At 40.8% G+C, this 132,104-nt stretch overlaps 10 protein-coding genes and 2 pseudogenes across 11 annotated transcripts; 5 read left to right on the top strand and 7 right to left on the bottom strand.

Annotated features, from left to right (window-relative positions):
- Window positions 1-16,922: 16,922 nt before the first annotated feature.
- LOC139820300 (uncharacterized) lies at window positions 16,923-17,279 on the bottom strand. The gene has a single exon (XM_071790459.1). The coding sequence runs from the start codon at window positions 17,277-17,279 to the stop codon at window positions 16,923-16,925; it is 357 nt and encodes a 118-aa protein (XP_071646560.1).
- A 163-nt stretch (window positions 17,280-17,442) lies between these two features.
- On the bottom strand, window positions 17,443-18,870 carry LOC139820301 (uncharacterized). The gene has a single exon (XM_071790460.1). It carries the CDS (start codon window positions 18,868-18,870, stop codon window positions 17,443-17,445), a length of 1,428 nt encoding a protein of 475 aa, XP_071646561.1.
- A 16,905-nt stretch (window positions 18,871-35,775) lies between these two features.
- On the bottom strand, window positions 35,776-36,396 carry LOC139820304 (uncharacterized). Its single transcript, XM_071790470.1, has one exon. It carries the CDS (start codon window positions 36,394-36,396, stop codon window positions 35,776-35,778), a length of 621 nt encoding a protein of 206 aa, XP_071646571.1.
- Window positions 36,397-39,061: 2,665 nt separating this feature from the next.
- LOC139820307 (uncharacterized) lies at window positions 39,062-79,353 on the top strand (annotated as a pseudogene).
- A 4,677-nt stretch (window positions 79,354-84,030) lies between these two features.
- Window positions 84,031-85,881, bottom strand: LOC139820031 (uncharacterized). Its single transcript, XM_071789943.1, has one exon. It carries the CDS (start codon window positions 85,660-85,662, stop codon window positions 84,334-84,336), a length of 1,329 nt encoding a protein of 442 aa, XP_071646044.1. The 5' UTR covers window positions 85,663-85,881; the 3' UTR covers window positions 84,031-84,333.
- Window positions 85,882-86,125: 244 nt separating this feature from the next.
- On the top strand, window positions 86,126-88,347 carry LOC139820030 (putative nuclease HARBI1). 2 transcript variants are annotated; one of them, XM_071789942.1, is made up of 5 exons: window positions 86,126-86,392; window positions 86,539-86,922; window positions 86,993-87,342; window positions 87,449-87,567; window positions 87,850-88,347. In XM_071789942.1, exons 2-5 carry the CDS (start codon window positions 86,588-86,590, stop codon window positions 88,096-88,098), a joined length of 1,053 nt encoding a protein of 350 aa, XP_071646043.1. In that variant the 5' UTR covers window positions 86,126-86,392; window positions 86,539-86,587; the 3' UTR covers window positions 88,099-88,347. The 2 variants fall into 2 exon arrangements, with proteins under 2 accessions (XP_071646043.1, XP_071646041.1); XM_071789940.1 differs by having other exon boundaries at window positions 86,128-86,392; window positions 87,449-88,346.
- Window positions 88,348-88,371: 24 nt separating this feature from the next.
- LOC139820036 (uncharacterized) lies at window positions 88,372-92,485 on the bottom strand. The gene is made up of 5 exons (XM_071789952.1): window positions 91,261-92,485; window positions 91,140-91,199; window positions 90,530-90,704; window positions 90,277-90,455; window positions 88,372-90,195 (listed from the first exon to the last, which is right to left on the bottom strand). The coding sequence occupies exons 3-5, from the start codon at window positions 90,628-90,630 to the stop codon at window positions 89,588-89,590; spliced, it is 888 nt and encodes a 295-aa protein (XP_071646053.1). The 5' UTR covers window positions 90,631-90,704; window positions 91,140-91,199; window positions 91,261-92,485; the 3' UTR covers window positions 88,372-89,587.
- Window positions 92,486-96,540: 4,055 nt separating this feature from the next.
- On the top strand, window positions 96,541-98,121 carry LOC139820310 (uncharacterized; annotated as a pseudogene).
- Window positions 98,122-100,678: 2,557 nt separating this feature from the next.
- Window positions 100,679-102,465, top strand: LOC139820034 (uncharacterized). Its single transcript, XM_071789948.1, has one exon. It carries the CDS (start codon window positions 101,335-101,337, stop codon window positions 102,463-102,465), a length of 1,131 nt encoding a protein of 376 aa, XP_071646049.1. The 5' UTR covers window positions 100,679-101,334.
- A 131-nt stretch (window positions 102,466-102,596) lies between these two features.
- On the top strand, window positions 102,597-103,910 carry LOC139820311 (uncharacterized). Its single transcript, XM_071790474.1, has one exon. The coding sequence runs from the start codon at window positions 102,612-102,614 to the stop codon at window positions 103,908-103,910; it is 1,299 nt and encodes a 432-aa protein (XP_071646575.1). The 5' UTR covers window positions 102,597-102,611.
- Window positions 103,911-107,376: 3,466 nt separating this feature from the next.
- On the bottom strand, window positions 107,377-109,929 carry LOC139820027 (uncharacterized). Its single transcript, XM_071789938.1, has one exon. The coding sequence runs from the start codon at window positions 109,920-109,922 to the stop codon at window positions 107,412-107,414; it is 2,511 nt and encodes an 836-aa protein (XP_071646039.1). The 5' UTR covers window positions 109,923-109,929; the 3' UTR covers window positions 107,377-107,411.
- A 135-nt stretch (window positions 109,930-110,064) lies between these two features.
- On the bottom strand, window positions 110,065-111,431 carry LOC139820033 (uncharacterized). The gene has a single exon (XM_071789947.1). The coding sequence runs from the start codon at window positions 111,193-111,195 to the stop codon at window positions 110,065-110,067; it is 1,131 nt and encodes a 376-aa protein (XP_071646048.1). The 5' UTR covers window positions 111,196-111,431.
- Window positions 111,432-132,104: the final 20,673 nt, after the last annotated feature.

Raw genomic sequence — 132,104 nt, forward strand, 5'->3', positions numbered from 1 at the left:
AAACTAAAGCAGTTAGCCCTATAAGACCTATATAATTTTTTGTTCAGCGTAAAAAATACTACCAGAAACCAGTCAAATCAAGGGGCCCCGGTTATCGTGTTTGTGCCGGGCGGAGTTTTTTTTTGTGAGAATTTGGAGAGGAGGCGCAATTCAATTAATCACACAGAAACATAGAAAAAGAATAATATATTTAAAATCAATCGATGTAATATAGGTGAAAAGTATATTGTAATATATTTAAAATCAATCAATATCATATAGTTGAAAAGTATTTGGTAGACAGTTGCAAAGTATATCGTATAGAAAAGAAGATGAGTCGAAAAGTCAATCAGGCGGAAGATAACGCAGGTGACACCAATCGCCACGGATCGACGAATTCCCCCGCGACTTTAACGGTACAATCTTCACAGAACGCACGACCGTCGACACTCACGCAACTCGATACTTTCCCATACTACTTAAATAACATCGCAGTGATAACGCATGACTCGAACACACAATAACGCATAGAACCGCGCAACTAATTCCCGCGTGTACTCGGGCCGCTACTACCTTAACTGTGGGCGATCTCGCCGTGTCGGCCCTGCCGACAGACGATCGTCCTCGCAAATGATACCTTCTCTCGGCGGGCGATCTCGCCTGGCCGATGGGCAGACGATCGTCCTCGTCTCGGATATCCTCAACGTGAAATAATCTGAATCGCGGACGATTCCGCGGCTGGCCACATTAATCCCGGAATTTCTCGCGACCACCGGCGATTCCACGGTGCCCCGCGCCAATCCCGACGACTCTTACGGTTTACCCGACACACGACGCTACTCAAATTTCTTGTGGGTTCGAGCACCCTTCGACTTCACCACGAGGGCGAGTGCTATCCAAAATACTTTAGCACTCGCGACACGCGAACGCACCAATATCGCGCGATCGCCCGAATTCGCACCCCGAAATGTGCGATCGCGACTCTAATCTACCAGAAACAAAATACGCCACGCGACTGTCGGCCGTGACGGTGTTCCCGGAGAGTGCCTCCGTGGTTTACTTACGTGAGGATTCGCTCTCGGCGGGATTCTTGCACGGGTTCCATTCCCGTCGTTTTGACCAAAGGGAGAGCCAAGGTAACCGAGGGCGCTCGATTCACAGGCAACAGGTAATCCCTTCCGTGAGGTAGCTGACACGTGATCGTGGGGCCAGCGCCTCGATCGAATCCTCCTGAACACGGGGACGCCAGAGTGGTGACCTTACATTTGACGATGTCCCTCGCAGTTTCGAGTGGTCGCTGGGAGATGCGTCTCGTTCCCGGACCGGCACGACAGTGAGGAGACGGTGGCCCGCCGAGACCGCGCCTGCGCCGTGGCGTGTTGCCTGCCGTGTCCGCCGATCCGAGCGCTACCTTCTGCGCCTAGCGCCGCTTCTGGCTGCGGCGCCGCTCGAACTACCGTCGCCCCGACACGGCCTCTTCGAATGATCCGGCTGTCCGGGCCGCGATCATCGGGCCGGCATTATTCCGGGGACTAGGCTGGCCGGGCTGTGGCCTCGTCTGTCGGCAGCCCCTTGGGGTAGCGGTCACAGGATCGTACGCTCCCTGGGTCGCGACTGTACCTTGGCCTCCAAGAATGCTCCTCAGGGTGTCCCCCCTCCGGGGTTTGTAGGCTTCCAACTTTTCCGGTGGCCGCTCGGGGTCAGATCTCGTCGGCGGTCCTTGCGTTGCGCCTGCGGGGAGATCCGGGCGGGACCCGACTGGCAGCCACGTCCCTCGGTTGCTTCCTGGATCCTCCGATTTTTCCCCCGTTGCGACTCAAGGCCGTTACATTTAATACCTGGCCACCACCGGCAATCCCCTTAAAGAAGCTTATGACTAATTAGTGAATACCACGGCCCTCCCCCGCTCTGGGCGAGGGAGCACCCCCGCATTTCCCTCGGCCGAGCCCGTCCGGGCAGTGGGCGCAACTTGTCACGTCACAATCTTTACACGTTATAGACAACACTTTATACTGTGACGTTGCAGTTTCGCTGCAGCGTTGCAGCGCCCTGCCGCCGCGCCGTCACAAAGCGCGGGTTTCGCGACCTTTGGTGCTGAGGACGGTTCAATGAATCAAAACGAGATCTCCAGGGGGCCTATTATTACCGCGTTGCGTTATTCTAATCCCATTTATTTTTTCATTATTTATGTACTATTTGCGCGGCACCTCACCGCGTCGAGAACCGGAGTTTCTGAAGGAATGAAGAGGATTGCGAGGAAGAGGAGTCGACGACAGGGATAGAGGCGAGAAACCGGAGGACGGCAACCAAATCTTGGTGATGCTTGCGGGCCGTCGAGCGCAGGAGAGCGCGAGAGGACACGCGCGCGGCGCGACACAGCGACGGGCGGATTTGTAAGGGCAGGGCCCCGGGACGCCGGGGCACAATCAGTTCACCTGCCCTCCTCACACTACTGACCGGATTCCGGGATGGATGTACACCACTCCCGGACCGAAAGGGAGAGGAATACGGAGGCAATCTCGTCCCGTCCGCTGCCGGCGAGAATCCGGGGAAAAATCGCCGCACGAACCAGGGGCTGTAAGGCGCCCTGCGAGAGACCGTGATTAACGGCCCTACGCCAGAATCCTCCGTGAGCCTGCAAGCTCACCCTTGATTGGTCCGCGCTATAGCCTCGCGGGGCCGCGTACGCCCGGGGTGGGGCGCGCTATCGATTCCGCCATCGAGCGAAATTTCGGTGGTATTCTTGTATCGTCCTCGAGAGCCGATGCACGCATAAGTCAGTAGCGGTAATTTTGTACTGACCTACGGTGAGGTTGCCTCGCGTAACGATTATCATGTAAAGCCACGACACCGCTCCCCGGGCCGCGCTTTCGCTGGAGAATGTTCGCGCTAATCAGCGTTTTCGCCGACAAGGCGTATTTAGCGATCGTTGGCGAGAGCGAAGGACTCCGGAATGGTCTCGTGGCCGTGGAACCGCGACCGGAATTATGAGCTTCTGGAGATCACGGTAGGCGCGTCAATGACGACGTTCGATATCGCGAGTACGCCATGTCTCACGCCCTTCGCGTTCACGACCGCGCACCTCGTTGTGCGTAGCAATTCACCCGGCCGAGTATTAATCGCGTGACAGTATTAATTGCGTCAGACGGTTGTTCGCGCTGGTTTAATTACGTTACTCGCGATTCGCGTCCGGACACTTAGATTATCTACGCGGTATCGGTTGTGCCGAGATATTATTCCCGTGATTGCGTCCTGATGTTACCGGCCTTGCTGTATTGTTCGCGCCTAAGTCTTGTTTTCGAGCATTTGCGTAGGATAATAACCGCGTGAGAGTGTCGTCCGCGTCGAGTTATCTGCGTGAGAATATTGTTCGTGCCGATTGACTTCGGGCGTTGGGATGTTATTCGCGGTATGAATGACGGTAAAATACGGTTCACCCTGACTGATTAATTATGTCCAGGATACTCTTCGCGTACATCAAGAAGATCATTCGCGTTAGATTAAAATTAGCATTCGCGTTAGATTAAGAAAATTATTCGCATTAGATTAAGATTATTGTTCGCGCTATATTAAGATTATTATCCGCGGTCGACTACGATTATTCCTTGCGTTAGATTAAGATTATTAGCGACAAAATCTCTGCACGGCCTTGGGCCCTTGCGTTCACGCGCTCCGAGCGTGACGCGCTATCATGTCGTGTCAGTTCACGCAATATTATTTCACGTTACTCCGATTATGTTTTGCCGATGTCGCCAGTTCTATTAATTCGAAGCCTTCGGGAAGTTAGTTTTCTGTTCATATTATCTGGGGTGATACCGGCGCCTTCCGCGCGTTTATTAAATGAGCGTAATTTTCCATGTTTTTCTGACGTCCGCGTTATCCTTTCTGTGTTATTCAAATTTGACGCCCACGTTATCAACCATCCACTTGCTTTATTAATGGAAGCCAAATTGGCCCTTATTATTTTTTCTAAATTGATTACACAATAAATGTTACTCTTTATTTGTTAGATGATTGAGTTTATGATTTACGTGTCATCCCGTCGGATATCGCGCTGCCCTTCATCAACCCCGCCCCGCTCCTAGGTCGAGCTAGCCGATTCCTCGCACATCCACATATTTCGTCCTGCGTCTCGTTTCGGGTTTCTATTGCGATTTCGCGGATTTACGCGTCTGGCGCCCAACATTAAGATCGTTTCGCGGAGTATCGGAGGTGCGAGAGAATCATCGGAGAGGCCTATCATCCCGCTCTCCTTTGTCCTTTTGATCCGGCACACGCCCCGGACCGCTCCGGGAGTGCAAAAAGCCGTGACAATACATAGATTGGTTTCAAAAGAAAACGTTCTCCGGTAGATATCTCTCTTACCATTCGAGTCACCCAGATTGCCATAAGATAGGTACAATTTCTAGTTTAGTTGACAGAGTTATTTTACTGTCCCACCCCATGTATTATACAAAAAATTTGGAAAAAATTATCGACATTTTACTAAACAATGGGTATCCTCTTGAATTTATTTTCAAAAAAATTAATCTGAGGTTAAAATATCTATTTAACACCAAACTTAAACACACAAAAAAAACTGAAACAGCGAGTCAACACAGTGAGGACACAATGCAGAATAAAAAATTCATAGTCATCCCGTTCATAAAAAACATCGAACAAAGCAGCCCATTTATTTAACAGTGATGAACATATGGTGGGATACAGAGTTTTGAATAATCTTGGCAGGTTCGTCAAGGTATATAAAGACCATAATCCGGGAATGTCAAATAATAACGTAATCTACAAAATATCGTGCAAAAACTGCAGTGTTTATACGTTGGACAACCCTGGCGAAAATTTTTAGTGAGAGAATGTGTTTATATTTGTTTATAAAGAATTTTATCAATGGTTACACTATTCATGAAGAGTTTTATTGATGTTTACACTGTTCAGAAGCAAGTTGCAAACACTTGGTTAACTCTCTGCTGACAAAACATTTCATAAATACTTAGAAAACTATAATGGAAACGTTTGACACTATGTTATTAAACGCCACTTAAACATTTCATCCCTGGCAAAAATTATTATTAGTGAGAGATTGTGTTTATATTTGTTTATGAAGAGTTTTATCAAAGGTTACACACTATTTATGAAGAGTTTTATTGATGTTTACACTGTTTCGAAGCACGTTGCAAACCGTCTGCTAACAAACATTTTATAAATACTTAGAAAACTATAATGGAAACGTTTGAGACTATGTTATTAAACGCCACTTAAACACTTTATAAGAAACGCTTTGAAACCATTTACGTTTCTAAATCATAGATGGCATTCAATGGGATCAGTTTTTCTTATTTAAAATACGACGAACGATGGTATAAGAACGATAGATAAATCACGAAACTGCACAACGTGTATAGTTGTATCGTGGAGTCCACTTTCATAGTAAGGTGTGGCACACTTTTGGATTGATATAACGTTCATGTAACCTTGGCTACGGTCAACGTGACGCTACAAATGCTTCGAAGCATTCCTCTTCTTTTTTCTTTCAATGAAGAAAGAAAGAGAAGAAGAACGTTTCAAAGCATTTGTAGCGTCATGTTGACCGTAGCCCTTATTTTATCTTTATTTTTGAAGACTGATAATAATTAAATAAACATAAAATGTATCTCTGGCGAAAATAATAGATATGTTGGGACGCTATTTCTCTGTATTATATTCCCCAGGCTGTGAGGCGGGACTGAATCGCGTAGCAAATCTCTGATTGGGTGGCAGAGCGGATCTCGAAAGCGATACGAAACTACTTTGGGCGCCAGGTGTGGATACGGCCACACCACCGTTTACTCTAACCCGCGAAAATTACTCTACATGAACTCTACATAGATCCGAAATAAACTCTCGTTATCGATATAACTCGTAATTCATATGTCAAGATACACCCGCTCTGGCCGATCGCAACGACTGCTCAGGATTTTCGGTAGAGGGTCGTGGTTCTTACCTAGGCCGAATGCGGAGGGGTTTGACCGTGGTGAGGCGAAGACAAACACAAAAGGAAGCACTCAAGTAGCATGTAAATCAAAATATAATATAAGAGAAAGCTTGATAATTGCGTTACAACTTGCAGGACGCGAGCGAAGTATTCGCCGCGATCAATCCATCGACCACGTAAAGTCTTTCGAAGGGTCTGCGCGTTATAAATAAACTCGGATGCCGAAATAATATTCCCGGAAAAACGTACGTGTAACTTGTACTCGCAATAAGGAACAATTTACGCTATGAAGTACACGAGGCGCAATAATATACACCGATAAAGTAATACACGCCAGGAATAATCTACGCGATGAAATGCGCGAAACGTAATAATATACGCCGACGAAATAATACACGCAATCACAATAATCCACTCTAGGGGATGACGAAATAATACACGCGATGAACTACGCAGAACGCAGTAATAAAGCTTAACGGGAGCGCGAAAACTAATATTACCTCATACACGAAATGCCATAATACAGGCCAACGAACAAAATAATACACGCAATGAACTACGCAGAACGCAGTAATAAAGCTTAACGGAAGCGCGAACTAATAGTAAGTCATACCCGAATGGCGATAATATAGGCCAACGAACGAAATAATACACGCAAACGAAAGGATACACGCAATCGCAACTAACAAAAGAGTACACGCAGTATAATGGGCACGATTCTCCTCGCCCCTCGGTCCACTCCGCAAACGCGTGATACTTTCGCACGATACACTCCGGGGCGCGTGATATCTTCACCCGGAGGAACGCAACTCTAAGACTAACGAAAACGCGAAACGGAAAATGGAATAATCTGAAATGCACACCCCCGACTCGTTACTCCGCCGCCTCACACTCGAAGCACCGGGCGCGGTAATTAACGGGTCTACGTGCCGATACGCCCCAGAATGAATGCACGGACGAGATTAACGCCGCCGTGGACGCGAGACTTACGATTAACGAAACACTAAGACTACCGGAAACGCGAAAACAAACACTCGGATTAACGGAAGCGCGAAAACTAATATTAGGGTGACTGTTGAGCCGATCCGCATAATCGCATAACACTCGCAAGGATCGCAACGCGTGGCAAGGCCGCCACGTCGTACGCCGACACGCTATCACACGCAATCCTACACCGGATTGTCGAGTCGGGCGGAAAAGGACTCCCTTTTTACTCTATTCACGGGATAGCAGCGGGCGGGATATGTCAGACCCGTAAAAATGACCGAAGCATTAATCCCGAGGGATTCACGACATTAGTGCGTAGGTCGGGAGGCGATCCTACGCACATCTCCAAATACGAAATACGATACGTGAAACGGTACTCGACGTTCCGCCCCGCTGGCCCCCGTTACCTTACTTTCTGGATTGCAGGTCGTTTACAACACTCTCGTGGTCCTCGATCCTTCCTTCCTGATAGGCTTGTAGGGCCGCCGTCCTCGCTTAATACCCCCTCAGGACTCCTCGCCGGACGTCCACGCACGCTCGAGATCGGCCCAACAGTGACGATCGTGGCGGGCCCGCTTCGCGGCCTCTTACAATTTTGAGGCGCTTCGCCGCGCCGGCGGATGGCGCCACCCGGTCTAATCGGGCTGCCCAATCGCTTCCTCCTGTAACTAATAGCTAGACGAAAAACATGATAATTCGACGATAAGCAGGTACCCGCGCCGTATAAAGGTTCAAGGGGTGGCACGTGTCCGGTCCAAGGCACGGGCACCCGGTGCAACGTCACAATGTTTATTGAAAGTTTATAAGAAGTTTGAAGGTGTTTTAAGCAGCAATTCGCAGCGCTGCTTAAAACACCTCGTGAACATTTTTAACATTCGAAAAACACTACACAACACTTTCCGAACGCGTATTAAACATAGCCGTGAACATCTCATAAACAATTCCATGTTTAAATTTACATCTCATAAACAATTTAATAAATGTTTTAAAGCTCAAATGAAACATCTACTCAACACTTAAGCAAACTTCTTATAAACTTTCAATAAACATATTATTTTCGCCAGGGAAGCGACAACTGAAAACTAGATTAAACGAACACAAAAACAATATCAGAACAGATCCATCTAGACATTCTGTGATTTCCAAACACATTACGAAATATAATCATTATACTTGTGATTGGGAGAGTACAGTAATACTCGATTCAGAACCGAATTATTATAAGAGACTCTGTTTGGCGTACCGCCATGTAAATAGCTGTATATACACATTAGTAATAAGTCGATTAGTTATTTTCTTTTCTTGTAAATTTTGCGCAAAACGTCGGCGGATCGCGAGCAGCAAAGCGTGCAACTCACCTATCGGTGCTGCCATCGCCCATCCGCCGACGGCATCCACTCCCCCCGAAAAGGGAACAACTACTCGCCCGCGGCACATCTTGCAGGACCGCGGACACTCACAGTCAAACCATCCGACCGGACGGGCTCATAGTCTGTACACCAACGAGTCAACTCGCATCAAGCCGTCTCACGGCACACGCACTCACACACCCCACACACCAGGGGTTCTGAGGAGCGCCCGGCCGCATGAACACGACTTCTTGCCTGTTATCACTAGTGCCTGCTTGCTTGCTTTATCTTGCACGTGCTTGCTTTACTTGGCTTCTGCTCTTGCTTGATTGCAACTGCATGCTGGACCAACCGAGGCTTCCGGAGCGACCACGAGGCCCACGAGCAGGACAAGAGACCCGGCGGAGTCCAGGCGACCGGCGCATCCCGGTGAGTCGCTTTTCGCTTTATAAGTACGCTGCATGCGCACATTTGCCATCGCGTTAAATCTTTGTTAGTCGTGAGGGGACTATAACACCCCCCTCTGGTCCTTCGAGTAACATTTTCGCTAAAATTCGCAAATCTCGCTTCCGGGGGACTGACACCCCCGGGTACAGACTCATATCGGAGACGTTACACATTAACGAACAAAAAAATGGGATCAATTCTAATAAAAACACATAATTTCTGGATGATTCATATTTTAGCATACTTGACGAGCTGGCCAATCACAAAACATAGCGAATTTCGGTTTACTTAACATAAAACATTATATTCCCTATACACTGTTATTTGTTTATAACTCTGTCCGTCCTGACAATCTGCGTAGTCATTTCCCTGGCAGAAAAAATTTCAATGAATAACTACAAAATTTGACTAAAAATAGAAATTTGTACATTTTTGTTGAAATATTTAATTTTTTAACAATTAAAAAAGGCCAAATTTCGAGCAATAATAGGTGTTGAAATTTATATATTCAAATTACAATAATACAAACGAATTGGTTTACGTTTCAGCCATACTTGGCCTTCTTCAGAACCGCAATTTCATAAATAACGTCGAAATAACAAATAAAGGACTCGTAAATAAAGGACACAAGGACACAGAATTATAAAACGAGGCTTATTTTGATGTGTTGAGGCTGTTGTCATAGATATATTAATAACAATGATTACTGGTTGCTCTGTCCTTGCGATGTGAATGTTTTCTCAGTCGTCTGCGATCTTTAGCTACGAACACCCGCTCCTAATTGACGATGGAAAGAATTCTCTTGCATTCCGTTGCTCTGCCCTTGCGATGTGAATGTTTTCTCGGTCATCTGCGATCTTTAACTACGAACACTCGCTCCTAATTGACGATGAAAAGAATTCTCTTGCGTTCCTGGTCGGTGGTACCGACCGCTTATGTAAGTCCACTTTTACGAGTCAAACTCAATTATTAAATTTACGTGTTCCTACGGAATTTCAAAATTTGATTCAGTTGCCACTAAGAGGGTCTGGCGACAATGGCTTTCGTTCGCACCAACCTCATGGACGCACATAAGCATTGCAACGTAATGGACGACCGATTTAGCGTTAAATTTGACTAACATTCGACAATAAATCGTAGCGCCGGATCGTATCCGAGTCCTTTATTTGTTAATTCGACGTTATTTATGAAATTGCGGTTTTGAAGAAAGCCAAGTATGGCCGAAACGTAAACCAATTTGTTTGTATTATTTTAATTTGAATATATAAATTTCAACACCTATTATTGCTCGAAATTTGGCCTTTTTTAATTGTTTTAGCTGTTTGCTTCATCAAGCGTAATTTTTTTTCGTTATTTAATTTTTTGTAGAAATAGTTATTTTTTTGTAGAAATATCTACGAAATAGTACCACAAATTACAATGTTCTCAAATCAAGAAATTATTGCAAGTAGTATTTTATGAAAAACTACTATTTTATAAAAAATAGTACAAAAATCTACAAATTTTAAAAATTTAAGAAGAAACAAAATCTTAAAAAATTAAAACATCTGCTTACTTGTAGAATACTACAATTATTTATAAATGACTATAGAAATCTACCACAATTTACATATCGTAAAACTATACAAATTAGAATCTAATCCAGTTTCTCATAAAATACTACAATTTTGTATGAATAGTAACAAATACCGATTTGTTTGTACAGCTCAAAAATCTATTACAATTATGGCTAATTAAAATTTGTAATTTTTAGTTAAATGTTACAAGTTTTTACACAAATCTTCCAAAATTTATCTATTATTAATAACTTCTTAATTCGCAGAAGTCAAAATACTTATGTTTTTATTTTCGTATAGTCTGTTGTAAAGTCCAATAGAAAAATACATAAATGTACAATTTTTTACTTATATAAATTTCTGATTCGTGAATGGTTGTTATTTTGCATGCAATACTACAAGGTTCTACAGAAAACGACAAAATCCTTAAGCCTTTTACAACTCGTGAACTCATGAATTTGCTTTTTTTAGATGTTTATAAGATACTACAATTTTACATGGAAATTAACAGACCTTCAACCATACCTTCAACCTTTCCATGGAAAGTAAAAATTAATATGTCAATTAAAAAAATTAAGTATCTTATGCAAAATCAGAAAAAAAATAAAACTTAAAATAACATATAATAAAAAAGCAATGAGAAGTGCCGTTTTTGGTCGAAGCGGATCTTGATGCTTAATAATATTTCACAATATCAATTATTATTAAATACATGTTTCAGTTTTTTAAATTGGCACTGCGTGCCAATATGGACTTTGTCTGTTCAGAATTGAACTGAATAAGATGCGTAAATAAGGCACGGATATGTAAGGATTGATATCTTTATTCGGGATTTCTGAAGAACGCACGTGTCGCTAGCACCTCTCAACGAACTCTGCTCGCACACACTCATACCACACAAGAGACAAACCTGCCATCTACTCGAAAAATAAGAATTCTCTCTCACAAGCCACACAAGCGCTCTTTAAAAAAGTTCTCTCTCTACATTTTCTCCCACCTTGAGTTGTTGACAGTCCCAACAACTCAACACACAGGGTTACTTTAACGGCTCAAAACAAACAAAAAAATAATAAAAATCATGCGTGTGGTCGCCACGCGCGTTAGAAGTGAAACTTCTGAAGGCAAGGCTTTGCCATAAATTTTCTGAAATTAATACAAAAACAATGCAACGGAATTAGTCACTCCAAGCCGCCCGCAACTTGAAAATATAGTGTTATACGCAGTTCTCACTATATCCGTCTTGCCAGTGCCGTACGCCTGATCGAATTTTCGTGACGCGTTTTCGAGTCGCAAAATCGAATTTACTTACCGATTCAAAAGGAGTTTCACTTTGTACGCCTGTTGGTCGAATTTTCGTGACACTATTTCGTGACGTTTTTTCGTGTCGCACAATCGAACTTACTACCGTACCAATTAAAGAAGTTTCATTTCGTACGCCAATTGGTCAAAAATTTTTGTTACACTTTTTGTGTCGCATAATCAAACTTACTACCGTGCCAGAAGAAGAACCGTCTCGCCAACGTCGTACGCCTATTGGTCAAATTTTCGTTACACTTTTCGTGTTGCACAATCGAACTTACTACCGTACCAAAGAAGTTTCATTTCGTACGCCTATTGGTCGAATTTTTGTTACACTTCCCGTGTCGCACAATCGAACTTACTACCGTACCAAAAAAGTTTAATTTCGTACGCCTATTGGTCGAATTTTCGTTACACTTTTCGTGTCGCATAATCGAACTTACTACCGTGCCAGAAGAAGAACCGTCTCGCCAACGCCGTACGCCTATTGGTCGAATTTTCGTTACATTTTCCGTGTCGCACAATCGAACTTACTACCGTACCAAAGAAGTTTCATTTCGTACGCCTATTGGTCGAATTTTCGTTACACTTTCCGTGTCGCAAAATCGAACTTACTACCGTACCAAAGAAGTTTCATTTCGTACGCCTATTGGTCGAATTTTTGTTACATTTTCCGTGTCGCACAATCGAACTTACTACCGTACCAAAGAAATTTCATTTCGTACGCCTATTGGTCGAATTTTCGTTACTCTTTCCGTGTCGCACAATCGAACTTACTACCGTACCAAAGAAGTTTCATTTCGTAGCCTATTGGTCGAATTTTCGTCACATTTTCCGTGTCGCACAATCGAACTTACTACCGTACCAAAGAAGTTTCACTTCCGTTACACTTTTTCGTGTCGCGAATCGAATTCACTACCGTGCCTAAAGAAGTTTCACTTCAAAAATGAACGCGTGGTCGCCACGCGCGTTAGAAGTGAAACTTCTGAAAGCAAGGCTTTGCCATAATTTTTCTGAAATTAATACAAAAACAATGCAACGGAATTAGTCACTCCAAGCCGCCCGCAACTCGAAAATATAGTGTTATACGCAGTTCTCACTATATCCGTCTCGCCAGTGCAGTGCCGTACGCCTGATCGAATTTTCGTGACGCGTTTTCGAGTCGCAAAATCGAATTTACTTACCGATCCAAAAGAAGTTTCACTTTGTACGCCTGTTGGTCGAATTTTCGTGACACTATTTCGTGACGTTTTTTCGTGTCGCACAATCGAACTTACTACCGTACCAAAGAAGTTTCATTTCGTACGCCTATTGGTCGAATTTTTGTTACACTTTTCGTGTCGCATAATCGAACTTACTACCGTGCCAGAAGAAGAACCGTCTCGCCAACGCCGTACGCCTATTGGTCAAATTTTCGTTACACTTTTTGTGTCGCACAATCGAACTTACTACCGTACCAAAGAAGTTTCACTTCCGTTACACTTTTTCGTGTCGCGAATCGAACTCACTACCGTGCCTAAAGAAGTTTCACTTCAAAAATTTATCTTTTATTACAAACAGAATAAGCTCAAAAGAACATTAACACATGACAATTTTTAAAGCTTAAATCTACACGGAGGCTTCACAAGTCTTCCGTAACGTGTACGCGTTTCGGGCTTTTCTACGTCAGCGTCCTTTCGCACTTTGCAAGTTTTACTAGCGGGAACAGTCTCTGCTTTCTCTGACGATTTCTTCTTCGATTGATGACAAGCTCTCAGCTCATCTAAAGATTCTTCCCCAGAGTGTACTTCTAATAGAAAAAATCGTTGTACAGGACGTATAAGTTCTCCCGTGGCTGTTTTTAAACAAACAACTCTCGTCTCTCCATCAATTCCAGGAATAAGTTTAATTATTCTGGCCAAGGGCCAGTCCAGACGTTTCTGCAGGTCGTTGCCGATGAGGACGACATCTCCCACCTTGAGAGTGCGTGTAGTAGATCGCGTCGAAGGACACTGTTTCAGCTGACCAAGATACTCGATTCTGAAACGCCTTCTCAGAGCCTCGCGTAGTTCCTGAATGTAGCGAAGTCTTGCAGAATCAGCTTCGGGCACAACAGCACTGGGCAAACAATGCCAATCGGGTCGAATACCTTCTGTGTGGCTGCCAGAATCTTTCTTTTTGTGACTACCTCGGGGATCCTCGGCTGTAAACAATGGCTGGAAATATTTAATATGTCTTCACCTTTATCCCAGACAAGGCCTAAAACTGGAGTTTCTGTCGAGGGATTCATATCGCCAGAATACTCCCCACCCTCGAAGGTCAAATCCTCCTTTACTCATGTATAGAGTCGCCTTCTCCTTGAAACTTTCTACCTCGTCGACCGTTGGGAGACTTTGGAACCGTACGTTAAAACGCCCGTTCCCCAGATCAGTCGCGAACCGAGCCTGGAGACGTTGGACATGTCGCAGGCCAAGGACAACACCACCAGGGAGCAGAAGGCGCCGAGGACGGCAACACCTGTACCTGTGCAGTGCAGCCAGGACACCCGAGAACTGGACAGTGGCCTTTGCGAGGCCGAAAGCCAATACATAGCCGAGATCCTCACCCAACGCGCTGACGAGGAGGTGAGCAGGCTGTTGGAGGTGGGCTCTCAGCCCGCTGGACAACCCGATCGTACCGAGGTGCAGAAGGGGCAGCAGCCGGACTCAGCCGAATCGCAGCCAATGGATTACACCGAGCTGTAAACAGTGGTTTTTGCTCGATAAGAGACTAACTTTTATTTTTGTTTACTTTAATTTTATACCAGCATATTTTATTTTATTTGATATTCCTTTTCAAGAACACACTCGTTAGATTAAGCAGGGTTCACAACCTTCGTGAAATATTTGATATCGTTTTGTTTAACTTGATTTTTTATATATTCTTATGTATTAATATTGCATGACGTAGCAGTTGCTACAACCTATTACACTTTTTACACTTTCAACACTCAGACACACTACAACTGTCAATACACATTAAAATAAACCTTATGATATATCCCTACACACTAATTAAGTCATTCACCTGTCGTTTTACGAGATATTAAGCCAGAAGGCAAGATTTAGATTAGATAATGGACTCGGACAAGTTCCGAATAATAGTTTTAGCTTTCATATTAATTTTGTTCGCGATAGCGATAGTTTGCATCCTACTTCTAGTGTATTCGCATAAAGCCGGTTCACAATCTTATTATTTACCGTAGAAACAAACAAGCATGAAGTTTTCGGAATACCTAGTGGTCGTTACGATAATATTCGTACCGTTAATTATTAATTTTCCAGATCCGTATTTAGTTTTTGTTCTTTTTACATTATTCACGACATACATTATGATTTTAAACGATCCCGCAGGGGAATGACACACCTACACCTTACCGATACACCTTTACACTTTTTACACTTGTAGCGTTGAGAAACTAGCATGAGAACAACATTGATAGAGGTGATACACTTCGCTACACTTTTCTACACTTTTCTACACTTTACACACCAGCGCGTTACCAGCGAGCGTGCGAGACGAGCCAACACAGGCATTACACTTTTCCTACAATTTATTACACTTTTTCACACTTTATACACAAGCGCGTTACCAGCGAGCGTGCGAATCGAACCAGCGATGGTTCTACACCAAACGACACTTTATCACATTTTTTTAATTTTGATATTTCACTTAAAGCCAAATAGATTTATTCCAGGCGTACGTTTACATTTTGTTACACCTTATTGCAATTATGCTTATTTTGATTTACACTTTGCTACACTTACATAACTTTTACACTTTGGCACGGAATTGAGCCATTTTGATATTATATTCTTTAATTTGATAACTTTCCAACTTTCCCTGTCACTATAAAAACAACATTTGTATTAACCATTATGCATGCGATAGATTAAGTCGCTTTTATTATACTTACCTGTTTTTATTTTATACTTACCGTTGATCACCGCCGGTGACACCAAATGAGACGATTCCTTGAACGATCCGGGACACCTGAAAGAAAAAGAAAAAGATTAATTACGATTGCGTTATTCGCAGACTTACCTGGTTTCGTAGGGATTCGTTGACATGACTTTCTTACGTGGAGAGTCACTCGGTGCAAGCCTAGTGACTCTGTGTCCGCTTACGCGAAGATTCGCGGTGCAGCGGCGCGATTGGTTCACGCGCGGGCGATAGCCAATTCGCGTTTTTGCACCTTAAGGAGCGGCATTTCACTAAAAGTGTAGATGCCGAGTCAACGCGAACGACTCGGCACAAGAAGAGTTACACTTTTAGTGTTTGAGGAGTCGTACCATTTACACCTGTGGCACGACTAGCCAATGGGAGAACTTCGCGCCCGTTTGCGCATCATGGCGCATGCGTCGCGCTTAGGTGGGAGAACCACACCCGTCCCTCGTGGACAGTTCGCCGTGAGATATCGAAGCGTCAACACGTATTACCGTTGCGCATAACAAATTCGACTTCGGCTTGCTTATCCCGTTTACCGCCTACGATAAGCGCGTGTGATATTTCATCGCGGATAGTTCGTTGCGCGATTACGTAGCGTAGAAGTCACGCAGTAAAATACGAATCCAGCCGACTTATCCCGTCGATTGCTTGTGCTGTTAGCATGAGTTGTAACTAAGAAAGATTGTTAGAAGCGATTGCGCGATCCGGGATATTGAATCCTCAAACACGATTGTGCATACTATAGAGCGAGACGGCGGTTCGAGAACACTCGACGTACGAGTACACGCGATCGAGCGAACGCGTCCGTTCCTACACGGAGATTGCTGTAGTGAGGAGAATAATAAATTGTTAATTATTTTATTACAAAAATAAGTGATTTCAATCGCGATCCCAGTAAAATTCCTATCCATACGTTCGAAGATTACGCGTCGTTACATAAGGGCGTGGTCGACGACCTTGAACACGTCTGCGGCGTAGAACACGGCGGCCATTGAGCTGGAAGGAAGGAAGGGACCACGCGAGTTCGAGAGGTTTCTGTATTTGAGCCTTAAAATACAGTGGCGACCGTATAATTCAGCCCAAGTAGTAAGTGGCTATAATTTGATTTTTTACAACATCAATCGTTGTTCCGGTCACAACTCATTATTCTGTTGTCAACGTAGAAGGATTTTGCAAGATCACGTACTAACTTGATCTCCTCCTCGGGTAAGTCTCGAGCAATGTTCTCCAGATGAAGATCGATGGTTGCTCCCAGCAAAAATGGGCTGCTTGATACTCCAAAAACGATACGTCAGTGTCGATAGACCACAAATTTCGTGTCTTCAGGCTGTCTCTTCCACAAAAATCTCATAACGTCTCGATCCTGCTTCAAGACGCTAATGCCTTTCGTATATCTGTTATCACTCCAAATTTTTGCAGCCTGAATCGCAGCAGCAACTCGGGTATCAATTCGATGAAATTTGGTCCCGTCTCTGGGCACTGATTCAACGAGGGACTTCCTCTTTCAATTGACGATGCATCGAAAACCGAGCGAATCCGAGTCGTGCTGTTTTCCTTAACTACGTGTCTGTGTGGCAGGTAATGTCCATAATCCTTTGCTTCATTGTTAGAAAGTTCTTCTATTATACCATCGTTTAACCAATCCTGAAAGACGTCGTCGTAGGCTTGGTAGAGACCATCTTGTTTTAGCTTCTTGATTGTACTTTCTAACTTCCGCTCAGCCATCGCACGATTCATCGGTAGAGTTGGGTGGTTCTCCTTCCAGGGCAAACATACCTCATAACGTCCTTGCTCGTTTATGATTGTAGAGTGTCGAAAAGACGTTTTCTTGATGCTGTTCCTTCGTAGATTTTTGGATGGGATCTTGTATTCCCAAAACGTCCAAATTTCACAGGTCTTCGATCTTGGCCTCGTCCACATACGTAGAAAAAGCGATTGCCACACTGTCGTTGCGCTGACAGACGTGCGATGGATTTTTGCCCATTATTGTCCATCCAAACTTGGTATCAACAGCCGTTACTCCATTATCAAGTTGAACTATTCGACCGGTTAGAAGCTTGCCAGCAACATCGGCTCCTATCAAGAGGGAAATCGGTACTTCATCGTGGTTAGCATCTGTGAGATTAATGGATTTTTTACTTAGTTCCATGATCCAAGAACCTCCGGTCACCCTGGGAATATTGACACATATTTTATTCTGCTCAAATGCGTTGAAATTGCACGCGTAGCCACCGTCAAGACTACGTAAACAAACGAGGTAGCGTTTGTGATCCAGAGGTTGAGTACTTACGCCTCCAAACAGCGAATGAATCATCGTGCAATTACATGTTTCCTTGAATTGCATCTTCGCAGCCATGTCAGCTGAGATATACGAATGATGTGACCCAGTGTCAACGACCGCTCGAATTAACTGTTCTTGAATGTCGTTGTATACTTTAACCATAAATGTCTGCATAAAAACTTCCGGGCCCGATGACAGATTGGATAGATTCTCCACGACGGCATTTTCTTGAGTGTCCGTCTTCGCTTTACTTCCGGAGCTCGACGTATTAGAGGCCACACGACGACATAACAACAGAATATGCCTGTGACCACACCACGCACACTTACCTTTATAACGACAACTCTTGAGGTTATGTCCGATTTTGGCACAACAAAAGCAGGCTCTCTTTTCTTTAACAATCTCCTGCCTCTCTGCCAGAGATAGTTTCTTAGCCTTTTCACAATTCACACAGTTATGCCGTTCGTCACAAAAAATGCATTTAGAGTCGATCGTTTCATTTACTGTTAAAAGTCCTGCCGCCGTTGGTGTTTCCGACGCTTCCTGTTTCGTTCTCTTATTCCTATCCTTCACCTTTGTCTCTGAGGTGATGCCGAAACCACTAACAACTATTTCAATTCTTTGTTCTGCCTGAACCTCTTCCGCCAAGAACGACATGAGGTTAGTGAGCCTGTCCTTTGCGACGGTAGCGCCAGACAACGCCGGTGATCGCGGCCAAACTCTAAATGTCTTCTCCGGCAGCGAAGATTCCACTAGAGGATACAACATGGCCGCACACATTTCAGTAGTGACACCAAGCGACTCGAGCGCTCTCAACTGCGTTTCGAGCTTATCGAACAGGTTACCGACGGATAGCTTCTTTTCCGACTTAGTGGTGTTGTTCAACACTAACTTGAGCAGCTCGCGCACGTATAGCTCAATTAATAAGTCGTTTTTACCGAATCTTGATTTTAAACTGTCTATCACTTTGTCATAATTGTCCGCGATCGGTGGATAACTATTCACGAGATCACTAGCTCTAGAATCCTTTACCATAGCCTGAACTAAATATTAGAATTTATCTTCCTGGTAATCTGTTGATCCTCGTGGATATTCTTAAAAAGACTCCAAAATTGCAGCCACTCGCGTAACTCTCCGCTGAATTTCTATAACTCGATCTTTGGTAGCTGAACCGTTTATCTTGGATGGCTTGTTCGCTGTCACGTCTGTTCCTTGGTTGAACGGCCTCACCGCCATTTGCAATTGGGGGAATTGGTTGCATCAGATTCGTAACTTGTGTCTTGATGCGATAATACTTGAGACGATATTCATCGCATGCCGTGGATTCCTCTTCGAGGTCCTGATCCGTCGTTTCTTCTCGATCGAGTAGTAACTGTTGCAACTTATCGTTGAGATCCTCGATTTCACTGGCTTTATCTTTTAACAACGCAAACTGTGCTTGTATATCTCCGATTGCTGCGTCTCTACTTATATTCGTTGAGAACCAGTTGTATGTCCTTGTGAATGCCGCACGCGCGGTTTTCCTCAGCTTCTTGCAGTTATCCATGATCACACGAGATTATTTACGCCAGAGTCCTGTCACGGTCGCCAGATGTTCAGAATTGAACTGAATAAGATGCGTAAATAAGGCACGGATATGTAAGGATTGATATCTTTATTCGGGGTTTCTCAAGAACGCACGTGTCGCTAGCACCTCTCAACGAACTCTGCTCGCACACACTCATACCACACAGGAGACAAGCTTGCCATCTACTCGAAAAAATAAGAATTTTCTCTCATAAGCCACACAAGCGCTCTTTAACAAAGTTCTCTCTTTAGATTGTCGGACTTAAAACGCAATTGTGTAAACTGAAACTAAAAATAATATATTTTATATTAATTTGATATTGTCAAGTAAAATAATATACTATTAGAAGAATATTTATAACAGTTATACAAATTTATATGGATAGATCCATTATAGAGTATATCTTCATATATGATTATCTTTAACCTTATAAATATACTTTTACATGATCACACATGATAATATACTAGTATATAAAACCATATATGACTATATAAAGTTATACTTAAAGAGATTTAGCCATATAATATTGTTCAAGATTATATTTCCATTTCTTATATGACCACATATAATTATATATTTACTAATGTGAACAAATAAGAGGTATTTTTTCCCAAGTATACAGGGTTTGTCCGGAAAGTAATGCGTCGCATTTTTTTGTGACGTGACTATACGTCGCAGTGCGGTCGGACCGGTTGGGGAGAGTAGGGGGAACCCTTAGCTTACTAACGGTCGGTAGGCAATTGCCTCCGTGCGCTTGGAGGGTTAGGACGGCTGTTTTCGTGAACGTCTACGTAGTAGTCGCGTCGAACTTATGATGGAGAAAACTTTAGGGCAACGTTATGCAATAAAGTTTTGCGTGAAGCTGAAAAAGACGCCGCTCGAAACTTTTGAAATGCTTAAGGAAGCCTTCGGGGCCGATTGCCTTTCCAGATCGCAGTCCAACAGATGGCACAAGATGTTTAGAGAAGGTCGGGAGGAAGTCGCCGACGAGGCCCGCGCAGGCTTCCTTAAGCATTTCAAAAGTTTCGAGCGGCGTCTTTTTCAGCTTCACGCAAAACTTTATCGCATAGCGTTGCTCTAAAGTTTTCTCCATCATAAGTTCGACGCGACTACTACGTAGACGTTCACGAAAACAGCCGTCCTAACCCTCCAAGCGCACGGAGGCAATTGCCTACCAACCGTTGGTAAGCTAAGGGTTTCCCCTACTCTCCCCAACCGGTCCGACCGCACTGCGACGTATAGTCACGTCACAAAAAAATGCGACGCATTACTTTCCGGACAGACCCTGTATAATCATATATGCTTATATATGGCTATGTATAATTATATACTCTCATATATGGCCATATAATATTGTTTAAGATTATATTTTCCATTTCTTATATGATCATATATAATCATGTATCTACTAATATAAACTAATATGAATAAATAAGAGATTTTTTTTCCCGGGTTATGCGGTTTTAGACATGTGTGTATGTGGTGCTGGGTAAGGTTTTGATGTGAAACTTCTTTAAGCACGGTAGTGAATTCGATTCGCGACACGAAAAAGTGTAACGGAAGTGAAACTTCTTTGGTACGGTAGTAAGTTCGATTGTGCGACACAAAAAGTGTAACAAAAATTTGACCAATAGGCGTACGGCGTTGGCGAGATGGTTCTTCTTCTGGCACGGTAGTAAGTTCGATTATGCGACACGGAAAGTGTAACGAAAATTCGACCAATAGGCGTACGAAATGAAACTTCTTTGGTACGGTAGTAAGTTCGATTGTGCGACACGAAAAGTGTAACGAAAATTCGACCAATAGGCGTACGAAATGAAACTTCTTTGGTACGGTAGTAAGTTCGATTGTGCGACACGGAAAATGTAACGAAAATTCGACCAATAGGCGTACGAAATGAAACTTCTTTGGTACGGTAGTAAGTTCGATTGTGCGACACGGAAAATGTGACGAAAATTCGACCAATAGGCGTACGGCGTTGGCGAGACGGTTCTTCTTCTGGCACGGTAGTAAGTTCGATTATGCGACACGAAAAGTGTAACGAAAATTCGACCAATAGGCGTACGAAATTAAACTTCTTTGGTACGGTAGTAAGTTCGATTGTGTGACACGGGAAGTGTAACGAAAATTCGACCAATAGGCGTACGAAATGAAACTTCTTTGGTACGGTAGTAAGTTCAATTGTGCGACACGGAAAATGTAACGAAAATTCGACCAATAGGCGTACGAAATGAAACTTCTTTGGTACGGTAGTAAGTTCGATTGTGCGACACGGAATGTGTAACGAAAATTCGATCAATAGGCGTACTACGAAATGAAACTTCTTTGGTACGGTAGTAAGTTCGATTGTGCGACACGGAAAATATAATGAAAATTCGACCAATAGGCGTATGGCGTTGGCGAGACGGTTCTTTTTCTGGCACGGTAGTAAGTTCGATTATGCGACACGAAAAGTGCAACGAAAATTTCAACCAATTGGCGTACGAAATGAAACTTCTTTAATTGGTACGGTAGTAAGTTCGATTGTGTGACACGAAAAAACGTCACGAAATAGTGTCACGAAAATTCGACCAACAGGCGTACAAAGTGCTCCTTTTGGATCGGTAAGTAAATTCGATTTTGCGACTCGAAAACGCGTCACGAAAATTCGATCAGTCGTACGGCACTGGCAAGACGGATATAGTGAGAACTGCGTATAACACTATATTTTTGAGTTGCGGGCGGCTTGGAGTGACTAATTCCGGTGCATTGTTTTTGTATTAATTTCAGAAAAGTTATGGCAAAGCCTTGCCTTCAGAAGTTTCACTTCTAACGCGCGTGGCGACCACACGCATGATTTTTTTTTTTATAATGACTCGCTTTTTATTTTACAGATAAGTTAGAACAAAGAATTTTTATTTCTTTTTGTACTCGCGCGGCGCGACGTTGGCCCAATAGGCCTACTTTGTAATGAGCCGGCACTGGTTTCTGACATTCACCCGACATTAAGAAAAAATTATATTTGTATATCCGATTCGAAATTTTATTACTCCTTTTAAACTAAATTTGTTTCTTAAGAATTTTTGAAAAATTATATATTTACGCTGGTTATAACACATGTAGACTTGCGACGCTATTTCTCTATATTATTTTCCCCGGGCCGTGAGGCGGGGCTGAATCGCGTAGCAAATCTCTGATCGGGTGGCAGAGCGGATCTCGAAAGCGATACGAAACTACTTTGGGCGCCAGGTGTGGATACGGCCACACCACCGTTTACTCTAACCCGCGAAAGGTACTCTACATGAACTCTACATAGATCCGACATAAACTCTAATTATCGATATAACTCTTAATTCATATGTCAAGATACACCCGCTCTGGCCGATCGCAACGACTGCTCAGGATTTTCGGTAGAGGGTCGTGGTTTTTACATAGGCCGAATGCGGAGGGGTTTGACCGTGGTGAGGCGAAGACAAACACAAAAAAAAGCACTCAAGTAGCATGTAAATCAAAATATAATATAAGAAAAAACTTGATAATTGCGTTACAACTTTCAGGACGCGAGCGAAGTATTCGTCGCGATCAATCCCTCGACCATGTCAAGTCTTTCGACGGGTCTGCGCGTTATAAAGAAACTCGGACGCAAACATAATATTCCCGGAAAAACGTACGTGTAACCTGTATTCGCGATAAGGAACAATCTACGCTATGAAGTACGCGAGGCGCAATAATATACACCGACGAAGTAATACACGCCAGGAATAATCTACGCGATGAAATGCGCGAAACGTAATAATATACGCCGACGAAATAATACACGCAAGAAATAATCTACGCGATGAAATACGCGAAAAGTAATAATATACGCCGACGAAATAATACACGCAATCACAATAATCCACTCTGGGGATGACGAAATAATACACGCGATGAACTACGCAGAACGCAGTAAGAAGCTTAGCGGGAGCGCGAAAACTAATATTAACTCATACACGAAATGCAATAATATTCGCCTACGAACGAAATAATACACGCAATGAACTACGCAGAACGCAGTAATAAAGCTTAACGGAAGCGCGAATTAATATTAAGTCATACCCGAATGGCGACAATATAGGCCAACGAACGAAATAATACACGCAAACGAAAGGATACACGCAATCGCAACTAACGAAGGAGTACACGCAGTATACTGGGTACGATTCTCCTCGCCCCTCGGTCCACTCCGCGAGCGCGTGATACTTCCGCACGATACACTCCGGGGCGCGTGATATCTCCACCCGGAGGAACGCAACTCTAAGACTAACGAAAACGCGAAACCGAAAATAGAATAATCTGAAATGCACACCCCCGACTCGTTACTCCGCCGCCTAACACTCGAAGTACCGGGCGCGGTAATTAACGGGTCTACGTGCCGATACGCCCCAGAATGAATGCACGGACGAGATTCACGCTACCGTGGACGCGAGACTTACGATTAACGAAACACTAAGACTACCGGAAACGCGAAAACAAACACTCGGATTAACGGAAGCGTGAAAACTAATATTAGGGTGACTGTTGAGCCGATCCGCATAATCGCATAACACTCGCAAGGATCGTGACGCGTGGCAAGGCCGCCACGTCGTACGCCGACACGCTATCACACGCAATCATACACCAGATTGTCGAGTCGAGCGGAAAAGGACCCCCTTTTTACTCTATTCACGGGGTAGCAGCGGGTGGGATATGTCAGACCCGTAAAAATGACCGAAGCACTAATCCCGAGGGATTCACGACATTAGTGCGTAGGTCGGGAGGCGATCCTACGCACATCTCCAAATACGAAATACGATACGTGAAACGGTACTCGACGTTCCGCCCCGCTGGCCCCGTTACCTTACTTTCGGGATTGCAGGTCGTTTACAACACTCTCGTGGTCCTCGATCCTTCCTCCGTGATGGGCTTGTAGGGCCGCCGCCCTCGCTTAATACACCCTCAGGACTCCTCGCCGGACGTTCACGCACGCTCGAGATCGGCCCAACAGTCACGATCGTGGCGGGCCCGCTTCGCGGCCTCCTACAATTTTGAGGCGCTTCACCGCGCCGGCGGATGACGCCACCCGGCCTACTCGGGCCGCCCGACCGCTTCCTCCTGTACTAATAGCTAAACGAAAAACATGATAACTCGACGATAAGCGGGTACGCGCGCCGCATAAAGGTTCGGGGGGGGGGGGTTTACGTGCCCGGTCCCAGTGACGGACACCCGGTGCAACGTCACAGACTATATCTAACACTTACATCAAAGTAAGAAGTAGTCTACCACGTAAGACGGTTGGCTCACGATCCAGAGGTCCCGAGGTCTCGAGTTCAAATCCCATCAAAGTAAGTTTGTTTTTCAAGTACGAGAAAATATTTATAATCATAGGTTGCATTTTAAGAAACAAATTTAGTTAAAAAGTAGTAATAAAATTTCAAGATAAATATAATTTTTTTTTATGCTGGGTGAATTTCCTCATTAGAGAATGTTTTAATTCTAGTATTTCTTTGTAGTCTACTGTACTCAAATAGATATAGAAGTGTGTAAAATATCAGTATTAGTTACACTAAAAAAATACAAAAATTTACAAAAGTGTTCCAATTCTAGCATTTTCACGTAGGATTTTGTAGTACTTCTTAAATTCATGTAGAATAGATTCTGGCAATTATATTTTATAGTTTTTTGTAGTACACTTTTATTTTTTTTAAATTTTGTAGAAATATTTCTGCCAGGTTTGACATCAGTAACACGAGCCAGAGCATTACATCGCACTTTGAAAGATATTTTCACAAATATATGTAAGTCTTAATAGATTTTAGATTAGCAACATTTTAGTCACATATAACTTTTTTTCAGACAACTATTGTTTACACCTTGACTACACAACCTTGACTAAACAACGAAGCAACAATTCTTATGGACTGGACCCGATTTATTCTCGCCTCCGAACGAAGAATCAATTATTATGTTAATTTGCTCGCTGACGACCTCCGTTTTTACCTTTGACTTCATAGATACAACGACAATTTTCCTGTATGTATTTGTCAAGCTTTCGAACGGTGATGTGGCTCTGTAAGTAAAGAATTTTATATGGTTAGTTAGGAATTACATTGCAATTATTCTACGGCTGAAGAAGACTCGGTGAAGTCGAAACGTTCCGTTGTTTACATATATGTGATTAATAATTATATGAATTAACATCCATTATTGCTCGATTATTGGCCTTTCCCTTATTAATTGTTATTATTACAATTTTATGATATATAGTGTTGTCCACGAATTTCTAGTTGCTGGTACGACTTTTTTCTCTGACATGAGTGTAGAGAAAACCTTTCTTTACATTTTCATAGCAGGAACGATCTTTTATACTATATAGTTTCTTTGTAATAAGTGAAATACGAACATGCTGCATTGTAGCCAGCTTGCCATGATAGTAGGGTAAGTTGGCTGTACGACAAAAGTCTATGTTAAATTAATAAAAAGTAATAGAAATACAAAACGCATAGCAAATGTACTTTTTGATAAAGATTGTATATCTTTTAAAGTTATTTTGTAATAATTGAATAACAAAATGCTGTTGCAGAAAATTGTAAACTATTTTAGATGTAGCTTTCTTCGATATAAAAATATTAAATATAAATTAGCCCGTTTTCTTTTACGTGTGGATGTCCAACAGAGCCTCAACTTTCCAATTTAAAAATAAATATATATCTAGCTTCTATCAGCATTATAAGTAGCAAATCACATATTCACACACGTCTCACACTTGCGGCAACTGCAAATTAAGCTAAACGTACCTTAATATGAGTCAACATATCCCATCTTTACATACGTTTGATTTCAGTCATTTTATTACAATAAATTACTGTTGTTACTCAAAACAGCATAGTCGAATATAGTAACAGAAACTTTTCTTTTAAGGGCCCTGGATACCCATGTCAGCCATCTTGAATCGAAACGATGAAATATGGACAATTCTTACGGAAGATCTTAAATAAGAAGGAGTCACCGTACGATTGAATATAAGCGCTCAAATGAAAGATGAAAGCATATTGTATGTTTACCTGCTTATTAATTTGCTGGTCCTAATATAGAAATTGCAGTAACAGTGCAATAAAAAATTGACAGCTGATCGGCGTAGCACTGTTCTGGAAAACGGTTTATAGCACTTTATTGGATTATTATTTAAGGCAATGGACAGCACATTGACATAACCAACAAACTAAAGCTCAATAATGCACAATTTTTAGTACGATTAATAAGTTATCTTACCAATGAGATCTTCCGCAAAACAATCGTCCACTTTTTGACGTGTTTCCCGCCGCGAGCCACTCGAGAGTCGACTGGTGGAGCACACGCACACAAAAGAAAAAACGTATCTGAGTGCACAGGTACGTGCTTTCTCTTGTGTGCGTTTCCCCCACCAGCCGACTCTCGAGTGACTTGCGGCTTAAATCTACCAGCTGTGTATCAAGCTATGAAGCTTTCTCCAGTAGATGTCGTGTCACTCGACCGCTGTATTTTCCGAGACTATCCAGTAGGGGTCTTAACTAACAATAATACTTTGATTTACGTACGATTTACCCAAGTACGATTTACCTCGTGCCTTTAGCTCTTCTTTAATAGCTCCGAACCACTGATTAGCATCAGGCCCACCTAGCGCCTCCTTGTAATTTTGCGGCGCGTTGTACTCGGCGAAATCGGCTGCATCGTGGTCGATCAACCATCTCGGTCTCTGGAGCAGCGCTTGATCTCTCAACATACGACCTTGGTTAGCAGGCGCTGCAGGTGGATCTTCGTTGCGTTGAACAGCCTCTGCTTTCTCGGCCGGCGGTATAGACTCTGCATTGCCGACTGCCGGCGCAGCCTCCCCATTACCGACCGGTGGTTCAAGCTCGGCATCCCTGTTGCAGCTGTCAGCTGCGTTCGGAGTAGCCTTGGTGGAGCAGCGACAACGGCCAATCGTCCTGGAGGACGTGTTGCTGCCGAAGTCGCTCATACGAGCGAGAAGAGCGTCCAAGAAGCTTGCCGAGGCGGTGAAACGAGGCTTCGCGGCGACCCAGGAAAAGGGCGCTGATTTCACCGAGCGTGCAATGACCAACGGCGCGCGGGAAGTGAAGCGTCAGGCACCCCGGTAAAAGACAATAAGGACAAGCATTAGCTATAAGACGTTCCTATTGTATTAAAAAACGTTCAGATTTTGAGCGGTGAACGTCAGAGTCTCTTGTAGTGCTAAGAATATGTTATTTCGTGTTTAAAAACATTATTTCCACATTAAGAATAATGTGATTTTGCGAGTTACAAACATAAAAAGGTTTGTTTGGGTATTAACAATTTTGGTTTAGCGTTATTAGCAAGTGCAATACCATTAATATGGGTTTTTTTGTTTGTTTTTTATTTTTTCTCCCTAGCAATGCGATCAATGATTCCTTTTCATTTGTTAAAACAAAGGCTCAAACAATGTGACGTGTATTATTGGAAAAGCGGCGATAGCTAAATATCAAACGCATTTATTTTGTTGATTTTGCGGCAAAAGCGATTCACTCGGTTTGCAAAGTTTATTTTCCTTTGTTGGTAAACGGTAAAACGATGCGGATTACGCGGGCTCAAGTATTGTGAATGAGCCACGAAATCGGTCAAGTCGACCGTACTTTAGGTCACGAACCAGCATGGCTTAAAGGCCGGCTCACACGAAAGAGTGGCGCTAGAATGAGAGGCGCGAGCGCGAAGTGCAAGATAAAGGCGCCCTAAGGAGATTCATGCGCGCGAGTTAAAAGCCGATTCACGATAAAAAGATTGAACTTCTACCTTTCCCCTATAGCTAATGGGTCACGCGTTTGAATATCGGGAGAATAAATTGTACGCGGCGCGTAAAGTTGTCGATTCGGCAACGCTCGATGACCGTAAGACGAGAACGATATATAGAGTGTTGCGAAAAATAATTAACTCGAATAATCATCCGGATCGCGATAACGCGAACGGCCAATACGGGCGGACCAATTCCACAGCGTAATGAGCGACGCAAAAGGATGACCTCGTGCATAATGGTGCGATTAATTAGCGGGTATCAATTATTCGAACCCGAGAGATTTCGACTGAGTTTCTCGACAGGATGGCGCGCGTACAAGTCCCGTGAGAGCGACGAAACAAACTCCAGGGTGATTGAGCCGCTGGATAGCGAAATCGCCAACCCAAACTCCGCTGCGAGAAGCGACAATAGATTGGGGTTCAGGGAGGCTCGAAGGGTACAGCGGTACCATATTCGCGAGGCTATCCGATCACCAGGTCGCGAGATCTCGAACCGGGCATTTTCCGCGAGATGTCACGATATAAAGTGGCTCAATGGGTCAGGAAAATGACGGTATAGAAGGCCCGTCGACGTGCGATAAGCGGAACAGTAAAACGCGAACCGGAAGTCGCAAACAATCATAGACGACCCAGGTGTGCGGATGGCGTCACCAAAACATCACCACGGGTGATTGCGAAACGCTTCGATAATGTAAACGCAAAGTTCCGTTTCCACAATGAAGCAATATTCAGAACGACAAAAGAGTGTTTTAAATAAAATAATCATCGTAATAGGAGAGGAAACGAAACTTCGGGTAGAAGCAAATAGAATATTTGTGAAAGCGGCGAGACGAGAACTTTCGAGAAAGCGTACGTGGTTTTATGCGAATTCGCAAACGGCGAAAACATCTAAAAACTAAGGAATCTATATTGAATCTATTGTACGCAGGGGAACATGCGTGAGCGATTATGATTGGAACGCGGAAGCGAGCGAGAGTCAAGACGACGAGAACACAAAAGCCACATGCGACAGGTACGTGATAATTGGGCGTGCCAGGGCAAGAGTGGGAAACAAGCTCCACTATAAAAGGGCAGCAAAGCTGGAGAATGAGGAGAGTCCGCTTCGCGTTATTAGAAAGTACGGGAAACCTACGGAGAGAACAGTCGACGAATATAGTTTGTACGTCCGTTGATAGAAAGCCAAATCAATTCACTATTTGCGACACGCAAACGAATTGTATACTTACGTATGTACGCGAGCGGCAATAACTCCCAGTACGGGAGGAACCGATCGTAGAATCTGTAAAGCAAAAGGGTAGAATAAATTATCTAGTTACCCATCATCAATTTGAATCAAAATTATTCAAACGATTTCCCGCTCACGCGAGCCACACGCGCGAAAGACTTACTTACCTGTTCCCGTAATACCTACCTGTCGGTGTTACCCGACCCTGCGACGGGCGATCCAGAGGCGGTCCAGCGAAAGTCCAAAGGGGCGACGAATCCAGCGGTGCGCTGCTGCAGTCCCAGAGACGGTTCACTAAGCGAGGTCCAGCGATGATCCACAGTCTCGGCGGGCGGGACTGAAACAGAAAAGGAGGGGAAGTAGCGAGGTCCTGCGAAGGGTCAGTAAAAATTAATTACCTCTTTCTCGATTTCTCGTGAATAAAATCGAGTGGCGACCGATGATAAACGAATCTGATACAGAGTGTGTCAGTAACAACCCTCCGTCCGGTCTGTTGTCAGCTTCTTGCTATGCGTTACCGTCTCGTGGTTCTTCTTCTTCTTCTTCCCTCGGCTCGGCCAGCTGCTCTTCTTCTCTTTTCCCCATCCACTCTTCTTCGTCGCTCGACCACGCGTCTCCGCTGGTACTCTCGCGAAAGATCACATTTCTTGACACTGTTATTTTCTTTGCATCCGGATGATATAACCGGTAGTTTGACGAGTTCCCGTCATATCCCACGACTCTCACGAGTATTACCTTTTTCGCTCTGGCATCAAACTTTCGGGTGAACTGCTTCGGCACGTGTTCGTAGCCTTCCTTGCCGAATGCTTGCACGTGTCCAAGATCTGGCTATTTCTCGGTCCAAATCTCCTACGGCGTTTTACCGTCGTCCTCTCCAGTTGCCAAAACTCGATTAAGCAAATACACTGCGGTATTAATTGCTTCCGTCTAGAACGAAATCCCGAGTTGTTTCGTGTGTAACATTGTACGCGCGCACTCCACTACCGTCCAATTGTCCCACTCGGCTCTTCCATTCTGCTCGAGAGTATACGGAGCCGTCGTCTCGTGCTTTATCCCGCGCGACTGCATGTAGTTACGCATTGTTTCGTTGCAGTATTCGCGTCCATTGTCGGTTTTCAGGATTTTTATCGTGCGACCGAATTTGTTCGCCAACGCGCGCTCGATGATCCTGAAGCTCTCGAAAACATCCGACTTGTGTTTCAGAAAGAACACCTGTCTAAAACCCGAGGCATCGTCCTTATATAACACGAAGAATCTCGCGCCGCCGATTGATTCCTGGGACATAGGCCCGCACACATCGCTATGAATAAACTCGCCCGGTTCCCGACTCACTCGATCGACAATTTTCTTAAACGGTAGGTTTCTGTGGGTTTCCCCCAGTTTGCACGCGTCACAAAAGAAGTCTCGTTTGTCTCTCACCTTTACTCCGTTCACCACGCCGCTCGACACTAACAACTAACACGGACAACGCACGTTTGTTCAAATGCCCGAGGCGCTCGTGCCAGCCCTTTAAACTTGTTGTTGACACGTTGACCTCGTCCGCACTTTGTTGAACTCTGACTCGAAACAGCAACCTGCAAATTCCGTTTCGACTGCTTGACTCCAGTCGCGAGAATCTCGTTGCCGCGTATTATCAGCGCATTGTCCTCTCAAAATACGACTGAGTACCCGCGGACTGTACCCGTGCACATCCCCACAGAAAACAGATTTTTTCTGACACTCGGAACATACAACACGTGCTCAATTCGAGCTTCGCTCCACACGCCGTCTATCAGTCTGTCCACGATCACCGTTCCTTCACCGGTCACAGCACACTCCGTTATCGCCGAGAAATATCGTGTCGCCATCCCTTTTTGGACGGAACTTCGCGATCACCAATCTTTTCGGAACGTGACGTGTTTTGAACACCCACTGTCGATATACCAGATGTCGCCTTGTTCGAGTACCGCGCGTCGCTGCGCGCCGTCTGGTCTTCTGTACCGACCGTGTTCGGGTTGTCCGCTTTTATCGCACGCACTCGAGCTTACCGCAACGAAAGCAACTTTCTGAAAACCCTCACCGTCTCGCCGTCACCTTTCTTTTGTTTACGTTCGGGGCACTCACGCGCGAAATGTCCTTTTGTTTGGCAAATAAAGCACTCAATGTCGTTCTTTTCTTTCTTCTTTTTTTTCTTTTTAGATGATGTTTTCAAGTCCTCACCGCTCAATGATTTCGTGACCTTCCCCGCAGCAAAAGCCGTTACTTCTCCCGCGTCGGCGCTTAACCGGCTTTTCTCTCGAAGCAAACGTTCCTGGAGATTCTCGATTGTTTGCTTCGTTGGCTCAACACTGTCTCATGCAGTTTAAAAAGCTGAGAACTTTGCCGTTAAGCTCGCCAACACCTTCGCCATGATGGTCACGTCCGCCAAATTCTTTCCAAGATCCATGAGCTGCGTCGCGTCGCCATGTTCTGCACCCTTGCCACGTGCTGTACGACCGTGTCCGTCGGGCCCATGCGATACTCGTGGAATATTTGTGTCAATATCAGCCTGTTTGACGCCAATTTTTGTGCGTGAATCGTCCCCAATTTGTCCCACATCTCTTTTGCAGTGACACAGGTTAGAAGAGGCTCGAGCTGGAAATATTCCATCGACGACGAGATGAAAAACATGGCTTTCGCGTTGTCTTTAACCCACGCTTTTCCTTCCGCCGCGCCGACGCTCGGTCACGCGGCTCTACTCGATCCCCGTTCATGACGTCCAGTACGTCGTTCGCTGAGAAGATCTGCGTAACTTGGAACTTCCAGCCGAGAAAGTTCGTTCCGTCGATCTTTTGGACATGCCTCGCCGATAATTCACTCGACATTTTTCACGATTCGCGTTTCTTAATTCGTTCACGAATTTAGCGGGAAAAAGCTGTCTTGCACACACAATGGCCGCCTTCTCGCGACCACGTGACGCGTATCGGTTCTCGCCTCCGCTCAACCTTTCTCTCGACAGAAATCTCCGAAATACTACGCCACTGGGCCCATAACCTGTTGAGGTCTACCAGTTGTATTTTGCTTGAGAGAAGGAGTCGAGGGGAACTTAGTAAATACACAGGATTTCGTATGTTAACAAAAAGAATAGTTTTTATTAATCAGCACATCCAACTCGTGGCTTGGCATGTGAGCAACTGCTCGGCGCACGGCACGCAGGCCAGTAGACAGAAGCTCCGTGTGTGGCGCGCATAAGCACAAAACAAAGAAAAATATGTCTGTCTTACTCTAACAAGGATGTTTGGCATGGACTCCCAGCGCCTCCCGAAGGTGTTGATACTGCTGTCGTGGAAGTGGCTTGGTCAAAATATCCGCGTGCTGTTTCTTTGATGCAACATACTCCAATGTGTACTGTTTTTCTTCATATCGTTCCCGCATGTAATGAAATCGAACGTCGATATGTTTGACCCTCTTATGGAATACGGGATTCTTGATGAGACTTATGGCGCTCTGGTTGTCTATGATCAATCAATGTTGTTGGAACGTCCTTGACATTCAAAAGCTCTTTGACAAGGTTTTTCATCCACATAATCTCCTTCGCAGTCTGATATGCCGCCATGTACTCCGCGTCCGTAGTGGATAGCGCGACGACCTGCTGCCTCTGCGAGTTCCATAAGATAATGTTTGATGCAAGTTTTAGAATGTACCCCGTCGTTGATCTCTGTGTTTCTAAGTTTCCAGCGTAATCTGCGTCGCTATATGCTAGTAATTCTTTCTTCTGTCCGCATTTGAAGTCCGTAATTTGTTGTACCTTTGAGATACTTTAAAATCCTTTTGACAGCTTTTCAATGTATCGTTAAAGTCTTCTCCAGGTATCGGCTAACTTGATTCACCGCGCACACAATATCTGGCCTTGTTGCCACTGCCAAATACATGAAGCTTCCCACTGCTTTACGATACGGTGCTGTTGTGACATTATTTTGGTCTCCCGCTTGCGCCGGTGAGTATAGTTCTTGGGTGTGGATCTGCTGGGATCGCTACTGAATTTGCGTCTTCCATTCTGAATCGTTCTAGTATCCTTTTTGCATATGTTTCCTAATGTAGAAAGATTGATCCGTCAATTCCTTGTTCGATATGCATGCCCAAGAAAAGATTTGCCTTGTTGTACGTTATTTTGAACTCCTTTTTAAACTTGCTAAGAAGTTTGTCGATCAAAGATTCATCCCTCGCTGCAATCAGTCCGTCGTCTATGTAGATTGCCAAAATCAGTTTTTGGTCCTGGCTCGTGAATACACGCGGGTCTGCGCTTGTTGCCTTCAACTTGAACTTTTTCAAAAATTTAGTGAAGCGTTTGTTCCAATTGCGTGAAGCCTGCCTCAGTCCATACAAACTGCGTTTCAGCCTGCAGACTCTTCCACTTTTGTCGTTGTATCCTTCCGGTTGCTCCATGTAAATTATTTCCTCGATGTTACCGTAAAGGAAGGCAGTTTTTACATCGAGTTGCTTTAACTGCATGAGCTTGGACGAAGCCACGGCGAGAGTAGCTCGGATCTAATCGAATCGAACTACGGGGCTGAAGGTTTTTGGTCCTGGCTCGTTTCTTGGTAGTCAATTCCCTCCCGCTGCTTGAATCCACGCGCGACTAGTCTCGCTTTGTATTGTCGGACGTCGCCGTTGGCATCCTTCTTTAGCTTATACGTCCATTTGCAATCTATGACTCTTGAATTCTTTGGCGCTTCTACAAGCTCTCACACTTAGTTCTTTGTTAGTGATTCGATCTCCTCGTTCATTGCTGCCCGCCATTTCGCTGCTTCTTCGCTCCTGTTAGCTTCTTGATAGGAGAGAGGTTCTTGGCTTGTAGCTAGGAAAGGATTATTCACGTTAGCAAATTGATATCTTGTTGGTGCTTTTAGAGTCGTTCTGTCTCTGAGTTGATATCTTCTGTCCGGTGGTTGATCTTGATCGTTGTCGGGGTTTACTTCTCCCACTGCGTCCTCAAATTCGACAAGCTCGACATCTGATTCGGATGCATCTTCATTCCTTTGTATCTCGAGTTCCAATTCCTCGTCACTTATCGTCGATTTGGTTTCGGAGTTGGAGTCCTCATTTTCGTTCAGATTTTGTTTTTCGTTGAACCAGATCTCGTCATCTTCACGTTTTCCAGGTGCAACAGCCCGATTAATTCTTCCTGAGAGAGCAACATCCCTCACCGTCTCGATTTTGTTGCCGGGAAACCATACGCGAAATCCTTTAATCTCGTCGCCATATCCAATAAAGTATCCCTTTTTCGCTTTAGTGTTTAATACTCGACGTTTCTTTTTCGGCACGTGGACGTAGACCTCTTCACCAAAAATATGTAGATGTTTTATTTCCAGAAACCAGAGTTTCCATAACGTGGCTCCTTTGACGCTGCTCGTCGCGAGCGCGCCCCCAGCGCGATTCATCACGCTGACAGCTGGGTTTATAGCTTCCGCTCAAAATATCGCACTAAAACTACTGTCCAGCATAAGTGTTTCCTTTAGGGCCCTGTTTCCTTTAGGGTGCAATTGTCTCTTTCCGCAGAACCATTTTGGGAGTGTATTTCACCGTCCGCTGATGCCTTATGCCGAGCTTATCTGTTATTGCTTTCATCTCGCTGTTAATGAATTCAAGGTCGTTGTCCGTTCGAAGAATCCGTACTCCTCTTGGGCAGTGTTTCTCAGCTATTTTGAGAAACTTTTCCACACAGCTCGCCGTCTTTGCCTTGCTTTCGATAAAATAAACCACTCTAAAGTGCGAGTAGTTGTTCTTAAGCAGAAGATAATATCTCAAATCTCCAAAAGATTTAGTATGCATGGGACCACAGAGGTCCGCATGTATTATTTCGCCAATGCTCGCTGTTGTTGTGTCATTTTCTAGAAAGCTGAGTCGGTGTATCTTCCCTACGGTGCACGCTTCACAAAAGGGATTTATTTTATCTTTAACCGCTATTTGGAATCTGTTAAGGATCTGTTTTACGTGCCTGTAGTTTTGATGGACTAGCCTCTCATGCCAATCTTTAAGTGAAACTGTTGAGGTTACGTGAGCTTGTTTTGATTCCTGTATTGATTGCTTCGGCTCACCGTTCTCGAATTGCATGATGTACAGTTTTTCTCTGCGCAAGCCCCTGACGACGACTTTCCCATTTTTAGTCAACTCACACGTAGAAACCGTAGACTGCATTTTAAGACCTTTATTCAATGCGGCTCCCAATGAGAATAGGTTATATTTCAATTTTGGCACGTACAGTATGTCGACCAGATGATTTTCGTTCCAGTTCTCTCCATCGAACATGGTGATGTTGATACTTCCTTTTCCGTGAGTTTCAATGCAGCCACCGTCGCCAATGTGCACAGGAGAAGGAGAATCAAAATCCTCGTACGTGCCAATTTCTTCGGCTGGTCATATGGTCGCTGGCTCCAGAGTCCAATATCCAATCTGCAACTTTTACATTTTGTGTAACTTCTAATGAAAGGGCATCACATACTAACCTTTTGCTGTACAGTTTATTCTTCGATGTGCTGTCGTCCTTCTTCGGGTCCTTCTTCGGCCTTTGTTCGTCATCGCCTTTTCTCTGCGAGCACTCTCTAGCCCAATGCCCGGGTTCTCCACACACGTAAAATTTTCCGGGTTTTGACGTGTTTCTCGGCTCGCCACCTCTGCCTCGCCTTGATTTCCCTTGCTGCGCATTTGATGAGAGAGCATTTCCGTTTTTATACTTTCGTGACGTATGTCTCGACTCTTCGGTTATGAGCTTCGCTTTAAGGTTCTCCAAGGTGCGTTCTTCTACTGATGTCGATTCCCACGCGCTGACAAAGTGTCGATAACCTGCAGGTAAGGTCATGAGGATTTTAGTAATAATCATTGAGTCTGCGATTTGCTCACCCATCAGTTTCAATCTGTGCGCTATATCCTCTAGTTCGGCGATGTGCGTAGCGATGTCGTCCGAGTTCTTTTTAGATGCGTTGTACCACTCTCGTTGAAGCATGTGCACGCTTGCTTCTAATTACTGTTCGTAGATCGAGGTTAGTTTCAGCTACATTTCAGCTGCCGTCGTGCAGTTAATTATGTGAAGCGTTGGTTGGTCTCCTACCGTAGTCACGATCATCTTTTGAGCTATTGCGACGGTTTTGATCCATGCTGCAAGATTCCTCGTATATGCTGTACGCGTTGCGGCATCCGCTGTATCGCCCGGGTCTACCGGGTTTGCCTCTGTTCCTAGCGCGATGTCCAATGCTCCATGTGAATTGAGGATCACTCTGATTTGGAATTTCCAGACACCCCAATTCTTGATATTTTTGAGTTTAACTACTCTCAGAAGTTCGCTTTCCATTTCTTTTCGATTATTATATTCCACTGTTGCACGAGGGCGGGAAACAACCTCAAAGAAGATCGGCTCGATTTATTCTCACTTCGATGATCCGCCTTTTCTTTAAAAATATCTCTCATATGATTCGCCTGGACCCATAACCTGTTAAGGGCAGGTGACTACGAATCAATTACATAAAGGATGTACGAGAAATACTCGATGGTTTTAATCAGAGAAAAGGCCACAATACAACGTCGAACCAGTCAAATGTAAGAGAATGTAAAAACGCAAAAGATAAAAGAGGGGAACGTGGACGGGCAGGGTGTCAAACTGTTAAACTGTAAATTTGTGGCGTTGGTGACTTGCTTAGAGAGATTGTGATTGGTCGGCAAAGACAATAATCCCTAACATTTACTTCTCAAGCTGAAGAACATTAATACGATATTTTGAAACGCTCGAAAATTTACTTGCCACCTCTTGAATCAGAGTTTTCTCTTTTTTTTATTGTAATATTTGTTTAATTTAAATAAAACTTTGGGAAAAGTACCTATGTCATAAAAGAGATATTTTGGGTTTGTTTTCTGTTGCTGAACTGGCTGCACTAGTTCAAAGTTTATCTTTTTCTTTCCACTGTCACAATGTGGAGTAACAAAGATAAACTCTGAACTAGCACAATCAGTTCAGCAATAGAAAACAGACCTTTTGTGATAACTTTTCCATTGTTTCTTTCCATAAATACATAAACGGAACGCATTGCCAATATGCCCCTTGTGCCAACGAGCTCCAATCTTCCCTAAGTTAGAGTGAGACAAGTATATTTTGTTTCATTTTAACTTATTGCACTGTGTACCAGTTCAGGAATTTTTCCAAAATGAATAGTCGCCATAGATGGTATAATATAGATGCATAAAGCTTCTAGAACATTCTCAAAAACGTTCAAAAGACGTAAAAAGTAGGAATTTTAAAATTTCTTTATTATTAAAAAAACGTTTTTATAATAGTTTCTTGAACGTTATTTTATCGGAAAAGAAAACGTTCCATCAAACGTTTTTTCAATGGACATTTTTACTCATGAGAAACGTTTCTAGAAATCGGTTATAAAATGTTTCGGAAAAACGCTTATAAAACATTTTTGAAATGTGTATGTACTACCTTATCGATCGGTTAAATAACTACCTTTTACTGTAAAAATAAAACATTTTTAAACGTTTCTTGACAACCTGCAATCATCATAACGATATATTGTTTCTGCTATTGTCGCTCGATCTATTATTCCTACAATTTTTTTCAAATTTAACAAGAATGAAACACAACATTTTTATTTAAAAGTTGCACATATGCGACATTAACCGATGTACTACATAAGAAATAAATTTTTTTGTCGTAAATCGCGAAAGCCGAAGATATATATTCTATCATGTTTCCAATAAAAGGGGTCCCTGATTTAAAAATTCAATAAAACTGGGGATATATGAAAAACGTCTTAAGAAATAATGTGTCATTTTTGGCGCATAAACGATAAACTTTTGCAAATATAAAGTTGTTTATTATTGCTGTTGCAAAAGATATTTGTAACCTTATAATAAATGTTAGTTAATGTCTCATTTTAAGAATATGGCCGGTATTCATAGTTATATCTTATATATAAGATCGTCTTAAGTTTATCTTTTGATACTCCGTAGCCAATAAAACGAGTTGTTCAGCATCTAAAGATAAACTTAAGACGATCTTAAATATAAGATCTGACTATGAATACCGGCATGTTACCTTTTATCGAACCTTATATCTTTATATGTTTACCACGTCCTGTTTCTTTAAAAACCCAGAGACATTTGACGCGTTAATCGATACGGTGTCTTCGCGCACTTCGTGACACCGAGAATATGAAATAATAATACGAGGTATCTTCAAAGCTTTAAAACATACAGAGATATTATTACAAATTCTATTTATTCGTACGGTTTTTTCTAGCTAAGGCGTGTATTTTATATTGATGTCGCTGCCATACGGCGCACCTTTAAGTATATTCCCATAGAACGAGCTTTTAACGGAATACTAAAGAAGCTGTTGAAGAAGAAGAGAGAGAGAGAGAGAGAGAGAGAGAGAGAGAGAGAGAGAGAGAGAGAGAGAGAGAGAGAGACCGGGTGAGAAAGATACTGCTCTAGCGAGACGAATATATTTACGGATCCCTATTCTGTATAATACACACAAAGCCATGGATTTCTTTGACACGCGGTATTTCAAGATTAACAAGTTCTTTCTATCTTTCACCGGCCTGTGGCCGCATCAAAAACCTTTTATGAAACTTTTAACTCGGTCGTTCGCTATATTTGGCTTTACGACAATGTTAGTGCCGCAGGTAATTCGCTGAATAACAGTAATATTAGAGTTAACGAATCTAAAGAGACCGAAAATATAAATCAAGTTCTAAAAGTTTAACATATACTAATTCAAATAATTGTCATGCTCTTTCTGTGTCACAGAAGCAATCGTCTACCGCGAGTTTACGCTTAAATCCGAGTATTTGTGAAATATAATTACAATGCGCCATAAATTCATTATTAATTACCAGATTGCATATATACTCAGGCAAGCAGATGATCTGGATAACACGTTCGAACTGATGCCACTTCTAACTGGCACAGTGATATGTATTACAAGAATCATCAGTATAACACGCAATTCCGGAATGGTAAGCATGATCGTCGCATTAGATCGGCTTATTTTAAATAAGCGTTGCTTCAGCTTAAGGTGCTTCTACAACATATGCAGGACGACTGGAACAATCTACTGACGGATAAAGAAACGCAAATTTTAATGTTTTATGCTGAAAAGAGTCGAAAGCTTACGTTGGCGTATTCAAGTACGAATTCACTGGCAAATGTCGCTTAAGAATTATCGTCAGATAGTTTGATATCCTTGATGAATTACAATAAAAAGAAACATATATTTTAAAAATATGTATCTTATATATGCAAAAATGAAAGAAAAACTTGGATATAAATATATGATAAATATATCGCAAATATATAATCGCTAGCTTCAGTAAATTTATAGTTACTAGAAATAGTTATTTATCTAATTGCTTTGTGCATCTTCTTATTTAGAAAGAAAAGAAAAGGAATGTAATTTATTCCTCTTTTTCTATTTAGTTTGCATATGCGGATTTATATTCTGCTTCGCTTCGCTACCTCTTGCTGGACCTATATTGGACATAATCTCACCCCTGAATGAAACAAGACCGAGAAAATTGCCACAGCTTGCGGATTTTATCGTTCTCGATCAGGAAAAGCATTATTACACGCTTTTGCTGATCTTATATCTCGATTACATTTTGTGTGTTTCGGTCGTGATAGCTACCGATACTTTGTACGTTTTCCTGGTGGAGCATATTTGTGGAATGTATGACATACTGTGGTGAGGATTGATTGATATCAATCTGATTAAAATGCAGTTAATTAATATAATTTAGTTAACATAATCATACGCGGAGAAAAAAATTTACTGATATATATGTAGTTTAACTGTTGCAGCACTTTTCGTTAATAGTTATTATATTGATAGCAGAAAGATTAATTTAAAAAATTAATTTTCTTTACTGAAATAACTTTATTCTAGTAACAAACTAATTTTATTTTTTTTTCTTTCTATTCTCTCTAATTTTGTTAATTCTGTTGCAACAGTAAAATACATTTGCTCGACTGTTTGTTTTAACAGCAAATTAACATGTTTCTGTAAACAAATTTAAGCATCAAAATTTTTCTATTTTGCCAGCAAAACAAATTTTATTGTAATATCAAACAGTTATTATAGTAAAATTTGTTTGTTTTCACATCAAATATACAATAGATAGCAATAGATTGTTGCGATAAACTTTGCTGCAACAACTAAATTATTTTATTGTGTGTAAAATTTACTCGTAAAAAATAAAGGTCGAACTCCTGTTTAGAAGAGGCAGCTTCAATGGCCTTGACCTTGACATATGTTGTCAAGATTATGACCCTGAACAACATTCAAAAGGTTTTAGCCGTCGCTCGTTGTTTATTAAAAAAAAAAAAAAAATTAATAAATGTAACTGAGAAATATAATTAACAGTTTGCGTCAATTCTAAGAGAAGTAATTTGCTGATATGTGTGTTGTCACAACTTTTTCACTCCCGGAGCGGTCCGGGGCGTGTGACGGATTAAAAGGATAAAGGAGAGCGGGATGATAGGCCTCTTCGGTGATTCTCTCGCACCTCCGACACTCCACGAAACGATTCTAATGTTGGGCGCCAGACGCGTGAATCCGCGTCCGCGAAATTGCGAAAAACCAAAACGAGACGCAAGACGAAATGTGTGGATGTGCGAGGAATCGGCTAGCTCGACCTAATAGCGGGGCGGGGTTGATGAAGGGCGGCGCGATAACCAGCGTGGTGACACGTAAATCAGTAACGCAATCCGCTAACAATCAAGAGTAATATTTATTGTGCAGTAACTCTCAAGAAAATAATAATGAATGCCCATTCGGCTTCGGTTAAACACAAAAAAAATCAAGTAAATAGTAGCTGACACGGGCGTCCGAATTTAATGAACAGAAATGGTAGCAACGCGGACGCTAGAAATTACGGAGTCTCACTTTTATTTAATATAAACGCGCGGAAGGCGCTTTTCTTGAACAACGAATAATAACAATAGAAAACTCAGCTCGCCAATAGTATTGAATATCGGCCAAAGAGACGACCGAACTTGAAATAATCGGAGTAACGCAAAATTTTAGAGTCGCTATGAAGTGATATTTAATGTGAAATATCGCGAAATAATGGTGCGTCACGCTCGGAGCGCGTGAACACCGTATCCAGACCGTACGGGAATTCCGTCGCCAAGTTATCGAAATTTCCGCAATCAACTCTGACCGGGCGCAACAAGGAAGGTTCCCAGTCAAAATGTCTCTCCTAAATAATCTCATACAAAAAAGTCTCGGGAAAAATATCTCAGTCCAAAATGTCTCAGTCCAAAAATATCTCAGTCCAAAATGTCTCAGTCCAAAAACATCTCAGTCCAAAATGTCTCAGTTCAAAAATATCTCAGTCCAAAAATATCTTAGTCCAAAATGTCTCAATCCAAAAATATCTCAGTCCAAAATGTCTCAGTCCAAAATGTCTCAGTCCAAAAATATCTCTGACAATTAACTTCGAAAGTACATCATACAATTTATATTACACAATATCATTGTAATAAATTACATCTTACAAATTTTTATTACAAAATATCATTATAAAAAATTAATACTCCGCATTATTGCCGTAGTTTTCTTGCAATCCACACGCTTCAATTTGCTTCCACACACACTGTGTGAAGTGAAAGAAACATCCTTTAATAATTGCATTCGGAAATATTTTAGCGCTTGCCGTGATAAATGCACGCTCATAATCAGCCATCACTACTTCCGGCTGAAATCTAGGCTCTATAGCTTTTAACTTTTTCAATAATGTGGAATAAATTTTTCGTGTTTTCCCAGTAGTCAGCGCAAAAACTAATGGCAATAGTTTGCCCTCAACAGCACCATGTATACTATACATTTGGTAAAATATATTAGGTACAGTATTGAATGTACCATCAGCATACATAACTCTACTAGACCGCAACATATTCATATTGTTATTTGTAGTGAATATCAAAAGCCGATCACTTCTCGTGGCAGTTGTAATCGTGACATCTCGTTGTAAAAATAAGTCGTTACTTTTTGTAATGCAATATTCCTGAGGGACGACAAGCTCAGCAGCAGTAGTAGGATTAGCTGGCAAATTTTGACTAACATTACGTATACGATTTACCGTGCGACTCAAGTCCCGACGACTTGCAAGCTCACCAGAAGCAGCGACAGAGACATTAGCAACGGACGCGGAAACAATAGTTGCAATAGGTTCTTTACTATGCTGGGCTGTATTCCTCAATTTTGCCATTGCGACCATAACCTCAACTTTAGCTGACTCCGGAGCGTGTTTATGATCAATTTTATCTATAACATTACCTGTAAAAATAATTACACGCTTGATAACTAAAGTATTATTAGGTATTATTATTATTAAAGTATTATAATAATTCAATAACAGCAAACAAATAATTTACCGTCTTCGTCTTTTGTTGTCGTATTACAACTACTACGACATTTTCCGGTGCCGTAATAAATACACCTCCAAACATGATGATCGGAACTCTGACGATAATAGCGATAAATATAGCCATCATGGATAAGGTTATATCCTTTCTTTTGATTTTGTACTAAGTGTAACGGCATGTTAACAATAAAAATCAGCAATTAGTTAACGAGCTTCAACGTACTTAACGAGCCAATAATACACGAACCACCCAATCAACAGCGAATCAACCAGCCATCATTTATACACATTCAACTAATGCCATCTCTTATTATAAGCCAACAATAGAAACATGTGCCTCGTTTAAATCGACGATTTAGAACGTTGATGAATCCACCAGACGTTCCATCCCATCATTATTATTTTACTCGAGATATTTTTGGACTGAGACATTTTGAACTGAGATATTTTTGGACTGAGGTATTTTTGGACTGAGACATTTTGGACTGAGATTTTTTTGGACTAAGACATTTTGGACTGAGATATTTTTGGACTGAGACATTTTGGACTGAGATATTTTTGAACTGAGACATTTTGGACTGAGATATTTTTCCCGAGACTTTTTGACTGGAAACCGATAAAGAATACTATAACTAACGCAAAATACGGGGTTATCGCGAGTAATAATGGAACGCCATCGGAATCAACGCAAATAATATCTAAACGCACGAAGCGCCTTAACGCAGAGAATATCCTAACGCGAGTAAGAGCCTAACCTATTCGATCAGTTAACGCGAACGATTTCCTACCGAAATTAACAACACAATCGACATCCCAACGCAAGGATTCGATCGGCACGAACACTATTTCAACGCAAATGCTTGCACGCAAGAAACCTTCTGACGCGAAGGATATTGTAACGCCATTAACATCGGAACGCAATCACACCAACGCGAGTAATCTCCTGGCACAATCGGTACCGCGGAGAATCTACGCGTCCTCACTCGAACTTCACCTCACGCAATTAAACCAACGCAAATTATATTCTGACGCACTTCATATCTCGTGCGGAATCTAAGGCCCGACCGAGCGAATTACGACGCACTGGGTAGCGCGCGGTCGTGAACGCGAAGGTCGCGAGAAATGGCGTATTTGCGATCTCGAAGTCATGGTTAACGCGCCTACCTTGATCTCCAGAGGCTCGCTATCACGTCCTTATCACGATTCCGCGGCCACGATACCATCCCGAGGCCCTTCGCTCTTGCTGTCGATCGCAATTTTACACTCGGTTTCAAGGAACCGTACGCGTCGCGGTATTACAAGCGTTTTCTCAAGCGCGCACCGGAGGGCGGCGTCGTGGCTTTACATTTCGGTACTACCTGCGGGCAACCTCACCGGTGTAACGCCTTCTCCTGGGGCTCCTCGTGCCAACAATCGTGGTACTCAAGACTAATTTCGGATTCGGGGCGGCTATCGCGGATCTTACTTTACGCGTTCGGACTCGCCGACGGACGACCAGAGAGTGTCTCGCTAAATCCGCTCGATTGCGGAATCGATGTGGCACCCCCTCCTTTAGAGGCGCGCCGACCAATCGGGAGCGAGCTTGCAAGTTCGCGCGATATCTCAACGCAGGATCGTCGCAAGGAGATCCTTCGGGGGCGCGCAACGGTCCCTCGGCGGCGTAGCGACTCCTTTAATTTGTCCTTGGGCAACGGACTGGGCTTCGTTCTTGCCGGTATGCCTCCGGTTTGATCTCGGGGCGGTGGCCAGCCACCTCGCGGGCCGGTATTCCGTGGAGGAAAATTGCTGAGGCCGGGTTTTTTCCAGGCGCCTGGGGCCCCGCTATCGGCGGCCTCGTCTATTGCTGCCTCACGCGCCGCACGCCTGCCACGTTGCTCTCGCCGCCCGCGATCTCAATAATTTCCGCTCTCGCCACCCGTCCTCGGTCCTTGGTCCTCCCGGACCCTTGCGTTACTGGTACTCCCTCGAAGATTCGCCGCGGTGTGGGTGACGCGCCGCGCGTATTAAAATTACATAAAAATAAAATAAAGAATCAAATTGCGGAAACGATATGAATATTCGGCCCCTGGAGATCTCGTCGTCGCCTGTCTGGCTCGTCCCTGGGCGCGAAATTCCGCGTCTTGTGACGGCGGCGGAGCGCTGCCACGATGCGGCGGGCCGCAACGTCATAGGGTGCGTTTGGTTTGGACGCTCACGCGCTGTAAGCGCTCACGCTTATAAGCGCTTATTTCAATCGTTCGATTTGGTATCTGAGCGCTTACACAATAGTAAGAAATGTCGTTCGTTTTGGCAATGTAAGCGACTATGAGCACGTCAAAATGGCAGACGATAGGTTATTGTGTGTTATATTTGCGCAAATAATAACATTATTAGAATTACACAGGCACACAAAAAAACAAAATGAACGCGTGGTCGCCACGCGCGTTAGAAATGAAACTTCTGAAGGCAAGGCTTTGCCATAACTTTTCTGAAATTAATACAAAAACAATGCAACGGAATTAGTCACTCCAAGCCGCCCGCAACTCGAAAATATAGTGTTACACGCAGTTCTCACTATATCCGACTCGCCAGTGCCGTACGCCTGATCGAATTTTTGTGACGCGTTTTCGAGTCGGAAAATCGAAATTACTTACCGATCCAAAAGGAGTTTCACTTTGTACGCCTGTTGGTCGAATTTTCGTGACATTTTTCGTGTCGCATAATCGAACTTACTACCGTACCAGAAGAAGAACCGTCTCGCCAACGCCGTACGCTTATTGGTCAAATTTTTGTTACACTTTTTGTGTCGCACAATCGAACTTACTACCGTACCAAAGAAGTTTAATTTCGTACGCCTATTGGTCGAATTTTCGTTTCACTTTTTGTGTCGCATAATCGAACTTACTACCGTGCCAGAAGAAGAACCGTCTCGCCAACGCCGTACGCCTAGTGGTCAAATTTTCGTTACACTTTTCGTGTCGCACAATCGAACTTACTACCGTACCAAAAAAATTTCATTTTGTACGTTTATTGGTCGAATTTTTGTTACACTTTCCGTGTCGCACAATCGAACTTACTACCGTACCAAAGAAGTTTAATTTCGTACGCCTATTGGTCGAATTTTCGTTACATTTTTCGTGTCGCATAATCGAACTTACTACCGTGCCAGAAGAAGAACCGTCTCGCCAACGCCGTACGCCTATTGGTCAAATTTTCGTTACACTTTTCGTGTCGCACAATCGAACTTACTACCGTACCAAAGAAGTTTCATTTCGTACGCCTATTGGTCGAATTTTCGTTACATTTTTTGTGTCGTATAATCGAACTTTCTACCGTGCCAGAAAAAGAACCGTCTCGCCAACGCCGTACGCTTATTGGTCAAGTTTTTGTTACACTTTTCGTGTCGCACAATCGAACTTACTACCGTACCAAAGAAGTTTCACTTCCGTTACACTTTTTCGTGTCGCGAATCAAACTCACTACCGTGCCTAAAGAAGTTTCACTTCAAAAAATTTGCGGAACCAAAAAAGCGACCTATGTAGCATTGTAGTATTAGTCGAGCATAGTCAAAATCCAAATTTTTGGAATTTTCTGCTTACCAGTTTTTGAAGTGAAACTTCTTTAGGCACGGTAGTGAGTTCAATTCGCGACACGAAAAAATGTAACGGAAGTGAAACTTCTTTGGTACGGTAGTAAGTTCGATTGTGCGACACGAAAAGTGTAACGAAAATTCGACCAATAGGCGTACGAAATGAAACTTCTTTGGTACGGTAGTAAGTTCGATTGTGCGACACAAAAAGTGTAACAAAAATTTGACCAATAGGCGTACGGCGTTGGCGAGACGGTTCTTCTTCTGGCACGGTAGTAAGTTCGATTATGAGACACGAAAAATGTAACGAAAATTCGACCAATAAGCGTACGAAATTAAATTTCTTTAGTACGGTAGTAAGTTCAATTGTGCGACACGGAAAGTGTAACAAAAATTCGACTAATAGGCGTACGAAATGAAACTTCTTTGGTACGGTAGTAAGTTCGATTGTGCGACACGAAAAGTGTAACGAAAATTTGACCAATAGGCGTACGGCGTTCGCGAGACGGTTCTCCTTCTGGCACGGTAGTAAGTTCGATTATGCGACACAAAAAGTGTAACGAAAATTCGACCAATAGGCGTACGAAATTAAACTTCTTTGGTACGGTAGTAAGTTCGATTGTGCGACACGAAAAAACGTCACGAAATAGTGTCACGAAAATTCGACCAACAGGCGTACAAAGTGAAACTCCTTTTGGATCGGTAAGTAAATTCGATTTTGCGACTCGAAAACGCGTCACGAAAATTCGATCAGGCGTACGGCACTGGCGAGACGGATATAATGAGAACTGCGTGTAACACTATATTTTCGAGTTGCGGGCGGCTTGGAGTGACTAATTCCGTTGCATTGTTTTTGTATTAATTTCAGAAAAGTTATGGCAAAGCCTTGCCTTTAGAAGTTTCACTTCTAAAGCGCGTGGCGACCACGCGTTCATTTTTTTTTATGTGCCTGTGTAATTATTATTCGATGAGAAAGAATATTTAATTTTTAAAATAAACCCTTTTTTTAGAATAAAGCGAGCAAGATTTAATTTTATTCTACAAATTTTAAAACCTAAATTACTAAGATCAAAATCAGGACGTAAAACAATATCACCTGAAAAACAATTATTTATCGCTATATGGAAAATGGCCACCCCAGATTCATATTGGTATCATACCAATGGCACAGTATACAGTAGCGCAACTCTCTGTCGGCACTTTTGATGTCGGTGAAGCCAGATTCACAGTACGCATGCGCAAGTTGAGCCAGTTTATACGGTAACGCCATCTGAATCTCTCTTTCACTTACTCTTTCCTTCTGTCTTTGCCTGCGTTCGTTTTCTTCCACTGGGAACATATACTATATTAAAAATCTATAATATACGTAACGTACCCTATATATTTTTAGTATAGTACACGCTCCCAGTGGGAGAAATTGGGAGAAAACGAACGCAGGGTTTATGTTGTCTTTCTAATTCATTGTTACATCAGAGAAATCGGATTTTCGGATTATAAATAAGCATCATGGTTGGTAGTAACAGTTAAAAAGTTAAAAGTTAAATAATGAAGTTAAAAGTTAATAACTTTTTTAACTCAACTTAATTAATTTCAAATAAATTTATTTTTAACTTCAAGTTATTTTCTAATTATTTTTAAAGCATATAAAACCTAACTTATTAACTTTTTGTTTTAGTTAAAAATGTAATTATGTAAAAAAAAAAATTATTAATAAGATACATATATATTCTCATATAAAAAATAATATTTTTTTTTTATAAACACTAAAATATTTAAACAATTAAAATATTAAATTTATTTGATGTGTATGATTTATATTATAATTATTTTATTTTAAAGTAATCTAATTTTAAACATGTTACGACATTCTAATTTAATATAATTTTTAAAATTAACTTTTTATTTAGCTGAAGTAAGATAAGTTAATGTAATCTCTAAATGCAATATTTACTATTTTTTTGTTTATGTGACTTTTAACGTAATTAAATTATTTTTATAAATTATTTAAGTTTAACTTATAATTTATAGTGTTAAAAAATATTAACTTACCTAATTGTATAAATATTAATTGTGTATACATTATATTATATTTGTTGTATCTATAAAAGCAAACTCATAAAGAAGTATTATATGTTTGCGCTTTAGAATTGATTATGTAGATGTGAAAGATATGTAATAATATTAATTTATGGTAAGTTCAGGTATAACAGCAAAGTTTATATATTTTATATAAAAAGTACACGTTTTTGTTCATAAACATATGTATATATTTTATTTTTTATTATCTAGAATAAGTTTATATCTTTGACATTTATATTATTTAAAAATACATTTGTCGTATAAAACGTGTGTATGTGTATGTAGCACGCGCGCGTGCGCGCGTGTATGATGTGTGTATGGAATACAAACTATTATACAACGTGACATTTACAAAATATTATTTAAAATTGCTAATAAAAAACAAAATTAATATGTGTATTTCAATAAAATACAAAGTTTATAACATATATACTTACGTTTTTTATTTTCTAAGATCGTATTTCAATTATTATTGCGAAAAGTAACACATTTAGTTTAAATAATATAAAAATTTAAAGTTTTACAATCATTACAGTATAATAAACTTAACGTATGTTACATGTAAAGCATAAATTAATATGGACGCTCAATATACCTAAATCGTTAATATATATCTACTTACACTTTGGCAAAAATGACTATTCAGCTTTTATTTTGTTTCCCCACAGTCCCACCAATGATATGACAAATCTGAATAAAAAAAAAAATAATAATATATCTTATGAAAAATATTCTTATTTCTATCTTACCGCTATATATTACAATAAGCGTTTTTTATTTCCATATATCTTACCTCCACTGTGATATTAAAAATAATCTTACATCTATCTTATCGCTACACGTGTACAAATTACAAATTATTTATGATAAAAACTGTATCATGCAAGAAAGAAACCAAAATTAAAGATGTAAAATATTCCACATTTTTCTATTGCTTTGACCAACCCCTTTACGTGCCTTATTATGTTGTATTAGTGCGTAATAAATGCGCATGCGAAAAAATAATTTAACAAGAAAATTTGAGGGAAAGTTGGGACATGGAGTTTCAAAGTTAATATCTTTTACTAAAGAAAGTAAATAAGCACCAATATTTTTTTTATAACAATTACTTTCAAAATTTTTAATAAATATTTCATCTAATTTATGTATGTATGAACAAAATTGATTACTTGGAATATTCAAAGCTCCAAAAAGTTCTCTATTCTCAGTTCCATAATCACGAAATGAACAATATAAAGTAATGTTATCTAAAACTTGAGTAGTTTCATTTATATAATCTGTACACGCTTCACACGAATGTATTGCTAAACATCTTTTTATTAAATAGCCGCAAACGTATTTAAATGCATTTTGTTCTGGCAGGTCCATAGAACGATAATCGTGTGTTGGAACATCTAAAATTTTACATGAAGTAGGTGATGTATTAAAGTCGGATTCTGTAGAGTGAAGATTTGATGTTTCCATAAGATTTAACATTTCATCGGAATCTGGAGCACAATTTTTCGTATCACAATGTTGTAATAATTTAACACTAAATAGTTTTTTAAAAGCGCGTGAAAACTGTATAGGAGTTGGATTTACAGAATTACCACCTTGTTGCCGAACAGAACCAAAAAAATTTTCGAGACAATCCGTATTTATTTTACGAGTTTGTAGATATGGAAAATTAAAAGTCTTCAATATGTCCCATAATTGTATAATACTATTAATAGTGATCTGCCAGCATTCAAAGCATTTAATCTTTACAATTTTACCCTTATTATTAATAGCTGTAATATTTTTTAAGAAATTCAACGTTTCTTGTAAAAATTTCAATTGTTTCGTGCTTCCGATAAAAACTTCTCTATATTCTTTTGGACTGATCATAAAAGATGAATTTAATATATCAAACAATTTATCGAAACGATCAATAAATTCTACTGTCCCAATTGCTTCAGATGGAAGATAACCTACAGACATTAGCGTGCACATACCGGCAGCTACATGATTACTTAAAACTTGTACGGCGTACTTAACTTTCATTTTCGAAAAATTATTGGGTTCAATATGAATGGGAGATAATTTAGGAGCTGCCTTAATCCATTGTTTAGTATCTTTTGAATAAAATTGAACAATATAAGACCATGATGCAAATTTATCATTAAATTTTAAATTATACTTTAATAAATTATTACGCGTTGCTTTGATTAAATGGGGAGTATCAAAAATATATAATATATTTTGTTCATCAACAACAAACATTGAATTTTTAGTTGATATTCCTAATTCGCGAGATAATTGCAAGAAGTTGGAACCCATGTCCGTAATTAACGCATGCACAGTAGCACCACATTCTTTTAATTTTCTTATTGCATCAAAAATAATACTTTTTATTGTATCGCTTGTACAAGTAGTCGCTACAAAACAATAACAAAGTGGAACTTTCCAGTTGCCTGCTATACTTCGTGCCATAATAACAAATGCATTCTTTGCAGATATTGGTAATTTATTATCACCAACATCTTGGAATCCTATTATTTCGTCTCGTGAAACATTGTAAAATAAATGAGATTTTAAACTCATTTCATCTATGCACAGTACACAATGTCGCTCGATAAGTGGTAATGAATTTAATTTTATTTTTAAAGCCTCAAAGACTTTTATATTAAGACCAGGAAGAATATTCCAATTATATGTGAAAGATTGTAAAGTACGCACGGAAGGTAATGTAAAGATTTTTCTTAATTCTTTATAATTTCGCGGACTTAAAAAGTACATTGATAAAGCAAATTTTTTAAAATCATTATTGTATCGTATGCCACGTTTGTCTCTTGTTTGCGCGTCTACTTGTACTGACAGTAACATACTAAATTTGTCCGGTAACCACTTATTTCCTAATGTTCTTAAAGTTTCTAATTCTTTATTCTTTTGTACCTTATCTTCTCCATATGGTGATTCTTTAGTGGTGATACTTTTTTCCACTTTCTTTCGAAGACGTCGCAGTTTTTGCTGGAGATCTTTGTTTTTTAATCTCATTTTCTTTATGGTTTTGCACAACCGTTTTTTTGTAGGGCTGTCCTTTTTCTTGGATGTCATTGTTGCTTTCGATATCATTGTTTTGACAGGTATACTGGATGTGCTTCTAAATTAACACAAAAATCATTAAAAATAAAAAAAATAAAAAAATTGAACAAAAAAGTATGCATAAAGTTCTATTTTAATTATAAAACAAAGAACAATAAGTATATAAAAGCACAATAAGTAATAATAAAAAAGTAATTTTAAAAATAATATAGGCATGTAAGACAATGAAAGATATATGAATTTTTTGTTGGCCTACATCTACGTATACTATATTACTATAGTACTCTCCTAACAAAGAATACTTATATTATGTTAAAATGTAAAAGTAGTATATATAAGCAGTTAGATAAGTACTTTGCACTTGTTGTCTATTTTTCTCTTAATAATTTTTTAATAACTTGATAATAATTTGATAATAATTATTATACTAAATGTACATTTTTATTTTACTAAATTTTTTATAAATTTATATATAATATTTATAAATAGAAAAGTATAGAAATGGGATAATATATAGCAATACATGTAAAAACTTACGGTTTCATAATTTCAACATCCATTGTAATTTCCTCTTCTATGTTGTCAGTATCCATTTCAATTTCCTCTTCTATGTTGTTTCTTTTTTCTTTTTCTATAACAGAATTTGCTTGCTCTTGTATATCTTCCGTTATTGTGTCCTTTTCTGTTTCTGCATCCATTTCTATTTCACTGCAAAAAGATTTTAAGTTACATAATTTACTATATTAATACAAAATCAATAATACATGATGTTTGAAAATAAGAAAATTTTAAGATGTCATTATATATGTTCTTATTTTGAACATGTGTGCTGACTGGATATGTTTGTATGAAATATTATTACATTTTAAAACAACCAAAAAGAAACTGCAATGAAATTGATAGCAATCTAAAACATAATTATATAACCTACATTGTTTTAAAACATGATGCTAAATCTTCTCCAAATCTTGTGGGTATGGCATCAGGATGAAGAAGAATTCTTCTTTTATTAATCCTAAACCATTTCTCCTCAAAATGCAAAGAGCATAATCGGCAATTTCTATACGAATATTCAAGTCCTTTTTTTTTAAATCTAGTCTTCCACTTGCTTGTACCCATTGCAACCATCTGTTATTACAATGTATTAAACATTATAAATTTATGTAAAAAAATATAACGTAATTAGAAAAACTAAAATACTGTTATAAAATAAAATGAAAAACCTGTCATGTTCTTTTGGAAATCTAAATACATGTCTTCCTTCCAATTGAAGATTTCCAGGACATCCTGTTATTGAACAGGTTTTAGTTTTTTTTGCACTCATTTCCTTACTACTTCTGTTTTCTTCTGCATCTGAAACAGAGTTAAGATCAAAGTGTTTTCTGCAAGAGAATTGAAAATCTGAACAATATAATATATGTACAGATCTACAATTCTCTTTAAGGATAAATGTCACTTCCTTTCTTGCTTTCCCTTCACTTCACTTCACATCACTTCACTTCACATCACTTCACTTCACATCACTTCACTTCACTTTATTTCACTCCTCTTTAAATATCTAAATTATCTAAAATATCAATTGAACGACATAACCACATATACTGTGACATAACCGATGTGGTAAGCTAATGCCGCCAATTTCTAAACATTTGAATGGTCATGAGAAAGAGCGAAAATGGAAAGAGTAAGTGAGAGAGAGATTCAGATGGCGTTACCGTATAAACTGGCTCAACTTGCGCATGCGCGCTGCGTTTTTGGCATCATCTGACGAAGAGAGTTGCGCTACTGTATACTGTGCCAATGGTATGTTATTAATATTATTATTACACATTGTTGTTTCAATTTTTAAATCAAATAAAGGGAAGTAAGAGAGGCAATCAGATCCACGCGCGGTAATTAATGCGCAATCAAAATAAGTTAATAATAAAATATATGTTTGGCGCTCGCCTGTATATATTAGATGTTCGCGTCATCATTATCTGTTGTACATATTAACCGATAAGTTGCGCGTATAATTAACGTACAAATTCGTAATTCGAGACTCGCGCGAGACGTTGGCGGATCGCGATAGATAGCAACCCTCGTGCGACTCACCCGACTCGTGCTGCCCGCCCACGGGCGGCCCGCAATTATTTGGAACGATGAGTACTCGCTCCGGCCGCAATTCGCAGGTGCGTGAGCCGAGGAGTACCGTGAGAGGATTCGCCGTTCAAACTCGACAACACACACGTTTTGCTCTCGCACTGTTCGGAGTTGATCAAGTGAACTCGTACTTTCGGAGCTCGACAAGTCGTCTCAGTAATCTCGGGCCTTGCGTGCTTGCCTCTTGCACATGTGCCTGCTATATCGCCTGCTTGCCCGTATTGCACGTTTTGCCTGCCTGCCTGCTGCAGCACGTGAGTGCCTGCACATCCTAGCCTGCTGCACGCCTTCCTCTCTCCATCACCACAGGGAGGACCGGACGCCACGAGGCTACCACGAGAACATCGGGCAACGATACGGTGAGTCGCTTTTTCGTTTGTTATCTCGCTTTATTCGCCTAATTAAAATTGTGAGGGGATTGCCCCTCTGGTCCTTCGAACCACGAAATCTCATTGACCGATCGCAAATCCGAAGCGATTGACACCCCCCCGAGCAATATATATATTATCGTTAATACAAATTCGGACGTTTCGACACTTTTTTTGTGTCATCTTCAGAGCGTAAAAATAAAAATAATACATGAAAATTTTAGACGATAAATTACAGTCAATCGCGATAAAATGAGTCAATCAGTAGAAAAGCGCAGTCAAATCAATAAAAAAAAATTCATACGAATGTTTGGTAGTCTGTCAGGATATGCCAATATGCAAATGCTCCGAATCGATCGCATCTTCGACGTTTACTCTCACGTTGGAAGACCAGGTAGAAAGGAGAGATTCGATTGTCCTTTCTAAACCGTGAATCGGAGTCGCAATATGTTAAAAACGCAATGTATCAGTATTAACATAACAATCACAAATTCTTACTTACGGAGCATTACAGACCAGTAAGTCGCAGTGTTAAAATGTACCTGTCGCTCTGATATGTCGTGAGTGAGTGAAGCGTTGGTAGAAATTGGAAGGTTAACATAATAAAAGCGGTGTATACATGTGTTAGGACCAGTTTCACAAGTGTCGGTTAACTTTTAATCTCAGATTAACTCACTCTTCGTCTTTTTCTAAGGGGGACGTTAGAAGGAGGCGAAGAGTGAGTTAATCTAAGATTAAAAGTTAACCGACACTTGTGAAACTGGGTCTTAATGGTGGGGATAAAAATTCACAACGAATAACTCTAAATTTTTTAAACAGAACAATTTAAGAACATAACAAGGGATCTGAAAGTGAGATTATCGTATAATAGCTTAAACAAAATGCGAACCTTCATAAAAGCTCATAAGAATAGTCTCCCACGTTCTAAACAATGTAACGTAGTATACAAAATTAACTGTAATGATTGCGACGCATCTTATGTAGGCCAAACAAGCAGACAATTACAAACAAGAATTAAGGAACACCAGAACCATATATAAATTGGAATACATTTAATCATTCTGTTATAACAGATCATAGATTAGCATTAAATCATAATTTTGATTGGGATAATGTGGAAATTCTAGATAATAAATCGTATTTTTATAAACGCTTATTAATTTCCGAGATGCTGTGCATAAAGAGACAGGAAAATGGACTGAATTTGCAGACGGACACGGAAGGTTTACCGGATACTTATTTGAACGTTATTAATAGGTTATCAAAAATTTAGAGTTATTCGTTGTGAATATTTATTCCCACCATTAACTCATGCATACACCGCTTTTATTATGTTAACCTTCCGATTTCTACCCGCTTCACTCACTCACGGCATGCCAGAGCGACAGATACATTATTTTAACACTGCGACTTACTGGTCTGTAATGGTCCGTAAGTAAGAATTCGTGATTGTAATTTTAATACTGATACATTGCGTTTTTAACATATTGCGACTCCGATTCACGGTTTAGAAAGGACAATCGAATCTCTCCTTTCTACCTGGTCTTCCAACCTGAGAGTAAACGTCGAAGGTGCGATCGATTCGGAGCATTTGCATATCCTGACAGACTATCAAACATTCGCATGAATTTTATTTTATTGATTTGACTGCGCTTTTCTACTGATTGACTTATTTTATCGCGATTGACTGTAATTTATTGTCTGAAATTTTCATGTATTATTTTCATTTTTACGCTGAAGATGACACAAAATGTGTCGAAACGTCCGAATTTGTATTAACTAATATATTTTATTATTGACTTATTTTGATTGCGCATTAATTACCGCGCGTGGCTCTGATTGCCTCTCTCACTTCCCTTTATTTGATTTATTCAGGAGAGCCTATATATTTCGTTTATTCAATTTTTAATTTATATTTGTGTATGCATATAATTTTTCCTTGCTTAATATTTAAATTATGTACAGATCTATTCGTGAGAAATTCAATGTAGGAAAAGCCACTGCGTTAAATGCTGGAAATTGGAATATTGTTACAATTTTTCAGTCTATAATTCGATTCGACGACATGTTTGTTGATATGCAATTCGCTAACAATGCGTTTCGAAATGAACGTAAGCGCTTACGCTTGATCACGCTCACACTGCCCTACCTTGCAGAAATAAGCGTTTGTCAGCAGAAGTTATGACGTAAACGATGACGTCATTAGTCGATCCGTAAACGCTTACAACGCCAAACCGAACGACGTGAGTAACGCTCATAAGCGCTTACAGCGCGTGAGCGTCCAAACCGAACGCACCCATGTGTATAAATAGTACACATGGAGGGGCTACCGCCCTCCCCCTGCGGCAGTAGGGGTGACCCTCGGTTCGCGTGGAAAGTTGAAAACCCGAATCGTACAATAATAGACCTCGTTTTGCCCTGTAAGCAGGGGTGAGGTAGGGTGGGGTGGATCTCGCTTTGCGTGGAGAATAAATGCTGTCCAGAGAGAACCATCCATACGAAGCGAGGTCCACTCTATCCCACCCCTGTTTACAGAGCAAAACGAGGTCTATCATTGTACGGTTTGGGTTAAATTAGGTTAGATTAGGTTAGTTTTTTGGGGGTGGTGGTGCAGGGGAAGGGGCAAAGTCCCTCCCCCGCTCACGCATTAAATAAATAATATTTACAATTATAATCATGCAATTATGGTTAAAGCAGAGAATACTTGTATTCATGCTTTCTAACACATAAAATTGTATATGTTACGCGCAAAGTCCGCATGGTGTGCAGTATCGGCATTGCCCGGGAAATGTCAGCATTGCACAACGCGAACTGGGCAAAGTAGCTAGTTTATTAGCGGACATTGCCCGGTTTGATGTAGGCAAAGTTAACACTGCCCATCCAGCGATGGCAATGTCAGCAACTATTGTCACATTGCGGACTTTGCTCGGTTCCAAGTTGGACCAGCATGGACGAGCAAAGCCTACATCAAACCGGGCAATGTCCGCTAATAAACTAGATACTTTGCCCAGTTCGCGTTGTGCAATGCTAACATTGCCCGGGCAATGCCGACGCTGCACACCATGCTGACTTTGCCCGTAACATATACTTTTCTACTTTAACTATTTTCTACTTTAACAAAAAGACTGTTCAATATTAACGATTCACATGTACTTTACACCTTTTAGTACTCAAAATAACTTCTATATTTTTCAAAAATTTTTTGTTAATAACTTTAATAAAAAACGAGTGACAGCTAAAACCTTCTAAACTTAGAAGGTTACTTAGGAGGGTAACCTCTATAATATGTAAACGTTTGGTATAAAACATACTTTACTGTCAGGATAGATATATATATATATATATTTTCAAAACCAAAATGTCAAATATAATTTCTTTGGTGATATTCGTTTTCAATCAATACACAGTTTCAATAAATACCCAGTTTCAATAAATACACAGTTTCAATAAATTCACAATTTCACTATTCTCTTTGTCGTCAGAATGTCAAATACAATATTCGTTTCTAATAAGTCGCGTTACTGTTTCTTTCATTGCCTAATTCTTTATCTCCTTCACCATAGCACTTCCAAACTTCTAACAATTGCTCCATAAATACGTACCATTCTCGTGCTGGCTTCTTCCCTACTCTCTTACTTTCTAATACGTGTTAGCCTCATGCTGGCTACTTCGCGACTTTCTGGTTCAAAACTACGAAATCATGCTCCTCTCTCATTCGCTGCTAGCGCCGACTATACTACGTCATTTTTCACAAACTGTCAAATTTCTATAATCACCGCGTCGATAACTTAGTTTTCTTACTTTATTTTCTTGACATTTCAGCCGTCACAATCTGCCGCTTACAAATATACCTAGATATATGTCAAGATCAATGTCATAGGAGCTGCCTCCCCTAAACAGGAGTTTTACCAAAATAAATTATGGGTTAGAAATTGGATATAAAAATAGATAGATATATTTATTTTGTAGTAATCGCCTGAGGAATTTAACGGCGCACGATAAATTACAATGGACAGACGGTGATTATATGCATGAGGAAATCGATCGACATATTCGACGTTGTATTCAACTGCATGAAAGAATACTACTGTTGGTGTGACAATTATTTCAAAAATAATAGTATATCTTTATTTATATATAGGGTGATATATAGGGTATATTAGATTACCCGTTTACCCGATTTTTCCGTAAACTCAAGATGACAGGAATAAGTTGGAGAGAAGTATCAACCTCAAAATCCTAGGATCTTTGCATTAAAAATAAAAAACTACTCTTTGAAAAATAACAAACTCTTTAAAATAAACTAACTTACATTCGACAAAAATATTTTATTTAACACAGGATTCGAAAGTACAGTCTGTCAAGTAAGAGCGTGGTCGGTTTCTTCATTGTGTTGCGCCATTTCAGAGATCATGTGCATGGAGATGGATTTGGTTAGTTTCGTACGATATATCTAAACCTTTTGACTTTAATTTCAACTTAAGTCAACTTTGAATGGGAACATATATCGTGTATCATTAGATAGAGCTTGAAAAAAGAAATATTTTTTATTTAAAGATAATCTCAATATCTCCAGCCGTTGCGTTGAGGAGAAACGATTGAAAATTAAAAAGTAATGGTGTCTAAATAATAACACGTACAAAGTTTCGTATTTGAAAAAAAAAGAAACAGCTTTTATTAGATTCTGCAAGTGTTCAAAGTCTTCCGTCTTGATTCAAACAAAAATATTATCTCTGATGTTATCTGTATCTTGGAAGACTTCTGCGTCACTCAGCGATTGGCATGCTTCCAGAATACACTCTTTCATGCACTCTTTTTTCATTAGACGTTGCTGGTAAATAATGTTTTTTATTTATCCTCATAAAAAATAATCCATGGGTGTCAAATCAGGGGATCGGACCGGCCAAGCTGCAGGATCTCCTTTATCAATCAATCTGTCTTTCAGGAAAACGCCGATTTATAAAAGAGTAATGAAATAAACAGCCATCCTACTGTTGCATTCATATGATACTTTGAACATTTGTAGAATTTAATAAAAGATTTCTTTTTTCGGATACGAAACTTTGTTTATTATTTCGACAACATCACCAATTTTTCAGCCGTTTTTCCTCAACGGTTGAAGCTTAGGGATGGCAGAGCCAGTATGGTACATGAGATTTTTTAACATATGGCGTACCATATGTGAATTTTAGGTTGACATTTTTTTTAAAGATGAAATTTAAAAAATAAATAAAGACAAATTTTCGACAAATAAAGGGTGGTAATTTGCGGTTTCCGCTTTGTATATATGTATATGTTACAGTTAAAACCCGAAATTCGTCAAAACCCAAATTTACTGGTAAATTCTAGTTTTAATTAAGCTTTTCCGGTAATTCGCGTTCTAACTGAAAGAATTTAGTTAAAACTACAATTGACCGAATGCTTTAGTACATTCGCGTTTTAACTAAAATAATTCAGTTAAAACTAGAATTAATCGACTGCTTTAGTAAATTCGCGGTTTAACGTGTTTCTCTTACAGTCAAAACGCGAAATCCCTTAATCGGCAATGCTATACATACATGTGTTACGCCCAAACACCGAAATTGCTCAGTGAGCGAAAAAAACATCCACAACGCGATGTGTGCATTTGAAAAACGTCCACGACGCATTCTGCATAACTTGCATGTACTTTAAGTTATAAAGCGAGGTCCACGCTGCCTACCGGCGGAGGTGGGTACGGGAGGGGGGCCGAAGGCTCCCCCTTGCACCCCCCCGCGCGCGCGCGCGTGTGTGTGTGTGTGTGTGTGTGTGTGTGTGTGTGTGTGTGTGAGTGACGCGCTTTAAAAGTATTTAAGTGTTTAAAGCGCGTCACTCTAACCTACATAGGTTAGTTGACGCGCTTTAAACACTTAAATACTTTTAAAGGGCGTCACTCACACACACACACACACACACACACACACACATACACACACACACACGCGGGGGGAGTGCAAGGGGGGCCTTCGGCCCCCCTCTCGCACCCACCTCCGCCGGTAGGCAGCGTGGACCTCGCTTTATAACTTAAAGTACATGCAAGTTATGCAGAACGCGTCGTTGACGTTTCTCAAATGCACACATCGCGTTGTGGATGATCAGCACCGTCCACAACGCGTCGTGGACGTTTCTCAAATGCATACATCACGTTTTGGACGATTAGCACCGTCTACAACTGTACTGACTTGCACGACTGCACGTATTAGACAATTGACAAGCGCGCCGGCGACACGTTAAAACGCGAATACACTAAGAGCAATCAGTCAATTCTAGTTTTAACTAAATTATTTTAGTTAAAACGCAAATTTACTAAAGCGGTCAGTTAATTCTAGTTTTAACTGAATTATTTCAGTTAAAACGCGAACGTACTAAAGCATTCGGTCAATTCTAGTTTTAACTAAATTCTTTCAGTTAGAACGCGAATTACCGAAAGGGCTTAGTTATAAAACTAGAATTTACCAGTAAATTCGGGTTTTGACGGATTTCGGGTTTTAACTGTAACATATACATGCTTAAGAACGTTCTCCGGTCCTTATACTAGAGAAATCGATTTTCTTAGGATTTTCTTGAAACTGTGAATATACGTTAATTTACGTGTGCTTTATGCGTGGTATAAATTTCAGTACCTCTTCCGGGATAAAAAATAAAGATACTGAGCCTCAAAGTTTCAACTTTTACTAATGAAAAGGTTTTCCAGGCCAAACGGTAAGAGATACGAGGTTGGCCAAGAGGACCAAAGTTGCTCCTCTCGTCGAGTTCTGTAAGGGAAAAAATGCCTAAACTAAAAAAAATTAAATTTTTTTTTTAAACTTTGAGGCTCAGTATCTTTATTTTTTATCCCGGAAGAGGTACTGAAATTTATACCACGCATAAAGCACACCTAAATTAACGTATATTCACAGTTTCAAGAAAATCCTAAGAAAATCGATTTTCTCTAGTATAAGGACCGGAGAACGTCCTTAAAGAAACTGGATTTGGATAAGTTGATTGATGAATTTATCTCGACGAATTTTTCGAAACGTATACTGACATTTGCACTTTTGCACTAATTCCAAATATTAATCTTTAAGTATTTCACCTCATATTTAACTAAAGTTTATTTGAAACGTTAAATATATTTAAAGAATATATATAAATATATAAATATTTTTTTATTATCTTCCAATCTGTCAAAGTGTATTTACAATCTGTCAAAGACATTAAGTAAATCAAGTAAAGTATATACAAGAGCGTGTAAACACATTCCCAATGGAATATGCCTCTTACATTCACAATTAGAGTGTTGTGTTTCTGTCTACTGGTTTCATGTGAGATAAATTAACAAATTGAATTTAATGTTTAGTGACCAATTTAAATAAATCTATTAACAGAGTCTAATGGTTTGTGACGTTTTAATCTTCTCATATCGGTTCTTTCCGATAACAGCCTTGTTGCTAGTTGGTTTGGGTGAGAGTCCAGTCTCAGAACGTACTTCCCAGTATGAGCTGCTATTGTTTGCTTTACTGTTTTGATATTTAGATCTCTTTGTATAATTTCATTAGTTACATACCATAGTACATATCTACTATTATTCTTAGGACTTTAGCTTGGAACCTTTCTAGTATCTCGATGTTGGAATTTGAGGCTGATCCCTAGAGTTGGATACCATATATGTCCATATATGTCCATATTGGAATTATGATGGCTTTATAAAGTAAGACTTTGTTGTATAACGAGAGCCTAAACTTACGGTCAAATAGCCAGTACATTTTTCTGAGTTCATAGTTTATAGCCTAATTGCTTTCTTTTATTCCATGGGTTTTCCATGTCATTCTACGATCAAGATGTTTTCCTAAGTATTTTGCAGTTTCAGCTTTCGGTATTTCTGCGTTGTTCATCTTTACTGGAAGGCATGTTTCTTTATTTAACGTGAACGTAACGTGCTACAATTTTTGTTCGTTATAGGCTTAATACGCCAAATTTTGTATCATTCTTGCAATTCATCAATGTTTTCTTGCAAGTTCTTTGATGCGATTTTTAAGTCTTTATGAGTAGCTAGTATGATTGTGTCGTCAGCAAAGGTTCTTATTGTTACTTGCTGTGTTGTTGGAAGGTCAGCAGTGAATAAAAGGTACAATAGTAAACCAAGTACACTTCCCTGCGGGACGCCGGATTTGATGTTCTGCAATTCCGAGAGTTCATCCTGGTACTTTATCTGAAAATGTCAGGTATGATTTTAATAAGAGGTAGAAACTATGAGGTAAATGCTTCTTAATTTTGTATAATAGCCCTGAATGCCAGAGTTTGTCAAAAGCTTGTGTTATGTCCAATAATACCACAGAACAGTATCTACTTTTTTCTTCCAAAGCCTTGTTAATTTTCTTTACCACTCTGTGCACTTGCTCAGTTGTACCATGTTGTTCTCGGAAACCAAACTGATGTTCAAGAATAATTTTCTTAATGTTTATCGCTGCTTTAATTCTTTTTAATATAAGTTATTTTAGTACTTTTGACAATATAGGCAACAGGCTGATGGGTCTATATAAGGGAACTTCTTCGGGGTTTTTTCCTGGCTTTGGGACTAAGATAATTTTGTGCGACCTTCCATTGATTCGGAAAATAGTTCAGTCTCAGTATAGCGTTGTATATTATTGTTATATGTTATGACGACAACGACGATGTCCTCACGGTCTCGCCGGCCGTGGAGGAGCGCGCCGTCGCTTTCTTCACTAAAGATCGTCTTATATGATTCGCGATATTGCTCTCCGAAACCCCGATGGTAGCTCGACTGAGTATTTTAGAGATGTTATGTTGGGCGCCAGGTGCGATTCCACGCACCACGATTCACGAGATCGCAGTATTTCTCAGGCGTGGGCTTCTTTGATCAACCGCGGGTGGAATAGGAGAGGGAGCGTAGCGCAATCATCACACTCAAATAACATAAAACATAAAATTATATTTCGGTTAAGGCAGATAACATGTGGACGATAGCGTGTTCCACGGCGAACAAGCAGAATTCGAGTACACGCCACGTGTCACCCCACGAGCGCGATACTCATTCCGTCGCTGAACTGCACGGCAATCCCGATTGAATTCGTACAAGAGTATTCCCCGACATAAGTTGCAACGAATTCTTCCCGGACGGTCAAACGCGAAATACTCAAAACGTCTACGTCTAACAATTAAACAATTAACGCAATTTCCTTACGGTCTACCGCGACAACGCTGGGGATCTTCTCTCCCCTCGAAACGCACGAATGGCCTCACTCGTAAACTCGACACAACCGAGGGCCATTAATCCCGATGAACGCACGTATAGCTAATTACAAATGGCCTGAACTTAACCGGCAACGATAACTACGAGGCTCTCTCACGCGCGAGAGCCACTTCTCAAAACTACGGCACGGTTAAGCCAACGGCGATCATGAAATTCCACGCGACGAAATCACCCGCAACGAAATTACGCGAAACGAAATTACTCACAACGAAATCATACGTAACGAAGTACACGAAACGATATCACACGCAACGAAATTACAAGTACGCTGACTGTCGGCGGCCGTACGTTCTCATCCCCGAGACGGGCACTCGCGATCACTTCGTCGCACGGGCCCTCCCGCGGTATGGCATTCGATGTTCTTTAACGGCTGATTACATACATTACCGCGGCACAACGCGACTCCCGGGAGGGCCTCGATATTCTCGCGATCTTACTTCGAGGAAGGCAGAGCAGTGGCCTTACAATTCTCTCGATTCCGGCAGCTCGTCGCTCGGCTCACAGGACTAGTAGTTGCTGGGATGGCGGCTCGCACGACAGTGGCGTTTCCTTGGTCCGGCGGGACCACGCAGGGCCCGCGCGCGCCCGCGCGCGCCGGTTTCCCTAGCCTGGTCGGTGCTGCGCCCTGGCCTGCCAGCGATCCCTCTAGGCGATCGCCGCGCCCCACTAGAGCGCCCCTCGTCACTGCGCCCATCCGCCGGCGGTAGTTTCAAATTCCGCCTATTTGAGACCGGCTGTCCAGACCGCGTCTCATCGTCCGGTTCCTCGACGGCCAGGCTGGACGGGCCATGGCTCGTCGACCGGGGGCGGTACACAGCGGTAGTGGCCCCGTTCCTCAACGGGGACCTTTGTCGGGGCGTCCCCCTCTCCGCGTCCTCCGTATTCGGGCTGCAGTGCTCTCGTGCCATCTGTGACGCCTTGACGGGTCAGCGGATCTGCCGGCTGTGGGCCCCAGCGTGACCCGCTTGCCGACCGTACGCCCTCGGAAGCTCCTAGTGTCCATCCGTAAGTCCCTCGACGCGGCATACGCCGTTACATTCGTCGTGACCCTGGCCATCCGCTCCGCACTCCCCCGACCTGTAATGCTCGCAAAGATAAATTCTAACCTAAATATTCGCTCTCCGCCCGCCTCGGGCGGAGGCACCATCTCTGACGCCTCCCTCGGCCGAGCTCCCATCTGGGGTAAGGGACGCGACATTTGTCACGTCACAATGTCTTATTATCTTATGAGGAAGTTTCTTTAATAATTTCCCAGTTATCAGGTCGTAACCTGGTGCCTTGTTTGCTTTTAGCTTTTTTTGTATTATTTTTAGAACCTCGTTTGTTTTTATTCTTTAGATCGGCATTTCCATCAGTAAGGGTGCTTCCAGATGATTTAAGATTTCCTTTTCTTGTTTTTCCGATGACTCTTGGAAGTGTGGTCAAAAACTTTTTTAAAGTAAGCCTCAAATAATTTAATTTTATCCTTATTAGTTCTTGCCCATTTACCGTTACATTGTCGGATAGGGGGTATAGCTTGGGTTGGACCTTTTTTGATTTTCCTTGTAAGTTTCCATAGGGAATAGTCTGTTGCTTCTGTAGGTGTTAGTTTCTCGAGAAATTCTTCAATTTTTTTATTTTGTTCACTGTTTATTAATTCTTTTAATTGTTTTGTCGCTTGCTTTAGTTTTGTCTTGTCGTATAGAAACCTTGTTTTTTGCCAAATCCTTCTTAATTTCCTTTTCTCAGCAATTTTGGCTTTAAGGCTAAGTTGGACAGTGCATTATAGTTTCTTTGTCTTGATCCGCCGGAGTTGATTTCCAGGCCGCTTTTGGCATTGCTTTATTTAATATATCTATTGCCGTTTCTATATCCTCGTGGGTTTCAAGTGGGATCTTGTAGTTTATTTCTTCATTGAGCAATTTTATAAAGTAGTTTCAATTCGTTTTTGTGTTATATAAAGTTAATGGTTTTTCTTTTTTTTTATTATTGCTGCATTGAGTGTTATTATTATCGGTGAATAGTCAGAAGTCAGATCATAGCATGATTTTGCTTTGAAATAATGGTCCGCCCTTATGAAAAATTACACTCAACTTTGATGATTAACACCCAAAGTTTAGTGTTTGTCATCAAAGTTAAGTGTCAACACTTAAATTTAGGTGTAGATTGAGTGTTGACCATTAAGGTTTAGGTAAGTTGTGGGTTTAATCCTCAATGATGAGTGTATATTGGGAATTTATTCTCAATGATAAGTGTAGGTTGGGGATTAATTAAGCATCAATGTTTAGTGTAGGTTGGAGATTGATCCTCATCGTTGGATGTTAGTTTGGTGTTAACAGGGTGTTAACATTTAAGGTTCTATGTCGATTTAATCAGTGTCGCCATGATCCCTTTATCGTTGGGTGTCGTTTAAATGTTATTGTGTTAATCTTCGTTACGTGTCAATTCGTCAATTGATAGCTTGGTTTATTGGAAAAGTGTTTCAGGTAAAAGTTGAAAGGTTTGAAAGGGGCCAACAAACAATCCTATTAATTTTGGATCCAGGGCCTGTATTGAGCCCAATAGACTCTAAGTCAAATTTTTTAAATAAAAACCTTTATTGAAGTGAAACTTCTTTAGGCACGGTAGTGAGTTCGATTCGCGACACGAAAAAGTGTAACGGAAGTGAAACTTCTTTGATACGGTAGTAAGTTCGATTGTGCGACACGAAAAGTGTAACGAAAATTTGATCAATAGGCGTACGGCGTTGGCGAGACGGTTCTTCTTCTGGCACGGTAGTAAGTTTGATTGTGCGACACGGAAAGTGTAACGAAAATTCGACCAATAGGCGTACGAAATAAAATTTTTTTGGTACGGTAGTAAGTTTGATTGTGCGACACAAAAAGTGTAACGAAAATTTGACCAATAGGCGTACGGCGTTGGCGAGACGGTTCTTCTTCTGGCACGGTAGTAAGTTCGATTATGCGACGCGAAAAGTGTAACGAAAATTCGACAATAGGCGTACGAAAAGAAACTTCTTTGGTACGGTAGTAAGTTCGATTGTGCGACACAAAAAAACGTCACGAAATAGTGTCACGAAAAATCGACCAACAGGCGTACAAAGTGAAACTCCTTTTGGATCGGTAAGTAAATTCGATTTTGCGACTCGAAAACGCGTCACGAAAATTCGATCAGGCGTACGGCACTGGCGAGACGGATATAGTGAGAACTGCGTGTAACATTATATTTTCGAGTTGCGGGCGGCTTGGAGTGACTAATTCCATTGCATTGTTTTTGTATTAATTTCAGAAAAGTTATGGCAAAGCCTTGCCTTCAGAAGTTTCACTTTTAACGCGCGTGGCGACCACGCGTTCATTTTTGAAGTGAAACTTTTTTAGGCACGGTAGTGAGTTCGATTCGCGACACGAAAAAGTGTAACGGAAGTGAAACTTCTTTGGTACGGTAGTAAGTTCGATTGTGCGACACGAAAAGTGTAACGAAAATTCGACTAATAGGCGTACGAAATGAAACTTCTTTGGTATGGTAGTAAGTTTGATTGTGCGACACGAAAAGTGTAACGAAAATTTGACCAACTGGCGTACGGCGTTGGCGAGACGGTTCTTCTTCTGGCACGGTAGTAAGTTTGATTATGCGACACGAAAAGTGTAACGAAAATTCGACCAATAGGCGTACGAAATTAAACTTCTTTAGTACGGTAGTAAGTTCGATTGTGCGACACGAAAAGTGTAACGAAAATTTGACCAATAGGCGTACGGCGTTGGCGAGACGGTTCTTTTTCTGGCACGGTAGTAAGTTCGATTATGCGACACGAAAAGTGTAACGAAAATTCGACCAATAGGCGTACGAAATTAAACTTCTTTAGTACGGTAGTAAGTTCGATTGTGCGACACGAAAAGTGTAACGAAAATTTGACCAATAGGCGTACGGCGTTGGCGAGACGGTTCTTCTTCTGGCACGGTAGTAAGTTCGATTATGCGACACGAAAAGTGTAACAAAAATTCGACCAATAGGCGTACGAAATGAAATTTCTTTGGTACGGTAGTAAGTTCGATTGTGCGACACGAAAAAAACGTCACAAAATAGTGTCACGAAAATTCGACCAACAGGCGTACAAAGTGAAACTCCTTTTGGATCGGTAAGTAAATTCGATTTTGCGACTCGAAAACGCGTCACGAAAATTCGATCAGGCGTACGGCACTGGCGAGACGGATATAGTGAGAACTGCGTGTAACACTATATTTTCGAGTTGCGGGCGGCTTGGAGTGACTAATTCCGTTGCATTGTTTTTGTATTAATTTCAGAAAAGTTATGGCAAAGCCTTGCCTTCAGAAGTTTCACTTCTAACACGCGTGGCGACCACGCGTTCATTTTTTTTTTTTTTTTTTTAATATTTGTGTATGCATATTTTTGGAGTGTTTACAAATATTTAAAAAAATTGGAGTGCTATTGCAACAGCATATTCTTAAGACAAAATCAAGTCAAAAAGTCTTCTATACCACTTTTTCCTCTGGCAAAAAATTACTATCAAGATATCATAAGCTAAATATTGAAAAAGTTACCAAGTTTTCCTTGAATATCTCAAAAAGTATTGGGAAATAAAAGAATTTTTCAAATAAAAGTTGTTTAAATTAATTAATAGAGAAAGACGGCACAATAAAAAATAGAGGTTTTCATTTAAAAAATTTGACTTAGGCCTTACCCAGCGAGAAATGACCCATCGAATTAACGTCTAATTGACGTCGAAATTATCGATATTACATCATATCAAAATAATGCTCGAAATTTGAAGCTTATTTCAATGTTTGTGCTACATGACATTTTTTAAAAGAAGAGATTATTTGTGACATACATTCATCGCGCCAGACTGTAAACAGGCAAATTATGTATTTTCTGTTATAACATCGATATTTCATTATTTCGATATCGATTCGAAGCTATTTTGATTTGCTTGTCAAATATATAATAACATTGCCATTATATAGAATGCAATATAAATAAAAAATTATATTGTATTGGCAGACATGAATAATGTAAATATTTTATGATTTGAGCATTATAATAATTGCGTTACAATATTAATTTTTTAAGGCTTCCATTTCCATTAAATAGTTACTTTATAACTGTAAAAGTCACAACAAAATTCCTGTTTGCAATTTGACAATTTTGAAAGTTAAAATATTATATAATAGATACATTTTCAGTACTACATCCGCTCATTTATTAAACAAGAAATTAAATTAACCAACTAATTAAATTATTAATATTAAATATTAATACAATAAGATATTTGGTAAGACTTCCGAATAGCCCCTACCTCCGAATTTGATGAAACTAGCAGGAGTTGTTGACTATTAGAGGGCACGTTCATACCATAAAAGATTTTGTACGGAAACAAATAGGAACGGAGAAATTGGCGTAAAAAATTCAAAATTTGGTAAATGTCTACAATTAAAGCCCCAACGAGAAATCAATTGAAAAGAGAAAAATTTTATGTATTTTTGCTCCTCGAATCCAAAACTGTTGATAAAATTTGGGAGTCGCTTGTATTTTTTAAGATATCGTTAAGAAAATGAGAACCGTGAGATATATCAAAGTACATGTATGGGCGGGGGGGAGAGCTTCGCCCCTCTGCCCCCCCCCCCCATTGTGTGAGTAAACCTAGGTGTGTGGGCGGGGGGGCTCCGCTCCCCCCCCCCCGCACCCCCCTTCCGTGAACCTGGCGGTGTGGGTTGGGTTGATGGGTGGGGCGAGGGGGGGTCTTCGCCCTCCCGCATCTCCCTCATGGACACGCCTTCGGCGTGCCCGGGTAGGAAATGTATTTTGCTTTAAGCATAAGCGGGGGGGAGGGGCTTTGCCCTCCCTGCATCCCACAATGCGTGCCCAAAAATCTTTAAACAGTTAAATACTTTTAAAGCGTGTCATCTAACCTGATGTAGATTAGTGACGCGCTTTAAACAGTTAAATACTTTTAAAGCGCGTCATCTAACCTAAAAGTAGTGTTTTTTTCTCATTTTCTTAACGATATCTTAAAAAATACAAGCAACCCCCAAATTTTATCAACAGTTTTGGATTCGAGGAGTAAAAATACATAGAATTTACCTCTTTTCAATTGATTTCTCGTTGGGGCCCTAATTGTAGACATTTACCAAATTTTGAATTTTTGATGCCAATTTCTCCGTTCCTATTTATTTCCGTACAAAATCCTTTATAGTATGAACGTGTCCTCTAATAGTCAACAACTCCTGCAAGTTTCATCAAATTCGGAGGTAGGGGCTATTCGGAAGTTGAGCCAGATATTTGTATTTACATTTATTAAAATAAAAAATAAGTTTAATTATGAAAATAAATATTAATAATTGGACTTATTAAAAATTAAATAATGTGTTCAGATATTGCGCTCGAATTTTTTTCGCGTTTTGCAACGCCCGATAGTTTTACATTAGATAGCGCGGCGCGCGAGTCGCCACTCTCAAAGAGCCCCCGCCTCCTTCCTCACTTGTTAGGTGTCATGGCAGAACTTGGTTGCGTTTCTTCGAACGTGTCGAGACTGTTACCTCTTTCTTGATGGATTGATCGTTGCGGCGCGTGTTCTGAAGACCAACCGAGCGAGAGTCAGATCACCAGGGTGAGCTCACCGCCAGGAAAGAGAGAGTGCGGCAGCTAGCGTCCGAGAGGGAGGATCGAGGCAAGGAGTCCGGTCCAGCGAGCGGGACCCTTAAGAGATTCTCATTGGGACGCCATATTTGAAAACAGACATTAGTCAAAAAAGTACAAGGGCCTCTGCTAGAGTTTATATTCATCTTGAGATCTGAGAATTACTTTCATTCTTATGGCTCTGGCTTGAAATTCTAACCCAAGAACCGATGTTATAGACATTAATGCAGAGGCCCCCTTCTCTTTTTATTTTTCATTCTTCTTTTATTTTATAATCGGTATTACGTTTCAGTAAACATTCGGACTCACATTTTTAATCAGTAACCCAGACATCTTAATTCCGTCCTGTAAGATTTGGTTTTTTATTTCAATTCATTTATTTTCTATTCTATCTTCAGGACAGATTACTGATTTGGTTTGCTTCTATTTCAACTAATGTAAAAACTTTTTAGTTACTCTTAATTTCTTTCACTTCAACATATTTTCTTTTTTTGTAAAGATAACTACACGTAATAAAGACAAAATTGACTTCAAAGGAACTCTCTTTCTGTCGCTCACCTATCTAAGAATTTTAGACAAACCTTCCGTGTTTGCCATTACTTTTTATACATAATTAAATTAAATAAAAAATGAACGCGTGGTCGCCACGCGCGTTAGAAGTGAAACTTCTGAAGGCAAGGCTTTGCCATAACTTTTCTGAAATTAATACAAAAACAATGCAACGGAATTAGTCACTCCAAACCGCCCGCAACTAAAAAATATAGTGTTACACGCAGATCTCACTATATCCGTCTCGCCAGTGCCGTACGCCTGATCGAATTTTCGTGACGCGTTTTCGAGTCGCAAAATCGAATTTACTTACTGATCCAAAAGGAGTTTCACTTTGTACGCCTGTTGGTCGAATTTTCGTGACACTATTTCGTGATGTTTTTTCGTGTCGCACAATCGAACTTACTACCGTACCAAAGAAGTTTCATTTCGTACGCCTATTGGTCGAATTTTCGTTACACTTTTCGTGTCGCATAATCGAACTTACTACCGTACTAAAGAAATTTAATTTCGTACGCCTATTGGTCGAATTTTCGTTACATTTTTCGTGTCTTATAATCGAACTTACTACCGTGCCAGAAGAAGAACCGTCCCGCCAACGCCGTACGCCTATTGGTCAAATTTTTGTTACACTTTTCGTGTCGCACAATCAAACTTACTACCGTACCAAAGAAGTTTCATTTCGTACGCCTATTGGTCGAATTTTCGTTACACTTTCCGTGTCGCACAATCGAACTTACTACCGTACTAAAGAAGTTGAATTTCGTACGCCTATTGGTCGAATTTTCGTTACACTTTTCGTGTCGCATAATCGAACTTACTACCGTGCCAGAAGAAGAACCGTCTCGCCAACGCCGTAAGCCTATTGGTCAAATTTTCGTTACACTTTTCGTGTCGCACAATTGAACTTACTACCGTACCAAAGAAGTTTCATTTCGTCCGCCTATTAGTCGAATTTTCGTTACACTTTTCGTGTCGCATAATCGAACTTACTACCGTGCCAGAAGAAGAACCGTCTCGCCAACGCCGTACGCCTATTGGTCAAATTTTTGTTATACTTTTTGTGTCGCACAATCGAACTTACTACCGTACCAAAGAAGTTTCACTTCCGTTACACTTTTTCGTGTCGCGAATCGAACTCACTACCGTGCCTAAAGAAGTTTTACTTCAAAAATTATATAATTAAAAATAAATATTAAAGACAGGAAGTAAAAAAGTTTTTATATATAGGCACCTATATACAGGCATTATACTAATTATAATTGTATTCAGCAGAAAGCTGCTTTGCAACTGCAGTTGTAAAATTCGTGAATTTGTAATGTTTTATTTCGTGTGCCAATTATTTCCACCAATTCTCTTAAATATATTAAACTTTGCATAGTGTGTGGTGATGTTCTCTTTTGCGAGTATGTATTATCGGCGGAAGCAAATTGAGAACATTTAAATATGGGGTTTATTCTCTTTGGGTGTTCCTTTCATTTGGGAGTTTATATTTTTAGGGTTTATACCGTCATTTTTAAGGATTAACTATTAATTGAAGGTTAACCATTATCCAAAGAAAACCCTTAAAGTTGGGTGTGATTTTGGACCTTTAAATGATGGTTAATCTTCAATTGGCGGTCCGAAATTACACCCAACTTTAAGGGTTTTTCTATGGTGTTTTTTTAACGGTTAACACAAAAAGTGTTGAGTATATTTTTCCATTAGGGCGATATAGTATAAATATAATATTTAATAATAATATATATAAATGTAGGTAATTAAATATAATTAAAAAGTTTGCATAAATAAAATTGTTATTTTTATTGTGTTTATGGCAAAAAGATTGAAGCGCGCCTGCCTACCCCCCTGCCCTTAGACGGTCATTATACATGGGGATTTTCTGTTCTGCCACCTCTGTTGAAGATACTGCGATGTTTAAATAAATATGTTTTTTTTTCTAAGCTTTACCCAACAATATCCTACACGACATATGTTCCATTTGAGATTTTAAAGTTGACGCCAGTTGCCCTACTTCCGGTCAGGTCCAGAAAACGGAAATACCCTCATTCTTCGGATAGGATTTGGGGCTAATTAACACTTTTCTCTAATTTTCTGCCGCCTCACGTTTACGGAAAAATCGGGTAGGACGGGTCTGATATACCCTGTATATCTATATTTACATATCTATACTTATATTTAAGAATGACCTATGTAAACTTAGCACCCGACTTTCATAAAAAAAATTTGTTGTATGTGTATTTGATTACGCTCGGTTTGTACTCGATTGTACCACAGGTCATTTTGTTTGTACCTTAAAGGGGCGAAAGTTACGGGGGGTTAAAGAATCATCAGCACCCCACTTTGAGATACAATAATCTTCCAAATGCCATTTGATTAACCATCGTTTGCACTCATTTGTACTGTTTTTTATTTTGTTTGTACCCTTACGGGGGTGGAAATACGAGATATTGAAAATTCTGTTGTGAAACGGAAGTCAACGTATCCTAGTTGCAACATCAGCGCAAGCCTCGATAATTGCCAAATGTACCTGAGGTGGCATTCCAGACTCCACCGGGTCACTACTGACCCAATCGCGGAAGCAAAAGCGCTGGCAGCTGAGTCGGCAACGCGGAAACGAGCTCAAGCGTGATAAAAGCCTGTCCTTCCGAGAAGCAGCGGGCAGTCTACAACCAACGCGCGGGTTACGTGTCGACCGCGTCTTTTTATCAATGTAACTAAGTAAAACAAAGGTGTATGAAAAATATATTTATTAAACGCCGCTACGGGCATAATCTATAAAGTGTTAGTGTTATTTCCCCGTTCCGGAGAATCCCGATACCCTGTGCCTCGCGGCGCGGCACGACAAAACTGGTGGCAGCGGTGGGATCTCCAACAACCGGGCGAAAGGACAGCCAACTCCAGAGAGTTCAGACCGTACGCCAAGCAGAGTCTCTCACCGAAGGGATTTCTCCCTTACGTCATACGACAGCAGCGTATTCGACCCCGAAGAAGATGCCGCAGACGAAAATATAAGCCAACAAGGAAGAGCGGCTCAGGCAAATACGCCCTGCGACGAAACTCAAGAACAGCCGGTGACCCCCGAGCAAGTCGACGCCGAGATAACAAGACTCAGGTCCTCTATAAACAGACAACCGCCCGCGACTACTCAAAACCGAGCCCAGAGCCGCCTAGAGCATGTCCAGGAGCACGAGACTCCATGCTCTACGATATTCTAAACGCGATACGTGACATGCAGAAGCGCGTAAACCACATAGAAGCCGCGAACTTCGAACGATCCGACGAGCTTCTACACGCGGTGCGCGATGTACAGAATCGCGTGAGCAGGCTAGAGGCCGCAAACTACGATCGCTCCGATGAACGGGTCGGACGCGTACGTAGCCACGGTCCCTTAGACGTCACATACGGGCGGACGCACAGCGACGTCCGAAATCAACCAGGGCACCACCTCGGGTTCCTCAGCCTAAAGAAGGCATGAAATATGATACCCAAGATAAACGGAGAATCCCGTGAGCGCGTCCGTGAGTTTTTAAACGCGAGTACCTACGCGATGAAAAACATCCCCTCGGACGAATTGATCCTTTTAGAGGCCATTCTATGCACAAAATTTAAAGGAAAGCCATGATGAACTTTGACACGCGCGATATTCACAATTTTGAGCAGTTAAAGCACGAGCTAGAAACGGAATATCTCGGAAAGCGCGGCATGACTCATCTGCAATTGGAATTTAACTCCCTAAAACAAAAACCGGAAGAAAGCGCGCAGGAATTTGGGCGGCAAGTTAAAAAACTAGCGCGAGAATTGTACGAGGCCATGGAGGAAGGCCAAGAGCACTCGCAAAAGCAGCAGAAAGCGATTCTTGACAGCGTTAAAATGCAAGCCCTACATAATTTTCAAATAGGGTTGCACGACAATATCAAGATGCTAGTTCGAGCGCAAAGATATCAAAGCCTACAGGAGGCAATAACCGGCGCCAGCGCGGAGGAAAAGGTGAGAGGCTCCTCCCCGCGGAACGGACAGCCGATAAACAAACATAAATTCAATACGGAAAACGCGCGATATTCACAGAACGCTGCAATACAGTGTCACAAATGTGGAGAAACCGGCCATTACGGGCGAGATTGCCGTACGAGCCGACATGCGAATAGATTCTCGTTGCCGAAAGCGGACAAGCCCGGCGGAATAAATACAATCGAGTGCACATATTGTAAAATGGGGGGCGTAATCTAAGTCGTCTACAGACGATTCCGATTCTCGACATTAAACTTGCGAAACTCATGTTCGAACGTTAGACGCCGTGCCGTCGGCGTCGTAAGCGGTGAGATCCAGACTACGGGCAGAGGCGCCGTACGGCAAACCGGGCTCGTGCGACGACCGGCCCGCGAGGACCGGCTGCCTAGTAAAGTGTGTCACATTGTTTTGATTCTTTCGACTCACGAGACTCCTAGAGATATCATTGCCACCTTTGACTAGAGAGGATACGGCCTTAGAGGCGTTCAGGCATAATTCTATGGATGGTAGCTTCGCACCACCGGCCGCTCGACCGAGTGCGTGAACCAAATGTCCGAACCTGCGGTTCCTCTCGTACTGAGCAGAATTACTATCGCAATGACTGGTCATCAGTAGGGTAAAACTAACCTGTCTCACGACGGTCTGGGACGTGAAAAAATATAGAGATTGTAATCACGGTCATATGGTTAGTAAAAAGAAAAACGAATAAGGAAACGCGACGCGACTTCCGCATGCAACTGGGAAAATAGATTATAAAAAAATGTGACCTCCATGAAAAAAGAAAGGAATACCTTGTATAAAACAGATGCTAACGAAAAACTTCATACCTCAGTTTTTCTTTTTCCATGGGGGAAGGGATGTTGTGAAACGGAAAGTCAATGTATCCTAGTTGCAACATCGAGGTGTCAGCGCAGCCTCGATAATTGCCAAATATACCTGAGGTGGCATTCCAGACTCCACCAATTGGGTCAGTAGTGACCCAATCGCGGAAGCAAAAGCGCTGACAGCTGAGTCGGCAACGCGGAAACAAGCTCAAGCGTGATAAAAACCCGCCCTTCCGAGAAGCGGCGGGCAGTCTACAACAAACGCGCGGGTTACGTGTCGACCGCGTCTTTTTATCAATGTAACTAATTGTAAGTAAAACAAAGATGTACGGGAAATATATTTATTAAACGCCGTTACGGGCATAATCTATAAAGTGTTAGTGTCATTTCCCCGTCCCGGAGAATCCCGATACCCTGTGCCGGCCCCCGAACTTTCATTCGCGGCGCGGCACGACAATTCGTATAAGGGTAACTTTGTCATTTTTAGAGATATTTGAAATCTGCAAGAGGGTGCTGTTTTAGAATCGTTTGTACCCGTTTGTACTACCGCCAGTTTTGTTTGTACCTTTAAGGGGGTGATTGTACCAAATTTTCAAAATTAGGGTAAGAGCAATCTTCGCCACACACACACACACACACACACACACGCACACGCACACGCACACGCACACGCACACGCACACGCACACGCACACGCACACGCACACGCACACGCACACGCACACACACGGGGGTGGTGCAAGGGGGGCTTTTGGCCCCCCCTCTTACACTTACCTCTGCCGGTAGGCAGCGTGGATCTCGCATTACAACTTAAGGATGTATGTGTGACATCTCAAAGCATTACCAAAAATCTAAAAATTTCATAGATTGTTCTATTATTACGTCTAAGTATCTGTGTAAAATTTTAGCACAATTCTCTTACTGGTTTAAAAGTTATTGTAATTAAGGATGTATTGAAGGTATTTCAAATATATTCAGAAAGTGCTGTAAATTGTTTCTAAATTAAATTAAAAATACTTTGTAAAATTTTGAAGTTATTTAAGAGTTATTTAAGTTTAAAGTTGATAAAATTAACCATAGGAGATTTAGGGCCGTAGGGTCAGTATTGATGGAAGATCGGAGAAATTAGCGTAGTAGTGGAGCAGTCGTGGGGTAGCAGCCTAAGTGCTAGGCGTGTGAGCGAAGGATCCCGAGTTCGAGTTCCGGTCGGCTCCGTTAATTTTTCCCGTCGCTTACAGTTCAGAAGTGGGATTGTGCTCGCGTTACCTCGTTAGAGAAGGACTTGACCGATACACCGGATATCTGTGGGTGGTGTGATTGGGAAGTTGTGGAGTATAACTCCAGGTTATTCTTGCAGGCTTCGGCGGTCGGAGAGCATGGCACATTCGGGGCGAATGTGATGTCAGGGCTGGCCGAACTGTAGGAGATTTAGGGCCGTAGGGCCAGTATTGATGGGAGATCGGAGAAATTAGCGTAGTAGTGGAGCAGTCGTGGGGTAGCAGCCTAAGTGCTAGGCGTGTGAGCGAAGGATCCCGAGTTCGAGTCCCGGTCGGCTCCGTTAATTTTTCCCGTCACTTACATAACATTATCCCTTATAGAGAATCGACATTTTTGCTGTAAATGTAAATAAAATATAAATAAACCATTAAGATATTTCTTAAACTTTTTTTTATGTGTAAAACATTGATATTATATTTTAAGTTTTAAAACTTTTTGCAACATGACAATTTTTTTAATTTTTTAAACAATACTAATTATTTAAATAACAACAAATCATACTCAAATTGTTAACGGTAATCCCTTCTAACATATAAAAAATTTTGAGTTGTTTGACATACATGCAAAGTCTTCTTTTATTGAAAGTTTAACTTTTAGCAAGGACTGTACGACCCATACATCCTTGAAGTACATGCTAAGTTGTAAAGCGAGGTCCACGCAGCCTACTGGCGGAGGTGGGTGCGGGAGGGGGGGCCGAAGGCCCCCTTTGCACCCCCGTGTGTGTGTGTGTGTGTGTGTGTGTGTGTGTGTGTGTGTATGTGTATGGCAAAGATTGCTCTTACCCCAATTTTGAAAATTTGGTATAATCACTCCCTTAAGGGTACAAACAAAACTGGCAATGGTACAAACGGGTACAAACGATTCTAAAGCAGCACCCGCTTGCAGATTTAAAATATCTCTAAAAATGACAAAATTACCCTTATACGAATTTTCAATATCTCGTATTTTCACTCCCTTAAGGGTACAAACAAAACTGGCGATGGTACAAACGGGTACAAACAATTCCGAAAAACACCCGCTTGTGGATTTAAAATATCTCTAAAAATGGCGAAGATAACTCTTACCCCAATTTTGAAAATTCGGTACAATCATCCTCTTAAAAGGCTCCTGCTGGCTCGCGAGCCAACTCCGCGTTTTCGCACAGACAGCGTCACACTTGGCAAAAGTGTGAACTATAAGGCATGAAAAATGACACGTCAAAGCAAAATTATCCTTGCGATTTACAGCGTTATTCTTCATTTTAGTACAGTGTTTTTACATTTAAAATTATTGTGATAGTGTTAAAATACACCAAAGATATCCACTTTATCGTGATTTAATATGTGCAAGCAAATACTTATTTCAATTCGGCAGCTGTCAAACGGCTTGTTTTCGTTCTTGATTAGGCAACATTCACTTCGACAAATGTGGATTACTATATAAAAGGGGATATTTCGGTGTATTTTACAAATCTATTTTATCGTTTACAGATGGTATTTTATTAAAGCATTTTTATTTTAGTGTAAATCGCAAGAATTTTCATGATATATTTTCATAATTTTCTCGCTTCTGACGTCATCAATTCAAGATGGCTACAGTGAGTGAACAGGAGCCTTAAGGGCGTAAACAAAACTGGCGGTGGTACAAATGGGTATAAACAATTCCGAAACAGCACCCGCTTGCGAATTTAAAATATCTTTAAAAATGACAAAGTTACCCTTATATAAATTTTCGATATCCCGTTGTTTCACCCCCGTGAGGGTACAAACGAAACGAAAAGCGGTACAAACAAGTACAAACGATGCTTAATCGAATGGCATTTGGAAGATTATTGTATCTAAAAGTGGTGCTGATGATTTTTTAACACTCCGTAACTTTCGCTTCTTTGAGGTACAAACGAAATAACCTGTAGTACAATCGGGTACAAACCGAGCGTAATTGAATGCACATACGAAAAAATTTTTTTCATGAAAGTCGGGTGCTAAGTTCACATAGGTTTAAGCATGACTGTATCTATTATTAAAATTTCACTTACATGAGATCTTGATAATGTTTATCGATTCAGATTCATAGAGATGATGGAATCTACAGTGGCGTTGTTCCTCTTTTTCGAAATTGGATTAGGACTTTTATTGCATACTTCCTCATGCGTAATGGTGAGCATAATAATGTAAAATTGAAACTTAAGTTTAAACAGCAATATAATGTAAATATATTATATTTTTATTATTAATTATTGCTGAAAATGTTTTCAAGCTTAATGATTTTTTGCAGATCGTAGTTCGAACCGGATCGTCTGAAATTATGCGATACGTGGCTCTTGGTATAATGCAAAGTTGTCGATTATTTTTTAACAATTGGGCCGGGCAAGAAGTGACCGATCATAGCGTTCAAGTTTCAATAGCAGCGTAAGATAAAGTTATTCAGAATTTACAAGAAATATTCTTTCGTGATATATCTTTTTACAGCTATAACGGAATGTGGTACAATGCGTCCATAAAGGTGCAAAAGTTATTGTTGTTTCTAATCGCGCGGGGCCAGAAAGCCTCCCAAGTAACAATCGCCAAGTTATATGTCATCAATCTGAACAATTTCAGTAAGGTATGGACATGAAAATATTGCAATAATGTAGATAAACATTAGCAGCATATCCGTGCATTTTACTAATAAAAAAAAATATTGTGTAAATAATAAATATCGTTTTAAGGTAATGAAAACATCAGTTTCCTACGGTAATGATCTCGCTGCGCGAATCGTCAAGAGATATATAAATTTCTGAGAAATTTTCCACTTGCATATGCTTTCTAGTTTTTCGTATGTCAAGAACTCAGGTGTTAATGTACCTAATATGTATATATATATATATATATATATATATAGTAAATAGCATTTTCTAATCTTATTCTATTCGTTGCGCGATGGTTTAACTTTACTTCTATTCGAATTTCGCCTATTCCAAGCGATTTCACACTCTGTTCCCCGGCGGTGTATAAACATTACTTTGAACGCTTTCATCTAAGTCAAAAAAACGTTGTTTACTATTACACATATGACTGGTAGCTCCACTGTCCAAACACCAAACGCTCGATTTAGGCATTTCCGCATTGCACCATATCGCGGGTAACGCATCGTCAGTCTTATAACCTCTTGTCTTTGATCTACAATCGCGACTTTGATGACCAAACTTATCACACTTGAAACATTTTCCGAAAAACTTATGCGGTTTATGTTCATTAGGCTTGCCTTTTTTTGAAGGTTCCGCACTTCGGTTAGCTTTATCCTTGGTGACTAACGCGTTATTATTTGCATCTTCATGTGTTGCTTTGTCGCTTTCATATTCTGTGGGTAATGACCCGAGCAGCATTATCGACAACAAATCTGGCGGAATGATAATTCCGGCTTCCTCCAATTGTTCGGCTTTCGTACGGCATGGTAGGTATGGTAGGTATTTTCATCCTCTACAAGTTTCATATTAGTCATTTGTCGATTGCATTTATCAGAAAAGAGACAGAAGCGAAAAACGCGCCGAGTTCCGAACGCTTGGCTCGACACGCGCGACTTCCGGAGGCTCCCCTGGGCTCAATTTTTGACGAATTGGAACGAGTCACCGCTCATTTTCTTCGTTTTTTCAAGCCCTACAACTTTCTCAAAAGCGAAAATCGATGCGAAGCTCGATTCGAAATCGATCATGAGCCGGGTTGGCTTCAAGCGAGATTCAACGCTTTTCAAAAACGATATTACTGTAGCATACGTGCTCTCATGCTTATTAGAAGCCAGGACGTACACAAGCGGATAAATTTTGCCGGACAGAAAGCCATGAATGGTGTACAATTGCGCAAATACAGTAGGAACACTTTTAAAGGTTCCATCACCCAACCACAACCTACAACGAGCCAGAATCTTCAAGTTTTCCGCAGTACTAAAAATTAGGCATCGATCTTTGCCACCGTTATCGTGCAGTAAGAATTTGTCACCCCTCAAAGTTTGCGTAAAAATATCTGGTGATATCAGGCTCTCGCGTGAATCGGGATTTGGCAACTGAGGACTAATTTTTGCTCGAGATCGCTGTACCGTCCGAGCAAGGGCAGAAGTAGACGGGAGTTCGGCAGCCGCACCGACAGACACATTCGAAGTAACAGCAGCAACGACGGCACTTGTGCTCTCATCCGACTGTATAGCTCGTTTCTTCATCTTTTCGATAGTTTTTCGCGCTTCTACTTTTGCCGCCTCAGCGGCATGATTATGCTCCGTTTCATCTAATATTTTTCCTATAATATATTAAAATAGCTTTTGCAATCATAATACCACTACAAACAGCACAAAACACACAATAAAATGTCACGTACCGGACCGTGTCTTTGAGCTCGTATGAATTCGCCCACGGCAATTACAGTTTTTATATTCTACGCAACGCCACGAAACTTTCGACGTAGTTTCACGAACGACGGAATACACAAAACCATTGTGTACGAGAAGAGAACTTCCCTTTTGACTTGTTACAAATTTTAGAGGCATAATTACAGCCAAACTGCTCTAACACACGATCGAATGCTTACTAATAAACAGCCAGAACATATCACAATAAGACTTCGCAGTGCGATGCCGATACACGATGGAATACAATCCACTATATACAAGACTACGTGCAACCGAGCGTGACACAATATCCCTGTACAATCAATGGTAAGAATATTGATGCAGGGAATTATAATATATATTTTCATAATTCTTAAAATAAAATGTGTGGATAGCTCAATATTTTATATTTTGTGAGATATTTTGTCGAAAATATTGTGTCGGAGAAATATTTCGACGTGAGATATTTTTCCCGAGTTATTTTGTCGAAGATATTTTGTCGGAGATATTTAGTCGTGCTACCTTAACTTCCGCTTAAATTGTTCGATCCTCTCGCATTGTCTTATATCTAACGGTAGGGCGTTGTACATATTCAGACCTTCATAGAATAGACTCTTTTGCCCGCCCCTCGTTCTACGAAACCGCACTACAATATTCTCAGCGTGTCTTGTTTGTCTATTACTCACATTACCTACTCTTTCTATTTTGGTACCTAATTGTCTACGCATTATTCCTCTTATTATTTTAAAAATAAAAATACATACATTATATAATAATCTCTGTTTTATATTCATAAACTGGAGTGCTTGCAGCATCTGGTCTACCTTAGTACGTCGATCACATTGAAGTACAACCCTCATAGCCCGATTTTGCGCAACTTGTAGCCTATTCAGTAATGTTTCACCCATCCCAATTAATAGCGTTGCACAGTACTCAAAGTGAGGTGCTATAATTGATTTATATACAAGACATCTGGAATATGTCAATATATCCTTACCTATTCTATTTAAAAAACTTATCTTTTTCCCTATCTTTTTTAACATATAGTCACAGTGGTCCTCCAACCGCAGTGTATCATCGATAATGAAGCCCAAATACTTTATTATTTCCACGCATTCTATTACTGATCCATCATTACACTTTAATATAACCCTTCCTTTCATCTTTTTCCTTATACTCCGAACTATCATCATTTTTGTTTTACTCGCATTCAATTTTAATTTATTTCTACACATCCATTCTTCTACTATTTTAAACAGCCTATTTATTTTTCTTTCCAGCTCTTCACAGCTTTCTCCTATCACATACAACAACGTATCATCCGCAAATATTTTTACATTACCTACCCCTAAACAAGTTTTCACTATATCATTTATGTAAATGATAAACAATAAAGGCCCCAACACCGATCCCTGTGGAACTCCTAATATCGTTTTAATAAGCTTTGACCATTTACCCTTAAACTTAACCTTTTGCGTTCTATTGCTTAAATACGATCGTAGCCATTGTAACACAGTTCCTCTAATCCCGTACTGGTATAATTTTTCTAGCAGTCTTTCTCTATCTACAGTCTCAAACGCTCGCTTAAGGTCCATAAAAGTTACTCCTACCATTTTTCCTTCGCTGACTAATAATTTCCATTCATCTATGACCACTTGTAGAGCCGTTTCACACGAGTGATGTTTTCTAAATCCAGACTGATGCTCTGTTAAAATATCGTTATTCTCCAAAAATAATTCTAATTGTTCTTTTACTACTAACTCTAGCACCTTTTCATATATCGGTAGCACATTGATCGGCCTGTACTCACTTGCCTTCTTTGGTTTTGCTATCTTTGGAATCGGTATCACCGTTGATGTCTTCCATCCATCTGGACACCGCCCGCTTTTCAGTGAGCAATTGATCAACTCCAACAACTCTTCCTTTATTACCGGGAAAGCTGCCTTCAACACCTCGCTGGTTATCCCTTCATCTGTTCCTTTCTTATTCGGTAATCCCATAACAATTTGCTCTAACTTCTTCATATTAATCATCTCAAAGTCCTCCATTACTTCCTTACTTTCTATATTATAGATATTTTCATCGCTCTCTGTATAATCCTTTTCCCACTGTATAGATTCAATTATATTATTTATACTCTGTACATAGTATAAGTTAAATTTATCTGCCGTATTGCACTCATCCATATTTTCCAGTATCTCGAAATCTATATTATCTTCTTCATTTTCATTTTCGCTTGCTTCCACTCCTTTTATCACTTCTTTTAGAGTTTTCCACATTTTTATAGGATCCTTCTTATTACCGTCTATCATATTTTCATAATGCTCCTTCTTTTTTGTCTTAATGAGTTTAACCACTGCATTTCATTCCATCTTGAATTGCCTCCAGTCCGGTTCTCCATCTGTGCTTACTGCCCTATTGTACGCTTCGTCTCTATTATCTGCGGCTATTCTTATCTCTTCTGTGTACCACTTTTTCCCTTCCCAGACTCCCGGAATTTTGCACTTTTTCTTAGGCGCTACCGTATCCAGTGCATCCACCATCCTCTCAACAAATTTGTACGCTTTCACACTTACATCCGCTCTCACACTCATATCTAAATCCTGCTTTTGTTTACTATTTTTCTCCAATAGTTTGATAAATTCATCAACGCACAATTTACTATAATCCCTACTAATAAATTCTCTATATTTAACCCCAGCTTTATTAATACCAAGGTCAACTTTCAACCACGCATGATCTGTTATCTTAGGTTTATGATCTACTTGTACATTTATTTTGTTATTAGCAAAGATCAAATCTATTGTTGTTTGACTATCCTTAGTAATTTTCGTCGGGCTCTCGACATACTGTTTGAATCCTAATCCTAGCATTGTCATTATTAATTTCCTCGCATAAAACGAATCTGACTTTACATCTATATTGAAATCCCCAATCACCATACAGTCCCCATTAATCACTACTTTCTCTATCGCATCCTCTATAAACCTTATAAAGTCACCATCGGCTGCACTCGGTGAGTGATAAACAACTACTATTATACCTTTATACCATTGTTGCCGTATTTCTATAGCTACACACCAACAGTTCGAAACCAACTTTCTCACTAGTACTATATCATACTTTATGTCATTTCTTACATATATAGCAACTTCTCCCGTATGCCTGTTTTCCGCATCACACCTAACTATGAAGTATCCCGGTATATTCACCTCGCTATCTTCCATTTCCGGTATCAATCTGGTCTCTGTTAATGCCAATAAAACAGGTTTCCTCTTTTCCACAACCTGATGCTGAATTTCTTCTTTATGTGCATCCAGACTCTGTGTGCATTTGTATATAATTTCCGTATATATTAGTTCCGTATATATTAGTTCCGTTTCTGGCCATGATTGCTACACCACGTCCCATCCGGTTCTCCTTTCCTCCTCCTCCAACGCCTTCTTGAATATTGGGCATTCTGCATATAATGCATCATGCTCGTCATTTATCTTCAGATTGTATGTCTTATTTTTGTGCATACAATTAACACACTTTTTCTTTGTTGCAGTGCATTCACTATCTTTATGATTTCCTGCACATATGTGACATGCGACCTGCCTTGTACAGTTTTTTGCAATGTGGTAGTAGCCCCAGCACTTGAAGCATCTTTTGACACTTAAGTATTTAAATACGCGGCATTTACGCCATCCAAGGTTTACCTTCTCTCTTTCAAGCATCATCCTCTGAGTCATTTCATCCGCTTCTAATATTATCGAACCCTCTTCATTTCCTTTTTTTTTGAGTCTCATATTATTATTGCTATTTCTTCTCTCTTTGACAATTTTCTTTACTATTCGTATAAAAAATCCATTTCTATCTCCATCAATTTTATTCTGTTTTAAAATTGTATCTATTAAGTTTTCTTCATCGGCTTTCATTTCCTTTGCACCAACGTTTATAATTTTTATTTTCGGTACCATCCTCCTTGGTTCCATAATTTTATATTCTTTTCCTAACTTATCACGTACCGTGGATTTCAGCTTTTCCATCTCTGTTTCATTCTCACAGCCAAGAATAACTGCCCCTTTACTGCCTTTTTTAAGTTTTGTTATTCCTACTGCTAGATTTTTTATGTCTATTTTTTCCTTTACCAATTGCTTGGTAGCTTCGCTCTCTTGCTGTTTTACTGGTTTAACAATAATCATATTTTCATTTTTTTTCTCCTTTACTGCTTCCGAGTAACTCCTCTGTCCCATCACTCCTCCTGCCCCCATCTGTATACTATTTCTTAGTTCATCCAGCGCCCGCTTAATAGAGTCTAATTCATCTCGAACTATCTCCGTAAATACCTTCTTAATTTCACTTTTACAAGTCATTTCATCTCTCATATCTTTAATTGTTTTTACCAACCACTCTATCTTTACATCCACACCAGAAGATTTTGCACTTCCCGATGTGTTAGATGCAGATCCTGTAGATCCCGTTGACCCCAGCCTGTCTCTTCCGTTCTTAGACGTCGTCGGTGTTTTTTTATTCGTTTCTACTTTATCAATTCCAATTGAAAATTCATTAAATGGACCCGCACATTTCACCAATTCATTGCCTCTATTATAAATCTTGTGTTTAATCACATAACCGGGATGAAAAAATAATTTAATACATGCCCTGCACTGGACTACAAGGCTTTTTATCTCCTTCTTACACGCAGAGCACTTATACTCCGCGTATTCAGTGTCAATCATATTTGCATTAACGGCAGGGTTGGGACATTTGACAAATTTTAGGGATTTTTTACGTTACACGTAATAAACATGTATATTACGTCAAATATGTATAAAACGTAATATACATGTCTAAAACTATCTAACCTAGAACAGGATTAAAACAGTCGTGTATTCATCCGAGGTATTGTATATGTGGCCGAATGTAGGCCGTGGGCGGAGGAAAAGGAGGCAGGAGAAATGACTGAACACTGCCCGTACTTGTAATAGTAACTACGTATATTTAATATAGGACTGTAATGTGTCCTCGAGCGGGCTGTAGCGCAATCGAACTTCTTCTGTACAACGACCGACAAGAAGTGGTCACGTGCCCCCGCTTACTGCAACGCCACTCACGTATATACGCACGACCTACGCGTTACACTCTGTCTGCGCGCGTATTACAAACTACCCCAACACTCCCCTCACTTAAAGCGTCGTCTACAATGGCAGCAGGAGTAGTGAATGCAAAGAGTAGGCGTTAGACGTAGGCTGTAGAATTAAGGCCGGTATACGCCCAAGTGTCTACAATGGCGTATAGTAAGGATTACAATGAGCAAATCAACGTCGTTGGACACCGGCTATATAAAGCGGCTTTTACGTCAAATCACGCGAGATAACCTAGAAACGTTTTCCATCGTGTCTTGAGTTAACTTGCCGGGGAACGGACTCCGCATCGTCTCCTGCCTCGTCGTCAAAGAGCTCAGAGATCGTGAGTGTTCCATCGACTTGGTCCAATATATCGTACTTATCTACAGTGATTAATTTACAATCATATAGGTTCATATTACGCGTACTTTATACATGATTGTATAATTTAATTAATCGGCGTGTATAAATTTATCTGTTTGTACACAGGCGGTAATATCAATGCATTGCGGCATATCAGCGTTGTTGGTGCACAGTCATGGATTTACAAAAAATTGGAATTGCATTATTTATTATGTTATGGAGCCAGATTCTGAATATTCAGTGGCGCATTATTCAGACGAGGAGAGCTACTGAAAGTCGAAGCCGTCGAAGGTGGTGGGTACGGCCCGTGAACAAGCGCAGATTTGATCAGGGTTTCAACCTTAACTTATTTCGTGAACTGCGTATCAGTGATCACGAAGAGTTTTTTGGGTATACTCGGATGTGGCCGGAGCAGTTTGAATTCTTACTCAGTTTGGTGCATCCACTCCTAGAAAAACACAGCATGCGGGCACCTCTTTCACCCAGGCTTCGTTTGAGCCTGACCTTGACGTAAGTACCAATCAATTCTGCGTTTAAAAAATTAAATCTGATATGAATGAATGTCTTTTTTTATGCATAGGTATCTTGCTCAAGGAGAAAGCATGCGGACAAAGCATCTCGAATTTAGAGTTGGAAAATCTACGGTCTGCAAAATAATACCAGAAGTTTGCCGTGCTATTTGGCTTGTTTTGCAACCTGTTGTGCTTCCCACACTAGATGCCGATGGCTGGAAAAGAATAAGCGAACAGTATATGTTGAAATGGCAATTTCCAAACTGTATTGGTGCTCTTGATGGCAGACACATGGAAATTGAGAAGCCGCCATGCTCTGGATCACAGTACCACAACTACAAGCGATTTTTTAGTATGGTGTTGTTGGCACTCTGTGATGCAAATCATAAATTTACCTGGGTGGACATTGGACAGTTTGGTGAGTAATGATGGTCTCTTTTTTTAATAACTGACACTACTGACAGAAAATAAATTAATCCTCAATCCTCAATCCGTTGCAATAAAGTACTTGGTTTAACTTATAGGTTCGATTAGTGACGGTGGTGTGTGGAGAAATTCTGAATTGGCTTCAGACCTTGCCTCCGGTGACGCTGATATTCCAGCACCAACACCTCTGCCAGGGAGAGATGTCCCCTTTCCACATGTAATTGTGGCCGATGAGGCCTTCCCTCTTAACACATACCTCATGCGCCCCTATGCAAGACGCAATGTATTAACACGCGAGCAACGTGTTTTTAATTACCGGCTCAGTAGAGCTCGCCTCTGCATAGAAAACACATTCGGAATACTAGTGTCACGCTGGCATATTTTGCACAAACGATTGCGTTTTTCTGTAGCAAATACACAAGAGATTTTGAAAGCTCTTGTTTGTCTCCACAACTTTATCATGAGCAGTAATGACAATAATGATAAATGTGCCTCTCAGTATTGCCCTCCCGATTGGCTTGATGTTGAGGATGAGGCTGGGCTTATTCATGACGGTCGGTGGAGGACTATTGGCCCTGGTGCATTTTTCAAAGAGTTGGGTAGAACTGGAGCTAATCGAGGTGGCTCAGAGTCGGAAGGCGTGCGCAATTACCTGAAACAGTATTTTGTATCTCCAGTTGGGGAAGCTCAAGCGCCCTGGCAGTATGTGACAGCTTTTCAAGGTCAAATAATTAACCCTCGCGCGTAGTCAAATTTATGTTTCCGTATCCCTGTGATATGATTTTTCTATATTTTTTAATAATGTGCTTCGTGGGTTTAATTCTTTTGTCTTGCGTTTTATGTGATTGTAACTTGCTACCTAGTTCTCCAGTTAAACGCTGCGTTACTTGGCTATGAAAAGAGCATAATAAATATTTTCAAGACTGATAATTTTGTTTAGGGGTTTGTCAATAAGAAAATTGAATAAAATGAACGATTGCATTAATTGCGATAACATTTATTTTTTACTTATTATCCTCCAATACATCCTCCAATACAACCAACACAGTTTAAACTCGATGCTTTGGTCTACAGTAGAAGTGTGTGTTTGTGTCTCTTTGTGTATGCGTGTGTGTAGATATCTCTCGTGTATATCATGTATATATTTTATAAAATATATACATATAAAATATATTTCTACTTATTTCTTCATACACTTATTTTAAAACGCAACACGCACTCAATCACACTCTTTTCTCGCATTATTGTCCATTTCTCTCGTTATTGATTTTTATCAACTCACACTCTCTTTCTCTCTCTTTTAGTATCATCATCATTCTCTCCTGCCTTTCATACTGTGTAGCCTATTCATTGTAATATGGAAGACAATCGAAGTTTACAAAAGGCACTCACTTGCGCGATCAGACGATCGCAGTTGCACTGGAAACGGCGTTACAATAAAAATTTTTCGAGCGTTTTCTAAAAAAAAAAGTCCAACTACACCTTGCTACCTGGTCGCTTCTCACACGACCGATAAAAGAAAGAAAAAAAAACCTACAACTATCCTATAAATCTCGACTTTACAGTTTATTTATGAAAATCATCACGAACAAAACCTTTTGTTCTAAGCAAAGTTGCGCATGTGTTATAATATTAAATATAATTATAGACAATAAGTAAATTAAAAACATTAATTTTTATGACCGATAATATAATCTTTAGTATCTTTAAGTAGAAGAGAGTGGAACGTGGCAACTCGCAATGCATTGCAACGCATTTTGTACTAAAAAGAAAAGAAATAACGCGTTCGCGCGCCTACAGCACATTAAATAGTACTTTTCAGCTGTACAAAAATCTTCGTCCACACTACGTCTCCCGTTAATTAATACTAATGTTTAGCTTTGTTTCATCCCGACTGTGCTTACATCTCAGATAGTATATTTATATACGTGTATTCCAATGAACGTATCTAGGAATACATTTGTTACATTTACAGGCACTATTCCCTTCAAAATCGAATAATTATCGTCACCTGCGTTTCTACATGAAAAGAAAAGAGTTAAGATCTGCGTTTCGAATTTATACTCCAACTGAAAGCCAATTTACGTAACTCTAAGTAAAACTTTTTTGGTTTATACTCATCCTCAACAACTTGATTACGTGGAATTGCTTTGAAAAAATATCTCGAGTCGTATATAATTATAATTATCAGCCATAAATTACAGTAAGTAAATTAAAAATTTTAGCAAAAATCACAGCTATCCCAATCTTGCTTCACTGTGCTTGTCCACTCTTGTTTTAGAGAAATCATTAATGTGTTGCAACACACTAATGAGACATTCAAGCAGAGCATGCTCGGGTATTGCACTTAATGCGAATCCTATGGCACTCAGCATGGGCTGAACACCAGGAGATGCATTGCTAACAACTGCTGACGGGGCACTTGGCTGTGCAGATTGAGTCGTAATTGCTTCACCGATCTTCGCTGCAAGGTCTGTCAGTTCCTTATTCTGCTCAATGAAGGACTTATTGACAGCTTCTATCTCCTGTCGTTTTCTGGTTGCAAAGGAATCAGGTGGAGGCACCTTGCGTTTGGTAGTGATCTTGGACATAGCCCTATGCACCTGTGAAATGTTGCTTTCAGACCTCGAAGTAACTGCAGATATTGGTGTTGCAGGAGGTAGTGTTGGAAGAGGTAGTGTTGTAGAAGGTAGTGTTGCAAGAGGTAGTGTTGTAGAAGGTAATGTTGCAGGAGGTAGTGTTGCAGGAGGTAGTGTTGCAGCAGGTGGTGTTGCAGGAGGTAGTATTGCAAGAGGAGGTGGCGAATAGGGATCCTCAGATACTTCTGTAGAACTCTCATCAGTATCTGAAAATGCAACAATGAATACTTCAGATTATGTTATACCAAACTGTGTGAGACCTGACAATAAATTTTTAATCTCCTTACTTGCGAGTCTTGTATGCAAGTCCCAATTCCAAGAACTAGTCGAACTAGACGTGTCTGGGCTTGTAGCAGAGAAGGGGGGAATTGTGCATAACACTGTTACTTGACTATCAGAAGGAGCAGGCGTACACTGGACCGAGGAACTTGTACGAACAGCTTTGGACTTGTAGTTGGATGAGGTTCTGTAATCACATTACAAACATTAATTATGTCATCAACATTTGTTATGCAAAACTTCTCCGGCCACAACACTTACTTTCTAGGTTTGATGATGTCCTCCAGGAATGTCAAATCCTTGTAGAGCACCCAAGTGGGTGTGTATGTGGGCTGATCAGCTCCAGCTCCAGACCTTGGCATAGACTGCACGACTTTCCTCCGCTCTTTTCCAAAGCGCTGCCTCAGAGCATAAAATCGTTTCTCAGCAGCAGGACCTGACAAGTAAATTATTTTTCATTCCTTTCATTTCACAAAACTGCAAATTATTAGGTTATTATATTTATTATTATTAAGCCTCGTGCACAATGCCAGGCAACAGGCTTCTTTTAATTCAGTTGGCTCCTGCCTCTTTTCATAGGACAATACGGCACACCAGGCAACATGCAATAGGAACAGAAAATAACCAAAAAATTGTTAATTACAACCTAAAAAATTCGAATGCTATGATTGGTTGGCAACAGGCAATAGGCACAGAATTTCCAACGTGATGGAAATTCTGTGTCTATTGCCTGTGTCACTGTTTATTCTGCATTTATACATGAATTCTGATTTCTATTCCCTATTCCTATTCCCTGTTACCTGGCGTTGTGCAAGGGGCTTAACAATTTCCTTTCCTAGTGTCCCAAAGTTATAACCTAACTTAACTTTACCTGCATGTTGTTAAACATGTTCTTCACCGATTTACTGTGACATATCGTTCATTGAATGTACTGTAACAACAAATCACTACAAAACTGTATCAACATTTCAAAATAATCAAAATAGACTTACCTTCTAGTGGATGAGTGAGGCTCGCGCCGACCTGTATCCATGCTGCAGTCTTCACATTTACATTGGCATATAATTTTTCGGTCTTGTCGTACAAAAATCTATTAACTCGGACCACGGCAATTAGCTCTTTATCACTGCTGAGCTCATCTTCCGAAAGGTATTCCGTCAATTCCATGTCCGACATACTTGCAGGTTAAGAGCCTACGCACGAGGATTGTCGTGACCGTTTAGTCATAAGTCGGAAGTCAACGCACAATTATTGACGTTAGCGTATATCATATTTGTCGCGTGATGCGACGCGATGGATATGACATACGCTAATGTAAAGAGGCAAAGAAGAAGACAATTCAAACTACACCGGCTTGACCGGCTCCCTGTCACGTGCGCTTTTGTTACTGTCGAACTCTCATTGGCTGAGAGTAAGGGACAGTAAGGGAGCAGACTGTAGGAAATGGAATTCAACCATTTCGCTTACGGCCTTACTCTACGCCCTATTACACCATAAAACCAGCTTACTCTGACGTCGTACAGTCTTAATCCACCACTCCTGCTGCCATTGTAGACGACGCTTAACAAAGTATACTTCTACTACTTCATTTTCTTTGGCATTACGCAATCCCTAAGACGTTCGGGAATCTTAACTGTTCGTGAGGGTCTCTTGGGAGTGAGGTTTTCTGGAACTGGTTTCAGTGGAGGTTTTAACGGAGGAGTATGTATTGGCGTACTGGCCTGGAAAGAACTTGTAAGAGTCGAATATAATGTGGAATTTTCACTCTGAGACAAAGGAGAATCGAAGGTGCTGGTGGAGTTGTAACGGAACTCTCACTCGCATTTCTTATCGTAACATTTGCACTATTCGAATTATTTCTTAATGTAGAACTATCACTATCGCTTGAGCTATCCTGTACATTTGTATCACTGGAACTTCCGCGTTCCTCACAATCATTTGTATTTCCGCGCACATTCTCTGGCGGAGTGTAATCTAACGTAATGTAGTCTTCTGGACTACTAGGAGTATTCTCACCTATTTTCCTTAACTGATTAACGTGACGTTTCCACTCGCGTCCGTCATCTAACCGTATTTTGTAATGAAGTGTACCTAATCGCTCGCAAATTCTACCAAATAACCATTTATCTATACCGCTGTAATTTCTCGCACTCACTCTTTTTCCCTCCGTAAAAGTAATTGGTGTATCCTGCGCTTGATACTTCTTTTCGAATGGTCGTAATAAATCCAAACGTGTTCTTACTTTTCGCGCAAATAGCATTTCTGCAGGTGTTTTTCCTGTACTCGCATGTGGTGTATTTCGATATTGTAAAAGTAATCGCTGTAAATCTACATGTACACTTGTATAAGTACTCTGCATACGTTTTAATGCATTCTTTAATATTTGAACATAACGTTCCGCTTGTCCGTTTGTCGCTGGATTAAATGGTGCTGTACGCTTGTGTATAATTTCATTAACTTTTAGGAAATTCGTAAATTCATTTAAAGTAAAACTTCTACCATTATCCGTAACAAAATATCTGGGTAAACCGTAAGTACAAAAATATTGTCTACAAATATTTATAGTTGTTTGCGATGTAATGTTTTTAACAATATGTATCTCTGGCCACTTTGTAAACGCATCAACTAAGATTAAAAAATTGTGACCTAAAAATGGACCTGCAAAATCCGCATGTACTCTTTCAAATGGAGTTTCCGTTGGTTCCCATATATGGTTTATCTTTGGTGGATTATTCTTGAATCTATTACAATTCACGCAATTCTTTGAAATTTCTTCGATATCCTTGTCGATTTTATTCCACCATACGTAACTTCGTGCTAAATGTTTCATACGCACTATACCAAAATGACCTTCATGCAATTCTCTAAGAATTTGCTTTCGCAACTGAAAAGGAATTACCACTCTATGGTTTCTAAATATAACTCCGTTTAACAATGTAAATTCCTCTAAGGGAACTGTAAAATATTTGTTATTCTTAAAATAACCTTTACCTGATTTAAGAAAATTAAGAAGTTTGGACAATTCTTTATCTTGTATCGTACATTTCGCAACTTGTTCTGCTGTAATCGGTAATGTCTCAAAAGTAATTTTCTGAAAATCGTCTATTTTATCACATTCAAATTTGTTTGAATCTCGCGGAATTGGTAATCTCGATAAACAATCCGCATTTGCATGTTGTTCCGACTTTCTGTATTTAATATTGTAATTGAAACCTTGTAAAAACAATGCATAATGTTGCATACGCGAAGCTGTATAAAAAGGTAGACCTTTCGTAGGAGAAAATATCTGTGTTAACGGTTTGTGATCCGTAATTAGTGTAAATTTCGCACCTTGTAAATATTGATGAAATTTCTTAACTCCGTAAATAATCGCGTAAGCTTCTTTGTCAATTTGTGAATATGACTGTTGCGTTTTTGACAATGTCTGTGACGCGTACTGTATTGCTCTCTCTGAGCCATCCGGATAAACATGTGACAAAACTGCACCGACCCCATATGCACTAGCATCCGTAGCTAACGTAATAGGTAATCTAGGGTCAAAATGAACTAAACATTTTGGACTGGCAAAAGCATCTTTCGCAGCTTGGAAACTTTTTTCACATTCTGCGGACCAATAGTATTTAACATTTTTCTGTAATAATCTATTCAAGGGTTGAAGAATTGAACTTGAATTTGGAATGAATCGATCATAGTAATGTATCATCCCAAGGAAACTACGAAGTTCAGAAACATTTGACGGTTGGCGCATTTTTGAAATTGCCTTGACTTTATTTGAAGCCTTACTTAACCCGTCTTTATTTATAACGTAACCGCAGTAATGTATCTCATTCATTAGGAATTCACTCTTTGCAACATTTATACGTATGTTGTACTTATGTAATCGTTCGAAAACTAAACGTAGTGTACGCAAATGTTCCTTTAAATTTCTACTTGAAATACGTATGTCGTCCAAGAAAGTTACTACTCCTCGAATTCCTTTTAAAATGTACTCTATCGTACGTTGCCAAATTGCTGGTGCTGACGCAATACCGAACATAAGGCGTGTAGGACGATACAATCCTTTATGTGTATTTAATGTAAGTAATTCCCTGTCCTCCGGTCGGACTTCTAACTGTAAATATGCTTGAGTTAAATCAATTTTTGAAAAGATTCTACCTCCCGCCATTTGAGTAAATAATTCGTCAGGCGTTGGCAAAGGATGAATATCGACATTCAAATTTGGGTTAAGAGTTACACTATAATCCCCGCAAATTCGAATTTCATTGTTCTTCTTAAGAACTGGTACGATCGGTGTTGCCCAATCTGCATAATCTACTTTTTCTAGTATACCTAATTGAACCAACTTGTCTAATTCTTTCTCAATTTTTTCACGTAAACAAAATGGAACTGTTCTCGCCTTGAAAAATACCGGATTAACCCCAGGTTTGAGATTTAATCTCGCCTGAATATTTGAAATCTTATCTACCGTTGGATGCGTAATGTTCGGAAAATTTTTTAGTAATGACTGTATTCCTGAATTATCACACTCTGTGATCTGTTTCATTGAAGGAAAAATATTTACCGACTTTAATTGAGAAATTCACTCTCGCCCTAATACTGGTTCTCTATCAACCTGCGTGATGTATAATTGTAATCTTCGCATTGTCTTACCATTTCGTATTTTAACTTTAATGTATCCTAACAATGGAATAGGCGTTCTAGTGTACGTAACTAAATTCATATCCGTTTAAAAAATTCTTTCGCCTTTGAACAATTTTCTCGCTTGCGATTCCGACATTAATGTCACGCATGATCCACTATCTATTTCGAACTTAACATTCTTGTTATTAACGCGAATCACTTGGTACATTTTCTTCTGAAATTTAGATTGATCGATATTAAGAACATCGACACCTTTCGAACTGTCCGAACGCGACTTACAAACTTTCTTTAAATGCCCTGATTTTCCACACGCTAAACACTTAATGTTTCTATCGAGCGTACAATCCGACGCAAAATGATCTTTACCGCACCGGTAACAAGTAATATTTTTATTACGCACGGTCTTTTTCGCAACGTTATTCTTACTATTCGCATTTGAAAATTTCTTTGTCTTATCTTGGTATGGCGGAATCCTCTTCTTCGTTGCACCCGTGCTGACTAGTGCTGTAGCTTCTTCGCCCTGGATCTGTTTTGTCCCTTTTTCCGAGGTTTCCATCGTAGATGCCAATTGGATCGCCTTCTCCCAGGTAATGTCCCCAATATCCTGAACTTCCAACAGTCTGTTCTGGATTCGTTTGTTTCGAATTCCGCACACAAATACGTTCCTAAGAACTATCTTCAGAGCGTCTCCCAATTTACAATTGAGCGATAACTGTTGTAACGCAGCGACGTAATCCATAATTGATTCGCCTTCCTGCTGCTTCCGGGTCATTAATTTGTAATTTTCTGCCACTGGTTGTGGTTTCGGCTCGTAAAATTCTTGTAACGTCTTCTTAATGACATCATACCGGGCCTCGTACGGATTATCAGGCGATAATCGGTTGTATAAAACTGCAAACGGTGCTGAACCAACGTAGTGAAAAAGATATGGAACACGAGCTTCATTTTCTATATTGAAAATTTTCATGGCCCCTTCAAATTGTAATAGCCATGGTGTCCACGGTCCTTTCGTTGGATCGAAACGTTCGATCTCCAACGTGGTAGGAATTGTTTTTCTAACGACAGCATCCCCTGTAGCCATTGTACTTGCACCAGAAAATAGAGACCGCACAGAACTCGAACCCGGCTTTTAATGGCTGCCGCACGTGCACGATCGTATTCCAGCACGTTCTACCTCTTCCCCCGACGTAGAATTTCAATCCTCGTCGCCAATTTATTGTATATGTGGCCGAATGTAGGCCGTGGGCGGAGGAAAAGGAGGCAGGAGAAATGACTGAGCACTGCCCGTACTTGTAATAGTAACTACGTATATTTAATATAGGACTGTAATGTGTCCTCGAGCGGGCTGTAGCGCAATCGAACTTCTTCTGTACAACGACCGACAAGAAGTGGTCACGTGCCCCCGCTTACTGCAACGCCACTCACGTATATCCAATCACAAGCTCGCTACCTACGCACGACCTACGCGCTACACTCTGTCTGCGCGCGTATTACAAACTACCCCAACACGAGGATTCCGAGGGAAATACTCAATGTGAATCCCCATAACCTTATCTAAAATCAACACATTTAGTTGTCAATCACTTGTCATTGTTATCAACTCAGGATTTTACATTATAAAAAAATAGAAGATGAATTCTAAAGATAAAATCAATCAGGTAAGTAATCAAGAAACGATATGTACATGTCTTCTAATTTTACTCGTTTGAGAAAAACTTTATTTATTTACAGCCAACATGTTCAACTCCTCGTCCAAAGAAACAGCGGTTAGAATCCAAACATTCATCAACATATAACCATAAGAAAGCGTTGGCAGCTGACGAGAATATTTATTTAGCATTAGCTCAATTTTTTTTTTAATGTAACATTTCATTTAACGTTGTTGAATCAAAATATTTCAAAAACTTTTTGAAACTTCTACTTCCAACATACAAACCTCCAACAAGGAAAAAACTTTTTACAAATCTGCTCGACAAGGTTTACCAAAATTTATTGGCTGAAAGAGTCTCATCTCTTGGATCTGATGGCGTTCTATTAATTGATGGATGGAAAAATTCATCAGCTAATACGAAAAATGTGGTATGCACAATATTTACAGTAAACTCAAAGTGCATATTTCTTAAATCCTGGGATTTAACCGGACTGAAAGAAACTGGTAATCAACTTAAAGAAATCGTCAACGAAGCTAAGGAATTAGCAAAGGAAAAGTTTAATATTACTACATATGCTGTGGTTTCAGATAATGCATCGTCAATGATGTCAATGGAAAAAAAAGTAGACATTTGGCACACTACTTGTCACAGCCACAGTGGAAATTTGTTAGCAAAGGCCCTGGTGCCAGAGACATTTGCGAAGAAAATAAATAACCTTTTGCGATCATTTAAAACACCAGGTGCAGAATACGAATTAAAGCAGCAAGGAGGCTCCAGAATTATCCTAGCATGTGACACAAGATGGTGTAGCTACAGAGATGCATTTAGATGTCTGCTAAAAAATTTATGCCTGATGCAAACATTAGTAGCTAAGAAAAAGGTTCAACTAGATAGTAAAAGCGAAAATCTACTGAAGGATCCCTCATTTGCGATACAATTACAGGATTTTATCTTGATTTTTGACCCGATATGCCAATTAATAAATGTCTGTCAGCGATCTAATTGCAGCATAGCCGACGGATGTGAAGAATGGTTAAAATTGCAAATTCCGACAGATAATGATGAAATGCAACAAAAGTTGAATAATCGACTGAGTAAAGTTTTAACACCAATTATGCTGACTTCGAACTTTCTACATCCTCAGTACCGAGCCAAACAATTTTTACACGATGAACAAAGAATGAAAATGGTTTTTGACTTTTTGAAACAAGAATTGAATGTGCAATGTATCACTGATGAACCGGAGTTGGATTTATATAAAAAAAATCTTGGTATATTTGAAAAATTACAGAAGCGAAATATTATGTCACCGGAAACGTTTTGGATCACAGCTGAACCATTCTACCCTCGTCTATCATCGCTTGCTCAGAAATTACTAAAAATTCCGGCTGCTTCAGCGCAACTTGAACGACTCTTTTCTTGCTGGGCTTTTGTTCATTCGGATTTGCGTAATCGTCTTACTGTTGACCGGTCTATGAAATTGATTGATATTTATTACACTTTAAAAATGAATGAATATTTTGATGATTATATTACGATGATTTGGTAGAATCGGATTAATATCTATACGTATATTTAAATTTATAACATTTATTTGAAAAACTAAGATGCTTTTAAGTTCTATACAAAGAGACAAAGATTGTAAATCAATGTTTTTCAAAAATACATATTTTATTCCAAATATAGCTTGTACTATTATTTTTCCAGTCTAACAATTATTTATTAAAATCATGTAATTACTATATTAGTTAAATGCGCTTAAATTTAAATAATACATAAACATGCTTATTTAAATTAAATAATAATTTTGTCATTAACTTGAATCATATTGGCGATTAAATTTAATAAATTTTGCTCTGATTGATCAAATTTTAACTGAATTTCAATCTTAATCGTTAATTTGATAACGGCTATACGTTTTTTGGTATTCCATGCATGTCCTTAAAATCTCCTGATAAGAATTCGACAATTTAATTCTCACGCAAAAGGAAAATTGACATGATATAAAAGATAAGAGATCAAGGATAAAATTAAAAACAAATTAAAAATAATAAAATAATTTTGCAGCTGCTCGTCTGCAATAGTCTTCGATGAAAAACAAAAATAATGTTAAATAATAATTAAACATATAGCATTTTGATCTCAGATCTATATCTGATCTCACTGATCTGTACACCCCTTTGGTAATACATTTACTTTCACGAAGGGGATCGATTTTGATAGGCACTGCTTACAAGCAAAACAAATATTCATAATACATGTAATATGTGACGAAAATGGACGAGATATTGCCTGTAGACTAGAACTGTAGTATATAAAATATTTATGTATTAGTAGTTTTATATTAGTTCTTTAACTTTAAATATCTTGCATATAATCTTCAATCATAGTTGCATGACAAGAATTTAATGTTTCATTTACATATTTAGATGATAAAATAAATCTGTTAACTTTTCGAATCTTTTTGGAGTTAAATCATTTAAATTATTAGGATAGGATTTTAGTAGGTAAGCTAGGCCGGTTCTAACTAGGGAGCAATGAGGGGGGGGGGTGAGGGGCGGGGGGGAACCGCGGGGGGGGGGGGGTACCGTGGGGGGGGGGAACCGCGGGGGGGGGGGGGACCGGGGGCGCCGCAAGGGAAGGGGAGGGGGGAACCGCATGTCTCGGGCGCCGCGGGAAAGGGAGAGAGGGAAACCGCATGTTTCGGGCGCCGCGGGGAAGGGGGAGTGGGGAACCGCATGTTTCGGGCGCCGCGGGGGAGGGAGAGGGGGGAACCGCGTGTTTCGGGCGCCGCGGGGAAGGGGGAGTGGGGAACCGCGTGTTTCGGACGCCGCGGGGGAAGGGGGAGGGAAAAACCGCGTTTTCCGGCGCCGCGGGGCGACCGCGTTTTCGCCACGCCGCGGGGCGAGGGGGGGGGATCCGCGTTTTCGCCGCGCCGCGGAGCGTTCGCGTTTTCGGGCGCCGCGGGGCGAGGGGACCCGCGTTCGCGTTTCGCCGCGCCGCGGAGTCCGTGTGACGTCACACGGCACGCTCGCGTTATCTCCCCCTCGTAGATGTTTCTCCCCCGTCCCCCATTCGTCTTCTCGTTCGCGCGGTGTCTCGCGCCCCCGTCCCCCCGTTTGCGCGAGTCTTCTCGTTTGCGCGGTCTCTTTCTCTCGCGCGCGGTCCCTCTCGCTCCCGGCCCCCGTTCGCTTTCTCGTTCGTGGCCTCGTTCGCGGTCTCTTTCCCTCGCGCGTTCTCGCTCGCGATCACGTATCTTTTCTTCGCCAGCGATATTTAATCTTTCAGATTTTTGCGATATTTAATTTTTTAATATTACATTTAAGTAAACGATAAACGAAGACAGCTTTATGACAGGAAATGGGATGAACGGTAAATAAAAAGGAAAAACTTTTTAACCATATTATATGCATTTATTTATCATGTAGCGCATTATACACAATAGTATCCAAAGCGTAGGCTAATAATTCGCAATCAATAATCGAATTTTTATCATAAACGTCACGCAAGATTGTATAACTGCGTTACATTTATCAGTGATACAATTTTGACGTAAAATTGTTACAAACTGTTTGAATTTTTCACTTACGCCGTGAACATTTTGACATAGTTGAAAATACACATTCTCGACGCAATGTTCTAGTTCGAACAGGAAGAGTACAGTTGACGGTTTCATGTACAAGCTGGTGCCGCACGACGTCAATTTTACAATATCTGCGTCACGTATTTTAACAAGCTCCAGATCTCGAAACGTTAGCGATGATGGTGCCGATGACTGCACGAGTCGCTGTATATCTGCACGTTTTTCGATGAATGTCACCCACGTTGCATGTAGCAGAATTATCCGATTGCCTCGGTTATCGCCAATAAGTATATCCGCAGAGGACATAGGTCCCGCGTTGATTCCAACATTCAAAAATTTATACGCTGTTGATGTCAAGGCAAATCTTCTTCCCAAAATACGTGGCGTGTAGCGGGGTTTATCAAAACTAAAAAAATACAATTATATGTTTATAAAAGTTTTTTTTGCACAAGTATATATGAAAATTAGCGGTACTTACTCATTGTGCTGTTTCTTGCACGTTTCGTCCTGAATCGGAACGTAGTAGTTCGCACCATGAGTGTTCATCGTATCTGGAGGCTGTTTGCGACGTACTCGAACCGTATCGAACTCTTGACTATGCTCTAGAATCCTCATAGACCATTTATACATACCCAAAACTGCAAATCTTGCAAAAATAGCGCCAATGTACGGCTGCTGCATGGTGACCACCACCACAATCCACATATACGTTAAATGTGATATCTTTGTCAAGAATATTCGTGATGAGATCACCTCATCGGGCATCAAATATGATTTTTTTCAAGAGCATACGTGTCTCGCGATGATTTCATCGAACACGTGCAAAACTGCAAATTTTGCAATTTCGCATAAGTCAATGGAGCGTTATTGTTTTCAAGAACATGTCGCGACATGTCTCGCGATGATTTCATCGAACACATGCAAAACTGCAAATAGCGCCGATGTACGGCCGCTGCATTGATACAGATCAAATCACCAAAAGTCAATGGCGCGTTTTCGTGAACGTACGTGTCTCGCAATGATTTCATCGAACACGTGCAAAACTGCAAATTTTGCAAATAGCGCCGATGTACGGCTGCTGAGATGAAATTAGATATGATAAGCAAACGATGCATCATTAGTAGAATATAAAATGACGAATCTAGGGGATACGCTCAATAGTCGAGAACTGGAAGTCGTGAGTGCAACAAATGGCGTTAGCAAGAGGATCGTGCAATAACATGGAGCAAGAGTTGTTGGAGCAATCCACCCTGTTAAATTCGAGGGAAGACTTTGCCGCGTGGGAGCAACGATGCGACGAGTTTATCGAATCGTTGGAAGAACAAAGCCGAATTAAACGGCCACGATTATCAATCGATCAGTCATCGATCGGTCTCAAACAGTCATTGGTCGCTTGTATCGCAAGACTCGAAGGTTTGAAAGACTTGGTACGTCAACGTTTCGTACATGTGGGTGCGGGATACAGTGCGAGTGAGACAGGACTCAGATGGCGCGAGATAGATCCGGCTTTTGAAAGCCGTATATTGACTGGTGCGGTGATAAATTCCAAACACATCGACCCTCGTCAATTTCTCAAAAATGCGAGAGAAATTGTACTCGATCGTGTGCGGAACGTCATGCAACGACATGACAATGTAAAAATTAACACAGTGTTTAATGGTGAATTTGTTGCGGGTGACAAACGCGCGAATAAAAGTATCGCAACGAGAAACTATGAAGTCTTTCGTGAGTCCGATCTGCACGAGTGGTACAAGCAACACGTCATCGAGCCTACCTTAGCAAAGCTGGAAGAATTCCAGGAACGTGATAGCGGATGGGCGTTGTCGCGTATACTCAATTTAATGGTAAACGTGAACAAATACAATCCGTTGCACGCGGGGTGTTTTGTGGAAATACCGCAAGAAATTAAAAAGAAGAAGGCGGTGATAAACGTGCGATCAATGGACAATGCATGTTTCGCATGGTCAGTGACGGCTGCTCTACATCCAGCCCAAAGAAATGCAGATCTGGAATCGTCGTATCCACATTACACGTCGGTGCTAGATCTTACGGACATTGAGTTTCCAATGACGTTGGATCAAATTAAAAAATTTGAAAATCATAACAACATCTCCATCAACGTGTACAGCATCGAGAAAAAAAACAAGAAACTTGCTATCTTGCCAATACGGGTTACTGACCGAAAGATGGACAGACACGTAAATCTGCTGTACGTGCATAACGACAACGTGGGACATTTTGCGTGGATCAAGAACCTATCTCGCCTCGTGAGCTCGCAAATCAGTAAAAAAGAGCACAGAAAATACTTTTGCGATCAGTAAGTACCTATAGTTCTTTTAATAATATATAGAATATTTTGTGTATAAAAAAAATTTATAATATTTGCGTTTATTTTTTTTTTTGCAGATGTTTGCATTACTTCAGCTCCAACGAGAAATTGGCTGCCCATACCGTCGACTGTCAGGAGATGAATGACTGCGCGATCAAGTTACCGAGCGATAACAACAAGTGGTTGGCCTTTAAAAATCACAACAGGAAGGAACGAGTTCCGTTTGTCGTATACGCCGACCTGGAGTGTACCCTGGAGAAGATGGAAGCGGATCCGGAAACGTCCAGGTACACATATCAACATCATCGCGTGTTTAGCATAGGGTACTACGTGCGTTGCTCGTACGACGAGTCGTTATCTATGTATCGGTTTCGTCGCGATAAGGATTGCGTCGCGTGGTTCGCCGAGGAGCTAAGACGTTTAGCTCACGACGTAAAAACTATATTGTCCACTAATATACTTATGGCAAATTTCACGCGAGACGAGTGGGAAAAGTTTAACAGCGCAACGCACTGTCACGTGTGCGAAGAACCGTTCGAGCCAGACGACGTGCGAGTACGCGACCATTGTCACCTGACCGGTCGATACAGAGGTCCCGCGCATTCGAATTGTAACTTAAATTATAAAGATTCGCATTGCATTCCCATAGTGTTTCATAATTTATCGGGATACGATGCACATTTTATTATAACTGAAATAGCAACAGCATACGAAGGACATGTAGATTTACTCCCGATCACAAAAGAAAAATATATTTCGTTTACAAAAAACGTTCAAAGCACCGAAGATAAAGATAAGAAAACGTGCGTCAAATTGAGATTTATCGATTCGTACAAGTTTCTCACCGCTAGTCTCGACAAATTGGCATCTTATCTCAGCAAGGATAAACTGCGAATATTGCAACGCGAATTTTGTGAATTATCCGCAGAAAATTTTAATTTGCTGACACGAAAAGGCGTATTTCCATATGAATACATTGACTGCGTCGAAAAATTAGAGGACTTGTGTTTACCACCGCGCGACTCGTTTTACAGTTCATTGACAGGTGACACCGTATCCGAGAGCGATTACGCGCACGCTGTCGACGTCTGGCAGCGGTTCTTCATTCGAACGCTCGGTGATTACAGCGATTTATATCTCAAGACCGATGTCTTGCTGTTGGCCGATATCTTTGAAAATTTTCGCGATAGTTGCGTCGCGAGTTATGGACTCGATCCGGCGTATTATTATACTCTACCGGGTTTTACGTGGGATGCTATGTTGAAGCATACACACATCAATTTCGAATTGCTCACCGACATTGACATGGTCATGTTTATCGAACGCGGTATACGGCAGCGGTTTGAGTCAATGTTCAAACAGATACGCGCTGGCCAACAACAAGTACATGCAGTCGTACGATCCATCGAAACCGTCGTCGTACCTCATGTATTTTGATGTAAATAACTTATACGGCTGGGCAATGAGTCAACCATTGCCATACGCAGATTTTAAATGGGTCGACGACGTAAGCGATTTTAATGTTATGGATGTCGCGTTGGATTCCCCGATAGGCTACATTCTCGAAGTCGACTTGGAGTATCCGCAACATCTTCACGACGCGCACACTGACCTACCGTTCTGTCCGACGCGCGATAAACCACCCGGCAAGCGGCAGGACAAGCTCCTCGCAACATTATACGATAAGAAACGTTATGTAATACATTATCGCAACCTGCAGCAGTGTACTCGTCACGGTCTCCGTATATCAAAAATTCACCGTATACTGAAATTCGCGCAATTTCCATGGCTTCGCGATTATATAGACCTCAATACGAAATTTAGAACCATTGGCCAACAATGATTTCGAGAAAAATTTATACAAATTGATGAACAATGCGTGTTTGGCAAAACCATGGAGAATGTGCGCAATCACGTTGACGTGCGACTCGTGACTCATTGGGAAGGTAGATACGGCGCGGAGGCTATGATTGCGAAACCAAATTTTCATAGCCGAAGCGTCTTTTCGGAGAATTTAGTAGCAATAGAAATGCGAAAACTCGAGGTGAAGTTCGACAAACCAATCTATGTGGGTATGTGCATCCTCGATATATCCAAGACATGTTTGTACGAATTTCATCACGAGTACATGTTACCGTTGTATCGCGACAAGTGTAAAGTCACGTACACCGATACTGACAGTCTCATTTATCACATCGAGTGCGACGATGTGTATGATATCATGAAGCGCCACATTCATAGATTTGACACTAGCGATTACGCGATTGATAATACGTACGGTATCCCACTCGCCAATAAAAAAGTTCCGGGCTTAATGAAAGACGAAAATAACGGTGCGATAATGACCGAATTCGTCGGAGCTTAGAGCAAAGATGTACGCCTTGCGAGTGGACGGTAAGAAAGATACGAAAAAGGCTAAAGGTGTTAAGAGTAACGTCGTAGCCAGGTCGATAACGTTCGACGATTACACGCGTGTCTGCGCGACGAAATTGAAATGACGCGACAGCAAACCTGCATAAGATCCAAAAAACACGAGGTATACACCGTGTCCGAAACAAAAATAGCTCTAAGTCCGTACGATGATAAGCGATACATTATACCCGGTTCTACCGAAACGCTGCCATGGGGACATTATAAAATACCATTGTAAATATATTGTAAATACCATTGTAAATATATTGAAAATATATTGTAAATACCGCTGTAAATATATTGTAATTACATTTAGATATTTAGAAAAATAAATGACTCATATGTATATATGTATGTTTTTATACTGTAATAAATTTTTACAATACATTATTCTTGTGTATCCATGAATTGTATGAATTATCAAATCCTAACCACTTTACATAAACCTCATCCCCTCTTTTGCGTAAAACTTTTTCAACGAGATACACATCGGAATTAGCAACGCGATGTAACTCGTATTCGTAGAAGCCGCCGGCGACGGGTTTTCCGCAGGAATCTTCCAACAGAAACGTCACAGGATTAGTTTTCTGCACTCCTACTACATCACACTATTGTCACATCGTTTGTTTATCATATCTAATTTCATCTCAGTAGCCGTACGGATGCGCTTGCCGAAAAAAAAATCTGCGATGTGCAGTTTTGCACGTGTGCGATGAAGTCACCGCGAGACACGTATGTTCTCGAAAACGATATCGCGCCATTGACTTTCGGTGATTTGATCTGTAAAACAGCTATTGAACCGCTATGAAACAGCTAAAAACAGCTAAAAACAGCTATCAAACAGCTATTGAACCGCCATGAAACAGCTAGAAACAGCTAAAAACAGCTATTGAACCGCTATGAAACTGCTAAAAACAGCTATGAAACAGCTATGAAACAGCTATTGAACCACTATGAAACAGCTAAAAACAGCTAAAAACAGCTAAAAACAGCTATGAAACAGCTATCAAACAGCTATCAAACAGCTATTGAACCGCTATGAAACAGCTAAAAACAGCTATTGAACCGCTATGAAACAGCTAAAAACAGCTAAAAACAGCTATCAAACAGCTCTTCAACAGATTAGAACAACATTAATTAGAAATTACGTGCGCGATCAAAGTCGGTGGCGACCATGCAAAGAGCGTTATCGCGCACGTAATTTCTGATTAATCCTCTCCATTGATAGTACGGTTCCGCACCGCCTCTTCCGAGCGATATACCAAACTTGTTGATCGGCATTTCGATGTTGATTGAATGACTCGCTGTCGCGCCACTTAATTTATAATAAGTCCAGCCTCGCGAAGTTCCTCGATAATCGACAGGATTTCGTTATCGCGACCGGTGTGACCCGCTAGGCGAAATAAATGTTTTATTTCCTTTTCCTACATACTTTGTAGTATAATATAGATGTTTTAGCTGTTCAAGAGCTGTTTTTTAGTTGTTTTTTGTTGTTTGATGGCTGTTTTTAGCTGTTTTTAGTTGTTTAAAAGAAGTTTGATAGCGATTCAATAGCGGTTCAATATCAGTTATACAGATCGCAGTTATACAGATAGCTGTTTTTAGCTGTTTTTAGCTGTTCAAGAGCTGTTTGATAGCTGTTTTTAGCTGTTTTTAGCTGTTTCATAGCGGTTCAATAGCTGTTTGATAGCTGTTTTTAGCTGTTTTTAGCTGTTTCATAGCGGTTTTTAGCTGTTTTAGCTGTTTCATAGCGGTTCAATAGCTGTTTGATAGCTGTTTTTAGCTGTTTTTAGCTGTTTCATAGCGGTTCAATAGCTGTTTGATAGCTGTTTCATAGCTGTTTTTAGCTGTTTTTAGCTGTTTCATAGCGGTTCAATAGCTGTTTTTAGCTGTTTTTAGCTGTTTCATAGCGGTTCAATAGCTGTTTGATAGCTGTTTTTAGCTGTTTTTAGCTGTTTCATAGCGGTTCAATAGCTGTTTTACAGATCAAATCACCGAAAGTCAATGGCGCGATATCGTTTTCGAGAACATACGTGTCTCGCGGTGACTTCATCGCACACGTGCAAAACTGCACATCGCAGATTTTTTTTCGGCAGGCGCATCCGTACGGCTACTGAGATGAAATTAGATATGATAAACAAACGATGTGACAATAGTGTGATGTAGTAGGAATGCAGAAAACTAATCCTGTGACGTTTCTGTTGGAAGATTCCTGCGGAAAACCCGTCGCCGGCGGTTTCTACGAATACGAGTTACATCGCGTTGCTAATTTCGATGTGTATCTCGTTGAAAAAGTTTTACGCAAAAGAGGGGATGAGGTTTATGTAAAGTGGTTAGGATTTGATAATTCATACAATTCATGGATACACAAGAATAATGTATTGTAAAAATTTATTACAGTATAAAAACATACATATATACATACGAGTCATTTATTTTTCTAAATATCTAAATGTAATTACAATATATTTACAGCGGTATTTACAATATATTTTCAATATATTTACAATGGTATTTACAATATATTTACAATGGTATTTTATAATGTCCCCATGGCAGCGTTTCGGTAGAACCGGGTATAATGTATCGCTTATCATCGTACGGACTTAGAGCTATTTTTGTTTCAGACACGGTGTATACCTCGTGTTTTTTGGATCTTATGCAGGTTTGCTGTCGCGTCATTTCAATTTCGTCGCGCAGACACCGCGTGTAATCGTCGAACGTTATCGACCTGGCTACGACGTTACTCTTAACACCTTTAGCCTTTTTCGTATCTTTCTTACCGTCCACTCGCAAGGCGTACATCTTTGCTCTAAGCCCGACGAATTCGGTCATTATCGCACCGTTATTTTCGTCTTTCATTAAGCCCGGAACTTTTTTATTGGCGAGTGGGATACCGTACGTATTATCAATCGCGTAATCGCTAGTGTCAAATCTATGAATGTGGCGCTTCATGATATCATACACATCGTCGCACTCGATGTGATAAATGAGACTGTCAGTATCGGTGTACGTGACTTTACACTTGTCGCGATACAACGGTAACATGTACTCGTGATGAAATTCGTACAAACATGTCTTGGATATATCGAGGATGCACATACCCACATAGATTGGTTTGTCGAACTTCACCTCGAGTTTTCGCATTTCTATTGCTACTAAATTCTCCGAAAAGACGCTTCGGCTATGAAAATTTGGTTTCGCAATCATAGCCTCCGCGCCGTATCTACCTTCCCAATGAGTCACGAGTCGCACGTCAACGTGATTGCGCACATTCTCCATGGTTTTGCCAAACACGGCATTGTTCATCAATTTGTATAAATTTTTCTCGAAATCATTGTTGGCCATGGTTCTAAATTTCGTATTGAGGTCTATATAATCGCGAAGCCATGGAAATTGCGCGAATTTCAGTATACGGTGAATTTTTGATATACGGAGACCGTGACGAGTACACTGCTGCAGGTTGCGATAATGTATTACATAACGTTTCTTATCGTATAATGTTGCGAGGAGCTTGTCCTGCCGCTTGCCGGGTGGTTTATCGCGCGTCGGACAGAACGGTAGGTCAGTGTGCGCGTCGTGAAGATGTTGCGGATACTCCAAGTCGACTTCGAGAATGTAGCCTATCGGGGAATCCAACGCGACATCCATAACATTAAAATCGATTACGTCGTCGACCCATTTAAAATCTGCGTATGGCAATGGTTGACTCATTGCCCAGCCGTATAAGTTATTTACATCAAAATACATGAGGTACGACGACGGTTTCGATGGATCGTACGACTGCATGTACTTGTTGTTGGCCAGCGCGTATCTGTTTGAACATTGACTCAAACCGCCGCGTATACCGCGTTCGATAAACATGACCATGTCAATGTCGGTGAGCAATTCGAAATTGATGTGTGTATGCTTCAACATAGCATCCCACGTAAAACCCGGTAGAGTATAATAATACGCCGGATCGAGTCCATAACTCGCGACGCAACTATCGCGAAAATTTTCAAAGATATCGGCCAACAGCAAGACATCGGTCTTGAGATATAAATCGCTGTAATCACCGAGCGTTCGAATGAAGAACCGCTGCCAGACGTCGACAGCGTGCGCGTAATCGCTCTCGGATACGGTGTCACCTGTCAATGAACTGTAAAACGAGTCGCGCGGTGGTAAACACAAGTCCTCTAATTTTTCGACGCAGTCAATGTATTCATATGGAAATACGCCTTTTCGTGTCAGCAAATTAAAATTTTCTGCGGATAATTCACAAAATTCGCGTTGCAATATTCGCAGTTTATCCTTGCTGAGATAAGATGCCAATTTGTCGAGACTAGCGGTGAGAAACTTGTACGAATCGATAAATCTCAATTTGACGCACGTTTTCTTATCTTTATCTTCGGTGCTTTGAACGTTTTTTGTAAACGAAATATATTTTTCTTTTGTGATCGGGAGTAAATCTACATGTCCTTCGTATGCTGTTGCTATTTCAGTTATAATAAAATGTGCATCGTATCCCGATAAATTATGAAACACTATGGGAATGCAATGCGAATCTTTATAATTTAAGTTACAATTCGAATGCGCGGGACCTCTGTATCGACCGGTCAGGTGACAATGGTCGCGTACTCGCACGTCGTCTGGCTCGAACGGTTCTTCGCACACGTGACAGTGCGTTGCGCTGTTAAACTTTTCCCACTCGTCTCGCGTGAAATCTGCCATGGGTATATTAGTGGACGATATAGTTTTTACGTCGTGAGCTAAACGTCTTAGCTCCTCGGCGAACCACGCGACGCAATCCTTATCGCGACGAAACCGATACATAGATAACGACTCGTCGTACGAGCAACGCACGTAGTACCCTATGCTAAACACGCGATGATGTTGATATGTGTACCTGGATGTTTCCGGATCCGCTTCCATCTTCTCCAGGGTACACTCCAGGTCGGCGTATACGACAAACGGAACTCGTTCCTTCCTGTTGTGATTTTTAAAGGCCAACCACTTGTCGTTATCGCTCGGTAACTTGATCGCGCAGTCATTCATCTCCTGACAGTCGATGGTGTGGGCAGCCAATTTCTCGTTGGAGCTGAAGTAGTGCAAACATCTGCAAAAAAAAAATAAACGCAAATATTATAATTTTTTATACACAAAATATTCTATATATTATTAAAAGAACTATAGGTACTTACCGATCGCAAAAGTATTTTCTGTGCTCTTTTTTACTGATTTGCGAGCTCACGAGGCGAGATAGGTTCTTGATCCACGCAAAATGTCCCACGTTGTCGTTATGCACGTACAGCAGATTTACGTGTCTGTCCATCTTTCGGTCAGTAACCCGTATTGGCAAGATAGCAAGTTTCTTGTTTTTTTTCTCGATGCTGTACACGTTGATGGAGATGTTGTTATGATTTTCAAATTTTTTAATTTGATCCAACGTCATTGGAAACTCAATGTCCGTAAGATCTAGCACCGACGTGTAATGTGGATACGACGATTCCAGATCTGCATTTCTTTGGGCTGGATGTAGAGCAGCCGTCACTGACCATGCGAAACATGCATTGTCCATTGATCGCACGTTTATCACCGCCTTCTTCTTTTTAATTTCTTGCGGTATTTCCACAAAACACCCCGCGTGCAACGGATTGTATTTGTTCACGTTTACCATTAAATTGAGTATACGCGACAACGCCCATCCGCTATCACGTTCCTGGAATTCTTCCAGCTTTGCTAAGGTAGGCTCGATGACGTGTTGCTTGTACCACTCGTGCAGATCGGACTCACGAAAGACTTCATAGTTTCTCGTTGCGATACTTTTATTCGCGCGTTTGTCACCCGCAACAAATTCACCATTAAACACTGTGTTAATTTTTACATTGTCATGTCGTTGCATGACGTTCCGCACACGATCGAGTACAATTTCTCTCGCATTTTTGAGAAATTGACGAGGGTCGATGTGTTTGGAATTTATCACCGCACCAGTCAATATACGGCTTTCAAAAGCCGGATCTATCTCGCGCCATCTGAGTCCTGTCTCACTCGCACTGTATCCCGCACCCACATGTACGAAACGTTGACGTACCAAGTCTTTCAAACCTTCGAGTCTTGCGATACAAGCGACCAATGACTGTTTGAGACCGATCGATGACTGATCGATTGATAATCGTGGCCGTTTAATTCGGCTTTGTTCTTCCAACGATTCGATAAACTCGTCGCATCGTTGCTCCCACGCGGCAAAGTCTTCCCTCGAATTTAACAGGGTGGATTGCTCCAACAACTCTTGCTCCATGTTATTGCACGATCCTCTTGCTAACGCCATTTGTTGCACTCACGACTTCCAGTTCTCGACTATTGAGCGTATCCCCTAGATTCGTCATTTTATATTCTACTAATGATGCATCGTTTGCTTATCATATCTAATTTCATCTCAGCAGCCGTACATCGGCGCTATTTGCAAAATTTGCAGTTTTGCACGTGTTCGATGAAATCATTGCGAGACACGTACGTTCACGAAAACGCGCCATTGACTTTTGGTGATTTGATCTGTATCAATGCAGCGGCCGTACATCGGCGCTATTTGCAGTTATTTGCAGTTTTGCACGTGTTCGATGAAATCATCGCGAGACACGTATGCTCTTGAAAAAAATCATATTTGATGCCCGATGAGGTGATCTCATCACGAATATTCTTGACAAAGATATCACATTTAACGTATATGTGGATTGTGGTGGTGGTCACCATGCAGCAGCCGTACATTGGCGCTATTTTTGCAAGATTTGCAGTTTTGGGTATGTATAAATGGTCTATGAGGATTCTAGAGCATAGTCAAGAGTTCGATACGGTTCGAGTACGTCGCAAACAGCCTCCAGATACGATGAACACTCATGGTGCGAACTACTACGTTCCGATTCAGGACGAAACGTGCAAGAAACAGCACAATGAGTAAGTACCGCTAATTTTCATATATACTTGTGCAAAAAAAACTTTTATAAACATATAATTGTATTTTTTAGTTTTGATAAACCCCGCTACACGCCACGTATTTTGGGAAGAAGATTTGCCTTGACATCAACAGCGTATAAATTTTGAATGTTGGAATCAACGCGGGACCTATGTCCTCTGCGGATATACTTATTGGCGAAACCGAGGCAATCGGATAATTCTGCTACATGCAACGTGGGTGACATTCATCGAAAAACGTGCAGATATACAGCGACTCGTGCAGTCATCGGCACCATCATTGCTAACGTTTCGAGATCTGGAGCTTGTTAAAATACGTGACGCAGATATTGTAAAATTGACGTCGTGCGGCACCAGCTTGTACATGAAACCGTCAACTGTACTCTTCCTGTTCGAACTAGAACATTGCGTCGAGAATGTGTATTTTCAACTATGTCAAAATGTTCACGGCGTAAGTGAAAAATTCAAACAGTTTGTAACAATTTTACGTCAAAATTGTATCACTGATAAATGTAACGCAGTTATACAATCTTGCGTGACGTTTATGATAAAATTCGATTATTGATTGCGAATTATTAGCCTACGCTTTGGATACTATTGTGTATAATGCGCTACATGATAAATAAATGCATATAATATGGTTAAAAAGTTTTTCCTTTTTATTTACCGTTCATCCCATTTCCTGTCATAAAGCTGTCTTCGTTTATCGTTTACTTAAATGTAATATTAAAAAATTAAATATCGCAAAAATCTGAAAGATTAAATATCGCTGGCGAAGAAAAGATACGTGATCGCGAGCGAGAACGCGCGAGGGAAAGAGACCGCGAACGAGGCCACGAACGAGAAAGCGAACGGGGGCCGGGAGCGAGAGGGACCGCGCGCGAGAGAAAGAGACCGCGCAAACGGGGGGACGGGGGCGCGAGACACCGCGCGAACGAGAAGACGAATGGGGGACGGGGGAGAAACATCTACGAGGGGGAGATAACGCGAGCGTGCCGTGTGACGTCACACGGACTCCGCGGCGCGGCGAAACGCGAACGCGGGTCCCCTCGCCCCGCGGCGCCCGAAAACGCGAACGCTCCGCGGCGCGGCGAAAACGCGGATCCCCCCCCCTCGCCCCGCGGCGTGGCGAAAACGCGGTCGCCCCGCGGCGCCGGAAAACGCGGTTTTTCCCTCCCCCTTCCCCCGCGGCGTCCGAAACACGCGGTTCCCCACTCCCCCTTCCCCGCGGCGCCCGAAACACGCGGTTCCCCCTCCCCCTCCCCCGCGGCGCCCGAAACATGCGGTTCCCCACTCCCCCTTCCCCGCGGCGCCCGAAACATGCGGTTTCCCTCTCTCCCTTTCCCGCGGCGCCCGAGACATGCGGTTCCCCCCCCCCCTTCCCTTGCGGCGCCCACGGTCCCTCCCCCCCCCGCGGTTCCTCCCCCCCGCCCCTCACCCCCCCTCATTGCTCCCTAGTTAGAACCGGCCTAGCTTACCTACTGATTTTAATTTTGGCGCAGCAGCTGGAAGTTGCAAAATTTTTATAGCAAAGGCGGATAATTTTGGATGTATAGAAGCAACTGCCTGCCAAAAAGTTTGTTTGTTGGTGTAATCTTTAAGTGCACGTGAACCAAAAATTTCTGTTGAATTTTTGTATTTTCCAAAGTCGTTCATTCCCTTTTCATCTAGTTCATTAATTAAGAACTCCATTACCTTTTTCATGCAACTTTGATCATTTTTAAATCGTTGGCCTCGATAAACAGGGTGAAGAAGATTTGCTACTACTGCGATCGGTGACAATATTGCGTCGATTCGTGATTGAACTGGATTATAATATACGTTTTCGGTCGACTCCAGTATCAACCAATCCTCTGTTATATCAGCAATCTTGATCTTCGAGTTTTTACATTTTTCTGCGATGCAATAAATAGGCTTAAGCAAATCCAAGGAATGGTTCAAATCTTCTTCAAATGATTCATTAATCAGTATTTTTAGAACCTCTGTCTTGAGTTTAAATTGCCTCTCGCCCATCATTTGTGTCATAGCACGTAAATTTTTCAAGCAAGTAGAAAATAGATCACAGTTGTAACAAGATGAATTGCCTTCTAACACGAAAGCTACTCCTCCTCGTGTTATTAAGTCCTTTTGTAATTCCTTACTTGAAAACTGTCCAAGCAAATAATGAACTTTTTCAGCAAACTCCAAATTGACAAGCTCCTTTTCAATAGACGTAGCTAAGGATATGTTGCATTGCAGGATCCACAACTTGCTGTACTGATTTGTGTTAAGCAATCGGATATCTTCGTCAGTGATAACAGCGTAAATTATCATGTTGAATTTCATGTTTGCGAGAGTTATTGCTTCATTAATCATGAGTGATAAATTATGTCCTTCTTGGATATCCCATGTCTTTAGATAGATTATTTTTTCCTCACTTTGTACAAAGCCAATTACGTGCAACGTTTGTTTAATTTCTGTCCTTGTGATGACTAATATTCCATTAGAATTGAAGAAAGTTGACTGATGTTTTCCAAGTTTTGCATGAAGATCATGAAGAACATCATTCGACATTGCTTCTACAGATGGTGGCGTGTACGCAGGTCGTATGGCATTTTAAAAATTTAAAAAAAGCTTTGATTCAACCAGTTTAAAAGGAATATTACATCCATAAAAAAATTTAACCAAAGTATCGTCAATTCTAGTCTTCTGCTGATTTGAAAGATTATCAATAAATGAATTCAATTTGCGTTTCTCTTGCCTAGTTTTCAGTCTTTTTGGATGTGGAAGAGTAGTTGTCACTGCATGATTAAATTCTTGATGTGAAACAGTTGGCATATCAAAATCAGGAAGAATTGAAACCTCTGGGGCATCTTCAACTCCTACAGCAATTACTTTGGCATATTTGGATATTCCCTGATCAGATGAAGTGACTGCATCAACTACGATACTCGCTGATTGGATATTTTCCAAATTAATTGTTTTAATAACATTTTCATTATCGTCAGTTAAACTGGATTTTCCAGTAGACTCTGGGCTTTGAAGGGCACTTGACAAGTCCGTTTCGTTTCTGCACACATTTCTGCAAATGTTATATAAATTAAAATTCCAAATATTTGTTATCTAATTCATTCATTTTTGTTGTCTTACTATTCGTTATTTATTTTGCTTACCTATGTGTTTGTAACCTGTTTTTCGCAGTATTTCTGAGAATTTTTTTGCATATCAAACAGCTAGTATGCCACTATTTTTTCGTTTTCTTTACGCCGCTTATAACCACCTTTCTCCCAAAAATTATGACTAGGTCTACCACCGTGACTCATGATGACAGTTTATCGCTTCTCAAGGTTAATAAATGATCTATAATAATTAAGAAACTGTCACATATGCTACGGGCTACGGGTAGCAGAGGATCGGCTGGACACAGCTCACACAGCCAATAACCGGAAGAAGTTTTAGCAATGGCCTGAAAGAGGCGCATACGGCGTTTGACGTATTTTACAGTGCGTAAAAAACTAAGGACGTAAAATACCTAGTATTCTACATGTCTAAAACCGTGTAATTTACATTGAGTATTTTACTTGCCCAACCCTACATGCAGGTGTCCAGGCACGTAGACAGCGAGACGCAAAGAAAAGACTAGAGAAGCGGAAACCAGGAGCATGCGCAACAAAGCCTGTCCTCGCCAGATCCGAGTTCAGCCAGTTTGAGGTTAGAAATAGTGTGATTTTTCCACGGAAATATCAGGCTATCAGGTTACCCGGGAAGAAAGACTTCATATCAATCCTCACGAGCAACAAAAAACTCGCTCAAGCTGCAAGAGAGAGAGATAGAGAGATAGAGAGAGAGAGAGAGAGAGAGCCTCTCTTTCCCTCTCTCTCCCTCTCTCTCCCTCTGTCTCCCTTTCTCTCTCTCTCTCTCTCTCTCTCTCTCTCTCTCTCTCTCTCTCTCTCTCTCTCGCGCGCGCGCGCGCGCGCTCTGGTGACTAGTTTATAGTTACATAGTTTATTCAGCGATACTCATGCAGCGCGAGCGCGTGTGCATCAAGTGTACCAAAACAATCACCGGTCAATCTGTCTCCTGTAGTGCATTCGCTAGGGAGTTTCACCCGGGGTGCGTCAAGGCGTATCTCAGTACCAAATCTGCCAGTGAGTGCTGTGCAGCGCGACTGTCAGCCATGTCGTCGGCACCTGGTGCGACGCAGGTTTCTCGAGCCGCGGACCGCCGTGGTGCTGTCTCGCCGGCTGCGGGAGGAGTTGCTCCCCTAGGAGCGCAATCGCCAACAACGGATCCACTGCTCCAATCGATCTTGACAAAGATCGACGAATCAGACAAGAAGTCCACCGCTGCGTTCGAGAAATCTGATACAAATATCTCCGCATTCATAAGCCGTCAAGAAGCAGTTAATGTTGACTTTGCGCTGAAGCTAAATCAATTACCAGAAATTTTGAAACTGATTGCGGGCCATGGTGAAAGAATTGCCGCGTTGGAGGCTCGGAGCGCGCAGCTGCTGAGTGCCCAGCGCACCGATTACGAGTTGTCTGCTGCATCGCGGGTGTCTAGGGCGTCGGACATTATCATCTCTGGTATTCCATGTTCCCTCACTGACACATCTAGAGAGCTTGTTGAAAGTGTTTTTCGCGCTCTAGGAATACCTCAGCAAGTTTCCGACGTTCTGGAGACTCGTGATGTAGCCGGGCGCGATGCATCCGTGGCGCCTGATGCAGCGTCGGGCTCCGTTTTGACCATTGATTCTCCGGCTGACACCGCCGGTCGCAGAAGATTAATTATAGTTGCACTCAAGTCACGCGAGATTCGCGACCGTATTCTTAAGGTTATGCGCGTCAAACGCCAACTTACTGTTAATAATGTTTTCTCTACCTGGTAATATTTATGTCAATGAACTGCCGTCTCTAACTTATAAATTATTGCGTTTTGCGAGAGTCAGGGCAAGGCAGCTGGCGTATAAGCACGTGTGGTGCAGAGACGGACAGGTTTTCGTCCGCAAGGACCAAGGTCTGCCGCCTATCTTGATTGCCACCGAGGCTGATCTCGAGGGGCTTCAATGACCTGTTGTAGCGGATGTCGTTTCTCCAGCTTCGTGTAATCACATTAAGGTTGCTTGCTTCAATGTCAGCTCCCTCCCTGCCAATCTTGAGTCGATTCAAGCCTTCTTAGCATCCAAATTTTTTCACATTGTCTCTATTTCCGAGACTTGGCTTCATTCTCATATTTCCGATGACCTGTTCGGGCGCCATAAAACAACCTAGCTTCCAAAGCGCGGATTTAGCTCGCGGCTGGTCAGGGTTCGGAGTAGGCGCGGAGGAAGACACAAGACTCGGTTAAAATATAACAAAACAAAATAAGGTTTATTCAATTATGCGTGAATACATAGAGATGCTCGCGGGAGCGGTGAATATGTACAAAAGATCGCGGTCGCTGCTACGATAGCGGCGGTTTACAGTGATTGCGGAGTCGATGGCTACGTGTGATAGATCGCGGACGCGGTTATACTGGTGGTGATATGCAGATATCGCGGAGTCGCTGGGTACGTGTAATAGGTCGCGGACGCGGTTACAATGGCGGTGACGTACAAATATCGCGGAGTCGATGGGAACGGGTAATATATCGCGGAGGCGGTTACAACGGCGGTGATATACTGGTATCACGGAGCTTGCGGACGCCGGTAAAGCGACGATACACGGAGATCGCGGAGTTTCGCGGATCGGCGGGCGTGCGGACTCGCTGAAGTACGATGTGCGATTTCGGCGCGGGTGACGCGGTATCGCAGGTTTGGATAGCGGCGGCAGTGAGCGCGTAAGGCGCTGGATCGCGATTGGACGTGATATCGAGCGGCTAAGACCCTTAGCGGAGATAGAGAAGTACTCTCTATCTCCTGGCGCATCGATTCGTGTAGGCGGGAGGCGGCACCGGGTGGCCAAGACCCTTGCCGAGTAAGAGAAGAACTCTCTTACCCTGGTTCACTCCGGTGTCACAGGTGTTCGTATGGAAGTTCGAGTCAACCGCCTAGATGCTTCACTCGGCAGAGGCAGAGAACACTCTCTACCTCCTGGTTGTTCGACTGTGGGATTTCGGGATCCGTGAGCAGCGGAGAATCGGTCGGATCGGTTTGCTGGCTCACGGCGGAATCTAAAACCTAGCAACATTGCTCGGTTTATATACGCCCGCGGTGGCGTGTCGGCGTGGCGGGGGTATACGCAACGGCAATCGCGCGCGCCGGGATGGAGTGGTGGAGCGTTCGGGAAATACGGCGCCCCGACGCCGCGATTGCGTTCGGTGGCTCTCGGCCGTTTTCGGCACCGCTCGGCGCTTCGAATCGGTTGCCGCGCTAAGTCCGTTTGCGGACTGATACGCGAGATTAATAGTTTAAAAAGGGCACACCGTGCCTTGTCTCGCCCGGCGGGTGTTCGGCCGGGCGGCATCCGGCTGATGCTCGCCGGGAATGATGCGTTTTGGGGCGCATCGTTACAACCTGATACGAATTGCCGGGTATTATCTACTACGCGCCGACAGAGAAGGCAGGGAGGGTGGTGGAGTGGCCTGCTATGTGCATGAATCGCTCAGTGCGCGTGTTCTTGCGGCATTGCCTTCTGCTTTCTCAAATGCGCCCGAGTATCTCGTTCTCGATGTTCGTGATGGCACACGTGAGCCACTTTTATTCACTTCCATGTACCGCAGACCGAAGGGGAGAAATTTCAGCGAGTATGTCGACGCGCTTAATAGAGTCTTGCATAATTACAAAAACATTATTATCACTAATGATTTAAACTGCAATCTTCTTACCTCTTCATACGAATCCAATCACCTGAGGGACGTGGTCTCGCACTTTGACACTGTCTGTCATCTCCTTCTGTTGACTAAACTCAGGAAATTAGGGTTTTCAGATCTGGCCCTTAAATTAATCTATTCCTACCTCACTGGTCGATCTCAGATCTGTTGTTGATCTGGATGGTGAGCTCTCCGATTGGCTGTACGTCACTTCAGGTGTTCCGCAGGGATCCGTTTTGGGACCACTCCTTTTCTCCTTATTTATTAACGATATTGGCGCCTTCCTTAGGTTTACCGAACGTATGATATTTGCTGACGACACGCAAATTTATCGTAGATGTCTCCCTAGTCAACTCAATACTGCCTTGCAGTTGGTTGCGTATGATGTGAGAGTTATCTCAGAATTTGCTGCGACTAATGGATTGTCTCTAAATCTCAACAAATCCAAGGTTTTGATACTCGGTAGCAGGCGTTATGTTCGACAAATAAGCCTCAATTACTTACCTCTCATTTCTGTCGATGGCACTTCCATCCCATTTATTACCGAGACTCGAAACCTAGGAGTGATCATGAGCTCTGATTTATTATGGCATAACCATGTCTCACATATCTCCAAGAGGGTACATTTCACACTACATAAACTCAAGTTCCATAAAAACTCCTTATCATTCAATCTACGTGTAAAACTTGTGACCTCCTTGATTTGGCCCTTGTTGGACTATTGTTCTCTCGTGTACAACGACGTCACAAACGAGCTTAATACCAAACTTCAGAGACTCATAAATTGCGCAATTCGTTTCATTTTTAATTTAAAGCGCGATGAACATATCACGCCCTACCGACATCGACTCGGGTGGTTGTCTGTCGAAAATAGACGTTTATACTTTCTTGGCATCGAAATGTTCAAGATTTCTCATGACTTGTTTCCTGGGTATCTCTCCGAGAAATTTTCATCAATCCTGATCCCTTACTCAGAAGATCGTCACGTTTAGCTCATCAACATATTTTTTTATGTTCCTAACCATAGAACTGAGACGTATCGCAGGTCTTTCCACCTTGCAGGCGTTTACTTGTGGAACTCCCTTATTTCGGTCAACGTGGTGTCCTCATTGTCTATCGCAGTATTTAAGAGTAAACTCCACGACTATTTTTTCTCACTAGAGCTGAGTTCTGTTCAGAGTTCTACCGTGAGCCTTTCTATTGCCTCAGCATGATTTGGTTTATGGGTGTTAATATACTGTACATACATTTGATAAGTTTAAGTTATTCTAGTTTTTATGCTATTCTTCTTGCGATCTGCTCGTGTTGGGAGCTTACTTGTTATTTGTCCATCCTTCGCGAAGGGCGAGTAGCATGCTCATTTTTCATTTTTAACTTCTTCATTTATCTATTTCGTCCTTCGCGTGGGGTGTATCGCCTGTACTTCTATTTTCATTTATAGCATAATGCACATCCGTGGTATTATTACTGTTCTTTATATTTTTATTTTTATTTGCATATTGTTATTTTTTGTTGTTGTTTTTATTTGTATACATTTATACACTACTCATTCATGTTTTGCCTAAAGTCGAATGACTATGGTATAATAAAAAATAAATATCTCTCTCTCTCTCTCTCTCTCTCTCTCTCTCTCTCTCTCTCTCTCTCTCTCTCTCTCTCTCTCTCTCTCTCTCCCCCCTCCCCCCCTCTCTCTCTCCCCCCCCCTCCCCCCTCTCTCTCTCTCTCTCTCTCTCTCTCTCTTTCTCGCTCCATCTGAATCTTGAAAGATCATTTCTTCATTTGTTTTACGTACTGCGTTGTAAAAAATAGTGCGAAAATGTTTAGTCTACGCGATAACACCCCCTTTTCCTATAAAAAAATTTGTTTACAAAACGTGTCTTGACAGGTTCGATGCGTCATCAGATCGATCATGGTCGATGACGTCATTTCTTCCTTTATTTTTACGTACTGCGGAGATAGAATGTTTTTTAAGTATAAATCATGCTATAATTTCTTCGCGCGCATTTCCATTCGAGCCGTATATGCAAGAGTAAAAAGGCTCATGGCCGTTGGAGCTTTGAAGAATCAACATTACACATAAATCAATTAAAGCTAAAGGCTGCCCTTCTGGCGCTCAAATGTTTTGCTAGTTAACTATCAGAATGTGAAGTTCTTCTCAGGATAGACAATACAACGGCCATGGCTTATAGGGGGGGGGGGGGGTGTGTAAAAGTTGACTATTTACATTCAGATGTTAAACAATTCTGGGAATGGTGTGAGACACAAACATTATGGGTATTTGCGGAATACATTTCATTGAAAGAAAATAAAGAAGCTGATACCTTATCTAGGATAAGTAAATAAGTAATACAGACATCGAATGGAAATTGTCAGACTATGCCTTTCAAAAAATTATTCGAGTTTTCGGAAAACCGGAGATAGATTTATTTGCCTCGAGAATCAACAAAAAGTGCGAGACATATTGCTCATGGAAGAGAGACCCTGATGCAAGGGTTATCAATGCTTTTACTATTAAATGGTCTAATTTAGAATTTTACGCGTTTCCTCCTTTTAGCATAATCACTAAAGTACTCCAAAAAATAAAAAACGATAAAGCTTTTAGTATTATAGTCGTCCTCTTGTGGACTAGTCAGACGTGGTTTCCGGTATTTAAAAGCTTGATTAACGGATCATACTTAGAATTTGAACCAGATATTAATCTGTTAATTTCACCCTGTAGAACGCAGCACCATCCTTTAGGATCAAAACTTACCTGGTTGCCGCCAGATTATCAGCGAAGCATTCAAGCGTAGAGGTGCATCGGAGGAGTCAATAAACGTAATGTTAAGAGCGTGGGAGGACTCTACTATTAAACAATACAATAGCATGCTAAGATTATGGTGGAAGTTTAACAACGAGGAGAAGACCGATCCATTTGATTTATCGACACCTAAAGTCCTAAGGTTTTTAACCAATAGATACCAGGATGGAACCAATTATGGAACCCTAAACGCATCAAGATCAACGCTAGCAATTATATCTGCCGAGGATATTGGATCCAATAAGCTAATCAAGAAATTCATTAAAGGAAGCTCTAAAACAAGGCCAAGTAAACCGAAATATGATTCGACGTAGGACGTTCAGTATTAAGGAAACTGGAAGAATGGTTTTCATTAGAATTAGGAATGTTTGGTGTAAAACTCGGGGCAGATGGCGCCATGGCGTCCAGTCCTGTCATGGCGGCGTCACCAACACTAACTCAATATACATGTATGTGTGGTGTATCTGTGAGCACATCCGTGAGATAGACATAACTGTAAATAAAGCCTGTAATATTTACACGATATTTTCTCTGTCTTTGCATATTTTAAGTGGAAAATGAAGTGTAGTGTGCTTGAATGTAAAAATGAAGTAAAATTTAAATTTCCAAAAAATTTAATTTTAAGAAAGAAATGGCTTGAGGCTATTAAGAGACCTGATTTTAATCCAACTCCAAAACATGGCTTATGTATAAATCATTTTAATCCGAAACATGTTATGAAAGAAAGTATACGCGCAGGTATGTATATATTCAAAATATTAACTTATTACATTTGTGTATGAAATATATAATTCTATTTAATTTTATGTTTTATGTGAATTTGCAGGATACGAGCTTCAGTCTACACGTTTACGACATGGGACTGTTCCTTTTATTTTTTCTTGGTAGAGTAAATTTCAGGAACATGTTAATGTGAAAGAAAAAGAAAATGAGAGGGATAATACAGAAGACTTTACACCAGTCATATCTGAAGCGTCAAACAATGTACAAGATGATAGTCTCCAGCAAGGTCAAAATTCTGATACAACTGGATTTTTCACGGATAAAAATGTATCAACGCCTTTAAATGAAGAAACTCATATTTCAGTGGAAGTTTATAATTATGCTGAAATGGAGCTTTTGACAAGCAATATATGATAGCCGTACCGTTAGCGTATACCGAATAAAGAACGAAACAGGGATGAAGTACTTGCAATACAACACTTTTATTCGGACCAGTACATAAGTAAAGAATCGCGCGAAAGGCAATGAATGTTACAAAACGTTATTGCAGAGAAAAAAGCTTAGGTCAGTGTTGCCATAACTAAAAGCTCACTAGAGTGAAGCGAATGACAGCACCACACCACGCCAATGTATGCAACCAAAAGAAAATAAAACCCTTAATTTATCTTGATTATATATGACTCTAACACTCCTCCTTAATCAATATAAATTAAATTACAGCGATCTCTTAATGTAATGAACTTATTTTTAGCTAAACCTTTGGTTAGTAAATTGGCTAGCATAGTTTCAGACGGACAATATTCGCATATGATATGCTTTTTATCAATGTCGTCCTTTACAAAGTGAACTTTTGTGTCAATATGTTTTGTCCTATTACTTAATTTTTCGTTGATAATCATCTTCAAGACGCTTTGATTATCTTCGTAAATCTTGGTATGAGTTTGTCCTCTCCATCTAAAATCCTTCAGAAGTCTTTGTATCCAAATCGATTCTTTGCATGCTTCAGAGAGTGCGATAAATTCCGCTTCGGTTGATGACAAAGCGATGCAGTCCTGTTGTTTGCAACTCCAACTAATCGCCCCTCCTAGCATGAATATGAAACCGGAATTAGATTTCCTTGTTTCTCGATCTTCAGCCCAACTTGCATCGGCAAATCCAATTAGATTCTCGTTGTCCTTAACATCGCCCAGTTTTAAACGTAACGATGAGGTACCCTTAAGATATCTAATTAATTTCTTAACTTGATTCCAATCAGACGTTGTTGGTTTAGATACCTTTTGCGATAAGATACAAGTTGCTGCCGCAATGTCAGGACGTGTATTTGTTGAAATATATAGTAAATGACCAATTGCACTACGATACTTGTCGTTATTTGGCATAATATCTTCGTTTGGCTCCTTTTGATATGATGGACTCATCTGAATCTTTAGCATCGCTCAATTGAAATCTCGCAGTCACATTTAAGATGTACTTTTGTTGGTCGAGTAGAAAACAATCATCTTGCTTCGCAACTCTGATTCCTAAATAACTCGTTACTTCACCGAGATTTTCAATATCGAAGTTTGCTTTAAGCATTTTCTCGAACTTGTTGATTTCTTCAATCGAGGTCCCAGCTGCTAATACGTCATCTACATATACAAGAACATATACTATTCCTTTGCTTCCGTAATATATGTATAAACAATGATCGGTCTTGCTTTGTACAAACCCTGCTTTGGTTAAAATCTCGTGTAACGTTTCGTTCCAATTGCGTGCAGACTGTTTTAACCCGTAGATGCTCCTCATTAATAAACATACCTTGTCCTCAGCTCCCTCTTTCTCGAAACCGGGTGGCTGACGCATATAAATCTCCTCCTCCAGCACACCGTTCAAAAAAGCAGTCTTTACGTCAAAGTGAAAGACTAGCATTCTTCGACTTGCAGCAACGGAAAGGAATATCCTGAATGTTGTCTGTCGGGCTACAGGTGCGAATACTTGATCGTAATCGACACCATACTTTTGACTAAAACCCTGAGCTACAAGTCTTGCTTTAAATCTTCTTGTGTTTCCGCTTGCATCTGATTTCAACTTGTATACCCATTTACAGCCAACTAAATTTTTGCCTTCGGGTAAGGCGACCAACTCCCATGTCTTATTAGCTTCTAATGAACTTAGCTCCTCCTGCATAGCACGAATCCAATTATTTCTTTGATGACATGAAAGCGCTTCGTTCAAATTTGATGGTTCACCATCCATTACAACGCTTATTTGTTCGATTAATCGTTGAGGTTGAATGCCTTTATTCGGTCTGCTGGAACGTCTTACTGGAGTAAGCTGATAGGTGACATCGTTGGATCCTTCAGTCGAGCTTGAATCTTCAGTTATATTTTCATCCTTCGGAATATTTTGGGCCGGAAATCCGTCGTCAGAAGGTACAATCTTGATAGCATCTTCATGAGTAACAGTCTTCTTCGCCTCAATTGATTGCTTACCAGCAGGATTTTCTTCCTCAATAAACTTAACATCTCTTGATATTAAAACCTTCCTAGAACTTGGTACGTAGACTCTGTACGCTTTTGACTCCATGTCAACACCGAGTAAAATTCCTTTAAGCGCCTTTAAATCCAACTTTCTTCGATTCTCATCAGGAATTTTGACATAACAGTCTGCACCAAAACGTTTTAAGTTTGTATAAATTGGCTTTTTATCGTGCCAATACTCGAACGGCGTTTTATTTACATTTTTCCAAGGAAGTCTGTTTTGCAGGAAATTTGCTGTTGTAACTGCTTCGCCCCAGAACCTATATTCCATGTTTGCATCAAGTAGCATGCATCGAGCCATTTCGATTAAGGTCCTATTTTTCCTTTCAGCGACCCCGTTCTGCTGAGGGGAGTGTGGTGCTGTGCGTTGAGACTTGATACCGTTTTCGTTCAAATAATTTACGAACGACTTGCTGAGATATTCTCCTCCTCTATCTGTGCGAAGACATTTAATTTTTCTACCAAATTGATTTTGTACCAACTGATGGAATTCCTTAAATTTCTGGAATACCTCTGATTTCTCTTTAATTAAGTAGATTGTGGTATATCGCGAGAAATCATCAATAAACGTTAATAGATAACGATAACCTGAGGCAGTTTTTGTCTGCATGGGGCCACAGACATCACTATGGATTAAATCCAATATCGTAGACAAACGATTCTGTGATTCCTTTGCGAAAGGTACACGTGTTACCTTCCCTTGGATACATACTTCGCAACTTCCCTTATTACATCCGGAACCACAGCCTGCCAGTTCCATTCCAGTTACAAAGCCATTTGACGGAATCTTCTTGACAATGTCAATATCACGATGACCCAGAACACGGTGCCATTGATGAATGCATAGCTTTTGACAATTGGCAACTGCATTTACTTCGTTTGCTATTCGCATCTGATACAAATTCCCGACGATATCGCCCACAGCAACTTGACGTTTTCCATCGCAGGTACGGATTTCACAGGTGCCTCCACTGAATCCTACTTTGAATCCTTTCTCTGTCAATCGCTTTACGGAAATTAGGTTTCCTCCAATTGATGGGACGTACAGGACATTTTCAATCGTTACTCTTGTCGTGTCACCGCTGCTGTTTATAAATACTACGGCCACTTTGCCCTTGCCGGATGCTTTGACTTCTTGTCCGTTTGCCACCGACACCTTTTCGCTATGTGCGCCGTCAAACTCAATGAAATTTTCACGTCTGCAGCTGACATGACACGTTGCCCCAGAATCAAGGATCCAACCATTGGCCCTGCCAACCAGAAATAACAATTCATCAGAGGCATCATCGTTCTTAATTACATTAGCTTTTGATTTATTTTGATTACCTGTTAATCCTTTCTTCGCCTTCCATTTCGCATAATCCTCGCATTTATTGCGAAGATGTCCTTTGCGCTTGCAGAAGTAGCATGCCGTAGACTTCTTGGTGCCATCATTTGAGAATTTTAGTACATGTGAATCACCTTGGCCTCCATTATCCCTATCCTTACGCCGTCGGTTGTTTTCAATAATCTTAGAACGCACAAAAGATGACGATAATTCGGTTTCCGATCGTGCCTCTAATGCTGTGATCAAACCATCATAACTGCTTGGTAATGAACCGAGAAGCGTTGCGCTCATAATAAATTCTGGATTAAGCTCTTCCCCGAGGGCCAACAACTGCTGGAACAACTCATTCATGCGATTCACATGGGCTTCCATATCGCTGTTCTCATCGGCACGTTGTCGCATGATGGTGCGAAGAACTCTAACCTTAGTACCGGGCGTGTCACGTTCGTGGAATTCTTTCAACGCGGTCCATGCGTCCTTAGCATATTTGCATGTTCTAATATGCTGAATCTGATCATCGTCGATCATCAAAGATATTGTGGCCAGTGCTTTTTCATCTGCTTTCGTCCAATCGGAGGTGACTGGTGACGGTCTGTCCTCACAAATTGTATGCCAAATACCTTTTTCTTTTAACAACATCTCCGTACGAAACCGCCAATTAAAATAGTTAGTGGCATTGAGCCGCGGGATAACGTATTTGGTTATGGCGTCCGTCGACATGGCCATCCTTTATCCGTTTTTAATGAAATCCACGAAACACGTTCTTATTCAGCAAATAACTGGGCCCATAACCTGATAGCCGTACCGTTAGCGTATACCGAATAAAGAACGAAACAGGGATGAAGTACTTGCAATACAACACTTTTATTCGGACCAGTACATAAGTAAAGAATCGCGCGAAAGGCAATGAATGTTACAAAACGTTATTGCAGAGAAAAAAGCTTAGGTCAGTGTTGCCATAACTAAAAGCTCACTAGAGTGAAGCGAATGACAGCGCCACACCACGCCAATGTATGCAACCAAAAGAAAATAAAACCCTTAATTTATCTTGATTATATATGACAATATAAATGTTTATGAAGAAAGTATTAGTTGCAATTACGTGCAAAATGAAAACTGTTCAACGAACGATACTGAACAGTGTAATGATAAAGAAGCTTGCAGCTTTGCAACAACTGCGACAGATTCAGCTTCTCATTATAGTATTGAGCAGTGTAAAAATAATCCAGAATCATTGTTACATTTAACCGGATTAGAAAACTATGACAAATTCATGACAGTGTTATACTCCCTAGGACCAGCAGTGTATTATTTAAAGTACGCAAGAGAACAGGCAGTAGGAAATATATCAGTGCCAAATCAGTTGTTTCTGGTGTTGTGGAAATTAAGAAGAAATTGCTGCGATATTGAACTGTCAGAGCACTTTTCTATTCCTAGACTAGCTGTAGGAAACATCTTTCACACATGGATAACTTTTATGGCAAAGCAATGGTTTCTAATTGATATATGGCCTAGTAGACAACTAGTCGACTATTACATGCCAGAAAGTTTTAAACAACACTATCCCTCCACAAGAGTTATCATTGATGGAACTGAAATTCGAGTTGACAAGCCACATAATCCACGTTTACAGCAATCATCATTCAGCACATACAAAAATGGTCCTACTGTTAAAACTGTCATTGGCTCTACTCCGGGTGGTTTAATTTCATACCATTCTCCAGCATATGGAGGTTCAACTAGCGATAGACAGATTATTGAACGGAGTGATTTGATGAAAAAGTGCGATTCTGGTGATTTAATTCTGGCTGATCGAGGGTTTGTAGTACAAGACATTTTTGCACCACACAATATTACTTTTGCTACACCTACTTTTACAAAAGGTAAAGGATATCTACCTCACCAAACAGTTATGAAAGACCGTCTATTATCAAAACATCGAGTCCACATTGAAAGAAGTATTGGATTACTCAAGACGTACAAAATTCTTTCAAGTAGACTGAATCACAACTACATTGCATTGGCTACAGAATTAGTTGGAGTATGTGTTATGTTGTGTAATTTTAAAGAAAATATTATGCAAAAGGTGTGAAAATAAATACAAGATATATGTACTGGTAATAAAATTTTGTTTATTTTTAAATAGAACAGTTTTGATTTCTATAATGTACTTAATACAAACTTAAACTATTTTATAAATTATATAAACTTCTTATCAATTTATTTCTTCTTAAAAATACTGGCATTTTACATTATTTTATAAAGTTATGCCACAAAATGAGTTTTATTGCATTTTAACTTTTCTTTACTTATTTTAGTATTTACGTTTTATTCAAAAATCTTATCTTAAAGTTTACAACAATAGAACAAGTTTTACCACATTTCAACTTTTCAATATATATTACTTTCATTTATATCTTAGAATTTACCTTAAAATTTATAATCGCAGAACGAGTTTATCACAAGATATAAAGATGTAATACTTATACTTATTAAAATAACTTGTCATAATTTCTATAAATATATTTTTCAAATATTGCAGGCTTAAGGTATGTTTCATAAAAATTAGTTAACTTGAAAAGCATTTCCGATATAAACTTATCGTCCTTCTCAATTGATATTTGCACTAACTCCTTAAAGGTATATATCAATAAATCACAATATAATCTTCCAGTAACCAGCAACTGTCCTTGAATTTGATAGTAGTACGAATGATTCTTCCGTAATGTTAAACAATTATTTTCATCTCTCTCTAAGTACGGTACAGTTATTTCATTTATTGGAAGATTCCTACTGGCATATGGACATTTCACTTCTATCACCGACAATAGGGCAAGTAGGCGATCTGGGCTACCTCCAATATATGGATGAGAAGGTAAAATAAATAGTCCACACTCCTGTATATTTAGCTCATTGACACGAGATTCATTAAATAAATTTACTGCAACATCTTCATATATTTTCCCATGGGATGTTACTTTTGATGTGAAAGACCTTGGATTTAAAATTGATTGAGCTAAAGTCTCACCGCCTTTTTTACTTAATTTTTCATTGCAACAAGCATAAAAATTACTCGCTGTTATTCTATGACACCTATATTCATGCCATGCTTTATTATTACTTTGGCCACGAGTTTCTTGTTCTATTTCTTGTACTTGTTCTTCAGAAACATCTAGTAGATAAAGAGATTTAAGCAAGGAATTTTTGGCATTGTACGTTGAATAGCAATGATCCCACTCTATTGCATATGGATTCGCAGGTTCTAAGATCATTTTAATTGACATCGAGTTTTTATATCCACGAGCAATAAATAAATTTCTGTAATAGTTTTTGTACCATATTGCATAGTTTTTATTATCTAAATTATACTCTGGGATTAGTGTTCTTCGTTGAAAAAGCTTTACTTTCATCGGTGATCCAGTGTATTTCTTTGTTGGCTGGTGAAAAGTTTGCAATTTTTCTGTTAATGTATGTTCTAAGATTACTGTCCTGTTCAAGCATACATCATTCATAGCCAGTAATAATACTGTCACATGCTTACAGTGGGCGGTTTTTGAATGCCCGACTGTACATTCACACTGAATCTGGTTTCTTGAATCTCTCCATCAAAACTAATACTGGCATTAACTTCATATTGTACATGCTTTCGCATTTTAGCCCTGCATTGCCTTTTTACAAAATATATATTATCTGTAATAATATAATTGTTTACTAATGTTATTATGTCACTTCAAGCTTTTTAAAATAAAAATTTGAGTAAAATTTAAAATTGATAATATTGTGATAAATAATTACCATCAGGAACACAATATCGGATGTACGTTAAATATCCATTATTATATAAACCTACAGCTGAACCCATATTTTTTTGAAACCTGCAAAATATAAATATTAATATAACATCTTGAATATTATTCTATTTTATATTGAAATATATATTGCATAAAAACTTGTGTAAACCTTTGCAAAAAGGCATATAGATGATTCATGGTAAAAGCAGGTACAGGACTAGATGCATTGATATCTTTGTAACTTGAAGCTGGTGGAGTCTCTATACAATCTTCCGTTTCCAGGATTGGCTCATAACCAAAATTATTATTATATTTTTATCATAATATATTAATCTAAAAAGTTATAAAAATATATTAATCTAAAAATTAATCTAAATACAACTTACTGTTAAGTGATTAAAGCACACATTTTGTAATCTGCCCATATATACAATTATATACTAACCTGTCCACTAACTCTTTTTTCTTTCCATATAATAATGCACCTCTTTCTCGCAGCAGCTCCTTCAATTTTTTAATACTTAATTTACCGTAATAATCTTTTTTCGACATTTTTTTTTAATCGAACTAGCCGCGAAGTATCACAGATAGGCTCACGCATACACCAACACATACATGTATATTGAGTTAGTGTTGGTGACGCCGCCATGACAGGACTAGACGCCATGGCGCCATCTGCCCCGAGTTTTACACCAAACATTCCTAATTCTTGAATTTAAAACAACTTTCACAAAAGCTGTTACTATTATTAGCGCTTGGTACAGCGCATAGATTACAGACACTAACCTCGATTAGGATTTCGAATATTATCAAATCCAACCAAGGACTGGAAATTAGGATTCCAGATAGAATAAAAACGACAAGAGCAGGCATCAAACAGCCGGTTTTAAAGCTGCCTTTCTTCAAGGAAAAACCTGGCCTATGCATTGCAAAGACACTTCTGCATTACTTAGAAGTCACCAAGACAATGAGAAATGGAGAAGATAAGTTATTTATTTCTTACCAAAAACCTTATAATATTGTAAAAGTAGATACTCTAGGCCGAGATGGATAAGATCATGCCTAACTATTCTTGGAGTAAACCGAAGATTTACTGCACATAGCACTAGACATGCGTCAACATCAAAAGCATATGAAAAAGGAGTAAGCATTGAAGAAATAAAGCGAGTAGCTGGTTGGTCTTTAAACTCAAAAATATTTGCAGATTTTTACAATAGATCTATAATTGTTCAAGAAGACAATTTCGCGACGAGAGTATTATTAGCTTCAGAATAAAAAATTATTTTATATATTCTATTTTATACATCATATATAATTAGTTTATATACAGCTATATGCGTTCAAACCAGTTTAAAATAAAATTCAGTTCATTTTATCAAAAATAATTTGAACTCTAAAGATCTACCTTCGTAATCTCAAAGGGCGAAACACGAAGTATAATAGTGTGATCAACCGAGCCGCCGCCGCGCCGTAGGCGGTGACGGTTGATACAGATTATACAAGTGTCTCGTCCGAGAGATTTCCACACCTTTAATTTCTACCCCACCCAAAAAAAACACAAATAAAACATTAATATATGTATGAAGTATATGTACTGTGACTTTGCGGCCCGCTGCTTCGTGGCAGCGCCCCGCCGCCGTTACAAGACGCGGAAATTCGCGCCCAGGGACGAGCCAGAGAGGCGACGAGATCTCCAGAGGCCAAAAATTTATATTATTTCCGCGTTTTGACTATTGTTTTATTTTTATGTAATCGTAATACACGCGGCGCCTCACCCCACCACGACGAATCTTCGAGGGAATACACGTAACGGAAGGGTCCGGGAGGACCAAGGACCGAGGAGGGGTGGCGAGGGCGAAAGCGGAAACCATTGGGATCCCGGGCGGCGAGAGAAGTAGCGATGGACAAGGCCGCCGATAGCGGGGCCCCAGGCGCCTGGGGAAAACCCGGCCTCAGCAAATTGCCTCCACGAAATACCGGCCCGCGGGGTGACTGATCACCGCCCCGAGGTCAAACCGGAGGCACACCGGCTAGAACGAAGTCCAGTCCGCTGTCCAGGGACAAATTGAAGGAGTCGCTACGCCGCCGAGGGACCGTTGCGCGCCCCCGAAGGATCCACCTTACGACAATCCTGCGTTAAGATATCGCGCGAGCTTGCAAGCACGCTCCCGATTGGTCAGCGCGCCCCTACGGAAGGGGGTGCCACATCGATTCCGCAATCGAGCGGATTTAGCGAGACACTCTCTGGTCGTCCGTCGGCGAGTCCGAACACAATTCACAAGTTTCCTTAAGACTCGCGATAGCCGCCCCGAGTCGGGTATTCGTTTCGTCCTGCGACGA

The sequence above is a fragment of the Temnothorax longispinosus genome, chromosome 10 (assembly GCF_030848805.1).
Source record: "Temnothorax longispinosus isolate EJ_2023e chromosome 10, Tlon_JGU_v1, whole genome shotgun sequence".
NCBI classification, from domain to species: domain Eukaryota; kingdom Metazoa; phylum Arthropoda; class Insecta; order Hymenoptera; family Formicidae; genus Temnothorax; species Temnothorax longispinosus.

Coding starts and splice junctions, on each gene's coding strand:
- LOC139820300 (XM_071790459.1), bottom strand. CDS start 17,279: ATGGCTGAGCGGAAGTTAGAAAGTACAATCAAGAAGCTAAAACAAGAT.
- LOC139820301 (XM_071790460.1), bottom strand. CDS start 18,870: ATGGTAAAGGATTCTAGAGCTAGTGATCTCGTGAATAGTTATCCACCG.
- LOC139820304 (XM_071790470.1), bottom strand. CDS start 36,396: ATGCTTCAACGAGAGTGGTACAACGCATCTAAAAAGAACTCGGACGAC.
- LOC139820031 (XM_071789943.1), bottom strand. CDS start 85,662: ATGATTGACACTGAATACGCGGAGTATAAGTGCTCTGCGTGTAAGAAG.
- LOC139820030 (XM_071789940.1), top strand. CDS start 86,588: ATGGATTTACAAAAAATTGGAATTGCATTATTTATTATGTTATGGAGC. Junction 86,923..86,992: donor CGTTTGAGCCTGACCTTGAC/GTAAGTACCAAT, acceptor TTTTATGCATAG/GTATCTTGCTCAAGGAGAAA. Junction 87,343..87,448: donor GGTGGACATTGGACAGTTTG/GTGAGTAATGAT, acceptor TTTAACTTATAG/GTTCGATTAGTGACGGTGGT.
- LOC139820036 (XM_071789952.1), bottom strand. CDS start 90,630: ATGCCAAGGTCTGGAGCTGGAGCTGATCAGCCCACATACACACCCACT. Junction 90,456..90,529: donor GACATCATCAAACCTAGAAA/GTAAGTGTTGTG, acceptor ATGTGATTACAG/AACCTCATCCAACTACAAGT. Junction 90,196..90,276: donor CTTGCATACAAGACTCGCAA/GTAAGGAGATTA, acceptor TTGCATTTTCAG/ATACTGATGAGAGTTCTACA.
- LOC139820034 (XM_071789948.1), top strand. CDS start 101,335: ATGGCGTTAGCAAGAGGATCGTGCAATAACATGGAGCAAGAGTTGTTG.
- LOC139820311 (XM_071790474.1), top strand. CDS start 102,612: ATGAATGACTGCGCGATCAAGTTACCGAGCGATAACAACAAGTGGTTG.
- LOC139820027 (XM_071789938.1), bottom strand. CDS start 109,922: ATGAATGACTGCGCGATCAAGTTACCGAGCGATAACGACAAGTGGTTG.
- LOC139820033 (XM_071789947.1), bottom strand. CDS start 111,195: ATGGCGTTAGCAAGAGGATCGTGCAATAACATGGAGCAAGAGTTGTTG.